This window comes from Nomascus leucogenys, chromosome 8, assembly GCF_006542625.1.
Source record: "Nomascus leucogenys isolate Asia chromosome 8, Asia_NLE_v1, whole genome shotgun sequence".
Lineage (NCBI taxonomy): Eukaryota > Metazoa > Chordata > Mammalia > Primates > Hylobatidae > Nomascus > Nomascus leucogenys.
Genome location: NC_044388.1, coordinates 47,822,256 through 47,953,221, shown reverse-complemented (window position 1 = coordinate 47,953,221; position 130,966 = coordinate 47,822,256). Strand labels below are relative to the sequence as shown.

The following is a 130,966-nucleotide window of genomic DNA, read 5'->3' as shown; positions in this document are numbered from 1 at the left end:
AACACTCTATTTCATAAGAATCTAAAAATATGGGAGGGGCCAAGATGGCCGATTAGAAGCAGCTTCAGTCTGCAGCACTCATGGAGAGGAATGAAAGGGGTGAGTGAATTCAGCACCTTCAACTGAAATATCCAGTTCCCCCATTGGGACTGACTAGGCAAACAACTCGACCTACAGAGAATGAAGAAATAGTAGAGAGGGATGATGGCCCACCTGGGCAGGACATGCAGCCAAGGAACCCTCCACCCCTAGCCAAGGGAAGCTGTGAGTGATTGTGTGAGCCTGCCCCCAGGAAACCATGTTTCTCCCATGGATCTATGCAACCCATTGGATCAAGGAGATCACCTTGTGACCCCACACCACCAGACCTTGGGTCCAATACACAGAGCTGTGTGGAGTCTCGGCAGAGCCAAGCCCACTGAGTCACACACGAAACCCAGGAGTTTTATAATGCATACTCCAGACCCAGATCACTGGCAAGTCCATCCATAAGGTCCCTAGGAAGGGGGGGTGATCCAAGGAGCCAAGCCATTCTGGTGGGCCCCCCACTTCCACAGCACCTCACACATTAAGACTGCACTGGCTTGGAAATTCAAGCCAGGCCAAAGGTGACAGGCTGGAGTCTGCCTGACAGACTGAACTCCTGTGGGAGGGGCGGCCACCATCGATCTGCATCGTAGGACTTCAGCCATTCCAACCCTGTCAACTTTGGAGAATAAGACGGCCTGGATGGGAAGGTTCCCCACAGTGCAGCACAGCTGTCTGCCAAAGCAGTGCCAGACTGCCTTCTTTAAGTGGGACCCTGATCCATTCCTCCTCACTGGGCAGGATCTCCCTAGGGGGTCTTCAGCCACTGCAGCCAGCGGGTTCTACGGATAGAGCTCTGATCTCCCCTGCGGACGGTAGTCCTGGGGGAAGGGTGGCCCCCATCTCTGAGGTTTGGTTGACTCAGCCACCTCCAGCCTGCTGGCTGTTAAGAATACAGGTGGTCTGGACAAGGAAGGGTCCCCCAGAAATACAGCACACACTGCTCTACCAAAAAGCAGCCAGACTGCTTCTTTGGGGGGTCTCTGATCCCATTCTTCCTGACTAAGACCTCACAATGTGGGGTCTCTAGCTCCTTCCTACAGGCACATGTGCGTGGCAACAGCGTACAGTACCCCTGGGACAGAGCTTCCAGAGGAAGGAGCTGGCTGTCATGTTTTGCTGTTTCATGGCCCTTCCATGGTGTAACTCCAGGTACTGGAGAAAACCGAAGGCAACTGGAGTCTGGAGTGGACCACCAGCAAACCACAGCCAGTCCTACAGTACAGTGGCTGACTGTTAAAAGGAAACAAACAGAAAACAGCCAACATAAACAACATCAACAAAAAAACCCACAAAAACCTAATTCAAAGGTCAGTAACCTCAAAGATCAAAGGAAGATAAGCTCACAAAGATGAGAAAGAATCAACGTAAAAATGCTGAAAATTTCAAAAAGTCAGAGTGCCTCTTCTCCAAATGACCGCAACACCTCATCCAGCAAGGGCACAGAACTGGGCTGAGGCTAAGATGGCTGAATAGATGGAAGTGGGCTTCAGAAGGTGGATAATAATAAACCTTGCTGAGCTAAAGGAGCATGTTGTAACCCAATGCAAAGAAGCAAAGAATCATGATAAAACAATACAGGAGCTGATAACCAGAAGAGCCAGTTTAGAGAGGAACACAGCCAACCTGATGGAGCTGAAAAACACAACACGAGAACTTCACAATGCAATCACAAGTAGCAATAGCAGAATATACCAAGAGGAGGAAAAAATCTCAGTGCTTCAAGACTATCTTTCTGAAATAAGACAGACAGACAAGAATAGAGAAAAAATGAAAGGAATGAACAAAACCTCCATGAAATATGGGATTATGTAAAGAAACTGAACCTATGACTGGGGAACCTAAAAGAGACAGTGAGAATGGAACCAAGCTGGAAAACATAGTTCAGGAAATCATCCAGGAGAATGTTCCCAAAATAGCAAGACAGGCCAACATTCAATTCAGGAAATGCAGAGAACCCCAGTAAGATACTCCATGAGAAGATCAACCCCAAGACACATAATCATAGATTCTCTAAGGTTGAAATAAAAGAAAAAAATGTTAAGGGCAATCAGAGAGAAAGGTCAGGTCACTGACAAAGTGAAAACCATCAGACTAATAGCAGACCTCTCAGAAGAAACCCTACAACCAGAAGAGATTGTCGGTGACAATATTCAACGTACTTAAAGAAAAGAAAATTCCACCCAGAAAATTGTATCTAGCCAAACTAAGCTTCATAAGTGAAGGAGAATAAGATCCTTTTCAGACAAGAAAAAGCTGGAATTCATTACCACCAGGGTCTGCTTTGCAAAAGCTCCTGAAGGAAGCACTAAATATGGAAAGGAAAAACTGTTACTGGCCCACTACAAACACCACTGAAGTACACAAACCAGTGACACTATGAAGCAAACCACATAAACAAGTCTACGAAATAACCAGCTATCATCAAGATGACAGGATCAAACTCACATGTAACTAACAACTCACACATGCTAACCTTAATGTAAATGGGCTAAATGCCTCAATTAAAAGACACACAGAATGGCCAAGCTGGATAAAGAGCCAAGACCCACTGGTATTGCTGTCTTCGAGTGACCCATCTCATGTGCCAAAGACACACATAGGCTCAAAATAAAGGATGAAGGAAAATTTACGAGCAAATGGAAACCAGAAAAAAGCAGGGGTTACAATCCTATTTTCTGACAAAACAGACTTTAACCAACAAAGATCAAAAAAAGACAAAAAAGGGCATTACACAATGGTAAAGGGCTCAATTCAACAAGAGGACTAACTATCCTAAAATATACATACACCTAATACAGGAGCACCTAGATTCATAAGGCAAATTCTTAGAGACCTACAAAGAGGACTTAGACTCTCAAACAATAATAGTGGGAAACTTTAACACCCCACTGGCAATATTAGACAGATCATCAAGATAGAAAATTAACATAAGATATTTACTACCTGAACTCAGCTCTAGATTAAGTGGACCTGATATCTACAGAACACTCCACCTCAAACAACATAATACATTCTTCTCATCATCACATGGCAGTTACTCTAAAATTGATCATATAATTGGCAGTAAAACACTCCTCAACAAATGCAAAAGAACTGAAATCATAACAGTCTCGCAGACCACAGCACAATCAAATTAGTACTCAAGATTAAGAAATTCACTCAAAACCACTAAAACTACGTGTCAATTGAACAATATGCTCTCTGAATGACTTTGAGTAAATAGTGAAATTAAGGCAGAATCAAGAAGTTCTTTGAAATAATGAGAATAAAGAGACAACGTACCAGAATCTCTGGGATGCAGCTCAAGCAGTGTTTAGAGGGAAATTTATACCACTAAATGCCCACGTCAGAAATCTAGACAAATCTCAAGTTAGCAACCTAACAGCTAAACTAAAAGAACTAGAGAACTCGTCATTTACATTAGGTTTGAGTTAATGGGTGAGGCACACCAAATGCACATGTATACATATGTAACAAGCATGCACATTGTGCACATGTACCCTAGAACTTAAAGTATATATATATATATTATATATATTATATATATATAAAAGAGCTAGAGAACTAAGAGCAACCAAATTCCAAAGCTAGCAGAAGACAAGAAATAACAAAGATCAGAGCTGAACTGAAGGAGATAGAGACATGAAAAACCTTGAAACACTCAACAAATCCAGGAGCTGGTTTTTTGAAAAAAATAATAAAATGATAGACCGCTAGCTAGACTAATAAAGAATAAAGTGAGAAGAATCAAATAAACACAATCAGAAATAAGAGGGATATCACCACTGACCCCACAGAAATACAAACAACCATCAAAGAATACTATAAACCCCTCTATGAACATAAACTAGAAAATCTAGAAAAAAATCGATAAATTTCTGGTCACATACACCCTCCCAAGACTGAACCAGGAAGAAATAGAACCCTTGAATAGACAAATAATGAGTTCTGAAATTGAGACTGTGACAAAGAGCCTACCAACCAAAAAGCCCAGGACCACACAGGTTCACAGCTGAATTCTACCAGAGGTACAAAGAAGAGCTGGTACTATTTCTACTGAAACTATTCCAAACAATTGAAAAGGAGGGACTCCTCCTGAACTCATTTTCTGAGGTCAGCATCATCCTGATACCAAATCCTGGCAGAGATACAACAAAAAAAGAAAACGTTAGGCCAATATCCTTGGTGAACATCAATGCAAAAATCCTCAATAAAACACAGTAGCACATCAAAAAGTTCATCCACCATGATCAAGTCAGCTTCATCCCCAGGTTACAACATTGGTTCAACGTACACAAATCAATAAATGTGACTCATCACATATACAGAACTAAAGACAAAAACCACATGATTATCTCAATAGATGCAGAAAAGGCCTTCAATAAAATTCAACATCCCTTCACGTTAAAATCTCTCAATAAACCAGATATTGAAGAAACATACCTCAAAATAATAACAGCCATTTATGACAAACCCACAGCCAATAGTATACTCAATGGGCAAAAGCTGGAAGCATTCCCCTTGAAAACTGGCACAAGACAAGGATACCCTATCTTACCACTCCTATTCAGCATAGTATTGGAAGTTCTGTCCAGGGCAATCAGGCAAGAGGAGGAAATAAAGGTATTCGAATAGGAAGAGAGGAAGTCAAATTATCTTTGTTTGCAGATGACATGATCCTATATCTAGAAAACCCCATCATTTCGGCCCAAAAGCTCCTTAAGCTGATAAACAACTTCAGAAAAGTCTCAAGATACAGAATCAATGTGCAAAAATTGCTAGCATTGCTATGAATTAATTCCCATTCACAATTGCTACAAAACGAATAAGACACCTAGGAATACAGCTAACAAGGGGAAGTGAGGGACCTCTTCAAGAAAACTACAGACCACTGCTCAAGGAAATCAGAGAGGACACAAAGAAATGGAGAAACATTCCATGCTCATGGATAGGAATAATCAATATCTTGAAAATGGCCATACTGCACAAAGTAATTTATAGATTCAACACTACTCTCATTAAACTACCATTGACATTCTTCACAAAATAAGAAAAAAAACTATTTTAAAAGTTATATAGAACCAAAAAAGAGCCCAAATAGCCAAGACAATCTTAAGCAAAAAGAACAAAGCTGGAGGCCTCATGCTATCCAACTTCAAACTATACTACAAGGTTACAGTAACAGCATGGTACCAGTACAAGAACAGACACATAGCCCAATGGAACAGAATAGAGAACTCAGAAAAAAGACTGCACACCTACAACCATCTGATTTTCAACAAACCTGACAAAAACAAGCAATGGGGAAAGGATTCCCTATTTAATAAATGGTGCTGGGAGAACTGGCTAGCCATATGCAGAAAATTGAAATTGGACACCTTCCATACACCATATACAAAAAATAACTCAGGATGGATTAAAGACTTAAATGTGAAACCCAAAACTATAAAAACCCTAAAGGAAAATCTGGGCAATACCATTCAGGACATAGAAATGGGCAAAGATTTCGTGACTAAAATGCAAAAGCAACTGCAACAAAAGCAAAAATTGACAAATGGGATCTAATTAAACTAAAGAGCTTTGGCACGGCAAAAGAAAGGATCAACAGAGTGAATAGACAACCTACAGAATGGGATAAAATGTTTGCAAGCTATCCGTCTGACAAAGGTCTAATATCCAGAGTCTACAAGGAAATTAAACAAATTTACAAGAAAAAAATAAACAAACAAACAACTCCCACTGGAGTTGTCAGAGCATCAGGAAGAATAGCTAATGGATGCTGGGCTTAATACCTAGGTGATGGGATGATCTGTGCAGCAAACCACCATGGCACACGTTTACCCATGTAACAGATCTGCACATCCTGCACATGTCCCCCTAAATTTAAAATAAAAGTTGAAGAGAAGAAAAAAAAAGAACTCCAAGTAAAAAGAATCTAAAAATATGACTAGGTCTTTTTTTTACCATATATGTTTTGATGTATTTTATACATAAAAGTAATAATTATTTGTTGAGGGCCTGCTATATGCTAGGCACTGTTCTAGTCACAGGGAATACAGTGGTAAAGAAGAAATAGTCTTTGCTCTCATTGGGCTTACATTACATTCCTTGGCTCCCTCAGGTTATTGACTAGGTTTAGATTTTCCTCAAGAACATTTTTACTAAGGTTGAAAATAGGAGAAGAAACAACATTTATTTAGAGTATCTTCAATAATGTCTAGCTTCCACTCATCTCTTATAGTATTTTTCTCAAAATCTTTTCACCTCCCACTGCCATCTTTCAAGTTCAGTTAAGAGGCTTTGAAATCAGGGCTAGATTCCAGTCCTGGCTATGTAGCTTACTGGCTTACTGGCTTTGTGAACACAGGCAAGTTAACCTCTCTGAACTTCAGTTTTGCTTTGTTTTGTTTTGTTTTCTGTGAGGTCTTTACATTGAAGCTATAGTAATATTTCAAAACTTGAATTAAATCAAGTTCCTGCCTTAGACCTAAAGAGGTGTTGAAAGGAGTAAGTGAGGCAAGATTTTTACAGTGTATATCATAGCACAAAGAAAATACTCAATAAATGATATAATAATAATTCAAAGCTTTCTACTCTGGGTTTATCTTCATATTATACCAATTTTGACAATATAAATGCTTTGTCATTCTTATAAGTCATTTTCAATTCTCTTTGGTTCTTTATAAGAATAAAACATATAAATACAATATGTTATGTGTGTATATTGCTATTTGCCAACTCTTTTTGGTTCTTTTTAAGAGAGTTGGCAAATAGCAATATACACATATAACATATAGTATTTCAGCTTATCAAGTATTTTTATATATGTGACTTCATCATGGTCTTCACAATAATACTGAAATGTAATCATTCATGTATTATTTTATTCACTTTACTCATGAAAGAACAACTAGGTTAAGTTTTAAGTCACATAGCTGATAAATAATAAAAGTAGTAATCAAACCCAGGCCTTTCAGCCTCTAAAGCTAAAATTTCGCACTATAGGCATTGCCTCCCCACTCATTTTCAGTCTGTGACACACCTATAATTCTCCTCCTCCTCCTCCTCCAACTACTACTACTATTATTTCTGGCAGTAAAAATGACAACAGTAATCAACAATAACAAACACAGCAGCTAACACTTATTGAACACTTTCTGTAAGCCAGGAACTTTTCTAAATACTTCGCAAGTATTTTATTCTCATAACCACCCTATGAATTACATAGCTTGTTATTTTTTCCACTTTTCACATCAACTGTGAGCCTCAGTTTCCCTATGTAGTTTGTTCAAGGTCACAAAGCTACTGTGAGAACAATTCAAAGCCATGCAGTTTAGCTCTATAATCCGAGCTCTTGTCTTCTCATAGTCTAAATAGAATGTACCCATGAGAGTCCTAGCATAATTCTTGCTGCGCCATTATACATATACATGCAAACATCCAAGCAACAGCCTGTCCTTCTATAAAGTTGGCACCAATAGTGTAATACCCCTCCATATAAAGTTATGACAAAAGGAGTGACTTGGATGAACCAACTGCATTTTCTGCCTTTATTATGTTGCAAACAACAGTATGAGTTTATAAAAATGACTGGCATGGCTTAGAAGCAGAGTGAAATACACTAGTCTAATACTTAGCACAAGAATTACATTATTTTTGTTAGAAAACTTCAAAGCCATTTTCCTCAATGTGTTTGTCCATTTTACTGACTTGGGTGTTTCCCACTATTTTCATGTGTGTATGTATATACACAAATTATATATGTATGTATACACACACACATACACACCCTCACATCTCTCCCAACCACTCACCCCACCACATATCTTGCTAAATGTAACAAACTACAAATAGCATAATTGCTATTGCGTTTTTATAATTTGCCACTGCAAATTATAAAAATGCATAGGCATATAATTTAGAAAATTTTACATTTCTCAGAAAAACTGTTTGCTAGCGGCTTTGGTACCTCCAATTTGCCAGTTAAAACAACAGAACAGGACATGGTGATAATGTAAATGCTTAGCAGTTATGTATCAGGAAAAAAAAACAACAAACGAAAATATTACATGAGCCCAAATTTTTATTAGCTGTTCTCACGATTACCAGAAGGGCTAGAATTTATAAGGAAACTAAATAAAATCCGTGTTGTTTCAGGTCCCAGGCTTTGGAGTCAAGATGAATTTAGGTTTAAATCCCAGTTCTGCTACTTACAATCTGTTATTTAATCTCTCAGAGGCTGTTTCTCATCTGTAAAATGGGGATAATACCTACTTTGCAGGGAAATTGTGAAGACAAATTAGAATATATGTAAATCTCTAAGTCCAATGGTTGACACTTGGCCCATGGTAGATCCTCAAAAATCCAAACCCCCTAATTCTCCTGCCAGGCCTGGTGTTAGTATATCACAGTGATGCATATTTTGTTCCTTTCAGACCTAAAGAGCTGCCTACCAAATGCCTAAATATCTGCTCTCCTTACCGCACTTCACCCTAAACCCTCATTTTCTTCTTTGGCATCTCAGCAGCAGTGTTCATCCGGCCTTTGTCTCTGGGGTGCCAGAAACAAGGGAGCCAGTCTCAGCAACTTATGAGAGGGGAAGATGGTTGTGATGCGTTCTTGTGTGCCCCTCCAATTGAGGGCCACTCAATTCAAGGTAACTCCACACCCATACCAACCTGTCCTCTGAATTCGAAGAGAGACTCACTTGAAATAGTAGCATTTTAAGATTTACCATTTAATTTATTCTTAGGAGTTCTACAATTAATAGAAAATAAGTAAAATAACTAACATTTCTCACCCACTATGTGCCAGGAAGTGTGCTGAACATTTTACATATATTATTTCATTTAATTCTTACAACAGCCTTCTGAGATTATTGCTCATTCAACAACAAATATTATTATTTGTAATCAAATATTGATTAATTAGGAATATAACAGTAAACAAAAGGTACAAAAATGTCAGCCCTCATGAAGCTTACTTTCTATCATGAGAGTTATCATGAGAGAGGTTAAGTAACCCACAGATTGTCACCCAATAAGTAACAAAGCCAAGAATCAAAAGCAGGTCTGTGAACAAAACAAAAAGACCAGAAATAAATCCTCACATATATGATCAATTGATTTTCAACAAGGGTGCCAAGATCATTCAGTGGGGAAAGGACAGTCTTCTCAACAAATGGCATTAGGAAAACTGGATATCTACATATAAAACAGTGAAATTGGACCTTTATCTTATACCATATATAAAAATTAACTCAAAATGGTTCAAAGGCCTAAACAAAAGACCTAAAACTATAAAATTCTTAGAAGAAAATATAGGAGAAAAGCTTCATGAAATTGGATTTTTCAAGATTTCTTGATATGATACCAAAAGCACACACACAAAAAATAGATAAATTGGACTACATTAATATTTAAAATTTTGTGCATCAAAAGATATTAACAACAAAGTGAAAAGGTAATCCACAAAATGGGAGAAAATATTTGCAAATCACATATATGCATAAGAGGTTAAATCTAGAATATATTGCAAATCACATATATGCATAAGAGGTTAATATCTAGAATATATTAAAAAAAACTCCTACAACTCAACAACAACAAAAATAACCTGATTAAAAAATGGACAAAGGACTTTAATGGACATTTCTCCAAAGATATGCAAATAACCAATAAGCATATGGAAAGATGCTCAATATCATTAGTTTTTAGGGCAATGCAAATCAAAACAATAATTAAATACCACTTTACATACAATAGGATGGGTATAATCAAAAAGATAATAACAAGTGTTGATAAGGATGTGGAGAAATTTGGAACCCTCATACACCTCTGGTAAAAATGCAAAAATTATTCAAAAATTATGGAAAACAGTTTGGCAGTTCCTCAGTAAGTTAAATGTAGAATTACCATACAACTCAGCAATCCTACTCCTCAGTATGTACCCTAAATTAATTGAAAACAGGCGCTCAAATGAAAATGTGTACACCCATGTTCATAGCAGCATTATTCACAATACCCCAAAGTGGAAGCAACCCAAGTGTCCATCTAAAGATAGATGAACAAAATGTGGTATATACATACAATGGAGTATCATTCAGCCATGATAGGAATAAAATTCTGATACATGCTACAACATAAGTGAACCTTGGCTAATTTAAGTAAGCCAGTCATGAAAGGACAAACAGTGTATGACTCCACTTACATGAGGTATTTAGAGTAGCCAAATGCACAGAAAAAAGTTAGATTAACGGTTGATAGGGGCTGGGGGGAGGGGAGAGTAGGGAGTTGTTTAATGGGTAGAAAGAGTTTCCATTTGGAAAGATAAAAACATTCTGGAAATAGTGGCAATCATTGCACAACATTGTGAATGTACTTAATGCCACTGAACTGTACACCTAAAAATGATTAAAATGATAAATTTTACATTACGTATATTTTACCACAATAAGAAGTAAACAACAATAAAGCAGGTCTGTGACTATTTAGCTTATGATCTTACCTACATAATAGGCTTACAGTACAGAGACTAGAAATTACTGCTCAGACTAACCCAGAGAAAGTTTTGTTCAACACATTCATGTTCCTGTAGAATTGGGGTGAAGCCATAAAAAGCATTCAGAGCTCTTGGCATCATCACGATGCTATTTGAGAAAATCATTTGCACAGTTATCAAGCCCTAAATGCATTACTGAAGACCAATTTTAAATGAGCAAAGCTAAATAAAAACCCTTACTACAAATGGGAAAATGGCTAACTGGACTGTAAATGATTATTAGGAAGTTCTTTTTAAAACAACTCCCTCAAACTGGAGTTAAAACCTGTTACATGAGTTTTCCCAATCTAGCCAACATTCAAATTCTAAGTACTGAACTATTCATGAACTTCTCTTGCTTGTATGTCATGGACCCATCATTTGGAAATACTGGCTGCCTCCAGTACAACATGATTGTTTATTTCTTTTCTTGTTTTTTGTATAATTCATTGGCAAAGTGTCAACATTATGGGGGTGGGTAACAACAATATTTCTTAAGAAAGAGAATGTAAAATAGGCTTTTCAGGTAATTTGGGGATTTATATTGATCTTTGCAAGGAGTGGCAGAGTCTAAAGTATTAAGACAATGGAAACATTTTTTAAGTGAAATACTGTATGATAGCTGTAGCCCTCATATAATCAGCAAACATCTAATATTGGAAATGTGACAGAATTCAGGTGCCCATGAGAAGGCTCTCTAGGCATTTACACTATTGGCAACCTTTCTTCATTGCCTCCACCACCACCACCAAATAACCATGAATTTCCTGCTAAGACTAACCAAGCATTTCCCCTTTGCTTGCTCATTGTCTTTTTAGTACAGCACAGTGATGATTAGAACACTACTACTACTAAGCAGTAGTAGTAGTAGTTAACATTTAGTGAGGACTTACTATATGCCAAGCACTATGCTATAAGGTTCATATCCATTGCCTCTTTGATTCTCATAACAACTTTATAGAGTTGATATTGTCTTTATTATAGATGAAGAAATGGAGAAGACTAGTGGGAGACCTGTAGTAAATGGCAGGGCTAGGATTCAAATCCTGACTTCAGGCTATGAAGTCCATGTATCTAACTGCCATGTAGAGTACCACTCCACAATCCTCCACTTAGAATGCAAAATTGCTGCACAAGAGTATGTTCTGTCCTCAGTCTGCAGATTTTATATCCACAGGTTAGTTACAGAACTCAATCTCATTAATTAAACAGCCTGAAGCAGCATAACTCATCTATCTGATACAGGTCTTTCCCAAGGCAGCTGGCTCATTCCATTAGCCCAGATTCCAGGAACAATTTCAGAGTCCTTCTTTGCTCTCTAATTCCATCTTTTTTTTGACTCCACACCAGATAACATGCTCAGTTCTCTGAGGAATGAAACCTCCCATTTGTTAATAAAGGCAATGAGAAAACACAGATCTATATATAGATTTGCACCGGAGTCAATTCCTAATATATCCTTCTCTATATTGAAGTATACCTGTTGACTACTTGGCATACATAACTTTTGCACTTTTGTATTTCTTCCCATCCCCATTGAATATTCTTCTTAGTGAGATTATTAGGGGCTCCTGAGTGACCATTTGTCACGAATGCTTTAAAATTCACTTGCTTGAAGGCAGAGGGCCTGGATAAGACAATCTCTTGAAATTCTTTTCAGCTCTACTATTGCGTGATTTCCCAGGGCAAGGCTAAAAAAATTGCTGGTTGAAAATTTTGCTTGTCCTGCCCTTCCAATCCTTGTCCCACTTGTGACAATGCCACAACCTTGCAACACCGCACTGGAGGATGATGGAGAAAGTGAGGTGGGATGTCTGACAGACAGAGCATAATTAATCTTGTTTTGTTCACTTCACATAAGTCCAGGTCGCAAGAAAAACATAATCCTCTCAATAAATAGAAAGCTATGACAACAAAAAGTTACAGTAGCAAGAAGAAACAGTTTCCTTGAACATATTCTGCCTAGGGATTTATAATAAAGTATCACATTCTAATTATTTCCTTCAAAAGTTTGAGCCCCCCCCCAAAAAAAACCATGAACCGGTTTGAGCACCTATGGTGTGCATGACATTGTTCTAGGCATTGTGGACATAGTCATATAAAAGGGGGTTTAGTAGAGAAGGACTTCAGTTTACTAGAGAAGGTAGACGAGTTAAATAACATGCACAGATGTATTAGGCCATTTTTGCATTACTATTACTATAAAGTAATACCTGAGACTGTGAGACTGGGTGATTTATTAATAAAAAGAGGCTTAATTGGCTCACAGTTCTACTGGCTGTACAAGCATGGTACCTACATTTGCTTGGCTTCTGGGAAGGGCCTCAGGAAGCTTAAAATCATGCTGGAAGAGCTCCCAGCCCCAGCGACACAGAAGACGGGTGATTTCTGCATTTCTGCTTGAGGTACTGGTTTCATCTCACTAGGGAGTGCCTAACAGTGGGTGCAGGACAGTCGGTGAAGCGCACTGTGCGCGAGCCGAAGCAGGGCGAGGCATTGACTCACTCGGGAAGCGCAAGGGGTCAGGGAGTTCCCTTTCCTAGTCAAAGAAAGGGGAAGCAGACGGCACCTGGAATATCGGGTCAGTCCCACCCTAACTGCGCTTTTCCAAGGGCCTGGAAAACGGTACACTAGGAGATTGTGTCCCGCACCTGGCTCTGAGGGTCCTATGCCCACGGAGTCTCGCTAATTGCTAGCACAGCAGTCTGAGATCAAGCTGCGAGGCGGCAGCGAGGCTGGGGGAGGGGCGCCCGCCATTGCCCAGGCTTGCTTAGGTAAACAAAGCAGCCAGGAAGCTCGAACTGGGTGGAGCCCACCACAGCTCAAGGAGGCCTGCCTGCCTCTGTAGGCTCCACCTCTGGGGGCAGGGCACAGACAAACAAAAACTCTGCAAGAACTTCCACAGACTTAAATGTCCCTGTCTGACTGACAGCTTTGAAGAGAGTAGTGGTTCTCCCAGCAGCAGCTGGAGATCTGAGAACGGTCAGACTGCCTCCTAAAGTGGGTCCCTCACCCCTGAGCAGCCTAACTGGGAGGCACCCCCCAGTAGGGACAGACTGACACCTCATTCAACCGGTATTTCTCTGAGACAAAACTTTCAGAGGAACTATCAGACAGCTGAATTTGTGGTCTCACGAAAATCCGCTGTTCTGCAGCCACCGCTGCTGACACCCAGCCAAACAGGGTCTGGAGTGCACCTCTAGTAAACTCCAACAGACCTGCAGCTGAGGGTCCTGTCTGGTAGAAGGAAAACTAACAAACAGAAAGGACATCCACACCAAAAACCCATCTGTACATCACCATCATCAAAGACAAAAAGTAGATAAAACCACAAAGATGGGGAAAAAACAGACCAAAAAAACTGGAAACGCTAAAAAACAGAGCACCTCTCCTCCTCCAAAGGAACGCAGTTCCTCACCAGCAACGGAACAAAGCTGGATGGAGGATGACTTTGATGAGTTGAGAGAAGAAGGCTTCAGACGATCAAACTACTCTGAGCTACGAGAGGAAATTCAAAACAACAGCAAAGAAGTTAAAAACTTTGAAAAAAAATTAGAAGAATGGATAACTAGAATAACCAATGGAGAGAAGGGCTTCAAGGAGCCGATGGAGCTGAAAGCCAAGTTTCGAGAACTACGCGAAGATTGCAGAAGCCTCAGTAGCAGATGTGATCAACTGGAAGAAAGGGTATCGCTGATGGAAGATGAAATGAATGAAATGAAGAGAGAAGGGAAGTTTAGAGAAAAAAGGATAAAAAGAAATGAACAAAGCCTCCAAGAAATTTGGGACTATGTGAAAAGACCAAACCTACGTCTGATTGGTGTACCTGAAAATGATGGGGAGAATGGAACCAAGTTGGAAAACACTCTGCAAGATATTATCCAGGAGAACTTCCCCAATCTAGCAAGGCAGGACAGCATTCAGATTCAGGAAATACAGAGAACGCCACAAAGATACTCCTCGAGAAGGGCAACTCCAAGACACATTATTGTCAGATTCACCAAAGTTGAAATGAAAGAAAAAATGTTAAGGGCAGCCAGAGAGAAAGGTCGGGTTACCCACAAAGGGAAGCCCATCAGACTAACAGCTGATCTCTCAGCAGAAACTCTACAAGCCAGAAGAGAGTGGGGGCCGATATTCAACATTCTTAAAGAAAAGAATTTTCAACCCAGAATCTCCTATCCCGCCAAACTAAGCTTCATAAGTGAAGGAGAAATAAAACACTTTACAGACAAGCAAACGCTGAGTGATTTTGTCACCACCAGGCCTGTCCTAAAAGAGCTCCTGAAGGAAGCACTAAACATGGAAAGGAACAACCGGTACCAGCCACTGCAAAAACATGCCAAATTGTAAAGACCATCGAGACTAGGAAGAAACTATAGCAACTAACGAGCAAAATAACCAACTAACATCATAATGACAGGATCAGATTCACACATAACAATATTAACGTTAAATGTAAATGGGCTAAATGCTCCAATCAAAAGACACAGACTGGCAAACTGGATAAGGAGTCAGGACCCATCAGTGTGCTGTATTCAGGAAACCCATCTCACGTGCAGAGACACACATAGACTCAAAATAAAGGGATGGAGGAAGATCTATCAAGCAACTGGAAAACAAAAAAAGGCAGGGGTTGCAATCCTAGTCTCTGATAAAATAGACTTTAAACCAACAAAGATCAAAAGAGACAAAGAAGGCCATTACATAATGGTAAAGGGATCAATTCATCAGAAGAGCTAACTATCCTAAATATATATGCACCCAACACAGGAGCACCCAGATTCATAAAGCAAGTCCTGAGTGACCTACTAAGGGACTTAAACTCCCACACAATAATAATGGGAGATTTTAACACCCCACTGTCAGCATTAGACAGATCAACGAGACAGAAAGTTAACAAGGATATCCAGAAATTGAACTCAGCTCTACATAAAGTGGACCTAATAGACATCTACAGAACTCTCCACCCCAAGTCAACAGAATATACATTTTTTTCAGCACCACACCACACCTATTCCAAAATTGACCACATAGTTGGAAGTAAAGCTCTCCTCAGCAAATGTAAAAGAACAGAAATTATAACAAACTGTCTCTCAGACCACAGTGCAATCAAACTAGATCTCAGGATTAAGAAACTCACTCAAAACCGCTCTACTACATGGAAACTGAACAACCTGTTCCTGAATGACTATTGGGTACATAATGAAATGAAGGCAGAAATAAAGATGTTCTTTGAAACCAACGAGAACAAAGACACAACATACCAGAATCTCTGGGACACATTCAAAGCAGTGTGTAGAGGGAAATTTATAGCACTAAATGCCCACAAGAGAAAGCAGGAAAGATCCAAAATTGACTCCCTAACATCACAATTAAAAGAACTAGAAAAGGAAGAGCAAACACATTCAAAAGCTAGCAGAAGGCTAGAAATAACTAAAATCAGAGCAGAACTGAAGGAAATAGAGACACAAAAAACCCTTCAAAAAATTAATGAATCCAGGAGCTGGTTTTTTGAAAAGATCAACAAAATTGATGGACCGCTAGCAAGACTAATAAAGAAGAAAAGAGAGAAGAATCAAATAGATGCAATAAAAAATGAAAAAGGGGATATCACCACCAATCCCACAGAAATACAATCTACCATCAGAGAATACTACAAACACCTCTATGCAAATAAACTAGAAAATCTAGAAGAAATGGATAAATTCCTCGACAAATACACCCTCCCAAGACTAAACCAGGAAGAAGTTGAATCTCTGAATAGACCAATAACAGGTTCTGAAATTGTGGCAATAATCAATAGTTTACCAACCAAAAAGAGTCCAGGACCTGATGGATTCACAGCCGAATTCTACCAGAGGTACAAGGAGGAACTGGTACCATTCCTTCTGAAACTATTCCAATCGATAGAAAAAGAGGGAATCCTCCCTAACACATTTTATGAAGCCAGCATCGTCCTGATACCAAAACCTGGCAGAGACATAACCAAAAAAGAGAATTTCAGACCAATATCCTTGATGAACACTGATGCAAAAATCCTCAATAAAATACTGGCAAACCGAATCCAGCAGCACATCAAAAAGCTTATCCACCATGATCAAGTGGGCTTCATCCCTGGGATGCAAGGCTGGTTCAACATACGCAAATCAATAAATGTAATCCAACATATAAACAGAACCAAAGACAAAAACCACATGATTATCTCAATAGATGCAGAAAAGGCCTTTGACAAAATTCAACAACCCTTCATGCTAAAAACTCTCAATAAATTAGGTATTGATGGGACGTATCTCAAAATAATAAGAGCTATTTACGACAAACCCACAGCCAATATCATACTGAATGGGCAAAAACTGGAAGCATTCCCTCTGAAAACTGGCACAAGACAGGGATGCCCTCTCTCACCGCTCCTGTTCAACATAGTGCTGGAAGTTCTGGCCAGAGCAATCAGGCAGGAGAAGGAAATAAAAGGTATTCAATTAGGAAAAGAGGAAGTCAAATTGTCCCTGTTTGCAGATGACATGATTGTATATCTAGAAAACCCCATTGTCTCAGCACAAAATCTCCTTAAGCTGATTAGCAACTTCAGCGAAGTCTCAGGATACAAAATTAATGTACAAAAATCACAAGCATTCTTGTACACCAATAACAGACAAACAGAGAGCCAAATCATGAGTGAACTCCCATTCACAATTGCTTCAAAGAGAATAAAATACCTAGGAATCCAACTTACAAGGGATGTGAAGGACCTCTTCAAGGAGAACTACAAACCACTGCTCAATGAAATAAAAGAGGATACAAACAAATGGAAGAACATTCCATGCTCATGGGTTGGAAGAATCAATATCGTGAAAATGGCCATACTGCCCAAGGTAATTTATAGATTCAATGCCATCCCCATCAAGCTACCAATGACTTTCTTCACAGAATTGGAAAAAACTACTTTAAAGTTCATATGGAACCAAAAAAGAGCCCGCATCGCCAAGTCAATCCTAAGCCAAAAGAACAAAGCTGGAGGCATCACGCTACCTGACTTTAAACTATACTACAAGGCTACAGTAACCAAAACAGCATGGTACTGGTACCACAACAGAGACATAGATCAATGGAACAGAACAGAGCCCTCAGAAATGATGCCGCATAGCTACAACTATCTGATCTTTGACAAACCTGACAAAAACAAGAAATGGGGAAAGGATTCCCTATTTAATAAATGGTGCTGGGAAAACTGGCTAGCCATATGTAGAAAGCTGCAACTGGATCCCTTCCTTACACCTTATACAAAAATTAATTCAAGATGGATTAAAGACTTATATGTTAGACCTAAAACCATTAAAATCCTACAAGAAAACCTAGGCAATACCATTCAGGACGTAGGCGTGGGCAAGGACTTCATGTCTAAAACACCAAAAGCAATGGCAACAAAAGCCAAAATCGACAAATGGGATCTCATTAAACTAAAGAGCTTCTGCACAGCAAAAGAAACTATCATCAGAATGAACAGGCAACCTACAGAATGGGAGAAAATTTTTGCAACCTACTCATCTGACAAAGGGCTAATATCCAGAATCTACAATGAACTCAAACAAATTTACAAGAAAAAAACAAACAACCCCATCAAAAAGTGGGCAGAGGACATGAACAGACACTTCTCAAAAGAAGACATTTATGCAGCCAGAAAACACATGAAGAAATGCTCATCATCACTGGCCATCAGAGAAATGCAAATCAAAACCACAGTGAGATACCATCTCACACCAGTTAGAATGGCCATCATTAAAAAATCAGGAAACAACAGGTGCTGGAGAGGATGTGGAGAAATAGGAACACTTTTACACTGTTGGTGGGACTGTAAACTAGTTCAACCATTGTGGAAGTCAGTGTGGCGATTCCTCAGGGATCTTGAACTAGAAATACCATTTGACCCAGCCATCCCATTACTGGGTATATACCCAAAGGACTATAAATCATGCTGCTATAAAGGCACATGCACACGTATGTTTATTGCGGCACTATTCACAATAGCAAAGAGTTGGAACCAACCCAAATGTCCAACAATGATAGACTGGATTAAGAAAATGTGGCACATATACACCATGGAATACTATGCAGCCATAAAAAATGATGAGTTCGTGTCCTTTGTAGGGACATGGATGAAACTGGAAAACATCATTCTCAGTAAACTATCGCAAGGACAAAAAACCAAACACCGCATGTTCTCACTCATAGGTGGGAATTGAACAATGAGAACTCATGGACACAGGAAGGGGAACATCACACTCCGGGGACTGTTGTGGGGTGGGGGGAGGGGGGAGGGACAGCATTAGGAGATACACCTAATGCTAAATGACGAGTTAATGGGTGCAGGAAATCAACATGGCACATGGATACATATGTAACAAACCTGCACATTGTGCACATGTACCCTAAAACCCTAAAGTATAATAAAAAAATAAAAAAATAAAAAAAAAATCTCAAATCAGTAACCTCACTGTGTACCTAAAGGCAGTAGAAAAACCAGAGAAAACTAAATCCAAAGCTAGCAGAAGGAAAGAAATAGTAAAGATTAGAGTATAAATCAATAAAATAGAAGGTTGAAAAGCAGTAGAAGAAATAAACACAGCTAAAAGTTGATTCTTTGAAAAGATCAAACCTTTCACTATATTGACTGAGCAAAAGATGGAAGACTCTCATCACTAAAATCATAAATGAAAGTGGAGCCGTTACTACCAACTTTACAGAAATAAAAAAGGATTATAGGAGAATACTGTGAACAGCTGCATATTAACAAATTAGGTGCCCTGGATGAAATGGATGAATTGCTAGAAAGACACAAACTACCAAAATAGCTCAAGAAGAAAGAGAAAATCTGAATACACCTATATTCAGTTAATAAGCAAGAAGATTGAACTAGTAATCAAAAACCATTTAACAAAGAAAGATTTATGACCAAATATTTGGTCATAAATCTACCTAACCTTTAAATGTGAGTCTGTCTAACATTTAAAGAAAAATTAATACCATTTCTTCTCAAACTCTTCCAACAAAATGTATGAAGAAAGAATACTCGCCAATTCAGTTGCTTTGTGGGGTGGGGGTGGGGGGTTGTTTGTTTGTTTGTTTGTTTGGAAACAGAGTCTTATCCCCCAGGCTGGAGTGCAGTGGCACAACCTTGGCTAACTGCAACCTCTGCCTCCTGGGTTCAAGCGATTCTCATGTCTCAGCCTCCCGAGTAGCTGGGATTACAGGTCCCTGCCACCACGCCCAGCTAATTTTTGTATTTTTAGTAGAGACGGGGGTTTCACCATGTTGGTCAGGCTGGTCTCAAACTGACCTCACGATCCAACTGCCTCAGCCTGCCAAAGTGCTGGGATTATAGGCATGACCCACCGTGCCCAGCCCTCACTTTCTGATAACAGCATTATCCTGATACCAAAGCCAGACAAAGCACAAAAAAGAGAACTAAAGCATGATATCCCTTATGAAAATATAGGCAAAAATCTCAGCAAAATACTAGCAATACTAGCAAAATACTAGCAGCACTACTGTATAATGAAAGGATTGTAAACTATCACCAAGTGAGATTTATCCCAAAAATGCAAAGGTGGCTCAACATATTAAAAATCGATCAGTGTAATATACTATAACAGTAAAATGAATAAGCACATGATTATTTCAATTGATGCAGAAAAAGCATTGATGATATACAACTCTCTTTTATGATAAAAATACCCAATAAACTAGGCATAGAAGGGAACTTCTGCAACATGACAATGGGATATAAAAAACTGACAGTTAATATCGTGCTCAATGATGAAACACTGAAAGCTGTTTTCCTAACATCTAGAACAGGACAAGGATGGTGCATTTGCCAATTCTATTCAGCATAGCACTGGAAATTCTAGCCAGAGCAATTAAGCAAGACAAAGAAATAAAAGGAATCTAAATTAGAAATGAAAAATAGAAGTAAAATTATATCTGCACATGATCTTATGTGTATAAAGCTCTAAAGAATACCCAAAGCCCATCAGAACTAATAAAAGAGGCGGGAAGCAAGACAAACACATGCTAATTAGTTGTATTTCTATATAGTTGTAATGAACTATGAAAACATTTTTAAAATTCCATTTATAATAGCATCAAAGAATAAGATATTCAGGCATAAATGTAAACATGATGGTATGCACAAAACTTCGCTAAAAGAAACTGAAGAGTTTAAATAACTGGAAAGACATTCTGTGTTCATGGGTTGTAAGACAATATTTGATGACCATACCATCTAAAGTAATCTAGAGATTCAATACAATACCATCAAAATCTCAAAGGCATTTTTTGCAGACACAGAGAAACTCATTATAAAATTCATACAAAAATTCAAAGAATCTGACATAGACAAAACAATCTTGAAAAAGAACATTGGAAAACTCACATTTTCCAGTTTCACAACCTACTACAAATCTACAGTAATCAAGAGGGTGTGGTACTGGCATAAAACCAATAGACATTTAAACCAATAGAATAGAATTGAGATCCTAGAAATTAGTCCTCATATATGTGGTCAAGGAGGCCAAGACCAGTCAATGGAGGAAAGAACACTCTTTCAACAGCTGGATATCCATGCACAAGAGTGAAGTTAGACCCCTACCCTGCACTATATACAAAAATTAACTCTAAATTAACAAAAGACTTAAATGTAAGGACTGAAAATATGTAACTCTTAGGAGAAAACACACAGGTAAATCTTTATGACCTTTGAGTTTTAAATGCTTTTTGAAATATGACACAAAAGCACAGATAAGAAAAAATACATGAATTAGATTTAATCAAAATCGAAAACTTTTATGCATCAAAGGACACTATCAAGGGAGTGAAAAGACAACCCATAGTATGTGAGAGAATATTTATCTGATAAAAGCAAAACATATATCCGATAAAAGCTTAACATCTCACAACTTAACAACAAAATTTCTAACATTCCAATTAAAAAATAGGCAAAGGACTTGAATAGACATTTCTCCAAAGAAGATATACGAATGTCTAATAAGGACAAAAAAAGATGCTAAACACCATTATTCATTAATAAATGCAAATCAAAACCAAAATGAGATACCACTTTGCATCCTGCAGTATGGCTTTCATAACAACAATGAAACAGAAAATAAATGTTACTAAGGATGTGGAGAAAATGGAGCCCTCATGAACTGTCTGCTAGGAATAGAAAACAATGCACTTGCTGTGGAGAGCAGTTCGGTGGTTCCTCACAGAATCACACATAGACCCAGAAATGCCACTCCTAGGTATTATACACAAAAAAGTTGACAGCAGGATCTAGAACAGATATTTTTACACCAAAGTTTATTGTAGCATTATTCGCCATAGCCAAAAGGCAGGGACAGCCCATGTCCATCAACAAATGAATGGATAAACAAAATATGATACATATATAATAGAATATTATTCATCCATTAAAGGGAATGAAGTTCTGATACATGCAACTTGGGTGAAACTTGGAAACGCGACGCTAAGTGAAGTAAGCGAGACATAAAAAGACATATGTTGTGTGATTCCACTGATATGAAATAGCTAGAATAGGCAAATTTGTGAAGAGAACAAAGATAAGTGTTTACCGGAGACTGGGGAAAGGCAGTAATGGTGTGTAACTGTTTAATGGGTACTTTATTTTGGTTTGTGATAAATAGGATGGTTCTACAACACTGTGAATGTACTTAATGCTACTGAATTATATACTTAAAACTGTTAAAATTTTAACACAATAAAAAAATTAAAATATATATCTGAGAATTATTAATTGTTATTTAAAAGTTCTTTGCTCAATTGCCAAATATTAAGATTTTCTGAATATATTTTTGTTGTTGATGTTTAATTTAGTCCTATTTTGCTCAGAATACAAACTCTCTATGATTTAAATCATTTTATATTTATTGAGAATTATTTTATGGTCCAGTATTTGATCTATCTTGATTAATGTTCCACAGACACTTGAAAAAGTAGATCTGATTATTGTCACCTTTGCTGTTGATGTCTGTTTCCCACATTTTGAAGTTTCATTAGGCTCACGCATTTAACATTGTTAATTTTATGAACTGGCCTATTTTGATTATGACTTGACCCCTTTATCTTTGGCAGTACTCCTGTTTAGAAGACCACTTTATCTAATATTAATATGGGCACACCACCTCTTTTAGGATTAGCATTTGTATGACACATTTATATCCATACTTTTGCCTACATGCTGTGTCTATATCTAAAATATGTTTCTTGTGAACAGCATAGGGTTGGGTCTTGTTTATTTATTTTTTTAATCTCATAAGGAAATCTGAACTTTGAAATTGAGATATCCCCTTCTATATTTATTTATGTGTTAGAAACAGGGTCTGGCTCTGTCACACAGGCTGGGCTGCAGTAGCATGATCATAGCTCATCGTAACCTCAAACTCCTGGGCTCAAAGGATCCTCTTGCATCAGACTTCTGAGTAGCTAGGACTGCAGGGACATGGCACCATGCCCTGCTAATTTTTTTTTTTTTTAATTTTTCTTTGGGAGGCCGAGGTGGGCAGATCACGAGGTCAGGAGATCGAGACCATCCTGGCTAACACAGTGAAACCCCGTCTCTACTAAAAAAATACAAAAAATTAGCTGGGCCTGGTGGAGGGTGCCTGTAGTCCCAGTTACTCAGGAGGCTGAGGCAGGAGAATGGCGTGAACCTGGGAGGTGGAGCTTGCAGTGAGCTGAGATCACGCCACTGCACTAGAGTGAGACTCCGTCTCCAAAAAAAAAAAAAATTCACCGGGCTCACAGTGGCTCACGCCTGTAATCTCAACACTTTGGAAGGCCAAGGCTGGTGGATCACCTGAAGTCAGGAGTTCAAGACCAGCCTGACAAACATGGAGAAACCCCATTTCTAAAATATACAAAATACAAAAATACAAAATTAGCCGGTCGTGGTGACGCATGCCTGTAATCTCAGCTACTTGGGAGGCTGAGGCAGGAGAATTGCTTGAACCTTGGAGGCAGAGGTTGCAGTGAGCCGAGATCGTGCCATTGCACTCCAGCCTGGGCAACAAGAGTGAAACTCCCTCAAAAAAAAAAAAAAAAAATCAGTGCAGAGACAGACACAGGATCTTGCTACATTGCCAGGGCTGGTCTCAAACTCCTGGTCTCAAGTCATCCTCCCACCTCAGCTCCCAGAGTGCTGGGATTACAGGCATGAGCCATGAAGCCTGGGCCCTTTTATTTTTAATGTAATTGTTGAAATGACTAGGTTTAAGTGTACCCTGTTGTTATTTGTTTCTATTTCTTTTTTTTTTTTTTAACTATTCTTTCTTTCGTGTGCCTATTTTTCAATCTTCTGTTTTATCACTTCTGCTGGCTTCTTAGCTATATCTGTTTGTTTTAATTTTTTTGTTAATTGGAAGATTACAATATGTAGGCCAGGCACAGTGGCTCATGCTTGCAACCCAGCACTTTGGGAGGCAGAGGCAGGCAGATCATTTGAGGTCAGAAGTTCGAGACCAGCCTAGCCAACATGGTGAAACCCTGTCTCTACTAAAAATTCAAAAATTAGCCGGGCATGGTGGCAGGCACCTGTAATCCCAACTGCTCGGGAGGCTGAGGCAGGAAAGTTGCTTGAACCTGGGAAGTGGAGGTTGCAGGAGCTGAGATCATGCCACTGCACTCCAGCCTGGGTGACAGAACGAGACTCTGTCTAAAAAAAAAAAGAGAAAGATTACAATATGTATCTTTATCACAGTCTATCTTGAATTAATATTTTAACACTTTTGTTTAAGGCAAGAGCCTTAAAATGGTATAATTCCAATTACTCTTCTCTGTCGTTTATGCTAGTTTTTTTCATTTTTTTATGCATGTTTGTTGTGAGTTATCAGAAATTAGTGTTGGATTTTGTCAAAATTCTTTTATGTCTTTTGAGATGATTCTATTGATTTACTACTTTATTTTATTTATATGATGTACTATGTTCATTGGGTTTTAGATAGTAAACCAAATTTGCATTACTAGAATTAATTCCAGAAAGTTATAGTGTATCACCATTTTACATGTTGTTGGATTTAATTTGCTTCCATTTTGTTAAATACGTTTGCGTGTAAACTTATGAGAGATATTGCTTGGTGCTTTTTTTCTGATGTCGCCATCCTGCTTTGGTATCAAGCTAATACTGGCTTTCTAAAATGTTTGGGCATATGCTGTTTTCTCCATTTGCTGAAAATGTTTGTGTATGACCGGTATTCTTTCTTCCTTAAATATTAGATGGAATTCACAGGTTAAGCCATCTGGCACTACACTCTTCTTCAGGGGAATATATGTAGCTACTAATTCCATTTTTTTTTTACTTTATATACATCTATTAAGATTTTCTATTTTGTTTTTAAGTCAGTTTTGCTACTTAATATCTATCTAGGAATTTTATTATTTCATTTATGTTGTTAAACTTGTTGACGTTAGTTGTTCATCATTACCTTAAATGCTTTTTATTATTTTATTTTATTTTATTTTATTTTATTTATTTTTTTGAGATGGAGCCTTGCTCCGTCACCCAGGCTGGAGTGCAGTAGCACAATCTCGGCTCACTGCAACCTCTGCCTCCCAGGTTCAAGCGATTCTCCTACCTCAGTCTTCCCAGTAGCTGGGACTACAGGCCTGTGCCACCACACCGCAGCTAATTTTTTTTTTTTTTTTTTTGTATTTTTAGTAGTGACAGGGTTTCACCATGTTGGCCAGGCTGGTCTCAAACTCCTGACCTCAAATGATCCACCCGCCTCAACCTCCCAAAGTGCTGGGATTACAAGAGTGAGCCACCATGCCAGCCTTAAATTCTTTTTAAATTTCTGTTGAATCTGTTGTGAGGTTCTGCCTTTCATTCCTGATATTGACAGTCTGTGCCTTCTCTTTTCCATCTTGATGAGTCCAGCAAAATCTCCACCAGTTGTGTTATTTCAAAGATACAATTTTAGGTTTCATTGTTTTCTCTATTGTTTTTGTGTTTCCTGTTTCACTAATTGTTGTTCTGATTATTATTATTTCTTTTATTTTTGTTTTTGTTTTAGTTTCTTAAGTTCAAAGATTAGGTAATTGATTTGAGACGCTCTTCCTTTCTAGTAAAACATTTGAATTCATAAGTTTCCCTGTAAGCATTGCTTTAGCTTCTTTCCATGTATTTGGATTTATTGTGTTATTCTTTTCAATCCACTCCAGATATTTTCTAATTTCCCTTGTGATTTCTTGTTGAAACGATGGATGGTTCAGAGCTATTTTGTTTAATATGTGTTCTGTTTAATTTTTTAATATGCATGTGTACATATCTATTATTTTATATTGTGTTTTCTGATACACGTATTAGATGTTTTCTTTTGGAGATGAAAAAAGGGCAGCATAGGTAAGAGAAAGAGAAATAAGGGTGGCTAGAAATGGGAGTCAGTGGTTATTACTTTATGAGAAACCACAAAACTATAGTAAATTAGTGGGAAGCAATTATCTGCTTGAGATAGAACACTTTTCTGGATGAGCCAAAAATAGTTATCCCACTTCAGAGTAGATTATGGGAACAGAAACTTAATTCCTCAGCTTCCTCCTACCTCCTTTTTCCATTGACAAAGTATTCCCCATAGGACATTAACTCCCTCATACCTCCAGAATGCATCATTCTTTCAATAGTGAGTTCAAATGCCAAAGCCCAAGCTATTTTATAGGTTGCTAGTTCCTATGGAGGAAAAAGCTGGAATCTCTGGGCAATCACTGCCGGACCTGGCTGTGTATCAGAGGCTATACTCCTAGGACAGACAGCACACTGGTTGTCACCAGGCAGCAAAGCTACTTGGGCCTGAGCAGGAAACCACAGGGCATGGCTGGTGGCAGAGTAGATGGCCAAGGATACATGAGACAGGTGCGCTAAAGAAACCGGTGACTGAGATCTGTGTCAGATCTACATACATACTTATTGATATACAATTACAAACTTAGAAAATTATTGCAAAAGATCCACACAAGAAAGTTAACCTTTGGGAAAATTACAGCATGAAGAGAAGAGGGAGCTTTTATTGCCTTTTTTTTTTTTTTTTTTTTTCCCGAGATGGAGTCTTGCTTTCCCTGTCGCCCAGGCTAGAGTGCAGTGGCGCGATCTCGGCTCACTGCAACCTCTGCCTCCCAGGATCGAGCGATTCTCCTGCCTCAGCCTCCTGAGTAGCTGGGACTATAGGCACATGCCACCACGCCCAGCTAATTGCTTTTACTGCTTTACATGAATTTCAATAATAATATTATGGGTGATTTAAAATTTTTAAAATATATTTTAGAAAAATTAAAAATGGTTGTTACATTAAATTATTGTACATTCACACAATGAACGTCTTTGCAGCTATTTAGATACATCTCAAAAAAAATAATCATTTAAAAAAGCATCATGTTCATAATATATTACGTAAAAAAATATTGAACAGTATACAATCATCCCTCATTTTATTGTGCTTTGCAGATATTGAGTGTTTTACAAATTGAAGGTTTCTGGCAACACTGCATCAAACACTTCTATTGGCATCATTTTTCCAACAGCATGTATTTACTTCATGCCTGTGTGTCACATTTTGGTAATTCACATATTATTTCAAACTTTTTCCTTTCTATTATATCTGTTATGGTGATCTGTAATTCGTGATTTCTGATGTTAATATGTACTTGTTTGGGGTGCCATGAACTCTGCCCATAGAAGACAGCAAACCTAATCAATATGTGTTGCATGTGTTCTGCCTGCTACATTGACCACCCATTCTGCTGTTTTTGCCGTCTCTCTCCCTTGGCTCTCTATTCCCTGAGACACAACAATCTTAGGCCAATTAATAACTCTAAAATGGTCTCTAACTATTCAAATAAAAGGAAAAGTTGCATTTCTCTCACTTTAAACCAAAAGCTAGAAATGATTAAGCTTAGTGAGGAAGACATGTCAAAAACTGAGATAGCCTTAAAGCTAGGCCTCTTGCACCAAACAGTTAGCTAAGTTATGAATGCAAAAGAAAAGCTCCTGAAAAAAATCCAAAGTGCTGGTCCAGTAAACACATGAATAATAAGAAAGCAAACAGTCTTATTGCTGATATGGAGAAATTTTGAGTGGTCTGAATAGAAAATCAAACCAGCCATAATGCTTCCTTAAGCCAAAGCCTAACCCAGAGAAAGGCCCTAACTCTCTTCAATTCTGTAAAGGCTGAGAGAGGTGAGGAAGCGACAGAAGCTGCAGAAGAAAAGTTCGAAGTTAGCAGAAGTTGGTTCACGAGGTTTAAGGAAAGAAGTCACCTCCGTAACATGAAAGTGCAAGGCAAGGCAGCAAGAGCTGATAGAGAAGCTGTAGCAAGTTACCTTGATCTGGCTAAGGTCACTGAGGAAAGTGACCACACCAAATGACAGACTGTCAGTGCAGCTGAAATAGCCTTGCATTGGAAGAAGATGTCTCCTAGGACTTTCACAGCTAAGAGGTGAAGTCAATGCCTGTTTTCACAGCTTCAAAGGACAGACTGACTCTCTTATTAGTGAGTAATGCAGCTGGACACTTTAGGTTGAAGCCAGTACTCATTTACCATTCAGAAAATCCTAGGGACCTTAGGAATGATGCTAAGCCTTCTCTGCCTTTGCTCTGGAAATGGAACAAAGCCTAGATGACAGCATATCTGTTTGCAATGTGGTTTACTTAATATCTTAAGCCAACTGCTGAGACCTGCTGCTCTGAAAAGAAGATTTTTTTTCAAAACTTTACCATACATTGATAATGTACCTACTTACCCAAGAGCTATGACAGAGATGCACAAGGAGATTAATGTTGTTTTAGGTCTGCTAACAGAATATCCATTCTACAGCCCACAGATCAGCAAGAAGTAAATTTGACTTTCAAGTCATATTATCTGAGAAATAAATTTCAACTATTTGATAGTACAACAAGCTGACTATACTCAATATTAACTTAATTGTACAATTTAAAATAACTAAAAGAGTATAATTGAGTTATTTGTAACAATGCATAAATGCTGAGGGGATGGACACCCCATTCTCCATGATGTGATTATTACTCATTGCATGCATGCATCAAAACATCTCATGTACCCCATAAATATATACACCTACTATATACCCACCAAAATTAAATTTTTAAAATTAAAAAAGAAAGAAATTTCATAAGATTATAGCTGCCGCAAATAGTGATTCCTCAGAGAGATTTGGGCAAACTTAAAACCTTTCAGAAAGAATGTACTGTTCTAGATGCCATTAAGAACATTCGTGATTCATGGAGGCTGAGCAGGGTGGCTCATGCCTGCAATCCCAGCACTTGGGGAGGCTGAGATGGGAAGATTGCTTGAGGCCGGGAGTTCAACACCAGCCTGGTCAACATAGTAAGACCCCATCTCTATGTATCCAAAAATAAAGAACATTTGTGATTCATGAGAGGAGGTCAAAATATCAACATTAATAGGAGTTTAGAAGAAGTTGCTTCCAACCTTCATTGATGACTTCGAGGGATTCAAGACTTTAGTGGAAGAAGGAAGCGCTGCTGTGGTGGAAATAGAAAGAGACCTAGAATCAGCAGTGGGGCCTGAAGATGTGACTGAGCTGCTGCAATCTCATCATAAAATTGTAATGGATCTTCTGGAATGATTTGTATGGATGAGCCAAGAAAATGCTATTAACATTGTTTAGATAACTGCAAAAGAATTCGAATATTAAATAAATTTAGTTGATGAAGCAATGGCAGGGTTATATAAGATGAACCCCAATTTTGAAAGAAATGCTACTGTAGGGTAAAATGCTATCAAACAGTATTGCATGCTACAGAGAAATCTTCCATTAAAAGATGTCAGTAAATATAGCAAACTTCATTGTTTTCTTATTTTAAGAAATTGCCACAGCCCCTCAACCTTTAGCAACCACCACCCTGATTGGTCAGCAGCCATGAAAATTGAGGTAAGAGCTTCCACCAACAAAAAGGTTATGACTTTCTGAAGGTCCAGATGATTGTTAGCATTTTTTAGCAATATAGTATTTTCAGTTAAGTCATGTACATTGATGTTTAGACATAATGCCACTGCACACTTGATATACTACACTACAGAGTAAATATAACTTTTCTATGTGTCAGAAACCAAAAAGTCTGTGTTACTCACTTTATTGCAATATTCACTTTATTGTTGTGGTTTGGAACTGAACGCACAATATTTCTGAGGTATGCCTGTATAGAGAAAATAATTGAAAATGTAATCAATGTTTAAGGTTTTTAAACAGAAATTGCCATAAATATCTTCTGTTAATGTTTGGCCATGTGAATAAACTGCTTAGAATGTATGGAGAGAAAGCAAATAGTATAAAAAGAATAAGATAAAATACATAATATAAATGAAACTGAATGTATAGCTACCATAAACAAAATAGATTACAGAGAAATAATTCTATATAAAAAAGACTTGTGGAAGAACAATGGTTTTGGACACTGACAAATGCAGTTTTGAGTCCTGCCATTGCCATCTTGGAATTCATCCTGTTTGAGCTCTCATTTTCTTGCCTGTTAATAATTTGAAAGAAAAAAAAAAACCTTCCTTCCCTCCCTACCTCCCTCCCTCCCTTCCTTCCTTCCCTTTCTTTCTTTTTTTCTTCCCTCTGTTGCCCAGGCTGCAGTACAGTGGGCTCGCTGCAGACTCCCTGCCTCCGGCTCCCGTGATTCTCCTGCCTCGGCCTGCGGGCTGCCTGGGATTGCGGGCGCGCGCCACCACCCCTGCCTGGTTTTTGTCCTTTGGCTGGAGGCGCGGTTTCGCCATGTTGGCCAGGCTGGTTTCCAGCTCCTGACCTCTACTGGTCTGCCCGCCTCGGCCTCCCGAGGTGCTGGGACTGCAGACGGAGGCTCATTCGGTGCTCGGCGTTGCCCGGGCTGGAGTGCGGTGGCGTGGTCTTGGCTCGCTGCAGCCTCCGCCTCCCAGCCGCCTGCCTTGGCATCCCAGGGTGCTGGGATTGCAGCCTCTGCCCGGCTGCCACCCCGTCTGGGAGGTGGGGAGCATCTCTGCCTGGCCGCCCATCGTCTGGGATGTGAGGAGCGCCTCTGCCCAGCCGACACCCCGTCTAGGAAGTGAGGAGCGCCTCTGCCCGGCCGCCCATCGTCTGGGATGTGAGGAGCGCCTCTGTCCGGCCACCCCGTCTGGGAAGAAGTAAGGAGCGCCTCTGCCCGGCCGCCCCGTCTGGGAAGTGAGGAGCGCCTCTGCCCGGCCGCCCCGTCTGGGAAGTGAGGAGCACCTCTGCCCGCCCACCCATCGTGTGGGATGTGAGGAGTGCCTCTGCCCGGCCGCCCATCTTCTGGGATGTGAGGAGCGCCTCTGCCCGGCCGCCCATCTTCTGGGATGTGAGGAGCACCTCTGCCCGGCCGCCCATCTTCTGGGATGTGAGGAGCGCCTCTGCCCAGCCGCCCCGTCTGGGAAGTGAGGAGCGCCTCTGCCCAGCCACCCATCGTGTGGGAAGTGAGGAGCGTCTCTGCCCGGCCGCCCCGTCTGGGAAGTGAGGAGCACCTCTGCCCAGCCGCCCCGTCTGGGAAGTGAGGAGCGCCTCTGCCCAGCCACCCATCGTGTGGGATGTGAGGAGCGCCTCTGCCCGGCCGCCACCCCGTCTAGGAAGTGAGGAGCGCCTCTGCCCGGCCGCCCCGTCTGGGAAGTGAGGAGCGCCTCTGCCTGGCGACCCCTTCTGGGATGTGGGGAGCGCCTCTGCCCGGCCACCCCATCTGGGAGGTCTACCACGGAGGCCAGATGCAATGTGGGGGCTGGACGTGGTGGCTCGCGCCTCCAGTCCCAGCACTCTGGGAGGCCGAGATGGTTTGATCACTTGAGGCTAGGAGTTTGAGTCCAGCCTGGCCAACATGGCGAAACATATGAAAAATACAACAGACAAACCAACCAACCAACCCCGCAACAAAAAAACAGGTCTACCCTGGAGTCATACTCTAATGTTTTCTATTTTCCTCCCTTTCTGATCCTTTATCTCACTTTCTTTTTCTTCCTCTTCCTTCTCCTTCTTCTTTGTCAAATAGAGGATTGAGTTATTATCATTGATCCATACAAAGTCCCTCTCTCATTTATTTTCTTTAATTCCCACCCCCCATTTCTATTTCCCGTCTTCCCATGTGCAACCTTCCTAATATGTTTGATATGCATCTTTTTGTTTGTATGTATTTTTAGAAAATATTGTTTTGTGTGCAAAAAAATTAATAAAAAAATTTAAAAGGAAAAAAGAAATCAGTTGATTTAAAAAAAATCAGTATCTCACAGGGTACCTATTATGAAGAATAACAAGAACATATTTTAAATGCTTTGGATAAATTTAAGGGATAACAATGTGAAAATAAAAGAGAAAGTTTAAACAACTTTGTTTGATGGTGTAAAATGAAGGAAATTTATTTGTACTATTCTTGTCTTTTCCCATGTAAATTAGTTGAGCTTACTCTGCTGTTAATTATCTAATTTCAATAAGAACAGTAAAACTTTTATTATGTAACTCACTACTTTTTCATGTGGGGGAGTTAATAACAACTTAGAAAGAAAATTTAAGATATTTGGTCAATGTGTGTCCTGTTTAAAAAACTATTATGTTACGACAGAATATTTACTTCTTTTTTTTTTTCTGAGAATGAGTCTCACTCTGTCACTCAGGCAGGAATGCAGTGACATGATCTCAGCTCACTGCAACCTCTGCCTCCCAGGTTCAAGCGATTCTCCTGCCTCAGTCTCCCAAGTAGTGGGGCTACAGGCACCTGCTACCATGATGGCTAATTTTTGCATTTTTAGTGGAGACAGGGTTTTACCATGTTGGCCGGGCTGGTTTTGAACTCTTGACCTCGAGTGATCCACCCACCTCGGCCTCCCAAAGTGCTAGGATTACAGGTGTGAGCCACCATGCCCGGCCAGAATATTCACTTCTATTTGTTTTACTTTAAACACTCAAAACCACATGATGGACTAACTGACACTCAAAATTAGCCTAATATGGCTTCAGAGAAATGAGAACAAACAATATTCCTGGATTCAAATAATTTTTACAATTTTCTTTAAAAAAAAGACATGATCGTTAACTATGATAAGTCGTGTTATCAAATGCTGTCTATTTTAATTTCTTGGATCTTTAAGGGAAACAAGATATTTAATTTAACATCTATACAAGAAGAGAATATTCTTGTTTCCTTATAATGCTTAAATCTCTAAAAAACTGAATTTTAAATGGGTGTCAAAACTTTGGCATAATGATTATAAGTAATTTGTAAGATAGTAATATTTGAGCAGTCATAACTTTTCTAACTAATTTGCATTATGATTATTACTCCTAGCATCAAATTTCAATTATAATCTATTTAAATGTCATTGGTATAATTTGGAAATTGTTTGCAGAAACTCAATTTTGAATTACAAACATGTAAATACATTCTGGCATTTCTAAATTTAAGACTCTCTTTTAAAGTAGACTTAAAGATAATAAAAGCATATATAACTTTTATCCAATTTGTGAGTCAATTTGGAAAATGGCAGGGGTTAATTTTAAGTAAACATTCACTGTCTAATAAACACATGAAATTAAAGCATTAAAAATCTGTGAACACAATTACTTTTGGGGCCCTAAAGATGATAACATTGCAATTCAGCCTTAGCAAAGATGACAGAAAAAGTTCTTAATATGTTAAATGACTTGGAAACTTCCCCCAAATCATAAGCTCAGTACAATTTTTTTTTTTTTTTTTTTGAGATGGAGTCTGTCTCTGTCGCCCAGGCTGGAGTGCAGTGGCGCGATCTCAGCTCACTGCAAGCTCCACCTCCTGGGTTCACGCCATTCTCCTGCCTCAGCCTCCCAAGTAGCTGGGACTATAGGCACTCGTCACCATGCCCGGCTAATTTTTTGTATTTTGTATTTTTTTTTTTTTTTTTTTTTAGTAGAGACAGGGTTTCACTGTGTTAGCCAGGATGGTCTCGATCTCCTGACCTTGTGATCCACTCGCCTCGGCCTCCCAAAGTACTGGGATTACAGGTGTGAGACAATATTTTTTATCTTAAATACATAATTTTAAATTCCATCCCCACAATTATCATTCTCTCCCACTGCGTAGGAATATATTTAACCAAGGAGGCGAAAGATCTCCACAAAGAGAACTACAAAACAAAGATGAGGTAATTGTAGATGACACAAACAAGTGGGAAAATATCCCATTATTATGGATCCAAAGAAGTAATATTAAAATGACCACACTGCCCAAAGCTATGTACAGATTCAGTGTAATCCCTATCAAAATATCAGTGTCATTTTTCACAGAATTAAAAAAAATCCTAAAATTCTTATGGAACCAAAAAAAAAGCCTGAAGAGCCAAAGCAATCCTAAGCAAAAAGAACAAAGCTGCAGGTATCACATTACGTGGCTTCAAATTATACTACAAAGCTATAGCAACCAAACGGCATGGTACAGGTATAAAAATAGACACAGATCAATGGAACAAAAGAAAGAAGCCAAAAATAAAGTCACATGTCTACAGCCAACTGATTTTGACAAAATCAGCAGAAATATACACTGGAAAAAGGACACCATTTTCACTCAGGGGGGCTGGGAAAATCAGGTATTTATATCCAAAAGAATGAAACTGGGCACGTATCTCTCGCCATATACAAAAATCAACCCAAGATGGACCAAAACTTAAATGTAAGGTGTAGAACTATAAACATAGCAGAAGAGACCTGGGAAAAACTCTTCTGAACAGTTTGTCTAGACAAAGAATTTATTAGTAAAACCTCAAAAGTACAAGTAACAAAAATAAAAATACAGAAATGGGTCTTATTAAACTAAAAAACTTCTACAGAACAAAAGAAATAATCAATAGACAACGTGCAGAATAGGAGGAAATATTTGCAAACTATGCATTTGACAGAGGACTGATACCTAGAATTTCCAAGGAACTCAAGAAACTCCATACACACACCAAAAAAAATAATAACCCCACCAAAGAGTGGGCAAAGATTGTTGTGCAGATTATACTAAGAATAAATAAATAAAATAAAAAGTGGGCAAAGAACATGAATAGATATTTTTCAAAAGAAGCCATACAAATGGCCAAGAAGCATACGAAAAAATGTGCAACATTACTAATCATGAGAGAAATGCAAATTAAAACCACAATGAGACACTATCTCACACCAGTCAGAATGGCAATTATTAAAAAGTCAAAAAATAACAGATTATGGTGAGGAGGTGGAGAAAAGGAAATGCTTATACACTGTTAGTAGGAACTAAATTAGTACAACCTCTATGGAAAACAGTATGTAAGTGTTTCAAAGAACTAAAAATAGAACTACCCTTCGATCCAGCAATTCTACTACTGGATATGTACACAAAGGAAAAATATTATATCAAAAAGATACCTGCACTTGTATGCTCAGAGCAGCACTTAGATTGATTCCATATCTTTGCTATTGTCCATCAATGGATGACTGAATAAAAAAATGTGGTATGTATATAATGGATTACTCTTCAGCCATAAAAAGAATAAAATCCACAATAGTCCCATCTAACAAATCTGTACACGTATTCCTATGTCTAAGATGAACTTCAAAATTAAAAAAATAAATAAAATCATGTTCCTTTTTTTGAGACAGAGTTTCATTCTTGTTGCCTAGGCTGGAGTGCAATGGCAAGATCTAGGATCACTGCAACCTCCACCTCCTAGGTTCAAGTGATTCTCCTGCCTCAGCCTTCCAAGTAGCTGGGACTACAGGCATGCGCTAACCACACCCAGCTAATTTTGTATTTTTAGTAGAGATGGACTTTCACCATGTTGGCCAGACTGGTCTCGAACTCCTGACCTCAAGTGATCCACCCCCTCAGCCTCCCAAAGTGCTGGGATTACAGGTGTGAGCCACCGTGCCCAGCCTTGAAATCATGTCTTTTGCAGCAATGTGGATGGAAATGGAGGTTATTATCTTAAGTAAAATGAAACAGAAAGTCAAATATTCCATGTTCTCACTTATAAATGGTAGCTAAATAACATGTAGTCATGGGCATAGAAAGTGGAATAATAGTCATTGGAGGTCAGGCGCACTGGCTCAAGCCTGTAATGCCAGCACTTGGGGAGGCTAAAGTGGGCAGATCATCTGAGGTCAGGAGTTCAAGAGCAGCCTGGCCAACATGCTGAAACCCCGTCTCTACTAAAAATACAAAAATTAGCCCAGTGTGATAGCGCACACCTGTAGTCCCAGCCACCCAGAGGCTGAGGCAAGAGAATTGCTTGAATCTGGGAGGCGGAGGTTGCAGTGAGCCAAGATTACGCCATTGCACTCCAGCCTAGGCAACAGAAGGAGACTCCATCTCAAAAAAAAAATAGTCATTGAAGACTCAGAAGGGTGGGTGAGTGGGAGGGTGTAAGGGATGAGAAATTACTTGGTGGATACAATGGGCACTATTCAAGTGATAAACCAAACTTCATCACTACCCAGTGTATCCATGTAAAAAAACTACACTTGTACCCCTTAAATTTATACAAATAAAAATTAAAACATGATGAGAGAGGACCTTAATTTTTCTTTTTTCCTTTCTTTTTTTTTTTTTTTTTTTTTTTTTTTTTTGAGATGGAGCTTCACTTCGCTTTTTTCACCCAGGCTGGATTACAATGGCACGATCTTGGCTCACTGCAACCTCTGCCTCCCAGGTTCAAGCAAGTCTCTTGCCTCAGGCTCTCAAGTAACTGGGATTACAGGCGTGTACCACCATGCCCAGCTAATTTTTGTATTTTTAGCAGAGATGGGGTTTCACCATATTGGCCAGGCTGGTCTCGAACTTCTGACCTCAGGCGATCTGTCCACCTCAGCCCTCAAAGTGCTGGGATTACAGGCGTGAGCCACAGCACCTAGCCAATTGCTTCTAATATTTAAATTTTTTACAGCTATATTCATATGTCCTACATTTTTGTAATATGTGGCTCAAATCATGGTAAGTTCTCATATCACCTTTATGCACCTTTCCTAAAAACTACTGGGAAGATAGATAGACTACTTTGACTTAAATAGTTTAGGTAGCATCAGTTTATCAATTAGTTCATTAGTAGAATTTCTCTCTGGATCATATGAACTTGGTGCTTTTGTGTATGTGAGGGACTCTGATAAACGGTTGTTTCTTTTATAAATATTGTACAATTTAGAACTTCTATCTCTCTGGGGGTAAATGTTGATAAAATATATATTTATAGAATATATAACGTATACGTTTGCATGTTAATTTACATTGGAATACCCAAATTTGTTTCCATTTATTTTTCCTATCAGTATTGGACTTCAAGTTGCTGTTTGCACTGTAACCTGCTGACACATCCTTCTCAAGTTCTTGGCATGATCCCATTTTTCTATTCATAATCAAATAATAGTTTGGCTCAGGAATCTGAGGATTAGCAGAAAATTGGATTTTCCATAGGGGACCATCTCAGGAAAGTACAGACTCCAGTAAGACAAGTGTGCTCTGCTGCCAGCCCCTCAGTCTGGACTCAGCCCTTCCTGCTCCCTCCTTGGGAGCCTCTTCCTGCTGCCTCCAGGGATCCTGGAAAGCAAGAGCCTCTGCCAAACACTCTCATCTCTCTGGAGATGCCCACTAGAAAATTATACTTGTCTTTGGTCATTGGTAACTGTGACAAAGTTTCTTTAAAATATCTTTAGCTCCCCAAGTGTGCACTGTCATTGTTGCCACAGGTGAAATGCTCACTGAAGTGCTGAGAAATGGTGAGGTCACAGGACACAAACCCGTATCTGAGAGCTGGCTGCCTCCCTCCACACACTCGTTTGCTGGCTGTCCTGAGCATAACCCTGCACCATTGTCCCAGCAGGAAGGGAAAAATCAGGTGAGTATTTTCTATTTCAGTCTAGAAGGCATAGCCTGCACCAAAAGGAAGTGTACTGGGAGATGGACCAAAGGCTTTTGTCTGGGAAACGGGAATCTTCTGGGCGAGAAACTAAGTCAGTGCCAACACAATGTAGGGAAAGGGAAATAATCACTGGGTCACGGGCTGGACTCATGGAGAAGGAATGGAGGTCAAGACCATAAACCAGCCCCTAACTGCTTCTCATTTAATGTAATCCTCGCTGTTCATCATTGTTGGTTTCAATAAAGTCATTAAATCTTTTTTTGTTTGTTTGAGGCAGGGTCTCTTTCTGTTGCTCAGGCCAGAGTACAATTGTGGCTCACTGCAGCCTTGACTCAAATGATCCTCCCACCTCAGCCTTCTGAGTGGCTGGGACCACAAGCATGTGCCACCACACTCAGCAAATTTTTAAAAATTTTTTGTAGAGACAGGCTCTCCCTATGTTGCTTAGGCTGGTCTCCTGGCCTCAAGCAATCCTCTTGCCTCAACCTCCAAAAATGTTGGAGTTATAGGCATGAGTCATCACACACGGCCTATTTTTAAGTTCTCTAATATAATTTGGAAATTAATCTGCCAGCTGCTCTGTCTTAGCTACATGAACATTTCTAAGATTCGTAGACTTGTTTCCATGACACCTCCACGCCTGTGACCATGTATAAGATGTAGCTGGTTGAATTATCTTATTCTGTTCAGAAATAGTAAATATAGTGTTTTCACCAACTCTGTGCATAGAATATACCAAATGGAGACCATAACTGTGTCGTGACAGAAAAAAAATCTGTTGTCTCTTTATTATGGTGAGGCTGTTTTCCTTCATGAAATCAGCAAAGAAAGGTAACTGACCTCAGGTTTTTGTATTCAAAAAAAAAATTACACTCTTCAGCAGTTTTCAGAATTGCATTATTTTGTGATCTTTCCTCTGGTTTAAAAACGTTTTCATGCCATTCGCAGGCTCAGTTCTCATCTTAGTACTATTTTGAGTCAATGTACAATCTTTACCTCTAGTTTTTCTTTTGCATAATGGACTTGTGCTTTAATATAGTGAACCAGTCTGACATTGAAATACTATATTTGATATTTTTGCATTCACAAATACTCATTTTCTTTCTACACTCATGGTAATTTAGTTTCTCCTCTGCAATGTTTTCCCTCCTACACATTTTCCTTCTCCCTTGCTTAGCGCATGCTCATTCTATTGTATGCTCCTTCTTGGTTAAGATGGAAAAGAACCTCCTCTTTTAATTCCATCTGTGCATTCAGTAAATTCCATTTGGTTTATATAATTATTCTTTTAAGGTTATACCAAAATCAGCCCATCTATATTTTACTTAGATCTCTAATCACTATAATGTTTGCCTAGAAAACAAGCAATATTGTTTTCAATCACAATTGAAAAGAAAAACAAGACTCACAACCATTCTTTAAAAAACTCATGAGATACAAAATATTTTTTTAAATATGTGGATTGTTTTAAAAAATAAATATGTCTGGGCTGGGCACAGTGGCTCATGCCTGTAATCCCAGCACTTTGGGAGGCCGTGGAGGGCAGATCACCTGAGGTCAGGAGTTTGTGACCAACCTGGCCAACATGGTGAAACCCCGTCTCGACTAAACACACAAAAATTAGCCAGGTGTGGTGGCGAGCACCTGTAATCCCAGCTACTCAGGAGGCTGAGGCAGGAGAATCACTTGAACCTGGGAGGCAGAGGTTGTGGTGAGCCGAGATCGTGCCACTGCCCTCCACTCCATCTCAAAATAAATAAATAAATATATCTGCTGCTAAGACAGCATAGCGGTCAAGTACACTAGCAGCTTCTGACACTGCCTCTTACAAGGAAGTGACTTTGGGAGTGTCATTCAGCTTGCCTGTGCCCAAGATCGCCTCACCTGTCAAATGGGAACAATAAAGCACTTCAGAGAATTGTTGTAACAGTTATACATAAAACACTGTTATAACACTCTTATGCTAGGAACATGTATCTATATACACGTATATATTTTTATAGCAAAACTCTCAGAAAAAGGAAAATGAAATTTAATAGGAAATTAATGGTTTGAAAACTGTGGTCCACAAGAGTGGATTTCAGTCGTCATGATACAACAGGCCTCCTGTTTTCATGAAGGATCCTCTCACTCTGAACAGGATGATCAGTCATTGAAAAATGGCAAATGGCCTCCAGGGATGTGACAATAGGAATGATCTTCTTATCTCAGGCCACAGTAGGATTCCTGGGCAATTGCTTCCTTCTTTATCATTACAGTTTCCTTTATTTTACCAGATGCACATTAAAGTCCACAGATCTGATTCTCCAGCACCTGACTATAGCCAACTCCTTGGTCATTCTCTCTAAAGGAGTCACACAAACAATGGCCACTTTGGGGCTGAAACATTTCCTCAGTGACATCGGGTGCAAATTTGTTTTCTGTTTTCACAGAGTGGGCAGGGGTGTGTGCATGGGCACCACCTGATTCCTGAGTATCTTCCAGGCCATCACGATCGGCCCCACAAATTCCACGTGGGCAGAGCTGAAACTATAAGCTCCCAGACACATTGGGGCCTTCACCCTCCTGTACTAGGTGCTGAACATGCTGGTAAACACCATTTTTCTTAGGAGTATGACTGACAAGTGGAGTAACAAAAATAACGCATGGAAAAGAGATTTGGGATATTGTTGTGCAGTAGGTAATAACAGAATTACAGGATTACTACATACAACGTTGTCATGATCCTACGATGTTTCGTGTTTGGGCCTCATGACCTGGGCCAGCAGCAGCTCCATGGTCTTTATTCGGCACAGGCACAGGGAGTGGGTCCAACACCTTCACAGAACTAACCTCCCCCGCAGGTCCTCCCCTGAGTTCAGAGTGACCCAAAGCATCTTTGTTCTAGTGAGCACCTTTGCATCATTCTATATCCTCTCCTCTGTCTTCACACCATTTTTGGCTAAGTACCCTAACCCCAGCTGGTGGCTGGTGAACACTTCTGCACTGACCACTGCCTGTTTCCCCACAGTCAGCCCCTTTGTCCTCATGGGCCATGCCCAGGGCATCCAGGCTTAGCTCTGCCTGCTGTGGAAGGACTAGACAATCTCCTAAGCTAGTCGCATAGCTCTAGTTTATGTGGGCTGCCTTGATTGCTTCTACGCTGTGCAGTTATTTAATCTCCCCGTGCCGAGGTTGAAGCACCACTGTGAGCAATCACATGACAGAGAGTGTGATCCGGAAACGGAGCCTCTGCCCTCCTAGGAGGCGTCAACTCAACTCAACAGGGAATAATTAGAAACTAAAAAAAAATTTTTTTTTAATATTTAGAAGCATTCACCAAAAGTGGTCATTGTTTTCAATGACACTTTTTCCCATGTTTTTCAAGTTTAGATATTCATCTTTCAAATCTATTTCATTAATCATGAAAAAGAAGAAAAGCCATGGAAAGATTGTGTGTGCTATTAAATCCACTATACCCAAACTTTTAAAATAGGCCAGGAAGAATTATGAATTTTGACATAAAATTACTAGCTAAGTATACAAAATGATGACAGATGGTTTATTTCAAAAATACAGAGTATGCTAATAAGAAAATCAAATCTATCATCCAGTACATTGCAAATAAATGAGACAACTACATTCACTGAGGAAATCATTTTATACCCTTGTAAATGTCCTTCCTGTGTAAATTAACTTAGGATAAATATTCTGAGGACTTTCAATTATTAGTGATGACAACACATCAGGATAGAGAAATAAATGATAGAAGAGGGCAATGAGCACAGAAGACATTCTCAACATCCACTTCACCCCTGTTAGCATGGGTATAGTTCAGAAGACAGATAAATGTGGGTGAAAACATGGGGAAACTAGAACCCCATGCAGTGCTGGGGGGATGGTGAAATGAGACAGCCATTTTGGAAAACATTTTGGAAGTTTTTCCCAAGGTTAACATAGGGTTATCATATGGCCTAGCAATTCCACTCCTGAAGATATACCCAACAGAAATGAAAACATATGCCCACACAAAGACTTGATATGCTTTTCATACTAGGATTATTGATTATCGCCAAAAAGTGGAAACCACCCAAATGTCCATCAGTGGAAGACTAGATACACAGCCGAGAGACATTCATACAATGGACAATTAGCCGTACAAAGGAATGAAGCACTGATACGTGCCTCTACATGGATGGCTATTTAAAACAACATGATCAATGACAAAAGGCAGACATCAAAGCCAAAGACTTTATTAATCTGTTTGTATAAAATGCCCAGAATAGGCAAATCCATAGAACAGAAAGTGGATTAGTGGTTACCAGGGCCTTGGGGAGTGAGGGGGGCAATAGGAAATGAGCACTTAATGGGTGTGAGGTTTCTTTTCGGGGTGTCATACTGTTCTGGAACTACATAGTGATGACTGTAAAATCTTGTGAACACAACAAAAAGCACTGAGTTGTACATTCTAACATGATTAATATATTAAATGTTATATAAATTTTATCTTAATAAAAAGAATTAAACTCCAAACCATTGTGCCAAAAGTGGAAATAGCTTTTCAGCTATAAATGTGGCAAAAAACTCATCAACATAAAATTAACAGAATGGAAAATTGAAATGAGAAAAGCAGAGTCAACAAATTTCCATTGATGTTTTGCAGTCACTCAAGAGAGCCAAGAAAAGACACGCCGAGGTTTCAGTTATGCATTTGATGCAACTTTCTGTCATAGAAATTTATCTGGTCCTAGTAGTTGAATCAATTGGGCATATTGGTGTGACCTTAAAAATGCTTAAAATATATCTTTTTAAAAAAATTAAGTCTGGCACTCATAAAGATACAAACACATGTTAAAATATTTTATTTAACTTATAAGAGATTAGCAGATACAATAACCAGTAGAAAAAAAGAATCCAACAAACAGCTGGAGGAATATTAACCAGGAGTATTTAAATGAGTATGTAAATGGGAAGAAAGCTCATTTCCTTACTCTGTGAGAGGAGAGAAAATTGACTCTGGACTGGACCACACATTGTGCATGTCTATCAGTGACCTAAAACTTAAAAAGGGTTGCAAAAACACACACAGAGTGCAGGCTAGAGTCAGATAACCTGGCGTGGTATCTTCTAAAGAGGGTGAGGTTTTCCATTGAAGAACACATTTTTCTTTTTTTTTTTTTTTTTGACATAAGGTCTCACTCTGTCACCCAGGCTGGAGTGCAGTGGTGCAATCTCAGCTCACTGCAACCTCTACCTCCTAGGCTCAAGCAATCCTCCCACCTCAGCCTCCCAAGTAGCTGTGACCATTAGTGATGCCACCACACCCGGCTAATTTTTTGTATTTTTGCTAGAGATGGGGTTTTGCCATGTTCCCCAGGCTGGTCTCAAACTCCTGAGCTCAAGTGACCCACCTGCCTCAGCCTCCCAAAGTGCTGGGATTACAGGCATGAGCCACCACCACTAGCCAGAACGCATTTCTTTCTACAATAAAAAGTCAAATGAAAGGTTAGGTTTGGTCACTAGGGTGACCAGGGTCCTATCATGGGCACTTCTAGGCCAAGTGGACACCAATGGCATCCCAGTGAGGGGCTGGCCCACAGGAACACAACGGTGGGACTGAGCACTGGCATCTTGAGTGGCCCAGGCCAGGGGCAGGATCAAGCTGGGCCAATCGGAGCAAAGCTCCTTGTCTTCATCCTTTTTGTGCTGCTATCACACAACCTAAGAATGGATAATCTATAAAGAAAAGAGGTTTATTTAGCTCAGGGTTCTGTAGGCTGCGAACTATAAGAGGCATGGGGCTGGCATCTGCTCGGCTTCTAGAGAGGGCCTCATGCTGCCTCCACTCATGGTGGAGAGTGGAAGGGGAGTGGGTGTGTGCAGAGCTCACACAGCAAGAGGCGAATCAAGAGAGAAACCAAGAAAGCCAGACTCTTTCTAACAACCTGCCCTTGCGGGAAATAATGAGAGTGAGAACTCACCCCCAGAAGAGGGCATTCTTTATAAGGGTCCACATCCATGACCTAAAATCCCCCACTAGGCCCCACCTCCCAACCCTGTCACATTGGCATCAAATTTCACAAGAGATTTTTTTTTTTTGAGGGGGGGCAGAGTCTGGCTCTGTCACCCAGGCTGGAATGCAGTGGCATGATCCTGGCTCACTGCAACCTCCACATCCGGGGTTCAAGCAATTCTCCTGCCTCAGCCTCCCGAGTAGCTGGGACTACAGGTGCACATCACCACGCCGGGCTAATTTTTGTATTTTTAGTAGAGACGGGGTTTTGCCATGTTGTCCAGGCTGGTGTCTCAAACTCCTGACCTCAAGTGATCCCCCCACCTCAGTCTCCTAAAGTGCTGGGATTATAGGTGTGAGCCACCACACCCAGCTCAACATGAGTTTTGTTGGGGACAAATCACATCCAAGCCACACCATTCACCAAACCTTGTGTCTAGAAAAAGGAGACATTTAGAGCTCCTATAGGCTCAGGAAGCTGCCTGGCACCCTCTCAGCAGGAGCAGAGCTGCCATTCCCCCTGAACCCTGTGGACCCCTCTTGTGGGAGATCCACTGTGCTCAGTGGCTTGGCCCATGCACGCCTGATTTCCTCGCTGCCACTGTTGAGGACCTGATGGCTGACACCTTGGTGGGTAATGAAGCCCACAACAGCCACAGAAGGTGCAGCTATATTGTAATATAATATAAAGTGTATATATAAAAATTATACATAATAGGTATTATATAGTGTAGGTACACATATATGTAAATATTCTGGCCAAAGACATGTATTCAAGTGGTTACTAGTTATTAAATATTCATGATCAGACTTATTTATAAATACATTTTATTACAAACACAATTACTCATCTCAGATGAAACACCTAATCTGTCTAAGGATTACATATTTTACAGAGCTTCATAGAGTTATCAGTGGCTGAATAAATGCTTTTTGAGATAAAATATATTCCACGTAAAGTCTTATCCAAGAGGCAGACTCAAAACCCACGTAAGTCTTTTTTTTTTTTTTTTTTTTTTTTTTGAGATGGAGTTTCAATCTTTGGCCCAGGCTGGAGTGAAGTGGTACGATCTCTTCTCACTGCAACCTCCACCCCCCAGGTTCAAATGATTCTCCTGCCTCAGCCTCCTGAGTAGCTGGGATTACAGGCACCCACCACCACATCTGGCTAGATGGGGTTTCACCATGTTGGCCAGGCTGGTCTCGAACTCCTGACCTCAGGTGATCCGCCCGTCTCGGCCTCCCAAAGTGCTGGGATTACAGGCGTGAGCCACCGTGCCCGGCCTGAACCCATATAAGCCTTACAAGCACTTTCATGGACTGCATTAAGATAAAAATGGGTGTCTCCCTCCTTCCCAGTAAAGTAAAAAAAAAAGTTACAAATAGGTGTCCCATCAAATGTTGTAACAATCTTAACCCCATTCTCATGAGTGGCAACATTTGAGGTTTTCTCCTGTTCATCAAAGGCTCAAATTACACCCTCTGCTGCCTGTGGCATTTTCATAGAGAGCTGGCAAGGGGCTGCCTAGCTCACCTGAAGTACGATCAGATGACCTGTCTTTGAGATATCAGCTTACCACTTACCAGCCATGCAATCCTGTCTATTTATTTATTCCATCTAAATGGCAGTTTCCTTATGTAAAATAAGGATAATGAGTTCCTCCATTGTTGAGTTAGCCCAAAGAATAAGTCACCTGGAGCCTATAACCTGCTGTTAGCCCAGGGCTTGGCACAGCATGCCCTGAGTAAACAGTGCATCTGTCTTCTGTATATTGCAGATACTCACGTGTGCCTCCCAAAGATGCACCTGGGCTGGGTCCTCATATAATTCCTGGATTCTTGAGTCCCAGGCTATGAAACCACACCCTACTGAGCTTTGTAGCATGCCAATCAGAGGAGGAGGACAGAGCTGGGTGAGTGAAGTGCAATCCATGCTGGTTTCCTCTCTTCCCCACTGCCTGGTGACGCATGCACTCCACCTCTTCCCACCATCAGTCAAGGCAGCAGGACCTGGCTTGGCTTTGCCTCCTTTGCAAAGATGACCTAAGAATGAGATAAATACTATTGGGATTGTGCTTAGAATCATTGAATATGTGCTTCTATAATACAAAAGCCTTCATTGTCACATAATGTTCATTAATACCCATATTTACAGAACTCTCATTGGTCATATGTCACCCAAACAAATTTTTGATTTACTATGGAGAGCCATGAAACACCCTTAGTATTAGCTCAGTAAGCACAGACCATGGTGATTCACACCTGTCTGAGTCAGGGGCTGACTTAAGATTTCACCATCCCCTGTGCAAGGGTGTGAGGACACAAGAGGCCAGAAGGGGCTGGCGTGGGGAGAGGGTTTGGGTGATGGGATTTTTCTCTAAGGGTTGTGCTGCCTTCTCCCCTGTGGGCATCCCAGCATTTGGAGAGCACCCAGGATCCGGAACTTGCTCCTTTCTGCCCATTTGCCACCACTCTAGACCCTACAGTCCTCTGCACTTCCACCTACCCTGCACCTAGAGCTCCCTTTGTGCCCCAGGGGCTGCACAGTATGTTAACTGAACACCTATCTCCAAAGAGTTACTCTCCTCTCTCAAATACCCACTCATACTTGGCTTAATCTTTCAAGATGCTGAAGCTGGATACTGGTGGATGGGTGATTACCGAGTGCAGAGGGAATGGGTACCTCCATGCTGGTAAGAAAGCCACTAACAAAGCACATTTTCCTTTAGTTTCTAGCAGCCTCTTGGCCACTCACAGCTCAACCACATCAACCTCTAGTGCTTTGGATTCATTCAAGGCTCAGTGTCAGCTCTGGGGACCCCTTACCCCTTTTTCCTAGCAGGAGAAACATGAACAAGCAAAGTACTCAGGCTGCTTGTTTCAATCCTGTCTCACCCACTCGTCGCTACGTTCACAGACAGGACAGCGCAGGACACTCATCCCCACCTTGCTCACCACTTGGCCGAGAGAATTCACAGGTCCTCTTACCAGGCCTACAAAGGGGCCAGAAGGTCACCTCTCAGCATCCCAGCCTCATTACCAAAACTTCCCATAAGTGTGCAGCTTCTTCAATTGCATCCTATTGTAGGTCGTCATATTAACCTGCCATTTTCATGGATGCCGGTAGAAGCCATGGGATATTAGCTCCTTTTCAGGAGTTTGATTTGCAAAGACTCTCTCCTATTCCTTAGGTTATCTCATCACTCTGTTTCCTTTGCTGGGCAGAAGCTTTTTGGTTTGATGTAATCCCATTTGTCTTAATTTTTCTTTTGTTGTCTGTACTTTTGGGGGTCACATCCAAAACACTATCACCCAGACCAATGTCATAGACATTTTCCCCAGTGTGTTCATCTAGTCGTTTTAGTTTCAGGGAGTGTGGTCACCACAGACATTTTCTGAAATAACACTGCTCTCAGCATAGTGTAAGAGTAACATTTAAGAGACATCTGTAATACCTATGTCTTTTTTTTTTTTTTTTTTTTTGAGATGGAGTTTCACTCTTGTCTCCCAGGCTGGAGTGCAATGGCGCAATCTCGGCTCACTGCAACCTCTGCCTCCCAGATTCAAGCCATTCTTCTGCCTCAGCCTCCCCAATAACTGGGATTACAGGCATGCACCACCACACTCAGCTAATTTTTGTATTTTTAGTAAAGACGGGGTTTCACCATATTGGTCAGGCTAGTCTTGAACTCCTGACCTAAGGTGATCCGCCCATCTCAACCTCCCAAAGTGCTGGGATTACAGGCATGAGCCACCACACCTGGCCTGTAATACCTCTGTCTTTAAGCATTCCTTAAGTGCATTACAGTGCGGTCATCACATCACTCACTGCCAAAACACTGTATGTATGTAGAATGTATGTAGCATTAACATAGTATGTATGTAGAAGACCACAAACCAGCTTTAAAACATGTGTCTTCAGTACTTTGCTATAGGCATTATTTTATGGTCATCACATGCATTCTTTGAAACAACTCTGTATGCGACATAGTGTACAAGTAGCCGTCTAAGAAATCTCTTTTAAACAAGTGTCTTTTAGCCCAACTCTGCATGCATGAGAGTGTGGGCTTCACATCCACCTGAAGTAACACTGTTCTCCACATGGTGTATGAGAAACATGATGACACACAGCTGTGAAATGTGTGTCTCTGCATCCACCTCATGCATTACGTGGGGGTTTTCATATCCGTTCTGTGTAATAAGACTACACACAACATAGTGTACGTGTAGCATTCTTAGAAATATCTGTAAACATGTGTCTTTTAACACTACATACAGAGTGCTCACCACATCCATTCTTGGAAATGACACTGATCTCAACATAGTGTGTACATAGCTTTCTAAGAAACATCTTTAAACACGTCTTTACACTATATGCATTATTGTGTTACCACCATATCCAGTCTCTGAAATAAAACTATTTGCAACATAGTGTACAGAAAGCATTCTAAGAAACAGCTTTTAAACATGTTTACGTATACAGTATAGTCACCATGTCTATTCTCTTAAATAGCACTCTTACAACACAGCGTGTGAGTAGCATTCTAATCAACTGGGGTTTTTTTTTAATTTTTTATTTCTCTTCTCCCTTAGAATTAGGCATAACTATGCATTTCACAGGTTGGTGTGATAAACCAAGCAAATAATACTTGTCTAGTACCTAGGGCCGAATGCATACAGCTACTGGTATTTATTTTACCAGATACATATTTTAATTATTTTTCATAAATTTGCAGCTAAGCCCAAGTGCATATTGATTAATCCTGATGCATATTATAGAATACTAGTATGCTAGGAGATTGGCTGTTGAGTATTCCCCAGAGGTAGCCAAACTGCAAAGTCTCATGGCACATTCCTTAAGACTGCCTTTCCAAGCTTGGGGCGTTCACAAAACCACGGTCAGATACAGTAATTCACAGAAGGACTCACAGAGCTCAGTGGAAGCTATTATACTCATGGATATAGTGTATTACAGGGCAAGGGTACAAACTCATATCAGCCAAAGGAGGAGACCCACAGGGCTGAGTCTGGGAGATTTACAAATGCAAAGCTTCCACTGTCCTCCGGACGTGTTAGCCTACCTGCATGGATACACAACAACACATGAGGAGTATTTTCAGCCAGGGAAGCCCACCCACACTCTGCTGTCCAGGGATCTGACTGGGGCTTTCCTATGTAGACGTGACTGACTGATGATTTCTCACATGGGTCAAGTCAGTCATCAGGTAAACAAACTCATATCAGGGGACCAAAGCCGCTCCCCTAAGTTACATGATTGGTCTTTCTGGCATAATCACCCCACACCCTGAGACTGTTAGCTGTGGGCAGCCCTGCTCTACACAAGGACACTCTGTCAGGTGTGACATGGGTTACCTCCCTGAAGCCAAGAGAAGGGGCCAGACCTCTCTCTGGGTAAAGCCAAATTACTTACTGCGCAGGTATCTTGCCAGAAATGCACAAAGATGATGTGTTTTGTTTTTGTTGCATTATTTTATTTCATAAGAACCCAGTAAACTGAATAAAGTAATATAAAGTATGAAGTAAACATACAATGTTGCTATTAGAAAATTTTCAAAGTATAACCTTCAATAGTCAATATCATAATGGCGTTCTGTTATCGAAGTTTTATTAATTGACAAATAAAAATTGTATATATGTATGTGGGCAACATGATCTTTTGATATATGTATACATTGTAGAATGCCTAAGTCCAGCTAATTCACACAATCCTCACTTAACAAACTTTTATTGTTGTGGGGAGAACACTTAAAATCTACTGTCTCAGCAATTCTCAAGTGACTTCTTTCTGCAGGTTCACAGACGTAAATAACACATTGTTATTAACTCTAGTCACCATGTTGCACAATGCAGCTCTTGGATTTATACCTCCTGTCTAACGGAACTTTTGTATCCTTTGACCCACATCTCCTCAATCAACTCGTCTGCCCCTGACAATCTCCATTCTACTCTCTGCTTCTGTGAATTCCCTTTTTGGATTCTACATAAGTGAGATCACGTGGGATTTGTCTTTCTGTACCTAGTTTATTTCAGTTAATGCCCTCCAGGTTTATCCATGTTGTCACAAATGACAGGATTGCCTTTTCTATTTTAAAGGCTGACTAGTGTTCCATTGTCAATATATACCACATTTTCTGGATTCATTCATTCATTCATGAACACTTAGGTTGACTTCATAACTTGGCTCTTATGAACAATGCTGTAATGAACACGGGAATGCAGATATCTCTTCAAAATGCAAAATCCATATCCTTTAGATAAATACTTAGCACAGCTGGATAATATCACAGTTCTATTTTTAATTTTTTGAAGAACCTCCATCCGTTTTCCCTCCTGGCTGTACTAATGGGGTTCTCCAAGGACTTGGATGTGAGTCCGTCTGGGAATAGGGGGCCTCGAGGCTCTCTGTGGCCACCCCTACTGAACACCCACTGCCAGCTGCCTCTCTGTCTCCTCTTACAGATGGCCTGGACACGGCCCCCTCCATCACTTTCTGCCCCTCCACTGTCAAACATCTCACACAGGAGCTTCTGTCATGGCCCCCGCCCAGGACCTGCTTGCCTCTGTTGGCAGTTACATCCCATCCCTACAGTTTGGAGCTTCACCCATATCCACATATGACCAGGGGTGGACAGGACCCGGGGCCAGGAACCCATCGGCAAAGGTTGCCTATGTCCTCTGCCCAGGCCATCCGCATGCACCCCCCTTTTCGCCAAACCAGGGGCTGTGGCCGAATAGACCTTCGTTGGGCTAGGCCTGGCCTGCTCTCTAGGGGAATGACAGAGACAGACCAAGAACGCAAACGATCTCTACACCTACTGGACCCATCCTGCAAAGCGTGCCTGCTCGTCCCAAGGCAGCCGCCAACGTGGGGCCTCGGGCCCTTTGGCCTGCTCTTTACCAATGCTCGAAACAAACAGGGAATGTTTGGTCAAACCTCAGCTCTTACTGCAGGCATGGAGGAAACGCGCACACTAAAGCCACGAGCGCACGAGGCTTCTATGGGCAGGCCCGGGTGCGGAGTCCCGGCTCCCTCCAGCAGGTGACGGCGCTTGCACCGGGCTCCACGCTAAGGGATAATAAGGCCCGGCCTCGAGGGGCACAGGAAGCTGAAAGGACCGTCTCCTGGGGCATTTGCTGCTGCTCTGGCTGCAGGACCTAGGCAGGAAGTTGGAATGACTTCCTTTTGGGCCCGGGGGAGCCCCTTGAAGGTCTCTGTGCATGTGGGCTTGTGTGTGTTTGTGTGTGCGTATGTGTATGCTCGTGTCTGTGTCCTTGCACCTGTGCACTTGTGCGTATGTACTTGCGCATGTTTATGTGTGTGCTTGTGTGCACTTGTGTGTGTGCACTTGTGCATGTGTGCTTGTGTGTGCTTATGCATGTGCATGCTTGTGCGTATGTCCTTGTGTGTGTTTCCACACACTTGTGCATGTGTGCTTGTGCGTGTGTGTGTGTGCTTGGTGTATGTGTGCTTGGGTGTGTGTGTGCGTGTGTGTGCTTATATCTGTATGCTTGTGCATGTTTGCTCGTATTTGCATGTGTGCTTGGGTGTATGTGTGCTTGGTGTGTGTGTGTGCTTGTGTGTGCTTATATCTGTATGCTTGTGCATGTTTGCTCGTATTTGCATGTGTGCATGTTTGCATGTGTGCTTGGGTGTGTATGTATGCGTGTGCTTGTACATGTATGCATATGTGTATGCTTGTGTGTGTGGTGTGTGTGTGTTTGTGTGTGCTTGTCTGTGTTTGCATGTGTATGTTTGTGCATTGTGCTTGTGTGTATTCATGTATGTGTGTGCGTGTGTGTGTGCATGTGTGTGTGTGCTTGTGCATGTATGCTGCTGTGTTTGTGCTTTTCTCCCCTTTTTGCATGAATCTGTGGACTCTATGAAACGCTTTGCTGTTTCTTATGAATACTGAGTAAGAGCAGGCTAAAGGGCCCCAGGCCCAGCAAGTCAGGTTTCCTTGAGCCTAGAGGACACACGCAGTCTGTTCAACGGGATGAGAGGTTGTGTCCTGGGTGAGTCCCTGTCTGGCAGAGGCCATTTCATTCTCCCAGAGAGTAGCCCAGGTCTAGTGGAGAGAAGGGATGTAGTTTGGGCGGGGCCCCTACTGGGGAATATTGGGAGCTCCTGCTAATGGCCAGGGTTCCCCAGCGGTGGATTCTGATGGAGGAATTGGGGAGACTTCACCAACGCGGGTGCCTGGTTGGGGGTCCTTACGCCCCTGGTCTTTTGTGAATATGGGTGAAGCCCCAAATTGTAGGGACGGGATGCCACTGTCAGCTGGTGCCATCCGATGTCCTGGGCACAGAGAAGTGACATAAACTTGGATGTGAAGTTCAACAGCGGAGTGGCAGGAGGTGTTGGAGAGGGCCGTGCCCCGGCCACCAGCTGGAGGAGAGAGACGAGGTTGGCTGGGGTGGGCATTCCAGAGGGGCGGGCACGGAGGTCAAAAGTCTCAAGGGCCGGCACGGTGGCTCACGCCTGAAATCCCAGAACTTTGAGAGGCCAAGGCCAGAGGATCGCTTGAGTCCAGGAGTTTGAGACCAGCCTAGGCAATAGAGTGAGCCCCGTCGCCAGACAAACAAACAAACAAAAAAAAAGTTTAAAAAAATCAGGCGTGTTGGCGCGCCTGTAGCCTGGGAGGCTAAGGCGAGAGAATGGCTTGAGCCAGTGAGGTCAAGGCTGCATTGAGCCATAACTGCGCCATTGCACTCCAGCCTGGGCAACAAAGGAAGACCCTGTCTGGGGGACCGTGGGGTGTGGGGGACGCCTAGAGGGCCAGGCATTCGCAGGTGTTCTTCCATCAGAATCTTTGAGGCTGGATTTCACTTGCTTCCGCGCGCAGCAGAAGAGCCCAGAACGTTCCTGGGGGACAGTGGACGGCCCCGGGAGCCTGCCCGGCGTGGCCCAGACGCTAAGCTGCAGCCGCGGCCAAACCGCGTGCTAGGCCTGGGCGCAGCTCCTCGCGCTGGTCTGGGAGCCCATTTTCAGCCCCACCCAGCCCTGTGGGTCAAGGTCGCAGCCCCGCCTCTGGGGCAACCTCCAGGGGCAAGAGGCCCCAGAGCTGCGTCCCTCACTTGGCTCTTCTGGGCCACCCCTCACGCAGGGCCCTCCTGCCTGTGCAAGCCACAATTCAGTGGGCGTCTTCCTACAACTTTGCATCGCTGCCTCCTATTACAAAGACAGACCGTTTGTTTCTCCCCCGGACAACGTCAATGAACAGAATCTAGGTGGCGTGGTCAAAACGACAGCCATGCCGGGCGCGGTGGCTCACGCTTATAATCCCAGCACTTTGGGAGGCCGAGGCGGGCGGATCACGAGGTCAGGAGATTGAGACCACGGTGAAACCCCGTCTCTACTAAAAATACAAAAAAATTAGCCGGGCGTGGTGGCGGGCGCCTGTAGTCCCAGCTACTCGGAGAGGCTGAGGCAGGAGAATGGCGTGAACCCGGGAGGCGGAGCTTGCAGTGAGCCAAGATCGCGCCACTGCACTCCAGCCTGGGAGACACAGCGAGACTCCGTCTCAAAAAAAAACATAAAATGAAACAAAACAAAAGGACAGCCATCCCCCTCAGTGCCTCCTCGGTGACGCACCCCGCCCTTTAAGACGTCTCCAGCCTTTGCTCTCCATTCACGCTGCACCTCCTTGCCGTGACAGTGTTAGTGGCCAGTGTCCTCTTGGTGTCCTTTGACAGGAAAGCATCACCTGAGGTTGTCACACTGCCGGGCTGTACCTCTGTTCAACCAGCTGTGACCTGGACAGAGCCGCACAGGATGTAGGGAGAGGGAGGCACCAGTTTGTAGCCAAATGACTCTCAGACTGTGACCAAATATCAGAATAGAAACTCTCGTTTATGGAAGTATAGGTGTGACTACATATACGATAAAATACAAGAACAGCTGACCATGAAAGGTGGAAAATCAGAAAAATAACTGATGTCTATGGAAAAATTTCCAGTAGTCAGAGTAGGATTCCACCGAACCGCAAATGGTAACGGACACTGTGGGAAGCCACAAGCACCTCCTGACAGTGGGCAAGACAGCTGTCCTCACATCTAGCACTTTGGATAGAATTCTGGAAAGAACAGCCAGCAGGTGATAGCGTATTTTGTCTATTACAGTCTTTTGACACACACAATTAGATAAGGCGTTTACAAAGTCTAAGGCATTTTATGGCATAATGCAAACATCTAGCATTTCCATTAACTTTGTTTTTGTTAGTTTGTTTTTTTGTTTTTGTTTTTGAGACAGAGTCTTGCTCTGTCGCCCAGGCTGGAGTGCAGTGCCGTGATCTCAGCTCACTGCAACCTCCACCTCCCGGGTTCAAGCAATTCTCTGCCTTAGCCTCCAGAGTAGCTGGGATTACAGGTGCCTGCCACCGTGCCTGACTTTTTGTATTTTTTGGTAAAGAAGCGGTTTCACCATGTTGGCCAGGCTGGTCTCGAACTTCTGACCTCAAGTGATCCACCCACCTTGGGCCAAAGTGCAGGAATTACAGGCATAAGCCACCATGCCTGGCCAAGCATTTCCATTCACTTTGAATTTGGAAATGCATGTAGCTTGAAGAACAATTTTAAAATGAATGCTCAACAGAAACCTATTACTAAAAGAAAAATGCTGGCTTACTACATTCTAGTGAAAACTGATAGATTACACAAATACGTAACTGGTAAGTTTTCCCACTTAATTTCAAAGCTTACCAAGAAGTGTGATAAAGACTTTAAAAGCTGGAATTATGCCAGAAGCTTCATTATTAATAGGGTCATGGCTTATATGGTGTATTGCTTAGCACTTTTAAAACTCTATCCCTAATTTTGTTTTGCTTTCTTTCTTTAGAGACAGTCTTGCTCTGTCACCTAGGCTGGAATGCAGTTGTGCAATCATAGCTCACTGCAGCCTCGAACTCCTAAGCTGATGGGATCCTCCCACCTTAGCCTCTCGAGTGCCTGGGCCTATAGGCACACGCCACTGCACCCAGTTACTCCTAGTCTTCTTACAATCCATACAAAGATCTGTTTGTGAAAGGCAGTTAGATATGCTGAGAAATTTACTCAAAGTCCATTTGTCTCCCCCACTTATTTGGAAAACAGAATTACATTAAAAGGAAAAAGTAACAGCATGTTGAAATTTCACTTAAGTCGATACCCTTTGATACAAACTGGGTTATTATGCATTTATAAAAGATGCCCCTTGTTGGCCACGGAAAAGATACATTTTATGACCTACAGCGGCAGTATACTCTCTTTATTATAAGTAGGAATTAGGAATATAAATGCAAAAAAAAAATTTAAAAAGTCACATTTTCTCTCCCCATTCTACAGAATTTTTTTGCTCCATTACTCAGGAGCTCGCACCTCCCTGCCTCCCTGTGAGATGCCATGCACCTGTTGCAGCTGTCAGAGGTTGTTGCCCCATGACCATTCCCCTGCTCTACCCCTTACCCCAACACACTCCCTCTTCCCTTCCCAAAGGAATCCAGTCTTGTGCTGGGGGTCGCCTTCCTCCACACAGCCACGGGCTCGGACAGTTCCCTGTCCCTGCTGGTCTTGGGACAAGCGAGGCGCTTCTAGCGGATGGGACAGGAGGGGAGGCTGCTGAGAGGCTTCTGGGAAGCAGTTCCTGTTGAAAGGGATTATGGCACACCCTTCATAGGAGGAGAGGGGATGCCTTGTGTCGAGCATCTGGGCCACCAGCAGCTGCCTCCACTAGCTAACTGTAAGCTCAGGCTGGGTCTGGCCTCCCGCAGGACTTAGAGAAGCTCCCCTGTAGCCCAACTGACTCCGGAGTTCCTTCCTTACAGCTCAAGACACCCAAGTTGATGTAACCCACAGTTTGAGAAATGCTTCTAGAAAACTCACCTGGAGAGGCCCAGCTCAGCTTTCCCTGCTGAACTTTGGGATGACACAGCTGGGACCATCCACAGTGATTCGCTGCAAGAAAAGGGTGGCAGGAGGAGGAATGACGACTGTCCCCACACAGCCCCATGAACATTTCATGGGCACCCCGGACACATGCTCATCTTACCAGCACTTAAATATTTATTTTAAAAATCCACATCGCTTTGCTTTAAAAATGTTTATTTAGCGCCTGCAATGTACAAGGCACCTGTGTTTGGCACCATGAGGAATACAGAAACCAACAAGGCATGATTCTTGCCTTAGGAAGCTCACAGTCTAGCGTGGGAAATTAGAAATTGCACATGCACACAGGTAACTGTCACACCAGGCAGGAAGCACTAAATGCTGTGAGATTGATACCAACATTATAAGAACCCAGAGGAAGAAAACACTATTTGGGGATGAGGATAAGAGATTAGAGAAGGTCCCTTAGAAGTAGGGGGTTTAAACATGACAGATCAAATGTAGACAGGAAAAAATTCAAGAGGAAAATGTAATCGGGGAAGGCTCTAATTGAAACCAGAAGCAGGAGATACTTCTGTGATGTGATGGAGGCAGGAGAAGCCCCACTGGGCTGGATTCAGAGGGGAGGGGACGCAAGAGGATGGGGAGGGGGAGGAGGGAGGGGGGAGTGGAGTGGGAGGGGAGGCTGGAAAGATGCGTGGGGATCAAGACGGGAAGGTGAGTATGTGTGCCAGACAATGGTGTTTCCATGTCAATGGAGGTTTCTGAAAGAGAGGTGATCTGGCTGGAGAAAGCTTAATCTGGTGGCAATGGACAGGTGGCTTTAACAAGGGGGGAACGAGGGAAGGAGGCCAGTTTGAAAATGATAACAAGGGTCCAGACTCAGTGATGCAGCAGTGACCATGACAACAGAGCAGCTGCAGGTGGAAGATGGAGACAGAACTGGGGAGATCTGGTGGAGGTGAGGCAGGTGGAAAGATGAAACCTACAGACGCATGATCCATTCACAAAGCCAGGGAAACCTAAAGAGAAAACACTTAGAATTTGAGGAAAGGAGGGTAGGGCTGGGCCTGAGACATGGGCTGGCCTCCAGGTGGAGGGGTCCAGCAGGCAGGTACAAGCCGGATGAGAGTTCAGGGCAGAGGGCAGAGCCGGAAACAGACCAAAAGCTGCCATGGAGTGGCGAGGGTGGAAGCAGCGGCACAGGCCGAGGGCCGTCTCACCGGGGAAAGGTGGGTACAGCACAACCCTGTGGCCACGTTTTCCTCACACAGGAAATTCCCACAGAACACTCAGGAGGGCGACAATGCCTCCCGTGAACAACGCCGTGTGTCTCTGTTTGTCCTTTGTCCCCGATTTCACACCTAAGAAACAATGTCTTCAGCTGTGTGATGACAAGTAGGAAAGCTGCCTCCATTGTGGAGGGTCATCTTGAAAAAACTTACTCCAGTGAGAGTTTTTAAAAGTTTTCATTATTATTTATTTTGAAGAGTTTTCTGTAATGAAACTATTTCTTCTGAATATTTTAGAAAAGCTTTCGATGTCTGTCACCTCACCATGTCTAAGAGGTGGAAGGAACTGAGAGTCATCTTCCTGCTCATTTCACAAGTGAGGAAGCCAAGGCCCAGGTGGGCCAAGGGTCTTGGCCAGCATCACCCAGCAGGGATGGCTCAGCTGGACCCACGGGCAAAGACAGTACCTGCCCTCCCTACAGCCACTCCCCTGGGCGGCGGCTGCCATCCAGATGCACAGAGAGACGGGGAGGAAGGAAGATAATGGACAGACAGACAGAGACATAGGCAAGAGGGGATGGGAATAACACATAGATATTTTAACTTTTCGAGAGAGGAAAAGGAAAAAATGACTTGTGATAGACATTTTCTGGACCCACCAAAGCCTTGCATATCTGAAAAGAAAATTACTTTGGCTTTCTGGAAACATTAAACTGCATTTAATCAAAAAAATAGACTAAAGTATAACACATCACATCCAGTAAGCTTCATAGCAGCCGCAGGAGGAGTGACAGCATTTCGTGTTGGTGTGTGCGTACACGTGGACAAGAAGTTTGCAGGGAAACAAGGTCAGCAAGAACCAGACCTCAGATTGTTTCACCCACCACAGAAGAAAAACACCCACGGCAATTCCCTTGTGGAAAGTTAAAGCTTATCTCCTTGGAATGAAGTTCCAAATACATCCATTTCCACAGAAGATGGAGGAAAAAAGACAATTACATTTCAAATCTGTAAGTCACAAATAGGCAGAGTTCTGGCGAGCCGTGTCACAGTTAACCAGTTTGAGGACATCAGTGTCTTCCCCCAGAGTCTGTAAACACGCAGTCAGTCGATTTCCTAATGAATGCTTCCCTTTAACAAAGGCTGCTTCAGTCCTCCCTGCAGGCCTACTAGAGTATTCCAGCAGCACATCTCAGTGGGAGCCATCAGATTTTCCAAAAAATCTTCTTTCTATAGAGGATGTAGGCAATGAGCACCCAGAGGGCAGTGGCGACGATGTTCTGAGTCAGGTGCTCCTTGTGGGACTGGTTGTCCTTCAGCTTCCACTGAAAGGGGAAGTAGTTCTCAAACACCTCGTGGCCGACGTATACCAGAATGGAATTCATTCCTTAAGGAGACAGACATACAGAAGATCATGTTTCTCACAGATGAGTCACATCTGACCGTCTATTTAATTCTTGAAACCAGTTCAATGAAAAAACAGAAAGTGTGCACTTCCATTGTTGGCTACTGCCAAAAATAAGTAATGCATATCTTAGGTATTTAAATATAAACCATATCAAAAATTATTGAAAGGCCTGGTGTAGTGGCTCACGCCTATAATCCCAGCACTTTGGGAGGCCAAAGCGTGTGGATCGCTTAAGGCCAGGAGTTCGAGAACAGCCTAGCCAACATGATGAAACCCCGTCTCTACTAAAAATACAAAATTAGCCGGGCGTAGTGGGGTGTGCCTGTAATCCCAGCTTCTTGGGAGGCTGAGGCACAAGAATCACTTGAACCTGGGAGGCGGAGGTTGCAGTGAGCCAAAATTACACCACTGCGCTCCAGCCAGGGCAACAGAGCAAGACTGTGTCTCAAAAAAACAAAAAAGGTATTAGATAATATTCATTTTGTAACAGTGCAATTCTTGAATACTAAATCTGAAAGGAAAGCTAAAATTATTATTAATAACTTATATTTTCTAGGCAGAAAATCTGAGGTCCAAAGAATGTAACTATTCCTCGAATCAAAGGGCTGAAATGAGGCATTGAAATGATCTGATGTGTTTCTAAGTCCTCGGGTGAAATTGCATCTAAATCATTCCATTTATCCCTTGATATCGCCTCTTGATATTTCTTCTAATGCACAATCTCTACGGTAGTGGATTTATATTAAGAAAGCAAGCATAGCCCCATTATTAAGAACCAGAGGCCAGGCGCGGTGGCTCACACCTGTAATCCCAGCACTTTGGGAGGCCAAGGCGGGTGGATCACGAGGTCGGGAGATCGAGACCATCCTAGCTAACACTGAGAAACCCCGTCTCTACTAAAAATACAAAAAATTAGCTGGGCGTGGTGGCGGGCACCTGTAGTCCCAGCTACTCTGGAGGCTGAGGCAGGAGAATGGCATGAACCTGGGAAGCGGAGCTTGCAGTGAGCTGAGATCACGCCACTGCACTACAGCCTGGGCGACAGAGCGAGACTCCATCTCAAAAAAAAAACAAAAAAAGAACCAGAAACTGGATAATGTGCCCTGAATCATTTCTGCTCCTCCACAATTTGGTATAGCCTGAAGAAACAGGTGGAGTCACAAACTGTCATACAATGACTCCACAACCTACACGGTGAAAATGGGGTGAACTGCTCTGGAGCAGGCCAGTGACATCTGGTGTCACCTGGGACAATGTGGGCCCTGTTGCTTCCTCCCTCAGCCTGGCTTTTGCACACCTGCCACTAGGGCAGTGGCTCAAGACCCCAGCACCAAGGATGCTCCAGAGGTCCCTGGGCCTGCCCCCCCCCAGTCACCATCCCAGCTCTGTTTGGGGTTGGAGGTGACTTACCTGGATAAAAGAATGGGGTTCCTGTCCACAGCCCCTTCACATCCACAACCGGGTACAGGACCAGCAGGATGAAGAAGGCAAAAGAACTGAGCGTGGTGACATACGAAAGGGACCTGGGAGGGGTGGAGGAGATGTTTCAGTGCTCGTACGGAACGAATACAATTTCAACATGAACAACCATCCATAAAATCATGCTTTTTCCATACATACCAGAGATTTTTGTTTACTGGAATAAAGCCTTCATTTTCAGAAACCTTCGTCAGAGCAACAGAAATGAGCCCCTGTAATGGGGAAGAGAAGGATGTTAACATTTTATATTATTATCTCAGAAAACACTTGGTTTCAACACCAATGTATATTAGTTATTTAATCATGTAGAGAGGGCTGAAACTTGTGCCTTATATTTTTCTCTTTTAAATGGAAACATATTTTTTAAATGTATGAACTGAAAAATATTCTCCCAAAATCTCTTCACCATTCTACTGAGTTGAAGAGGGTAAGCTTACTGATTAAATGACAGTGACTCTGGAGAGGAGGCATGGCTGCGGTCAGGATGAAATGCACAGTCAACCTTGCAACTCTCTTTCCCATATAATCTGGAAGTTGATGTCTGCAACCTGGTCTGATTTGCCCAGTCTCTCTGATACGCCTCCCCACACAGAGCCCATACCTCACATTTCTTCAAGCATTCGTGGCTGTCTGATGGCAAACACTGTCTTATTGATAAAGACATTTTCCTAAGGAAATAAATCTGTGCATTTAGGTGGAAAGATTTGTTCCTCTCTGTTATTCAAGTGAAGAAAATGGTACCTGCTGCCATGTGGTGACAATGGCTAGCTCAGTGTTGCTAAATATTTTATTCCTTTTAAATATCTATACATGTGAAGGAAAGGAATTTCAGCGAGGAACGCTGCTTACTTACAAGAATACAACACCAAGCAGTGAATCGAATCAGGATGTCTTTGGTCCGAGCCTTGTAATACAATAGTATTTTTCCTGCCTGGAGGAGATAACACAGTGTGACCAAAAGAATCGCCAAAGGGATATTTTTATTTCATATTAATCCACTGTCTTAACTACCCAACAAAGAGATTCACTTGCTGGGCATGCTACTAGGTGCTGGGATTACAGGGAGGAGGGAAACATCACCCCTGCCTTTGACTAGTGGAGGCTGACAGACGAGCATGGGACCAGAGATGAACGCCCTCTCTGGGGAGGAGGAGGAGCCACAGAGGTGAGGCCAGAGCACCAGAGGGTCCCAGCAGGAAGAGGCTCCTGAGCAGAATGGGGCAGCAGGCACAGAGCTTGGGAGAAGCGTGAGAGCCACACCACATCTCCAGTGCTGCAGGGAACGCAGAAGCCCCGGGTGTGGGGAAAGGAGGAGAAGGGGCGCCTGGGAAGCCTCCGTGGCTCTTACTTCCAGGCAGGGCCCAAAGAGAATTCCCCCCAAAGGTGACAAGGGTTCCCTCAGACAGGCCTGTTTGGTGACCCAGTCTGGGCAGCACTAGGAAGAGGGACCGGGACAGGGTGGAACCAGAGGCAGGGTGGGGGAGGCAGGGAAACATTTAAAAACAGTGAAATATGGACTTCGCATACAATCCCTCTGAAATTAGAAATTTATTTTTGAAAACATCAAAGGATAAGAAGCTTTAAAAATAATTTATAGTAATAGCTAATATTAATCAACGTTTTTATGTGCCAGTTCTTAGAACTTTACATGAATTAACTTATTCAATCCTTGCAACACCTTTCTGAAGTAGGTGCTGTTGAAGCACAGAGGGGGTCAGCCACACGCCCAAGGTCACCCAGCTGGGAAGTGGCAGAGCTGGACACAAACCCAGGGAGCATGGCTCCAGGTCTGCACTCCTAGCCTCCCCACTGGACTGACCGCTCCAGTGATCTACCCAGAATGTGTATGTAGGGATTACATGAATATATGGAATATATGGAAAAGCACAATATCAACTAGAAAGTGCTACAGAGATAAAGGCCGTATTTATAAATACAAAATTATTTCATCACCAAAATGTACAGCTGATCCTTGAACAACACAGGTTTGAACTGCGCAGGTCCACTTATATGCGGATTCTCCTCTGCCTCTGTTACCCCTGAGACAGCAAGACCGACCCCTCCTCCTCCTCCACCCCCTCCTCCTCCTCTTCCTCCACCCCCTCCTCCTCCTCTTCCTCCTCCTCATCCACACCCTCCTCCTCCTCATCCACACCCTCACCTTCTTCCTCCTCCTACTCCCTCCTCCTCCTCCAGCCCCTCCTCCTCTTCCTCCACCCCCCGTCCTCCTCCACACCCTCCTTCTCTTCTTCCTCCTCCTCCATACCCTCCTCCTCCTCTTCCTCCACCCCCTCCTCCTCCTCATCCACACCCTCATCCTCCTCCTCCTCCTCTACTCCCTCCTCCTCCTCCTCTTCTTCCTCCTCCTCCTCCTCTACTCATTCCTCCTCCTCCTCCTCCTCTTCTTCCTCCTCCTCCTCCTCCTACTCAACATGAAGATGATGAAGATGCAGATCTTCATGATGATCCACTCCCACTTAATGAATAGGACTAGATTTTCTCTTCCTTATGGCTTTCTTAATAACATTTTCTTTTCTTGAGCTTACTTTATTGTAAAAACACAGTTTATAATATTTATATAAAATATGTGTGAATCAACTGTTGATGTTATTGGTAAGGCTTTGGGTCAACAGCAGGCTATTAGTGTTTTAAGTTTTGGAGGAGTCAAAAGTCCTCTGTAGATTTTCCACTGCATAGGGGGACAGTGTCCCCATGCCCCAAGGTATTCCAGGGTCACCTGTGTATGCTTCAGATCTGCACTACCCAACAGCGGAACCACTAGCCACAAGTGACCATCTAAATTTAAAATTATATTAAGTAAAATTTAAAATTCAGTTCCTCAGTCACACTCACCACATCTCAAATGCTCAACAGCGACCCTGGCTAGGGACTGTCCCACTAGATAGCATGGAGAAGAAAATTTATTTTTTTGGCTTCTGAAAAACAGGAATTTATTTCTCACAGTTCTGAAGGTTGGGAAGTCCAAGATCAAGGCACCAGTAGATTCAGTATCTGGTGAAGGCCTGTTTTCAGATAGATGGCGACTTCTTGTTCTGTCCTCACATGGTAGAAGAGGCAAGGCAGGTCTCTGGGGCTTCTCTTTTATAAGGGCAATAATCCCATTCACGGGGCCCCACTATCATGACCTAATCACCTCCCAAATACTGTCACCTTGTGGGGGGCAAGATTTCAGCATATGAATTTGGGGGGGAAACAGGCATTCACACCGTGGCATCCCCTAACAACATTGTCCCTACTGGGCAAAACACAAACACACACATCCACAACACTTTCAACAGAGTTGGTTAGTTCCATAAACAAAGAAGTGATCTCATCATCTTTTCAGAATATTTCATTTGTTCTAATATTCAAAAGTATAAAGGCAAAATATGATCAAGATGACTTTTCTGTTCAACCACCTCTACCTTGTCCCAATTTTATGACACTTTCCCTAACAGGGCCATGTTGTTACACTCGAAAGGGGACTCAGCCCTCCATCGAGGCAAGGTAGGCATCGCTTCTTTTTCACCTTTTGAGGCGTCTTCTCAGTCACAGTGTTCCTTCCTTCTCTGAGAAACACATCCTCTCCTCCCACCAGGGCCCTATATAATTCTGCCTCTGGCCAAAACTGATTGAACTAGGTTGTGAACACCTGACCCAAGCTGAGCAAAGTGGATTCTATTTCCTAGAAATTTAGAAATCATTCATTCTTCCATTCAACAAATATTGATTGAACCCTGACTTTAAATTAGGCATTGTTCTAGGAGCTGCGGCTATAGTGGATACATTTTGTCCTGAGACCCCATTGCATCATTCTGGGTTCAGTTAGACATCTGTGCTTCTTTATGCATTCCTGGAGAAGAAATATTTTTATCACCACAGAAATTCTGCCGGCAATGCTTTCCAAAAGTCTTTTCCCCTCTGGTTAGCTCCCCTCAAACAGTAGTTTCAAACACCAACAAGGAGAACTTTGGGGACTGAAATCTAGACACTGCTCAGAACTTTAACAAAAGGCAGGTGAGATAAATCAAGAATAACCTGTATTGACTTTAGTATAAATTTTCATGCTCTGAAGCCATGACAGTGCACTGTGGTTTGAATGTCTGCCCCTCCAAATTTCCTACGTTGAAACCTAATCACCAAGGTGACAGTATGAGAAGGTATGGCCTTGGGAGGTGACTGCATCGTGAGGGCTCCACCCTCATGAATGGCCTTAGAAAAGGGCTTGAGGCAGTAAGTCCTGTCTCTGCCCTTTCACCAGCTGGTGGGGACACCGTGTGAGGACATGGCATTTGTCCCCCATGAAGGACATGCCCCAATCAAGTTGCCACCTTGGAAGGAGAGACCAGACCCTCACCAGACAAATGAACCTGCAGTGTTACTGTTCTTTATGAATTACCCAGTCTCGGGTATTTTGTTAGGTCAGGACACACAGACTAATATGAGTGTACATGAAAGAAGTGTGACAAATGACACAGTGACTTCCCAATGTTACCAACACCCACACACTCTGCACGCTCCCTCAGGAAAACCTTTTTTTCTTTTTTGAGACAGGGTCTCACTCTGTTGCCCAGGCAGGAGTGCAGTGGTGCAATCAAGGCTCACTGAAGCCTTAACCTCCTTGGTTCAAGCCATACTCCTACCTCAGCTCCCAAGTAGCTGGGACTACAGGTGTGTGCCATCATGCCTGGCTAATGTTTTTAATTTCTTGTAGAGACAGGGTCTCACTATGTTACCCAGGCTGGTCTCAAAGCCCCGGACTCAAGCAATCCTCCTGCCTTGGCTTCCCAAAATGATGGAGTTATAGGCATGGGCCACTGCATGGGTTTCCCTTGGCAAGGGAAACCTTTTATCCAGAAACTACCGTGCTAAGATAAGCCATATAAATAAGAACTTTTTTGAGAATATAAGAATTATATCTAATTACTTGAATGTGCTGAATTTCAGTAACTTTTGGTTCTGCACAATCTGTCAAAGATAACAGAATATATTAGACCCACAGCACAGGAGAGAATATGCTTCCAATTATTTTAATGAAATGGTTTTTAAATGAGTGAATCAAATACCATAAATTGTCAGAAAAAGTAACCTAATGAAATGAACAAATACCTGAACTCCTAAAAAGGCCATCACAATGGAGTTGATGGTGCCCAGGATGCCCTCAGGGTCATAGGCCACCTCGGTGTGGTAAAGCACCTTAACAAACAGAAGCAGAAGGCAGCACTCACTCACTGACCCGAAAACACACACAAACAGCTCCTAGACCAAATACAAACCTGAATACACTCCAGTATGCCATGGTTTTCTGTTTTTGCTGCAGAAATTCATTGCCAACTTATAGGGATAACAGGCAGAATGCTTCTGGCTAAGAAAGTGTGCAGTGTGGACACTCAGCAGGGAACAGAGACGCCCAGGGACAAGCCACAGTCCAGCAGCCACTGTGATTGCAGCGGGGGCAGCAAACAGCACTGGCCCCACGCCTTGTGACATGACACCTCCCTGACCAGCTTCAAATGCAATGCACAGTACCTTCCTAATTTCCAGATTTATTCTTTTGGTCAACCCTACTGTAGTATCAACAGCTTCCTATCTTCTTTTAAGGCAAATAACATTTTTAAATATGTTTCTTTTTTTATTATAAAATAAATGTTACTGCAGAAATTATAGAAATCTGGAAATGAACAGTGTAATAGGTGCTGTCACGCACCCCCAGAGCCCTCCAACCCTTTCAGCACAGAAGCCTTCATTCCTCCAGCTGCTGGAAGTATTCATGACCACAGCTCTCAGACAGGTGCCTCTTCTGGATCTGCCCTTGACTAAAGAGAGCTGCCTCTCCACGGATCAGCCCTTTGCAGGGGGCCTTCCGCACCATCCAGGGGTAGGAAGGGCCCAATCCTTTGCCTCAATTCATAACAACTCTGCAGCACCACCCCGGTGCCCCCGAGATTGGCTGGGGCCTTTGTTGGGGCTACAGTGCAGGTCAACTTCTCCCTCTGCGCAGTCCTGCCTCCTTCATTCCCCGACAAGGACTGCCTGATCAGCTTCCTGCATGTGACCCTGTCTCAGGGTCTGCTGCCAGGAAATCTGACCTGAGACGTACAGAAAAGCACTGTGCTATGATCATTTACACCATGCATTCTCACTTGTTGTTTTTTTTTTCCTTACAGAGACAGGGTCTCACTATTGCACAGGCTGGTCTTGGATTCCTGGGCTCAAGCAATCCTCTCACCTCAGCCTCCCGAGTAGCTGGGAATGCAGGTGTAAGCCACTGTGCCCAGCTCCACATTCTCACTTTAAAATCCAAAATAATGTTTACACACTGCCATACAGTGATCCCTAAAGTCATTAAGTTAGCTGACTTTTCAAATAAGCATCAGTTCTCAGTGTGTTTTCTTAAATGGGCATGGTTTAAAGTTTGCTGGCTCTTTCTACTTTCCTTCACTTCTGAAAGCCTGAGTTCCAGTTCTAAGCGAACTCGAGTCTCACTCACAGCAGAAGATGGGTGCTGGTAAAGGTGATCGTCTCCCAGCAGCAGGCGGTCGATGTAGCCCGCAGCTCCTCCAGTGCAATTTGGATACTTGCCAAAATCTCCAATGCCCCCAGGACCAAGATAACCACTAGGAAGGCGAAAAGCATATGTAAATGACAAGACCTCAGAAGGGCAAACAGAGGGACAAGGGGCACGCTGGCTCACGCCTATAATCCCAGCACTTTGGGAGGCCGAGGCGGGCAGATCACCTGAGGTCAGGAATTTGAGACCAGCCTGGCCAACATGGTGAAACCCTGTCTCTATTAAAATACAAAAATTAGCCAGGCATGGTGGTGTGCACCTGTAATCCCAGCTCCTCGGGAGGCTAATGCAGGAGAATAAACCTGGGAGGCAGAGGTTGCAGTGAGCCAAGTTCATGCCACTGCACTCCAGCCTGGGCGACAGAGCAAGATTCCATCTCCAAAAATAAAAATAAAAAACACATGGTTTATATTGGCTGTGTATGCAGCCCAATTCAGAAATCCCCAAACATGAGCCAGCTAAAATGTCCTTCTGGCTCATGCACGCTCACTGACAAACTGCTCCCACACTATGAAGGTGGGAGGCCCGATTTCTATTCAAGCTGACCCTCACACCACCCACAGGGAAATCACTCTGGACACGTGCCAATCTCCTCTCCCCATGCAAAGCAGGCCTCAAAGGAGAAGGAAGAGGGAAAGAGAATTCCTCTGACTAGAGACTTGTGAAAGCCCAGAACCTCTGACTGGGCAGAACAGGACATGCGCAAGGGATGACCCCCAGGGGTTCGCTTACATAGGGCACCCAGGGACTGGCAGGAGGAATGTCAGGCCCAGCCACAGGCCTTCCAGCACCAGGATGAGCAGCCACTGGGGCCAGCTGGACGTGATGTCTCGAAGAGAAAGGCAGCTCCTCTCCTGAGTGGGGACAGAAAAATAAAACACGCGTGAACTAAATGCAAATAGAAGGGAACTAAGCACATGTCTTTAGGAAATTCCCGGTGACTTTTTTCTTGGCCTTTTTGGCAGTAATACAAAAACTTACTGACTACGTTTTAGGTTCTCCAGATGTTCCCTCTCCATGAAATCTCACAGTAAAACACCCATTCAAAAGAAATCAACAGAAAATTATATTCCTATACCCAAGAGAACTGAAAACATATGTTCACACAAAAACTTGTACACATACACACAGGAGCAATGTTCACAACAGCAAAAAAGGGGATACAAGTCAAATGTTCACCGACTAATAAATGGGTGAGCAAAATGTGGTGTATCCCTACAGCGGAATCTAATTCAGCAATTTTGGAAGGAAGTGCTGACATATGCAACATGGATGAACCTCAAAAAATAAGCTAAGTGGAAGCAGCCAGACACAAAAGGCCACATGTTATATGACTTCATGTATAGGGACTGTCTAGAGCAGGTACATGTGTAGAGACAGCAAGTAGGCTGGGGTTGCCTGGGGCTGGGGGAGTTGTGATGTGGGGAGTGACTGGCGGTGAGTGCAGAGTTCTTCATGGGGTAAGGAAAACCTTCCAGAATTACAGACTGGTGACAGCTGCGCAACTCTGAATAGAGCAAATATCATCAAATTGTACACTTTCAACATGGGAGTTTTATGGTATGTAAATTGTACATCAATATACACCTGTGATTTAAAATTTAAAAATAAAATATTTAAGTAAAATAACGAAATTCAAACTTTTGGATCTGTGTGGTTGAAGGAAGAAAGTGTGCAGCCCACCTATTCTTAGTGTCCCACTGAACCCCTGACCCTATGGTGATGGCCCAGGATGCACCTCCACAGAGCCTCGGGTCCCACAGAAGGGCTGAAAATGGCAGCTTTGATATCCATGGCTAACCAAGCTCCGTGCCCACTCAAGCACGTCTCGCCTCTCCTTCACCTTAAGGAAATCCACAGCCAGAGGACACATTAATGACAAGGGCAGAGGGGGAAAGAGTAACAATGACTAAAACACCCCCCAAACTAGATAACTAACATTGTAGGAAGCACCCAGAGAATGTGGGATTCAGTGATGAACTTGCTAGTTAGGTATCTTGAAAGAAGCTAGAAGACAACACAGCTTTATTAACTGATTGTTGAATAGGACCCCAAATGGAAGATTTTAAACATTTCCGTCAGAATTTTTGTCACTGATGGTAGGTGGTGGAAAGAAGTAACTGTCACCTGAGTGAACTCCACCTAGCAATTTATAGTAAGAGAGGAAGTAATCACAAATGAGATGGGACTCAGACATGCTTCTGATAAAGAAGCAATGCAAATAGCCAAGCACAATACCATCACTCTCCCATGCCCTACCTGGGGATTATCCTCAAAATTGAACTTTACAGCATTTGAATAGATACCAAAATGTTACATGAATTTTACACATATATATGTTACGCTACAAGGAAATTGAAAAAATCGCAATAATGCCCCAAGAGACTGAACCAGCAAACTGGATGCTGGTGGTATTATTTAATACCAAAAAGAATGGGGCCAGGCAGCCAGGCGCAGTGGCTCACGCCTGTACTCCCAGCACTTTGGGAGGCCGAGGCAGGCAGATCACGAGGTCAGGAGATCGAGACCATCCTGACTAACACAGTGAAACTCCATCTCTACTAAAAAATACAAAAAATTAGCTGGGCATGGAGGAGGTTCCAAGATGGCCGAATACGAACAGCTCCAGTATACAGCTCCCAGTGTGAGCGACGCAGAAGACAGATGATTTCTGCATTCCAACTGAGGTACCAGGTTCATCTCACTGGGGCTTGTCGGACAGTGGGTACAGCCCACGGAGCAGGGTGGGGCATCGCCTCACCCCAGGAAGCACAAGGGGTCACAGAATTCCCTTTCCTAGCCAAGGGAAGCTGTGACAGATGGTACCTGGAAAATCGGGACACTCCTACCCTAATACTGTGCTTTTCCAATGGTCTTAGCAAACGGCACACCAGGAGATTATATCACACACCTGGCTTGGAGGGTCCCACGCCCACAGAGCCTTACTCATTGCTAGCACAGCAGTCTGAGATCAAACTGCAAGGTGGCAGCGAGGCTGGGGGAGGGGCATCCGCCATTGCTGAGGCTTGAGTAGGCAAACAAAGCAGGTGGGGAGCTTGAACTGAGTGGAGCCCACCACAGTTCAAGAAGGCCTGCCTGCCTCTGTAGACGCCACCTCTGGGGGCAGGGCATAGCTGAACAAAAGGCAGCAGAAACTTCTGCAGACTTAAACATCCCTGTCTGACAGCTTTGAAGAGAGTAGTGGTTCTCCCAGCACAGAGTTTGAGATCTGAGAATGGACAGACTGCCTCCTCAAGTGGGTCCCTGACCCCTGAGTAGCCTAACGGGGAGAGACCTCCCAGTAGGGGCCGACTGACACCCCATACAGCTGGGTGCTCCTCTAAGACAAAGCTTCCAGGGGAAGGATCTGGCAGCAACATTTGCCATTCTGCAGCCTCCACTGGTGATACCCAGGTAAACAGGCTCTGGAGTGGACCTCCAGCAAACTCCAACAGACCTGCAGCTGAGGGTCCTGACTGTTAGAAGGAAAACTAACAAACAAAAAGGACATCCACACCAAAATGCCATCTGTACGTCACCATCATCAAAGACCAAAGGTAGATAAAACCACAAAGATGGGGAGAAAACAGAGCAGAAAAGCTGAAAATTCTAAAAATCAGAGCACCTCTTCTCCTCCAAAGGAACGCAGCACCTCGCCAGCAATGGAACAAACCTGGTTGGAGAATGACTTTGATGAGTTGACAGAAGAAGGCTTCAGACGAATGGTAATAACAAACTTCTCCAAGCTAAAGGAGGATGTTCGAACCCATCGCAAAGAAGCTAAAAACCTTGAGAAAAGATTAGACAAATGGGTAACTAGAATAAACAGTGTAGAGAAGACCTTAAATGACCTGTTGGAGCTGAAAACTGTGGCACAAGAAATACGTGACGCATGCACAAGCTTCAGTAGCCAATTCGATCAAGTGGAAGAAAGGGTGTCAGTGATTGAAGATCAAATGAATGAAATGAAGCGAGAAAAGAAGTTTGGAGAAAAAAGAGTAAAAAGAAATGAACAAAGCCTCCAAGAAATATGGGACTATATGAAAAGATCAAATCTGTGTCTGATTGGTGTACCTGAAAGTGACAGGGAGAACAGAACCAAGTTGGAAAAAACTCTTCAGGATATTATCTAGGAGAACTTCCGCAACCTAGCAAGGCAGGCCAACATTCAAATTCAGGAAATACAGAGAACGCCACGAAGATACTCCTCAAGAAGAGCAACTCCAGGACACATAATTATCAGATTCACCAAAGTTGAAATGAAGGAAAAAATGTTAAGGGCAGCCAGAGAGAAAGGTCAGGTTACCCATAAAGGGAAGCCCATCAGACTAACAGCTGATCCCTCAGCAGAAACTCTACAAGCCAGAAGAGAGTGGGGGCCAATATTCAACATTCTTAGAGAAAAGAATTTTCCACCCAGAATTTCATATCCAGCCAAACTAAGTTTCATAAGTGAAGGAGAAATAAAATACTTTACAGACAAGCAAATGCTGAGAGATTTTGTCACCACCAGGCCTGCCCTAAAAGAGCTCCTGAAGGAAGCACTAAACATGGAAAGGAACAACCAGTACCAGCCACTGCAAAAACATGCCAAATTGCAAAGACCATCAATGCTAGGAAGAAACTGCATCAACTAAAGTGCAAAATAACCAGCTAACGTCATAATGAGAGGATCAAATTCACACATAATGATATTAACCTTAAATGTAAATGGGCTAAACGCTCCAATTAAAAGACACAGACTGGCAAATTGGATAAAGACTCAAGACCCATCAGTGTGCTGTATTCAGGAGACCCATCTCACGTGCAAAGACACACATAGGCTCAAAATAAAGGGATGGAGGAAGATCTACCAGGCAAATGAAAAACAAAAAAAGGCAGGGATTGCAATCCTAGTCTCTGATAAAACAGACTTTGAACCAACAAAGATCAAAAGAGACAAAGAATGCCATTACATAATGGTAAAGGGATCAATTCAACAAGAAGAACTAACTATCCTAAATATATATGCACCCAATACAGGAGCACCCAGATTCATAAAGCAAGTCCTTAGAGACCTACAAAGAGACTCAGACTCCCACACAATAATAATGGGAGACTTTAACACCCCACTGTCAACATTAGATCAATGAGACAGAAAGTTAACGAGGAATTGAACTCAGCTCTGCACCAAGCAGATCTAATAGATACCTACAGAACTCTCCACCCCAAATCAACAGAATATACATTCTTCTCAGCACCACATCGCACTTATTCCAAACTTGACCACAGAGTTAGGAAGTAAAGCACTCCTCAGCAAATGTAAAAGAACAGAAATTACAACAAACTGTCTCTCAGACCACAGTGCAATCAAATTAGAACTCAGGATTAAGAAACTCTCTCAAAACTGCTCAACTGCATGGAAACTGAACAACCCGCTCCTGAATGACTACTGGGTACACAACAGAATGAAGGCAGAAATAAAGATGTTCTTTGAAATCAATGAGAACAAAGACACAACATACCAGAATCTCTGGGACACATTTAAAGCAGTGTGTAGAGGGAAATTTATAGCACTAAATGTCCACAAGAGAAAGCAGGAAAGATCTAAAATTGACACCCTAACATCACCATTAAAAGAACTAGAGAAGCAAGAGCAAACACATTCAAAAGCTAGCAGAAGGCAAGAAATAACTAAGATCAGAGCAGAACTGAAGGAAATAGAGACACAAAAAACCCTTCAAAAAAATCAATGAATCCAGGAGCTGGTTTTTGAAAAGATCAACAAAATTGATAAACTGCTAGCAAGACTAATAAAGAAGAAAAGGGAGAAGAATCAAATAGACGCAATAAAAAATGATAAAGGTGATATCACCACCGATTCCACAGAAATACAAACTACAATCAGAGAATACTATAAACACTTCTACTCAAATAAACTAGACAATCTAGAAGAAATGGATAAATTCCTGGACACATACACCCTCCCAAGACTAAACCAGAAAGAAGTTGAATCCCTGAATAGAACAATAACAGGTCTGAAATTGAGGCAATAATCAATAGCTTACCAACAAAAAAACTCCAGGACCAGATGGATTCACAACCGAATTCTACCAGAGATACAAAGAGGAGCTGGTACCATTCCTTCTGAAACTATTCCAATCAATAGAAAAAGAGGGAATCCTCCCTAACTCATTTTATGAGGCCAGCATCATCCTGATACCAAAGCCTGGCACAGACACAATAAGAAAAGACAATTTTAGATCAATATCCTTGATGAACATTGATGCAAAGATCCTCAACAAAATACTGGCAAACCGAATCCAGCAGCACATCAAAAAGCTTATCCACCACGATCAAGTCGGCTTCATTCTGGGATGCAAGGCTGGTTCAACATATGCAAATCAATAAAGGTAATCCATCATATAAACAGAACCAAAAACAAAAACCACATGATTATCTCAATAGATGCAGAAAAGGCCTTTGAAAAAATTCAACAGCCCTTCATGCTAAAAACTCTGAATAAACTAGGTATTGATGGGACCTACCTCAAAATAATAAGAGCTACTTATGACAAACCCACAGCCAATATCATACTGAATGGGCAAAAACTGGAAGCATTCCCTTTGAAAACTGGCACAAGACAGGGATGCCCTCTCTCACCACTCCTATTCAACATAGTGTTGGAAGTTCTGGCCAGGGCAATCAGGCAGGAGAAAGAAATAAAGGGTATTCAATTAGGAAAAGCGGAAGTCAAATTGTCCCTGTTTGCAGATGACATGATTGTATATCTAGAAAACCCCATCATCTCAGCCCAAAATTTCCTTAAGCTGATAAGCAACTTCAGCAAAGTCTCAGGATACAAAATCAATGTGCAAAAATCACAAGCATTCCTATACACCAATAACAGACAAACAGCCAAATCATGAGTGAACTCCCATTCACAACTGCTTCAAAGAGAATAAAATACCTAGGAATCCAGCTTACAAGGGATGTGAAGGACCTCCTCAAGGAGAACTACAAACCACTGCTCAATGAAATAAAAGAGGGCACAAACAAATGGAAAAACATTCCATGCTTATGGATAGAAAGAATCAATATCATGAAAATGGCCATACTGCCCAAGGTAATTTATAGATTCAATGCCATCCCCATCAAGCTACCAATGACTTTCTTCACAGAATTGGAAAAAACTACTTTAAAGTTCATATGGAACCAAAAAAGAGCCCGCATTGCCAAGACAATCCTAAGCCACAAGAACAAAGCTGGAGGCATCACGCCACCTAGCTTCAAACTATACTACAAGGCTACAGTAACCAAAACAGCATGGTACTGGTACTAAAACGGAGATATAGACCAATGGAACAGAACGGAGCCCTCAGAAATAATACCACACATCTACAACCATCTGATCTTTGACAAACCTGACAAAAACAAGAAATGGGGAAAGGATTCCTTATTTAATAAATGGTGCTGGGAAAACTGGCTAGCCATATGTAGAAAGCTGAAACTGGATCCCTTCCTTACACCTTATACAAAAATTAATTCAAGATGGATTAAAGACTTAAATGTTAGACCTAAAACCATAAAAACCCTAGAAGAAAACTTAGGCAATACCATTCAGGACATAGGCATGGGCAAGGACTTCATGACTAAAACACCAAAAGCAATAGCAACAAAAGCCAAAATTGACAAATGGGATCTAATTAAACTAAAGAGCTTCTGCACAGCAAAAGAAACTACCATCAGAGTGAACAGGCAACCTACAGATTGGGAGGAAATTTTTACAACCTACCCATCTGACAAAGGGCAAATATCCAGAATCTACAAAGAACTTAAACAAATTTACAAGAAGAAATCAAACAACCCCATCAAAAAGTGGGCGAAGGATATGAACAGACACTTCTCAAAAGAAGACGTTTATGCAGCCAACAGATACATGAAAAATGCTCATCATCACTGGCCATCAGAGAAATGCAAATCAAAACCACAATGAGATACCATCTCACATCAGTTAGAATGGTGATCATTAAAAAGTCAGGAAACAACAGGTGCTGGAGAGGATGTGGAGAAATAGGAACACTTTTACACTGTTGGTGGGACTGTAAACTAATTCAATCATTGTGGAAGTCGGTGTGGCCATTCCTCAGGGATCTAGAACTAGAAATACCGTTTGACCCAGCCATCCCATTACTGGGTATATACCCAAAGGATTATAAATCATGCTGCTATAAAGACACATGCACACGTATGTTTACTGCGGCACTATTCACAATAGCAAAGACTTGGAACCAACCCAAATGCCCTTCAATGATAGACTGGATTAAGAAAATGTGGCACATATACACCATGGAATACTATGCAGCCATAAAAAAGGATGAGTTCATGTCCTTTGTAGGGACATGGATGAAGCTGGAAACCATCATTCTGAGCAAACTATCACAAGGACAGAAAACCAAATACTACATGTTCTCACTCATAGGTGGGAATTGAACGATGAGAACACTTGGACACAGGGTGGGGAACATCACACCCCGGGGCCTGTTGTGGGGCAGGGGGAAGGAGGAGGTATAGCATTAGGAGATATACGTAATGTAAATGACGAGTTAACGGGTGCAGCAAACCAACATGGCACATGTATACCTATGTAACAAACCTGCACGCTGTGCACATATACCCTAGAACTTAAAAGTATAATTAAAAAAATATATTAGCTGGGAGTGGTGGTGGGCGCCTGTAGTCCCAGCTACTCGGGAGGCTGAGACAGGAGAACGGCATGAACCCAGGAGGCAGAGCTTGCAGTGAGCCCAGATCGTGCCACTGCACTCCAGCCTGGGGGACAGAGCGAGACTCCCTCTCAAAAAAAAAAAAAAAAATGAGGCCAGGCATGGTGACTCACACCTGTAGTCCTAGCATTTTGGGAGGCTGAGGCGGGTAAATCACTTGAGCCCAGGAGTTCAAGACCAGCCTGGGCAACATGGTGAAACCTTGTCTCTATGATAAATACAATCATTAACTGGGCATGGTAGTGCATGCCTATAGTCCCAGCTCCTCAGGAGGATGAGGCAGGAGAATCACTTGAGCCTGGAAGGTTAAGGCAACAGTGAGTTGAGATCGTGCCCCTGCACTCCAGCCTGGGTAACGGAGTGAGACCCTGTCTCCAAGAAGTAAATAAAACAGAATGCATTTGAAACTAACAGAGAGGATTGTGCATGTTCCTGACACAAAGAAATGATAATAACTGTTTGAGGTGATGAATATGCTAATTAACCTGATTTGATCATTACACACTGTATGATACACAGGTATCAAAATATTACTCTCAGCCTCATCAATTATTACATATCAACTAAAAATAAGAGGAAAAAAGAATGCATGTGATCACTGTCTGCTGACAAATTTGTTAAGAGGATAGATCTCATGTCGTGTATTTTACAATAAAAAAATTGACATAAAGATTAAAAATAACTAATGAAAGTGAAAATCAGAATGTATTTGATTAGCAGATCTACAGTATTCCATGCAGAAATTTTAGAAGTTCTAAAAACCATATCCCCCTTTGTTCTCCTTTTTTTTAAAAAACACTGTTTTGGCTGGGCATGGTGGCTCACACCTGTAATACCAGCAATTTATGAGGCCGAGGCAGGAAGATCACCTGAATCCAAGAGTTTGAAACCAGCCTGGGCAACATAGTGAGACCTTGTCTCTACAAAAAAATAAAGAAAATTAGCCAGGCATGGTGGTGCACTCCTGTAGTCCCAGCTAATTAGGAGACTGAGGAGGGAGGATCGCTTGAGCCTGGGACGTTGAGGCTTCAGTGAGCCAAGATCACACCACTGCACCCCAGCCTGGGCAACACAGCAAGACCCTGTATCAACAACAACAAGAACACAGTTTCTGGCCAGGCATGGTGGCTCACACCTGTAATCCCCGTGCTTTGGGTGGCCAAGGCAGGAGGATCACTTGAAGCCAGGAGTGAGAGACCAGTCTGGACAACATAGTGAGACTGTATCACTACACAGTACATTTATTTTTAATTTAAAAAAAGTTTTTCTTAATTAAAACATGGTTTCTCACCGAGGCACAATGTTCAGGCACAGGTTTAGCAAAGAGGAGCTCCAACACAGCAACCACAAAGTATGTCACTCCCAAGCGCTGCAGCACACCAGGAATGCGCACCTTGTCCCAAGACACTGCAAAAGACACAAGTTAGGTCAAGTGTTAGCCAGGACTTCTCAACTCATCCCAGGACAACATTATTTGTTTCCTAAAGGGGAAGACATACCTATATTGCATCTAAGTAAGTCTTTTTTTAAGCTCTTGGACATGGAAATATATATGGTCAAGAGACATGGGCTCAGCCCAGCTTCCAAAAACAGGCCAATCCCTCTTAATACAAGGAGGGTCAGTCAGGGACATGGCTCAAACTCAAAACAGGAAGCTGGCCAGGTGAGAGACTGGGATAAGAACCAAAGCATCTTACTCAGGTGTGGGGATAAAGCCAGGCCTGCGCCTGACCCTGGCTCTTTCCTATTAGGAATTTGCAATCAAGCCGAACATCCACCAGGACCTTGCAGGCTCTCCCTGCCCTATCCACTACCCAGCTGTATCACCACAAGAACGCCACTGACTCACCCTCCCTGCCCTATCCACTACCCAGCTGTATCACCACAAGAACGCCACTGACTCACCCTCCCTGCCCTAGCTGCTACCCGACCGTATGACCGGAAGAACAGACCTGACAACAAACCCTAAAATGAATCCTACTGGAAGCAGTGGCTCCCTTTTTGGAGATCCACCAAGTCCACATTCATATGAAACACCATCTGGAAGTGACCTCCACCTCTTGCTAGTGCCTATTAAAGTACATATTGCCTGAGGGCTCCATTTGGCCATGGTCTAGATGTTTGTGTCCTCTTCTGCTAATGACAGTTGCAAGGCCCTTGAGGACAGTGACTAGTGCCCTCCTGACTCTGATACTCGTTCAAAGCAGAAGGCTCACAAGCCTTCCCTCAGCTCTGCTGTCCCTGCACACCACTAAACTAATGACAAAGATATTACTCCTTCCAGAAACCCAGCTGCCATACAAGTGCCGGCGAAGGTGGATTCGTGAACTGCCGCACGCTACTGAAAGCTGATGAAATCACATTAGCAGGGGGCAAAGTTGGAGACCAAGGCGGCCTGGTCTGGTCCTTGCTGTGCCTCTCACTACACTCAGATAATCCAGAGAAAACCTTCAATGGCTCTTGGCCTCAGACTTTTCCTTTGTACAAGAGAAGGGTTTGAGTAGTCTCAGAGGCTCCTCCTAGGTCTAAAATTCAAAAATAATAATAATAATGCTCACAGTTAGACAACCATTGGATATACTTTCCTAATGATTACCCTATCTGCAGGCACCTGAGATGGAGGAATTGCATTTCTCTCAAATTACAACATATAGTTTCCATATTTCAACCTGAATATATATAACAGAGGGAAAAAGTACTTACATGGGCCAAGGCAATAATTGGGATTCACAATGATAATTCCTATGCAGATTAACAGGAAACTCCTCCATGCAATCTTCCCCAGCAATCTGAATTTGGAACATCCCCGTTGCAGTATAGAAGCCATTGATAGAAAAATGGAAGATCCCATAATAAATACGAACCTAAAAAGAATCCAGTTATTAACAGGTGGCCATTTCCAATTTTGTTGTCTATATATCAGTAACATTTTATAATATGCTATAAAAGAGAAGCAACCATAATTTGTTTAAAGTAGCCAATTACTGAAATAATACTGAGCTAACAGTAGAGGAAGAGAGCTCAGAATATAGCCCCATGGGGATGGAAGGTTTTTGATAGTGCACCTTCAAGTCCTGTCTTAGGAGAAAATTTCTTTAATATTAAATGGAATTTCCAAGGACAACCCTCCCATTTCGTTATCAAAAAGAAATGACGATTCGATGCCACAATAATGTCTTCAAATAACTAGACATTCACTAGCACACACTCAAAGCCCTTGAAAAACAGACATTTCAATCATTTCTATACACCCTTCTACGCCTGAAAGAAAAATGAAAGCTTACTTTTTCTCTCTCCATCTAGTCTGAGTCATACACGTTTCCTTTCTTTTCTTTGACCATACTAAATTATCTTTTTTTTTTTTTTTTTCTGAGACATAGTCTCGCTCTGTTGCCCAGACTGGAGTGCAATGGCACGATCTCGGCTCACTGCAAGCTCCACCTCCTGGGTTCATGCCATTCTCCCGCCTCAGCCTCCCGAGTAGCTGGGACTACAGGCGCCCGCCACCACGCCCGGCTAATTTTTTTTTTGTATTTTTAGTAGAGATGGGGTTTCACCGTGTTAGCCAGGATGGTCTCGATCTCCTGACCTCGTGATCCGCCCACCTCGGCCTCCCAAAGTGCTGGGATTACAGGCATGAGCCATCACGCCCGGCCCTAAATTATCTCTTTAAAAAAAAAAAAAAAGTTAGAATACTGATTTTTCTAATTACTTGGCAAGGGATCACAGAGATGAAAGTTTGCTCTTGCTGCATTCCTTGGTGTCTCTGGGAAAAACTGAAAGCCTTTCCTCCAAGATCTGGAACATGACAAGGATGCCTACTTTTCACCACTGTTATTCAACATGGCACTAATAATAAGTACAAAAATAGAGCAGTCAGACAAGAGAAACAAAGTGCATCCAAGTTGGAAAGGAGGAAGTCGAAGTGTCCTTGTTTGCAGATAACATGATCTTATATTTGGAAAAACCTAGACTCCACCAGAAAACTATTAGAACTGATCAACAAATTCAGTAAAGTTGCAGGATACAAAATCAACACGCAAAAATCAGTAGCATTTCTATATGCCAACAGAAAACAATCTGAAAAAGAAGTCAGGAAAGGAATTCCATTTCCAATAGCCACAAATAAAATAAAGTACCTCAAAATTAACGTAACCAAAGAAGAGAAGGATTTCTACAATGAAAACTATAAACCACTGATGAAAGAAATTGAAGAGGGCACCAAAAAATGGAAAGAAATTCCATGTTCCTACATTAGAAAAATTAATATTGTTAAAATGTTCACACTACCTAAGGCAATCTACAGACTCAATGCAATCCCTATCAAAATACCAATAACATTCTTCACTGAAATAGAAAAAAAAAATGCTGAAATTTATATGGAACCACAAAAGACCCAGCATAGCCAAAGTTATCCTGAGCAAGAAGAACAAAACTGGAAGAATCACATTACCTGACTTTAAATTATACCACAGAGCTATAGAAACAAAAACAGCATGGTAGTGGCATAAAAACACACATAGATAGTGGGACAGAATAGAGAATTCAGAGCTAAATCCATATAGCTACAGTGAACTCATTTTCGACAAAAGTGCCAAGAACACACATTGGAGAAAGGACAGTCTCTTCAAAAAAATGATGCTGGAAAACTGGATATTCATATGCAGAAGAATGAACCTATACCCCTATCTCTCACCATATAAAAAAAAATCAAATCAAAATGGATTAAAGACTTAAACTTAAGACCTCAAACTATGAAACTACTATGAGAAAACATTGGGAAAACACTCCAGCACACTGGACTAAGTGAAGATTTCTTGATTAACACACCACACAGCACAAGTAACCAAAGCAAAAATGGACAAATGGGATCATATCAAGTAAAAAGCTTCCACACAGAAAAGATAATTAACAAAGTGAAGAGACAACCCCTGGAATGGGAGAAAATATTTGCAAACTCCCCATCAGACAAGCGATTAATAGCCAGAACATATAAGGAGCTCAAACAACCCTATAGGGAATAAAATCTAATAATCCAATTAAAAATGGATTAAAAGACCGGGCTCAGTGGCTCATGCCTGTAACCCTAGCACTTTGGGAGGCCAAGGCGGGCAGATTACCTGAGGTCAGGAGTTCAAGACCAGCCTGGCCAACGTGGTGAAACCTCATCTCTACTAAAAATACAAAAAAATAGCCAGGTGTGGTGGCACGCACCTGTAATCCCAGCTACTCTGGAGGCTGAGGCAGGAGAATCGCTGGAACCCAGGAGGCAGAGGTTGCGATGAACCAAGATCATGCCACTGCACTCCCACATGGGCTACAGAGCAAGACTCCATCTCGGAAAAAAAAAAAAAAAAAAAAAAAAAAAAAAAAAAAAGAGGACAAAAGATCTGAACAGACATTTCTCAAAATAAGACATCCAAATGGCAAACAGGAATATGAAACGGTGCTCAACATCATTGATCATCAGAGAAATGCAAGTCAAAGCTACAATGAGATATCATCTTACCCCAGTTAAAATGGTTTTTATCCAAAAGACAGCAATAACTAATGCTGGTGAGGAGGTGGGGAAAAGGGAACCCTTGTACACTGTTGGTGGGAATGTAAATTAGTACAATCACCATGGACAATAGGTTAGAGGTTCCTCAAAAACTAAAAATAGAGGTACTGTATGATCCAGCAATCCCACTGCTGGGTAGATATGCAAAAGAAAGGAAATCAGTATATTGAAAAGATACTCCCATCTTTATTGCAGCACTATTCACAATAGCCAAGATCTGGAAGCAGACTAAGGGTCCATCAACAGACACTTAGAAAGAAAATGTGGTGCATATACACAATGAAGTACTATTCAGCCATAAAAAAGAATGAGATCCTGTCATGTGCAACAGCATGGATGGAACTGGAGGACATTATGTTAAGCGAAATAAGCCATGTGAAGACAAACTTCACCTGTTCCAATTATTTGTGGAGCTAAAAATTAAAACAACTGAACTCAGGGCGATAGAAGGATGGACACCAGAAGGGAAGGGTAGTGGGGAGGGAAGGAGGGGGGATGGTTAATGAGTACAAAAATATAGCTGGATGGAATGAATAAGATCAAGTATTTGATAGCACAACGGGGTGACTACAGTCAACAATAATTTACTGTACATTTAAAAATAACTAAAAAATTATAATTGGATTGTTTATCACAAAATGGTAAATGCCTGAGGGGGTGGGTACCCCATTTACCCTGATGTGATTATTATACATTGTATGCCTGCATCAAAATATCTCATGTTTACCATAATATATAAACTATGTACCCACAAAAATTTAAAATTTGGAATAAAAAATAATAATAATAAGGCTGGTACTACCTGCTAATGAGGGAGCCATGTCACTCAATACACCATAGCAAAGACACAAATTCCACATCACATAGGCAATGTCCCTTCACAAGAAGCCACGAATGATCAGAGACAGAATTGAGTTACTCAATTGTTATTTTAAATTTTAGTTTATGACTATCATTGCCCACCTACATATTTATTAGCATTCACTGATACCAATATACTGTAATTCTTTAGGAAATAGGATTTTATAAGTATTTTCAGGATTAATGGAACTGAACTACATGTTCAGAATTTATAATTTCCTACAAGGTTTCAGGATCTGGCATACCATATCTACACTAACAAAATATTCCCTACAAAATCACTTTTTTTCTTTTTTTTTTTTTTTTTTGAGATGAAGTCTCGCTCTGTCGCCCAGGCTGGAGTGCAGTGGCATGATCTCTGCTCACCGCAACCCCCGCCTCCCGGGTTCAAGCGATTCTCCTTCCTCAGCCTCCCGAGTAGCTGGGATTACAGGCACGTGCCACTGCACCCGGCTAATTTTTTGTATTTTTAGTAGAGACAGAGTTTCACCATGTTGGCCAGGCTGGTCTTGAACTCCTGACCTCAGGTAATCTGCCTGCCTCGGCCTCCCAAAGTGCTAGGATGACAGGCGTGGGCCACCGTGCCTGGCCCAAAATCACTCTTTTATACACACATGTGTAGGCACTGTGTCAAGTATGAGAACTATCCAGTAACAGGACTTTTGGAAGGACTTCCTAACCACATAACACACGCCCGTCTCAGAGACACGCTCCAGCATCATCTGAAAAACAGGAGATTGGAGTCAACCCATGGAAGAGAAGAGGGCAGACCGGCAACTCACCACGGGAACACGAGGTCAGCCACTGTCAGCCCTGCAGAACAAGTACAAAGCATAAGCAAAAGGACTCTAGAATACAAATACCTCCTAAATCTAGTGTGGACTTCATTACACACTGGTATAGAAAGTAAACCCAGGGCAGGCGCAGTGACTCATGCCTGTAATCCCAACACTTTGGGAGGCCGAGGCGAGCAGATCACCTGAGGTCAGGAGTTCAAGACTAGCCTGGCCACCGTGATCAAATCCCGTCTCTACTAAAAATACAAAAATTAGCCAGGCGTGGTGGCGGGCACCTGTAATCCCAGCTACTTGGGAGGCTGAGGCAGGAGAATCACTTGAACCTGGGAGGCAGAGGTGGCATTGAGCCAAGATCGTACCATTGCACTCCAGCCTGGGTGACAAGAGTGAAACTCCATCTCAAAAAAAAAAAAGAAAAAGAAAACTATAGGCCAGGTGTGGTGTGGCTCACACCTGTAATTCCAGCACCTTGGGAGGCTAAGGTGGGAGGATCGCTTGAGCCCAGGAGTTTGAGACCGGCCTGGGCAACAGAGTGAGACACCATCTGTACTAAAAATTGTTTTAAAAATCTAGCCAGGTATGGTGGCACACACCTGTAGTCCCAGCTACTCAGGAGGCTGAGGTGGGAGGATTGCTTGAGCCCAGGAGGTCGAGGCTGTGGTCAGCTATTATCACACCACTGCAATATAGCCTGGGCTACAAAGCAAGACTCTGCCTTTAAAAAAAGAAAGTAAACTCACAAACTCTTCCTTGAGACTCTGCAACCAAGCACTGGGCCTGGCTGGGACACTTCCTGGGAACATAACTAGACACGGGAGAACCAAACTAGAAATATGTAGACACATTTGTTAGGTTTAAGAAGCACTAATCCATTCTTAAAGCAACTACCAAGCCAGACTTACAGATATTATTCACCACCACTCAGACCAATCCTAGTTCAACGCCATCTCAAAAAGGACCATAAGTCCTAGAAGACAGAGCCCCCAAGAGCATGGTGGCTGTAATAGAAGGCATATCTAGAATATGACCATGATCATTTACAACCAAATCCATAACATATTCTGCAGAGTCCCTAAGTCCCACAGCAGGAACTTCTAGAGTCTGTTATTACAGTGAAGCTTTACAGATTCACAGCACACAAAAGGAGGAACAAAACTAAAGGGTTCGCAGAATCATCTACAGGTCACCCTAGGAGGGAGCAGGAGCTCAGTGGCTCAGAGGAGGCTGCTGGGGCTCATTTCTGGAGTTTCTGGGGAGAATGCTGAGTGATTCTCCTGCCCTGAAGCTCTGTGAAGGACGTATGTAAGCAACATTACTTTTAGGAAATATCTTACCATTCCAACTCGCGTGTTTGAAGTACCAATATTTTCCTCCTCCATAATTGACAAAGACCATGAGTATAAGAGCAATCCTAGAAGAAGCCAACAAAGAGAAGCCTTTCAGGGTTTGCTATGTGAAAAGGAAGGGCTGAACTGAAGACACATTTATACTCACAAGGTGCAATCCTGCAACAATGCAATTCTACTGAGCATTTTCTTACACAAGATGAGACATCAAGGCCAAGAAGTGATTATTTTCTAATCATTGCAGTTAGGACCATTGCCAACACTGCCGACATGATGTCTTAACCACAGTTGATACTGCAGTCTTAAACTATATAACTCGAAAACATAGCAAAATATTTCCGATGACTCAGTTTTGTGCTAATTATTTAGATGTCTCAGGTTAAAGAACTCTAGTAGAAGACACACAGCCAGCTGAGTCAGCAAGCTCAGAATTCCAATCTTGGATCCTTTTCTGTCATTAGCCATAAGACCCCAGGCAAGGTTCTCATCAGTAAACTCAGTGTGCTCATCTGTAAAAGAAAGTGCCCTAGCCACGTGACTTTTAAGGAGAATGACGTATTTTACAGCAGCTAACTAGTGCCCAGCATATTTTAGACACTTAATAAATGTTAGTTCCTGTCTATCTGTGACCATCTTATCTCCAGAAGTAGCAATGGAAATCTAAAAGACAGAGTAATAGATTCCAGATGTGCTACTGTTTGAGGCTAACTGTGCAGAATGCTGAGGGTGCTGACCTTAGGTGTCAACAGACTAATTTGGGAGACTCTGTAACCCAAGTGCCTGCAATCAAACCCTGGCTTTCCTATTTGGTAGCTGAGTGAGCTTGGGCAAGTTACTTCACTCAGCAGCACAATTTCTTTTACTTTTAATGTGAATCAGGCACATTAAAAGTATATATCTCATAGGATTACTAAGAGATTAAATAAATTAAGACGAGTTAGAACAGTGACTGGCACGTTATGAGAACTCCAGAATTGTTAGCAAGTTTCATTATGATCATATTGTTCTTACTACCTGCTTCCAATCTACCTGCCAGGGCACTCAGGGCTCTGGTGAGACTGGGGCAAAGTTATAGGGTTGTCACTAGAGTTCAGAAGGCTTCAGTATGTAGAAATAAAAGAGCTGATACCTGTGTATTTACTCTTAGCTATACAGTTTTTAAACTTTATTTTCAGATTTCAGTCCTGGCCTTTGTTCTTCTACCAGGGCTATGGGTTTGCTAGCACGAGGGCCTGATACTCGAGTCACTCTGCTAGCAGCGCAGGATCAGCTCTCCCTCTGCCACATGCTGGTGTTTCCTCGCTAGACTAGTGCATCTTCTGAGCCATCAAGCTACTGACTGGACATGGGATACAGTCTGTAGCCCCAAGTAACAGCGACTTGCCCAAATAAAAATGCCCTTCGCTCAGCAGACTGCATATCCAAGTGGACATTGGCTCTGGCCTCATCCACTACTCCTCTGTCAACACAGGCACTGAGGATCATGATGGTCTTCCAGATTGGAGAGGCTGCAGAGTTTACTTTTATATCCAAGAAATCCTTCCTAGCCTAGAAAGTAAAATATATGTAAAAGTCCTTACAAGCTAAAAGTGTGTGTATGTACAATTATGTAGTCCTGTGACTACCTGCACCCGCTGTGCTACAGGGAGGCCCACATACCCCCTGAAGGTGTCCACGCTGCGGAGGCGGGGTGGCAGGGCAGACAGACGCCACAATGCTGGCTGAACATCACCATCGAGAGAGTCTATCCTGCTGGGAGATCCCAGCTCCTTCAGAAAAAAAGGGAGAAAGATGACAACTCATAATGCTAAGGAGTAAATTTCATTTTGTCATTTTTTGATTTCTTTTTTTGCTTTGTTTTGTTTTTTTTTGTTTGTTTTGTTTTGTTTTTGAGACGGAGTCTCGCTCTGTGGCCCAGACTGGAGTGCAATGGCAAGACCTTGGCTCACTGCAACCTCCACCTCCTGGGGTCAAGCGATTCTCCCGCCTCAGCCTCCTGCGTAGCTGTGATTACAGGCATGCGCCACCACGTCCAGCTAATTTTTGTATTTTTAGTAGAGATGGGGTTTCATCATGTTGGTCAGGCTGGTCTCAAACTCCTTACCTCATGATCTGCCTGCCTCAGCCTCCTAAAGTGCTGGGATTACAGACGTGAGTCACCGCAACCGGCATCAATTTTTTATTTCTTTAGGAAAGAATGTGATATAGTAGAAATCTAAAAATAGTTTAGAAAGCTAAAAAATAGTTTTTCTGTAGGTGCAGTGGCTCACACCTGTGATTTCAGCACTTTGGGAGGCCAAGGTGGGCAAATCTCTTGAGCCCAAGAGTTTGAGACCAGCCTGTGCAACATGGTGAAACCCTGTCTCTACAAAAAATACAAAAATCAGCCAGGTGTGGTGGCACACACCTGTAGTCCCAGCTACTTGGGAAGCTGAGGTGGGAAGATCACCTGAGCCCAGGAGGTTGAGGCTGCAGCAAGTCGAGACTGCGCCACTGAACTCCAGCCTGGGCAACAGAGTAAGATCCTGTCTCAAAAAATAAAAAAGGTTTTTCTAAACAATACTTGGATTTGCTTTTGTAAAGATCCCATCTAGAGGTCTGGTTTTCTACTTTATCAGCTTTTCCTGCCTTTTACTGAGTTTGCCAGTGGCCACGTTGATAAACGACACCAAAAAAACTAGTCATAAGTGCATCTAGCACAAGCACAGAAGCCAACATCCCCATAAATGAGCCTGAATTTATTAACAAAAATTTAATGACATATTTAAATCATTAGAGGAGGCCATCAGCATTTATAGATTTAATATTGTTGTCTCTTATTTCTTTGTTTTAACTTTGACACTCTCTACTTAACTGGATTGATTCAACAGTGCTGCCTGCAGAGTGAAAAATGTCTCTACCTCTATCCTGATAGAGCGGAACGTTCCAGCGTCACTGAAGCAAGAGAAGGGATGGAACCCTTCCCAGCAGCTGAAGAGAGGGCTGCTCTCTATTAGGAATACAGGACCTACAACTTGGCCTTCCTCAGTATAAACATAAAACTGGACAATAATGATTAAATAGGAAACTATAAATTCCAAGTTTAGAAAACCACCTGGGCAATACACTATGCATCTCATAACTTACAGAATTGATGAGGCGATCAGTTTCTCGAGAACTTATGGCTTTAGAAATCCAATTGTTAAAGTCATCCAAACTGAAAATAAATAAAGGGCTCAATTACTTTATTTTCATTGGCAGAATTTTTTAAATGATTGGATATTATATGGAAATAAAATTAAAGCTCATATTCTATATTACTAAGTAATTAAACATTCTAAAATTTTTTTAACAATATAAAAATAGAAATCACAGTTTTCAGCAGCTCTACTTATAAATGCTCAACTCTGACAGCATAGTTTCCTCATCAATAAAACAGGAATGATGACAGAGCTTTCACTAAAGACTTCAGAAGGTAAATGAGATAACTATTCCCCGTGGCTGGGATTCTCACTAATAATACTATTAAAATTAAAATAGCAAAAAGTTGGAAACAACCAAATTTACTCAAAACAAGGATGACTAAACACAGAATATGACAGCTGTGTGATAGGATGTGATACAGTCATGAAAGCAAAAGAATGTGGGCTCTACCCACACAAAGAAACATTAAGATGAAGATATAAACTATTAGGCCAGGCATGGTGGCTCATGCCTGTAATCCCAGCACTTTGGGGGGCCGAGGTGGATGGATCACTTGAGGTCAGGAGTTCGAGACCAGCCTGGCCAACATGGTGAAACCATGTCTCTACTAAAAATACAAAAATTAGTTGGACGTGGTGGTACACGCCTGTAATCCCAGCTACTCTGGAGGCTGAGGCAGGAGAATTGCTTGAACCCAGGAGGTGGAGGGAAGTTACAGTGAGCCGAGATCACATCACTGGACTCCAGCCTGGGCAACAGAGCGAGACTCCACCTCAAGAAAAAAAAAAAAAAAAAAGATAAACTATTAAATACAAAAAGCAAAAACCTAACATTTACATTCAATTACAAACAAAAATGCACATGTGCACACTGGGAAAACTTGAAAGCAACTTTGGGGTGATTCAAATAGTTAATGTACTGGGTTCTTTTTTAATATAGTTGCTTTAATTCAAAAAGATCCAGGCTGGGTGCGGTGGCTCACGCCTGTAATCCCAACACTTTGGGAGGCCGAGACAGGCGGATCACGAGGTTAGGAGATCAAGACCACCCTGGCTAAGATGGTGAAACCCTGTCTTTACTAAAAATACAAAAAAATTAGCCAGGCATGGTGGCGGACACCTGCAGTCCCAGCTACTCTGGAGGCTGAGGTAGGAGAATGGTGTGAACCTGGGAGGCAGAGCTTGGAGTGAGCCGAGATGGTGCCACCGCACTTCAGCCTGGGTGACACAGCAAGACTCTGTCTCAAAAAAAAAAAAAAAGAAAGAAAGAAAAGAAAGATATCCAGATAACATTAAAGATAACATTAAATTGATTTACATGACTAACGAAAGATAAATATATTAACTGGTTTTTCTTTAAAATGAGATTTCTACCTGGGAAAAAATCTTTTGAAAAGTATACCCTACCCTGGCATAAACAAATTATCCAGTGCATAGGATTTTTTCCCCTTTTATTTTTTGGTCATGAACAGTTATACAAAAGCAGAGAAACCAGTACAGGTATAGCTCGAGACACTGCAGGCTTGGTCCCAGACCACCACAATAAGGCCAATATCACAATACAGTGACTCACACAAATTTTCTGTGACCCAGTGTATATAAAAGTTATATATTACACTATACTATAGTCTATTAAGTGTGCAATACCATAATGCACAAAAAGACGGTTTACATACCTTAATTTAAAAATGTATTGCTAATAAAAAGTTAATGATCATCTGAGCCTTCAGCAAGTCCTAATCTTTTTGCTGGTGGAAGATCTGGCCTCCATGCTGATGGCTGCTGAGTGGTCAGGGTGGTGGCTGCCGAAGGTTGAGGTGGCTGTGGCAATTTCCGAAATCAGGACAATACAGTTTGCCACAGACTTTTCCTTTCATGGAAGATTTCTCTGTAGCATGTGATGCTGTTTGATAGCATTTTACCCACAGTTAGACCTTCTTTCAAAATTAAGAGTCAATCCTCTCAAACTCTGCCTCTGCTCTACCAACTACGTTTATGTGATATTCTAAATCCTTTGTTGTCATCTCAGCAATGTTCACAACGTGGTTACCAGGAGTAGATTCCATCTTGAGAAACCACTTCCTTTGCTCATCTATAAGAAGCAACTCCTTGTCTGATCAAGTATTGTCATGAGATTGCAGCAATTCAGTCACGTCTTCAGGCTTCACTTCTAATTCTAGTTTTCTTTATTTCCACCACATCTGCAGTTATTTCCTCCACTGAAGTCTTAAACCCCCCGAGTCATCCATGAGGGCTGGAATCAACTTCCTCCAAACTCCTGTTAACATTGATAATTTTACTTCCTCTCATGAATCACAAATTTCTTAATGGCATCTACAATGGTGAATCCTTTCCAGAAGGTTTTCAATGGACTTTGCCCAGATTCATTGGCGAAATCACTATCTATGGCAGCTATACAGCTTTATAAAAACCTATTTTTTAAATAGTAAGACTTGAAAATCACTATTACTCCTTGATCCATGGGCTGCAGAATGGATATTGTGTTGCAGGCATGAAAACAACATTCATCTGCTTATACATCTCCATTGGAGCTCTTGGGTGACTTGCTGCATTGTCAATGACCAACAATATTTTGAAAAAAATATTCTTTTCTGAACAGTAGGTCTCAACAGTGGGATTAAAATAGTCAGTAAGCCAAGCTGTAAACAGACGTGCTGTCATCCAGGCTTTACTGTTCCATTTATTGAGCACAGGCAGAGGAGATTTAGCATAATTCTTAAGGGCCCTAGGATTTCCAGAATGGTAAATGAGCACTGGCTTCAACTTAAAGTCACCAGTTGCGTTGGCTCCTAACAAGAGAGTCAGCCTGTCCTGTGAAGCTTTGAGTTCTCCTTCCTGGCTATTAAAAGGCTTAGATGGCATCTTCTTCCAATAGAAGGCTGTTTCATCTGCATGGAAACTGTGTTGTTAGTGTAGCCACTTTCATCAATTATCTTAGCTGGATCTCCTGGATAACTTGCTGCAGCTTCTCTATCAGCACTTGCTGCTTCACCTTGCATTTTTATGTTACGGAGATGGCTTCCTTCCTTAAACCTCCTGAACCAACCTCTGCTAGTTTCCAACTTTTCTTCTGCAGATTCCTCACTTCTCTTAGTCTCCACAGAACTGAAAAGAGCTAGGGCCTTGCTCTGGATTAGGCTTTGGCTTAAGGGAATAGTTTGATCCTCTATCCAGACCATTCAAACTTTCTCCATATCAGCAGTAAGGCTGTTTCATTTTCTTCTTTTTCTTTTTTTCCTTTTTGAGACAGAGTCTAGCTCCTTTGCCTAGGCTGGAGTACAGCGGAGCAATCTCAGCTCACTGCAACTTCTGACTCCCGGGTTCAAGCAATTCTCCTGCCTCAGGCTCCAGAGTAGCTGGGACTACAGGCGTGCAACACCATGCCCAGCTAATTTTGCATTTTTAGTAGAGATGGGGTTTTGCCATGTTGGCCAGGCTGGTCTCGAACTCCTAGCTTCAAGCAATCATCTGGCCTCAGGCTCCCAAAGTGCTGGGATTACAGGTGTGAGCCACTAAGCCCAGCTTGTTTCACTTTCTTATCATTTGTGTCTTCCCTGGAGTAGCACATTTAATTTTCTTCAAGAACTTTCACAACTTGGCTAACTGTTGGGCACAAGAGGCCTACCTTTCAGCCTATCGTGGCTCTCGACATGCCTTTCTCACTAAGCTTAATCATTTCTAGCTTTTGATTTAAAGTGAGAGACATGCAACTCTTTCTTTTACTCAAACACTTAGAAGCCATTGTAGGGTAATTAATTAGCCTAATTTCAATATTGTTGAATCTGAAAGAATAGAGAAGCCCAAAGAGAGGGAGAGAAATGGGGGAACAGTCAGTGGGTGGAACAGTCAGAATACACTCAATACTGATTAAGTTCACCATCTTATACAGGCGGGGTTGATGGCATTCCAAAACAATTACAGTAGGAACATTAAAGTTCATTGATCACAGATCACCATAACAGATATAATAGTATGAAGAAGTTTGAAAAATTGTAACGATTACCAAAATGCAATGCAAAGACAAGATGTGAGCACATGCTGTTGGAAAAATGGTGCCAACAGAATTACTCAATGCAAGCCTGGGCAACACAGTGAGAACCTCATCTCTACTAAAAAAATAATAATAATAATTATCATGGTGGCACATGCCTCTAGTCCCAGCTACTTGGGAGGCTGAGATGGGAGGACTGCTTGTGCCTGGGAGGTCAATAAGATCAATAAGTGTTGAGTATGTTCTGACTGTTCCTCCATCTCCCTCCCTCTCTTTGGGCCTCTCTATTCATTCAGATACAACAATATTGAAATTAGGCCAATTATAATTACCCTACAATGGCTTCTAAGCGTTTGAGTAAAAGAAAGAGTTGCATGTCTCTCACTTTACTTTTTATTTTTTGAGATGGAGTCTCACTCTGTCACCCAGGCTGGAGTGCAGTGGCGCCATCTCAGCCCACTGCAAACCTCCACTTCCTGGGTTCAAGCAATTCTCCTGCCTCAGCCTCCTGAGTACCTGGGATTACAAGCATGCGCCACCACGCCCAGCTAATTTTTCTATTTTTAGTAGAGATGGGGGTTTCACCATGTTGGCCAGGCTGGTCTCGAACTCCTGAGTTCAAGCGATCCACCTGCCTAGGCCTCCCAAAGTGCTAGGATTACAGGTGTGAGCCACAGTGTCCAGCTGCATGTCTCTCACTTTAAATCAAAAGGCTGCAATGTGGGAGGTCAAGGCTGCAGTGAGCTGTGGTGGCACTACTGCTCTCCAACTTGGGAAACAGAATGAGACCACGTCTCAAAAAAAAAAAGAATTGCTGGATGCAGGGTTGCCATGAACCTTCAATTTGTAAAACATGCAATATCTGTGAAGTGCAATAAAGCAAAGCACAGTAACACAGGGTTTGCCTGAATAATGGACCTCCATCATCCAGCTTCAACAAGTGTCTACACATGGCCAATCTTACTTCATATATCCTCCCACCCACTGTCCCTCATTCCTGCCTCGGATTGTTTTATAGAAAATCCTAGACATCATATCATTTCATGCAAAAACAATTTAGCATGTATCTCTAATGGATACGGACTATTTTTATTTCTAAACATAATCACAATACCCTTATCACATTTTTAAATGTTAGCAGCAATTCCTTAATATTGTCACAGCCAGTTCAGTTTCCCTGTCTCATAACATGTTTTTATAGTTCAGTGGTTCAATTCAGTATCCAAATATGATCCATATGCCCAGCATACATTTGCAATTTCTCTTTTTCCCTCACAACTCAACTCTGATTTCTAGTTTATTCAACATGGATAACATCACCATCACATGCAAAATGTTAAAATAGACACATCTAAAGAAGGGTGGCCAGGCATGGTGGCTCAGGCCTGTAATCCCAGCACTTTGGGAGGCAGAGGCAGGTGGATCACGAGATCAGGAGTTCAAGACCAGCTTGGCCAAGATGCTGAAACCTCATCTCTACTAAAAATTAGCGGGGCATGGTGTCACATGCCTGTAATCCCAGCTATTTGGAAGGCTGAGGCAGAGAATTTCTTAAAACCCAGAGGCGGAGGTTGCAGCGAGCAGAGATCGCGCCACTGCACTCCAGCCTGCGTGACAGAGTGAGACTCCATCTCAAAAAATAAAAAATAAAAAACAAAAGGGTGAAAAGGAGAAGTTAAGATTTTTAAAAATAAAACGAAAATACTTAATTTTCTTGTTCATGCCTGTTGCCTAAGTGAAAAAGAGAAGGGCTCTTTATTCTCTCGACTTTTTCTGGTTGTTTTTTGGCTCACAGTCATCTGAACCTCCCTGGGTATGTTGGAAAGCGAGGGGGCAAGAAATAAGGGACTCCTGCTTTGTCAAGAAGAGCATTCTGCCTGCAGGCTGGAAGGAGAGCATCATGTGCAAAGAGTAGTTTCAGTTCCACATGGGGCAAGGTGGAATTTCTTCCCTTGGAAAACACTTGATCTCAGCTATCAATTACTTTTTTATTCTTGAGACTCCCCGGCTGGAATGCAGTGGCATAATCTCAGATCACTGCAACCTCCACCTCCCAGGTTCAAGCAATTTTTGTGCCTCAGCCTCCTGAGTAGCTGGGACTACAGGCACCCACCACCACACTTAGCTACTTTTTGTATTTTTAGTAGAGATGGGGTTTCATCATGTTGGCCAGGCTGGTCTCAAACTCTTGACCTCAAGTGATCCATCTGCCTTGGCCTCTCAAAGTGCTGGTATTAGAGGCGTGAGCCACCGTACCCGGCCTAGCTATCAATTACTTTAAAAAGTCATGTAATATGACCAGGTGTGGTGACTCATGCCTATAAGCCCTGTACTCTGGGAGTCAGAGACAGATGGAACACTTGAGTCCAGGAGTTCAAGACCAGCCTGGGCAACATATCAAGACCCCATCTCCACTAAAAATACAAAAATAAAAAGAAAAAAAAAACACAAAAAACCATTAGCCAGGCATGGTGATGCATGCCTATAGTCCCAACTACTTAGGAGGCAAAGGTGGGAGAATCACCTGAGCCCAGGAAGTCGAGGCTGCAGTGAACCATAATGGCACCACTGCACTCCAGCCTGGATGACAAGAGTGAGACTCTGTCTCAAAAAAAAAAAAAATCCATAATAGATCCATTCACATGAAAAGCATCCTGACATACTGAAATAGCATTCGCATTTTATCAAAAGGTTGATGAGATAATACCTTAACTCAAAGAAATGAAATTCCACTGCTAGAATCTTCCTCTATCCCTAAAAAACAGGTTACACACTGGCTTCTGGGCAACGTGTGGTTCTTTTACCCTATACACAGATGGGGTCCTCATACATGGAATTATACTATTTCTAAGAGGTACAAAGCTAAAGTATCACAGTGCAGGAATTCCCCAAAGCTTCAGGGTTTCCCACGCTAGCCAACTTAGAGGTTAGGTTTTCATTCTTCCAGTTTGGATATTGCTCACCAATAAAACCTTGTGGTTCTTCTTGAGATCCTAACAAGATAAGCATGAGAAAATTCACTCTTATTCTCTTTAAAACATGAAAAAAACTTTCCTTTGAAAGTTAATTAAAACTGGATCTATTTTACTTTCTTTTTCTAGTCTACTAATTCACTCTTACCAGAATCACTGTTCACCACGCAGAGCAGGACCAGTCCCTTCCCTACATTGGCTAACAAACTAACCAAGGGACAGGGAGTCTGTGAGAGGTCCAGAAGAACAGCCACCAGGCATGTATCTGTGCCACCAGATGCCTGGGCTGGCAGAGGTTGGACAGCTGGACTAGAAGGTGCCTCAGAGCTCAGGGCCAGAGAGGGGGAGGGGAGTTCAGTGCAGCGATCTCCTCCTAAAATTGTCATGGGCCACTTCTGCTCGCTAAAAAGTCGCATGCTTTAGGAAATAATGATTTCTCAAGCATTTTCTTCCTCTTCAGCCATGTGGGAGGACGGAAGGCAAAAATCCACAAACACCTTTAATATCACTTCCCTAAAGTCAGAGACCACGTCTTAGTCTACATGAGTCCCTGAAGCCCAGCACTGGATGGACATGGGGGACACAGAAATGTTCATATCATCAAAGAATATGGCCACCTGAGGGTGACAGCTGCCCCTTCTGAATGTGTTATTTCTATACTCTGCCTTTCCAGTGGCGTCCTCCCCAAATATCTTACCTCAACAAGAGCCTCAGAAAGGATATCGCAATGATGACAGCAAGACCAATAAGGAATGCAATGCTCACAGCTAGAAAAAGAGAAGAAAACACATTAGCCCCAAAAATGTCATCATGAACATCAAAGACATCACATCATTACATTTAATCTATAAATGAAAACCAATGAGGGGAAGCCTATATTCTCATGCTGAATTTCCTATAAGTAATTGAGAATGCTTACCCTGAAGGGAGTGATAATTGTCATTATAAAAAATACCAAACATAAATAAAAGCACAGAGAATGGTACCATCAACCTATATATAACCCATCACCCAGATCCTAGAATTATCAAGATATTGTCCCTGTTGCTTCATCTGTAACTACCCACCCACCCCCATGTCCTGCTTTTTCTGGCTAAACTATTTCTTTGGGAATCCAAGACATCGTGTTATTTCATCCCTACATACTTTAGGATGTGTCGCTAAAGCCCTTGTGAAGACAGCCTGACACTGTGTGCCTCCTGACACAAGGCACTGAGAAGGACCCAGCCTCACTTTTGCTGTATGCCACTAAAAAATGCAAAACCTCTACCTATTCATGAGAAAACACCAAACATCAAGCAAATCCAAATCAAGGACAGCTGACAAAATAACCAGACATTACCCTTCAAACCATCAAGGTCATGAAAGACAAAGAAAGACTGAGGAACTGTCCTAGACTGGAGGAGACAAAGGAGATCTGAAAGCTAAATGCAGTGTGGGATCCTACCTCAAATCCAGCACCAGAGAAGGATATTAAAAGGGACATTTAGAGAAATTTAAATAATCCCAATCAGCACTGTATCAATATTATGTTCAATGTTAAGAACAATGTTAAGTTGCTGGTTTCAGTAATTGTATGTGGGATAATTATACTGTGATTTTACAGTTTAGGGTTTAGGGGAAGCTAGGTGAAGGATATTTGAGAACTCTTTTTGCAACGCTTCTACAAATCTAAAACTATTTCAAAACTAAAAGTATCTTTGAAATGGGCCTTTTGTTATATAACCACAATGTCATATGAAATTAACAATAACTTCCTGGCCAACACTGAAAGTGTACCTGTTGCAGTTGCCCCATGACTGGTGGATGTGTTCAGCTGGTGAAAATTCCCCTTCACCTCGTGGTTTCATCCACTCATATGGTATATGCCTGAATCACAATCACTTACTTCATTAGGGGTTGCGACATATCCTGCCCTTTTGCTGTATTTATTACCTGGAATTCTTCTCCACAGAATTTTCCCTCAACAGGGACTATCTTTGGTTACCCTGAATTACAGTTAAAACGGGCAAAATAAATGCTTAAATCTCTCCTTTCAACTGACAATTTTAAATCACCCAGTTAACATCAGGTGCCCTGATTACCTATAAAGACAAAGCATTGTTTTTGTTTTGTTTGGAAAGGCAGGCCTTGCTCATTTTACTTTCATATGACCTCATGGTTTTTATACATTCATTATTTTTCTTCAACTACATATATTATTCTTCTTAATGCTTAAATTGTCCTACATTGGCCCTTTCATATTGGCTCCTGCGTTCTTTTGATATAACCTCATGGTCTTTAATAGCTTCCCTGTGAACAGTACTTGTTCACACCACAGGGATTTGTTACTGCCTTTTGAAAGGCAGCACATACATTGTTACCTAATGGGGAGTTCTGAATGGCAGATTTTCTTCAGTGGGGTTATTAAACAATGAATGATCGCTCCTTAACCTAAGAGGACCTCTGGACTGTCAGCAGAAGATATACAGGAAATACTATACCCTCACTCCTAAAACAAGGAGAGATATTTGACAGTCAATTACCCTATTTCTAGTTTCTGTCCACTGCATTAACTTTTTTGGCTTATTAATGCTTCATAATTAAACTAAAAACTATGAGAATATATTGATATATCATATTTTTGAGACAAGGTCTGGCTCTATCATCCAGGCTGGAGTGCAGTGGTACAATCTTGGCTCATTGCAACTTCCGCCTCCCAGGTTCAATCCATCCTCCCACCTCAGCCTCCCAAGTAGCTGGGACTACAGGCATGCATCACCAGGCCCAGCTAATTTTTGTATTTTTTGTAGAGACAGAGTTTTACCACGTCACCCAGGCTCCTCTCAAACTTGTGAGCTCGAGTGATCTGCCTGCCTTGGCCTCCCAAAGTGCTGGGATTACAAGCATGAGCCACCATGCCAGGCCAATAAATAATTTTTTAATGTCACATAATTGTATTATTATATACAGATAATACAATAAACATATTTTAAATATACCATAACTAAGTAGGATAAATAACCTATAATTTATGTGGATTTTTTGGGGGGAGTGGTGCTCACCAGTGACCTAGGATTTAGGTTTTCAATTACAGAAAGCGTCACGGACTGCTTTGCTTTACAAACAGTACTCAAAAACTGAAAGCTCTGAAAATGCAAATGTGAAAATCAGCAGAGAACATATACGTACGAAGGTTACTATCAACTGGATCCTCGTTCACAGCCAAGTCACAGGCAATTTCACTAACTCCATTATGGATGTTCTTTACCAAGAGAGAATAGTTTCCAAATTCTCCAAATCTGTATTCCAGCCTACAAAGATTAGGTAAAATGAAGACAAATGGTTAGATTAGAAAATAAGAAGTTGGATTTTGCTAATGTCATGGAGGCAGAATAATACATGTTCCTGGGTACGGACCAGAAAAGATAAATACTGTAAAGAGAAAAAAGCTAAAACCAAAATAGAAAAAGAGAAAATGCAGACTTCACTTAGATCACAACAAAGCAGGCACAAACCTACAAACTTCTTTCTCTTCCAAGGTGTCATTCAGCTGCAGGATAGATCCATGCTGGGTGCTGACAGAGGCGGCTGCAACGCTAGGCTTCCCCGCTTTTGGACTCTGAGGAACGTTTACCAGAACCTGAAACAAGCACTGCAAATAAAAGCACAACAGGTCAACCGCCAGGGGCTTTTCAACATCTGTTGATTGTTAGAGGACATAAATATCCAATTGGAGATCCTGACATGACTTTTCCTTCATACTTATAAAAAAACCTCTAAATTGCAGTAATTTAAATTTACCTATTATTTTGTACTAAAACAATGACTGGGCTGGGCGCAGTGGCTCATACCTGTAATCCCAGCACTTTGGGAGGCCAAGGCAGGCCAGGAGGTGAAACCCCGCCTCTACTAAAAAATACAAAAATTAGCTGGACGTGGTGGCACATGCCTGCAATCCCAGCTACTCGGGAGGCTGAGGCAGGAGAATCGCTTGAACCAGGGAGTCGGAGGTTGCAGTGAGCCGAGATCGTGCCACTGCACTCCAGCCTGGCAACAGAGCAAGACTCTGTCTCAAAACAAAAAACAAAAAAAAAAAACAATCACTGTGTCACTATGGAATTGTACAATCTTCATAGGTAAACTTCACAAATTAATAAGTAGAACATACATTAAGTCTTGCATTCTGTTGTTTTATTTAATATTAACAAGTAAGTTTCCATGATTTTATCTAATGTGCATATTTGTAACTTAATATATGTATTCTAGTCCATCAAATACTTTTGAGTATTTAGGCTGGTTTCAAAGCTTTTTTAATCTATTTATTGTTTTTGCTATATAAATTATGTGTTTTAAAAGACCTACACATGAGGTTCTTATTACTTTTTTGTTTTGTTTTATTTTTGTTTTGAGATGGGGTCTCACTCTGTCACCCAGGTTGGAGTGCAGTGGCATGATCTCAGCTCATTGCAACCTTCACCTCCCAGGCTCAAGCAATTCTCCCACCTCAGCCTCCACAGGTTGATGGTGGGACCACAGGCACGCATCACTACACCCAGCTAGTTTTTTGTACTTTTTGGTAGAGATGGGGTTTTGCCATGTTGCCCAGGCTTGTCTTGAACTCCTGAACTCAGGTGATGCACCTGCCTCAGCCTCTCAAAGTGCTGGGATTACAGGTATAAGCCACCACGCCTGGCCAAGGTTCTTATTCTTTTCAATTCTTTCTCTAAGGCAAACTTCTTTTTTTTTTTTTTTTTTTTGAGACGGAGTCTCGCTCTGTCACCCAGGCTGGAGTGCAGTGGCGCTATCTCGGCTCACTGCAAGCTCCGCCTCCCAGGTTCACGCCATTCTCCTGCCTCAGCCTCTCCGAGTAGCTGGGACTACAGGCGCCCGCCACCACGCCCAGCTAATTTTTTTTTTTGTATTTTTCTCTAAGGCAAACTTCTAAGGGTAAGATTACTGGATTAAAAAAATAGTCACTTTAATAGCTCCCATTACAAATGACCAAATATTAGTTACATAAATCAAATTAAAGCAATAGATTTATTTCTCACCAGCTTTACTAGGATTTTAAAATCATTTTTTGTTCAGTTACTAGATATTTATATCACAGCATTAAGATTATATTTTAAAATGATCACAATAATTCAATAATTTTGTTACTTTGTTTCCTATGGTGTGAAACACTGTTTACATACCAAGTTCCCTTGACATAATCTTAGAAATATGTTCTCATATACTATAATATTAAACTTTTAACCCTCTCAAATATTTCTCCATTCTAGTGCTTTCTGTTTCATCCTGCTATATTATGTTTACAATTATAAGTTTAAAATTTTTAATATAGCCATACTAATCTGGCTTGTTATTTCTTCTATTGCTTCATTAATTCAAAAACGTATTCTGCTGACATAGAATAGTTGAAAGGATTAAAAAAAGCAGACCCAACCATATGCTGCTACAAGAGACTCCCTTCAATTTTAAGAAGACACAGACTCAAAGAAAAGGGGTGGAAAAAGGTATTCTATGAAAATGGAAACAAAAAAGGGCAAGAGTAGCTGTACTAATACAAAAGACATAGACTTTAAGCCAAAAACTGTAAAAAGAGAAAAAGAAGTCCATTATATAAAAGGCCATATAAAATGATCAATACAGCAGGAAGACGTAACAGTTATAAATATACATGCACCCAACATTGGAACAATTAAATATATAAAGCAATTATTAATAGACCTAAAGGGAGCAAACAAGTCTAAACAAAGTTTAAAAATCAAAATCATACCAATTATCTTTTCTGACCACAATGGAATAAAACTAAAAATCAGTAACAGGAGGAACTCTGAAAACTGTACAAATCCATGAAAATTAAACAACATATTCCTGAATAACCAATGGGTCAATGAAAAAATTTTAAAAATTAGCTGGGCATGGTGGTGGGCACCTATAATACCAGTTACGCGGGAGGCTGAGGCAGGAAAATCACTTGAAGCCAAGGGGTGGAGGTTGCAGTGAGCCGAGATGACACCACTTCTCTCCAGCCTGGGCGAAAGAGTGAGACTGTCTCAGAAAAGAAAAAATTTAAAAAGAAATTTAAAATTTTCTTGAGAAAATGTAAAAAGAAATTTAAAACTAAAAATGTTGTTTCCATATGAAAATGGAAACACAACATTCCAAAACCTATGGAATACAGCAAAACCAGTTCTAAGAGGGAAGTTTATGGCAATAAATGCCTACATCAAAAAAGTAGGTGGCCGGGCACAGTGGCTCATGCCTGTAATCCCAGCACTTTGGGAGGCAGAGGCTGGCGGATCACCTGAGGTCAGGAATTCGAGACCAGCCTGGCCAACATGGTGAAACCCCATATCTACTAAAAATACAAAATTACCCGGGCATGGTGGTGGGTGTCTATAATCCCAGCTACTCAGGAGGCTGAGATGGGAGAATCACTTGAACCCGGAAGACAGAGGCTGCAGTAATCAGAGACTGTGCCATTGCACTCCAGCCTGGGCAAAAAGAGCACAACTCCATCTCAAAAAAAGAAAAAAAAAAGGACACATATTGAGGAAAGGACAGTCTCTTCAATAAATGGTGCTGGGAAACTGGATATTTACATGTAGAAGAATGAAACTAGACCCCTATCTCTCACATCTTTCACAAACCAACTCAAAATGGATTAAAAGCTTAAATGTAAGACCTGAAACTATGAAACTACTAGAAGTAAGCATGGGGGAAACATTTCATGACACTGGTGCATAGGTAACAGAAGCAAATCTAGACAAATGGGATTATATTAAAGTAAAAAAGCCTATGCACAGTGAAAGAAGCAATCCACAGAGTGAAGAAACAAGCTATAGAATGGGAGAAAATATTCACACACTACCATCTGACAGAATACATAAGGAACGCAAACACCTCAATAGCAAAAAAAGTCTCATTTTTTAAATGGACAATAAATCAAAATAGGTATTGCTCAAAAGACATATACAACTATTATATATTAGGGGAAAAAAAGAAGATATAAAAATCCCAACAGGTATATGAAAAAATGCACATCACTAATAATCAGGGAAATGTAAATCAAAACCACAATAAGATATCACCTCAACTCAGTTATTTAGATAGGCTACTATCAAAAAGACAAAAAATAATTGCATGCTGGCAAGGATGTGGATAAAGGGGCACTCTTACACATTGTTGTTGGGAATATAAATTAGTACAGCCATTATGGGAAACAATATGAAGGTTCCTAAAAATTAAAATAGAACTACCGCATGATCCAACAATCCCACTACTGGGTATAGATCCAAAAGAAAGAAAATCAGTTTGTCAAATTTACAAGAAAAAAACAACCCCATCAACAAGTGGGCGAAGGATATGAACAGACACTTCTCAAAAGAAGACATCTATGCAGCCAAAAGACAATGAAAAAATGCTCATCATCACTGGCCATCAGAGGAATGCAAATCAAAAGCACAATGAGATACCATCTGACACCAGTTAGAATGGCCATCATTAAAAAGTCAGGAAACAACAGGTGCTGGAGAGGATGTGGAGAAATAGGAACACTTTTACACTGTTGGTGGGACTGTAAACTAGTTCAACCATTGTGGAAGTCAGTGTGGCGATTCCTCAGGGATCTAGAACTAGAAATACCATTTGACCCAGACATCCCATTACTGGATTACCCAAAGGAATATAAATCATGCTGCTATAAAGACACATGCACACATATGTTTATTGTGGCACTATTCACAAGAGCAAAGACTTAGAACCAACCCAAATGTCCAACAATGATGGACTGGATTAAGAAAATGTGGCACATATACACCATGGAATACTATGCAGCCATAAAAAAGGATGAGTTCATGTCCTTTGTAGGGATATGGATGAAGCTGGAAACCATCATTCTCAGCAAACTATCACAAGGACAAAAAACTAAACACCATGTGTTCTCACTCATAGGTGGGTGTGGGCGGCAAGCCACCCAGGTGCCAAGGCAAGAGACCGAGGACACGAGCTGTTCCAGTATAATAAAATATAAAACAAGAATAGTTATACCAGATATAGATCTTAGATATGATTATATGTGAATATCATTAATCACCAGTTGGTAGTAATTACTCTTTATTCCAATATTATAATAATCCTCGCTCTATAATCATAACCTAGGAAAAACCAGGCCATACAGAGATAGGAGCTGAGGGGACATAGGTGTGACCAGAAGACAAGAGTGCGAGCCTTCTGTTATGCCCAGACAGGGCCACCAGAAGGGCTCCTTGGTCTAGCGGTGACGCCAGCTTCTGGGAAGACGCCTGTTGCCAGGCGGACCATGGTCTAGCGGTAGCGAAAAGTGTCAAGGAACAACACCCACTACTTAGCAGACCAGGAAAGGGAGTCTCCTTTTCCCCGGGGGAGTTTAGAGAAGACTCTGCTCCTCCACCTCTTGTGGAGGGCCTGACATCAGTCAGGCTTGCCCGCAGTTATCCGGAGGCCTAACCGTCTCCCTGTAATGCTGTGCTTCAGTGGTCACGCTCCTAGTCTGCCTTCATGTTCCATCCTGTACACCTGGCTCTGCCTTCTAGATAGCAGTAGTAAATTAGTGAAAGTACTAAAAGTCTCTAATATGCAGAAATAATGGTGTAAGCTGTCTTTCTCTTTGTCTCCTCCCTCTCTCTGCCTCAGCTGCCAGGCAGGGAAGGGCCCCTGTCCAGTGGACACGTGACCCACATGACCTTATCTATCATTGGAGATGACTCACACTCTTTACCCTGCCCCTTTTGCTTTGCATCCAATAAATAACAGCACAGCCAGACATTCGGGGCCACTACCGGTCTCCGCGCATTGGTGGTAGTGGTCCCCCGGGCCCAGCTGCCTTTTCTTTTATCTCTTTGTCTTGTGTCTTTATTTCTACGCTTTCTCGTCGCCGCACACAGGGAGAAGCCCACCGACCCTCTGGGGCTGGTCCCTACAGGGGGGAATTGAACAATGAGAACACATGGACACAGGTAGGGGAACATCACACACAGGGGCCTGTTGTGCAGTGGGGGGAGGGGGGAGGGGTAGCATTAGGAGATATACCTAATATTAAATGACGAGTTAATGGGTGCAGCACACCAACATGGCACATGTATGTAACAAACCTGCACGTTGTGCACATGTACTCTAAAATTGAAAGTATAATTTAAAAAAAAAAAAAGAAGTAATACATGTCTATCTTGCTACAAGAAGTTTGTGTGGCTAATAAGGAATTTCTAGCATGAAATTCTTGCCTTCAAAGCAGCCCCCTGGCCTGGATTCTACAATAAAGATCAATCTCATTTTCATCTTTCAGAAAAAAAAAAAGAAAAGAAAATCAGTTTGTCAAAGAGATACTTGTACTCCCATGTTTAATACAGCACTATTCATAATAGCCAAGATATGGAATCAACCTAACTATCCACCAACCGATGAATAGACAAAGAAATGTGCTATATATTCACAGAGGAATACTATTCAGCCATAAAAAAAGAATAAAATCCTCTCATTTGCAGCAACATGGATAAGCCTAATGGACATTATGTTAAGTGAAATAAGCCAGACACAGAAAGACAAATACCATATGATCTCACTCGTATATAAGCGCTAAAAATGTGACCTCATAGAAGTAGAAAGTAAATAGAGGTTAGTAGGGAAGAGGAGATAGGGAGGTTGGTCAACAGGTGTAAAAGTCACAGTTAGAATGGGATCAGTTCTGGTGACATATGGCACAGTAGGGTGACTATAGTTAACAATAATGTAATGTATATTGCAAAATAGATGAAGAGATGATTTTGAACCATCACATCACAAAGAAATGACAAGTGTTTTGGTGATGGAAATGTTAACTACTCTAACTTGATCATTACCCAACGTGTACATTGGCTGGGCCCGGTGGCTCACACCTGTAATAATAGCACTTTGGGAGGCCGAGGTGGGCAGATCCCTTGAGCTCAGCAGTTCGAGATACTGTACCCCATAAATATGTACCATTATTGTGTCAATTAAAAAAAATGAAACTTTAGGCCAGGCGCGGTGGCTCACGCTTGTAATCCCAGCACTTTGGGAGGCTGAGGCGGGCGGATCATGAGGTCAGGAGATTGCGACCACGGTGAAACCCCGTCTCTACTAAAAATACAAAAAAAATCAGCCGGGCGTGGTGGCGGGCGCCTGTAGTCCCAGCTACTCAGAGAGGCTGAGGCAGGAGAATGGCATGAACCCAGGAGGCGGAGCTTGCAGTGAGCCGAGATTGCGCCACTGTACTCCAGCCTGGGTGACAGAGCAAGACTCCGTCTCAAAAAAAAAAGAAAAAAAAATGAAACTTTTTAAAAATGTATTCTGCCTTTTAAAATTTTTTTTAGTTTGTGGGTTTATTTTTTAACTTGATTCCTCTTGGAGTACTTGATACATGGTAATATAGTAATTTTAAATATCTTTCCCCATGGTCTTAGTTATAATACTCTAGGTTCTTACATAAATTAGATTCTACTTCTCACACTTACATTGGTCTGTTAGTCTTCATTTCTCTTTTTTGGCTACATAAATGATTATGGCCTCACAATATATCTTATCTAGTACAGCAAGTCTCCACATTGCCCAATCTCCTTTTGGGCCATTTTTTTTTTCTTTTAAGCTAGTCAAGCATGGTTGTCGGGGGAGACAATATTAAATCAGCTTAACAATAACCCACAATACTCGGACCAATTTGGGCCGTCTTTTGATCCTCTGACTCATTTACTTTTTCATATGAATTTTGAAATTATTTATGTAGACTATATAACGAATTCTATTTACATATTAATAGCAATTGTGTTAAATATATTAATTAACTTGGGAAACACTGATATTTTTCCTGTTTAGTCTTGATATCAATGGTTACTGGCTATCTCTCCATTTAACCTATATTTTTCTCATTAAAATGTATCATTTTCAGCCAGACCTGTGGTTCACACCTGTAATTTTAGCACTTTGGGAGGCCGAGGCAGGAGAATCACTTGAGGCCAGGAGTTCCAAACCAGTCTGAGCAACATAGCAAGGCCTTGTCTCCACAAAAGATTTTTAAATAAAAATTAGCTGGGTTTCATGGTCCATGCCTATAGTCCTAGCTACTTGAGAGGCTGAAGCAGAAGGATTTCTTGAGCCCAGGAGTTTGAGAGTGCAGTGACTCATGATCACACACCACTGCACTCCAACCTGGGCAACAGAGCAAGACCCTGCCTCAAAAATAAAAAATCATTTCTCAGCTTGTTCTTACTTCGATTCTGCTATCATTTTCTACCTTATGTATTTATTAATATTATTGCTTCTTTTTTTGTTTGGATGATTACACTGTTTGCTTTCAAAAACCTTGAGATCCCTTCTGAATAGCTTTGCATTTCCTCTTTTCTTTCTTGAGATGGACTCTCGCTCTGTCACCCAGGCTGGAGTGCAGTGGCGTGCTCTCAGCTCACTATAACCTCCCCCTTCCAGGTTCAAGTGATTCTCCTGCCTCAGCCTCCCGAGTAACTGGGACTACAAGCACCCACCACCATGCCCAGCTAATTTTTGTATTTTTGGTAGAGACGGGGTTTCACCATGTTGGTCAGGCTGGTCTCAAAACTCCTAACCTTCAAGTGATCTGCCCACCTAGGCCTCCCGAAGTGCTGGGATGAACCACTGCATCCAGCCTCCCTTTTTCTTTCTGATTAACATAAATACCAACCTCCAATGCTACAGGGAGGGGTGAACTGTAGCTTTGCCACCTAACAGCTAGGTAACCCAGAAAAATGTCACTTTATTTCTCTTAATTTCAGTATCTCCAGCAAATCCTCTCTCCTGGATAGAATCTCTCTACTCGAGTGTTGTAAGTTAAATGAGACACACCTAAAACACTGAACAAGTCCTCAGGAAACAGTAGCTGCAATTTCTATTACCATCATCTTTATTATTATGAACATTTACATGCATTTTTTTCATAGGAATTGCTTTGGCCTGATCTAAAGACTTTCTACGAAATGCTCGTATTTATATTATAACCCTTATTATATTAGTTTGTTTCTTTGTTGTGCAGAAGTATGAGGTAGAATACATAATCCCTGCTTTTTTAAATTTATTCAGTCTCTTTTGACTTAACATATGATGAGTGTTTTGTGAAACAAATATATACAGGAATTTTTGAATTTATCTACTTTTTCCATTTAATTTCTGCCACACGTTACTAATGTCTATTGCCAGCAACACTGACACGTGGAGAGGTCTCACTCTGCTTCAGCTTACAGACACTCAGTCACAAAACACTCCCAAGGAGCTCAGGGGCAGGTTCCGTTATTTTTCCAGCTTCACAGGGGAAGAGAAGCAGACAGAAGGCGAGAACCATACTCAAAGTAACACAAGTGACAGAGGTGGGATTCAAACCAGACACTCGGACTGCAGAATCCAAGCTCTTAACCACCTCACTCCCTGACATTATTCGGCTCAGTTCACCAGCTCTACGATGAAACCTTCAAAATGTTTGCCCTGATAAGAGTATCTTATCATTTGTCTCTACTATGACTTTGCTTTGTATTATTAGCTGCTACCATTGTTTTCGATGTACTTTGGGGACCCACATAAATTTGGTGCCTTTTCATTTAGGGTGTTCATATTTTAGCATTAGTATTTACTGTTTATGCAAATGCTTAACTAGCCCCTTTTATTCTAATATCTACTTCATCAAAAAGTACAAGTTTTCATTGTATTCTTTATGAGTGCAATAATATATTTTAGTTTTTAATACTTTATTTACTAAGGTATGTATGTATAGCTCTTCTCTTTCCAAAAGCAATTTTAAATACTCACAATATCTTCTCTTTTTCATGTATTTTCCACATTGTATAGTCTTGTTTTTTTTTTTGGTTTTGTTTTGTTTTGAAAGAGATGAGGACTTTGTTGCCCCAGCTGGTCTCAAACTCCTACCTCAAGCGATCCTCTCGCCTTGGCCTCCCAAAGTGCTGGGATTACAGGTGTGAACTACCTCGCATGGCTCAGTCTTCTTTTTTTAGTAATATTTTAAAGATACAGAAACATTAACTGTTTACCATACTGAGAACATCTTACTTACAAAAAACTAAATGTTGGCCATCCGCAGTGGCTCACGTCGGTAATGCCAGCACTCTGGGAGGCTGAGGTGGGCGGATCACAAGGTCAGGAGTTCAGGACCAGCCTGGCCAAAATGGTGAAACCCTGTCTCTACTAAAAATACAAAATTACCGGGCACGGTGGTGGGCGCCTGTAGTCCCAGCTACTCGGGAGGCTGAGGCAGGAGAATTGCTTGAACCCAGGAGGTGGAGCTTGCGATGAGCCGAGATCGTGCCACTGCACTCCAGCCTGGGTGACAGAGCAAGACTCCGTCTTAAAAAAAATAAATAAATAAAATAAAAGGTCTTTCTACTTTAAGGAAGTGAGATAAAGAAGGAAACACAACAGGAAATTCTTCAACTCAGCTAGTAACTGATCTCTTAGGCATACCTTCACCTTAAATATCTTAAAGATACCCTTCCATCAGCCCCAGATTTTTATTATCTGGCTTACTAAATGTAGGAAGTTATTATAATTTGCATGTTTTGCATACTTGTGTCTCCTATAACCTACATCTGCTTAATTTTTTTTTTTTTTTTTTTGAGACCGAGTCTTGCTCTGTCGCCCAGGCTGGAGTACAGTGGCACGATCTCGGCTCACTGCAAACTCCGCCTCCCTGGTTCACGCCATTCTCCTGCCTCAGCCTCCTGAGTAGCTGGGACTACAGGCGCCCGCCACCACGCCCGGCTAACTTTTTGTATTTGTTTAGTAGAGACGGGGTTTCACCATGTTAGCCAGGATGGTCTCGATCTCCTGACTTCATGATCCGCCCGCCTCAGCCTCCCAAAGTGCTGGGATTACAGGCGTGAGCCACCGCGCCCGGCCTAAAATTTTAAAAATTATCATTAAAGTTCAAAATTTAAAACAGTTTATGTCTAGACATAATTTTATCAGTCTCTAGTTAATCTTAAAAGAGTCATAAGTGTCTTTCCAGTTTCCAGGCTAAAATCTTTTTTGCAATAATGGGATATTTTCTACTACTATGATTAAATACAAACACTGTGTCACTTCTTCATACATTTTCCTGATGTAATTATCTCCACGCTCTTTTAAGTAAATTGGCAATTTTTTTCTTAAAACAGTCTCATGTAGTTAATTCCTTTATTTATTTATTTATTTATTTATTGAGACAGAGTCTCGCTCTGATGCCCAGGCTGGAGTGCAGTGGCTCGATCTCAGCTCACTGCTACCTCTGCCTCCCAGGGTTAAACGATTCTCCTGCCTCAGCCTCCCAAGTAGCTGGGATTATAGGCACACACCACTGTGCCCAGCTAATTTTTGTATTTTTAGTAGAGACGGGGTTTCACCATGCTGTCCAGGCTGGTCTCGAACTCCTGACCTCATGATATGCCCACTAGGCCACCCAAAGTGCTGCTTATAAGAGTGAGCCACCGTGCACGGCCTGTCTTCCTGTTTTTTCATTTTTTTTTTTTTTTTTTTTCTTCTTGAGACGGAGTTTCACTCTTGTTGCCCGGGTTGGAGTGCAATGGCATGATCTCGGCTCACTGCAACCTCTGCCCCCACCTGAGTTCAAGCGATTCTCCAGCCTCAGCCTCCCAAGTAGCTGGGATTACAGGTACCTGCTACCATGCCCGGTTAATTTTTCGTATTTTTTCGTAGAGATGGGGTTTCACCATGTTGGCCAGGCTGATCTCTAACTCCAGACCTCAGGTAATCCACCCTCCTTGGCCTCCCAAAGTGCTGGGATTACAGGTGTGAGCTACCGTGCCCGGCCTCTTTTTTAATTCTTTAATTTGTCCATGGCATCATTGTTGTATGCCAATGATCCTACTTGTTTTATTCTAATAACGGTCTTACTTGCCCTACACCTAACACCTTGACGACAGTCTTTCTCCCCCCTCAACTTTTCTGTGGATTTTAGACCCTAATTAAGTCTTTTTAGAAGACATTTTGCCCATTCACTGAATTATCTGGTTCCTGTCACTTTTAATTTCAGCTATTGTTGATTATTTTCAAGATTCTTTATGTTCTTTTTGTAGGCCGATAATTTTTTTCTTTTTCTTAAGCTACTTTTTCTTAATATAATAGATTTTTTCTTGTTTCATATTACTTTACAGACCTTTCAGTAGGTTTATTCAAATAGAGAAGGTATCATCTATTGCTCCATCATCTTTTCAGCTGGTGCCCATACTGGAGATTTTAAGTTTGTTTTTTAAAGCATTTATAGTAAACAGTCACTCAATATAAATTAAAATTCAACCTCTGATGGTAGGTATAATGAAGCTCTCAATTTGGCAATAAAAATTTTTTCTTTTTTTTGAGACAGAGTTTCGCTTTTGTTGCCCAGGCTGGAGTACAATGGCGCGATCTCGGCTCACTGCAACCTCCACCTTCCGGGTTCAAGCGATTCTCCTGCCTCAGCCTCCCAAGTAGCTGGGAATACAGTCATGCGCCACCATGCCTGGTAATTTTGTATTTTTAGTAGAGACGGGGTTTCTCCATGTTGGTCAGACTGGTCTCGAACTCCTGACCTCAGGTGATCCCCCTGCCTCGGTCTCCCAAAGTGCTGGGATTACAGGCGTGAGCCACTGTGCCCGGCAAAAATATTTTATCATCTCAATTTTTATTTTAGATTCAGGGGCACATGTGCACGTTTGTTACATGGGTATAGTGCATGATGCTGAAGTTTGGGGCATGAATGATCCTGTCTCCCAGGTGGTGAGCACAGTACCCAGTAGGTAGTTTTTCAGCCCTATAGGTACTACTCGGCTGTAGTACCCAAGTTTTTCAGTACTGCTTGGGTACTGCAGCCCAAATAGTCCCTAGTGTCTCCTGTTCCCACCTTTATGTTCATGAGTACCCAATGCTTCGCTCCACTTAGAAGTGAGAACATGCAGTATTTGGCTTTCTATTCCTGTGTTAATTCACTTAGGATACTGGCTGCCAACCGCATCCATGTTGCTGCAAAGGACATGATTTCATTCTTTTTTTACGGTTGCATAGTAGAGTATTTTATTTTACATGAAAGAATAGCCTTGTCCTTAAAAAGCAACAAGGTCTAGAATAGGAGTAAACCCTTCAGAGAAAATGCATTTGTTATCATCAGGGAGGCAGGCCCTGGAATAACTGCCACTCCCTCAACTTGCACCTCCCTGCTGGCTGCCCACTCTGCTGGCCCCTGGAGAATACCCTGGTGTCTCACTCCTTCCTTCTCTGGTCCAGCAAGAGGGTTATGCACTAGAGAGGAGGAAAATAAAACATAGTCTATCAAGGTTGTTCATCCCTGAGAACTGGTTTTTTAAAGGATGAGTAGATGAAAAGATAAAAATAGATGCTGTGCATTCCTAGGCATCCTCCCCTGACTGTATTTCTTCTGACTCTTTATATAGCTTCTTTGTTTCCTTAGCTACAAAACTGAAATTAACTTGTGAAGGGCTTTAGATATGACAGCATTAAGGATCATATCAAACAAGCCCCAAAGCAAACAGAACTGAGTGTGAACTGATACATACGTGATAACAGCATTCAGATTTCCAGTAGACAGTCAAGTTGGTCCAGAGAAGTTCATTATGGATGAGTAGCAAAGCCTGATCCATCTTCAGCTCTGCATGTCTTTTTTTGTCTAAGTCTGGCAGAAATTAGGAAAAGTTAAAAAAAAAAAAAGGCACCCGAAAGATGTGTTAGAGACAAAGTACATTCGTGTAAACAGTTGCTTCCAGTAGTGCTTCTCAAAAGCCTACACTCTGGGATTTCTGGGGTCTCTCACACATTACTTTGTGTATGCACAGATATATGTGCATGCATGCATGCATGTGCACACACACACATGCACACACACAGGTCTCCTTTTGCACAGATGTCTCTACTACAAAAGAGGATTCAGTCAACACCACTCACATCTAGTGCATCAAAGGATCGTGTAAGGAACTTATATTCATCAAGTGCTAAGATGTGACATGTACTGAATTTAGTAGTTTTCCTATAATAATGACAATCTTATGAGCTAGGTATTTTTCCCACTTTACAAATGAATAAATTAGGCCTCTCAAGAATTAGATAACTGCCTGTGGCCACGGTTTTTCAATGAAATAACTGATATGAACCCAATTTGTATGACTCTAAACTTCAAGCTTTCTCCCCTACCATGTTACTCAGCTGCGATTGCAGCCAGGCAGCTTGTTAGAAATGCAGAACCTGCTTGAGTCAGACAGGTTAGCGAGGCCCAGGGGTGGGGTGCACGTCCCTTGAAAGTTTGAGAAGTGCTGCTTTCTATCACTTTGTTTTGGAGTCTGGAATATCCTAATTTCCATGGCAGATCGGAGAGGGGTAAGCAGACAGTTTTAAGACAAGCCTCAGTCTGAAGGGCAGAGAAACTCACTGCTCCTGGACTGACTCATCACACAGCTCACCAGTTCACTAGATGATGTGCTGAGGATGACAGAAAGATGACGCACATTCTAAAATCATGTGTGCCAATTTGGTAGGAAAAATAAAGTGAACTGCTCTTGTCTAAAAGTCAAAGCAAAGTGGTTCGTTTCAGCCAACTGGGCCATTTATATGATATTATATAAAAGAGAATTTATCCTCTGAGTAAATTTACCCAAAAGAAAAAAATGGGGAACTACTTAATAACACAATGAGGAAGGTAAGAACTCAGTCTCCATTTTGTAATGGGAAAGCTTCCTCTGAGCTCCCTAGTCACTCATTTGAATGGCAGAATCAGGAATTCTTCACGTAGCCAGCTCAATCCCTCTGTCTTTCTTTTTTTTTTTTTAAACGGAGTCTTGCTCTGTCACCCAGGCAGGAGTGCAGTGGCGCGATCTCGGCTCACTGCAACCTCTACCACCCGGGTTCAAGCCATTCTCCTGCCTCAGCCTCCTGAGTAGCTGGGACTACAGGCACGCACCACCAAACCCAGCTAATTTTTGTATTTTTAGTAGTGACGGGGTTTCACCACGTTGGCCAGGATGGTCTCAATCTCTTGACCTCGTGATCTGCCCGCCTCGGCCTCCCAAAGTGCTGGGATTACAGGCATGAGCCACTGTGCCGGGCCTCAATCCCTCATTTTTAAGTTTATCTTAATTTACTTTTATTTAGCTCTCAGTGAAGACAAGCCCTGCAGTATAAAACTCTTAATAATCCACTACACCTTTTTGTCCTCTAGGCCAAAGAAAGCTTTCACAATCATTTTTTCTGTTCTTTGGTCTCCTGGAAAGCTTTCAGTGGAAGCAATGTTTGGGACCTGGAGTATGACATAGCGGGATAAATTCAAGTTAAACTTGAATCTGAACCCCAACCTGCCTCAGTTTCCTCACCAATAAATTAAGGGTCATAAGAGTATGTGCCTCATGAGACCACTGGGAAAGCTAAACTTGACCATCTACAAAGTGGTTGGCACAGAAACAAGTGCTCAACACATACACATTACAGTGATCCAGGTCACATCCAACCAATGCAGAGGCCAACAGAGCCTCTTCAGGATCGGGAACATCCAGTTTAATTTTTTTTTTTTTTTTTTTTTTGAGACAGAGTCTCACTCTGTCTCCCAGGATGGAGTGCAGTGGCAAGATCTCGGCCCACTGCAGCCTCAACCTCCTGAGTTCAAGCAATCCTCCCACCTCAGCCTCCCAAGTAGCTGGGACTATAGGAGCATGCCAGCACATCCAGCTAATTTTTCCTTTTTTGTATTTTTTTGTAGACACAGGGTTTCACCATGTTACCTAGGCTGGTCTCAATCTCCTGGGCTCAAGTGATCTTCCCACCTCAACCTCCCAAAAGTGCTAGGACTACAGGCGTGAGCCAGCACACCGGGCCCAAAAGTAAAATCTTTAACCAAAAACAGGCTTTTGAATAGCTTCTGATATGCATTATGAAATTTCTCTCCAATTCAGTTGTGCTGATTTCTAATGACAGCTGTGATGGTTGAGATCTCCCAGGTAGTACAAAGAACCACACTTACCAAAGAACCACCAGGCCCCAAGAGCCCTATGAAATAGCTCCTGGTGGGCCAGGTGTAGTGGCTCGCGCCTGTAATCCCAGCAGTTTGGGAGGCCAAGGAGGGTGGATCATGAGATCAGGAGATCGAGACCATCCTGGCTAACACGGTGAAACCCCATCTCTACTAAAAAATACAAAAAAAAAAAAAAATTAGTCAGGCGTGATGGTGGGCACCTATAGTCCCAGCTACTCGGGAGGCTGAGTCAGGAGAATGGTGTGAACCTGGGAGGCGGAGCTTGCAGTGACCTGAGTTCACACCACTGCACTCCAGCCTGGGCGACAGAGCAAGACTCTGTCTCAAAAAAAAAAAAAAAGAAAGAAATAGCTCCTGGTGTCTCCATTTTGGGATGAGGCATCTGAGGCCTAAAGAGGTCAAGCAGCTTGCCCAAGGTCACCTATTAGCAGCCAGGATTTAAGCTGAAGTCAGTCTAACTGTGCACCTAACGGCTAACCAGTCTCCTGAGCCTCAACAGATCCCTCCCTATAAGCCCAGCCTGATTAGCCTTTCCATGTTTCCCTCATTTGTTAGCCTGGTGGATGTCCTAATTATTTTAGTTTTGAATTTGTGATTAACAAGTTTGAACATGTTTTCCAAATGTTTACCATCAGTATGTGCCTTTCATATGAATTCTTGAATTATTTATTTATTTAACTACCTTTATTTAATCCCTGACACCTTCTGAAGTATTTGCATAACTTCTCTACATTAAAGACAAAAATATTAAATCCTTCGTCAATTTGTCATCACTGTTTTCAAATAGTTCTTTTTCATTTCCCTTCTTCAGTTTTAATGGCTTCCATTTTCAAATTTCTAGTCACTCTCTGTAGTCTTTTTCCTACACTTGATCATAGCCAAGAGATCATGAAGCCATGAGCTTTTCCTTCGTAATTTCTCCATACATCATCATCCCTTGGTAGATGGAATAAGTACTGTGTGTACTCATGTTTCTCTAACCCTTTGGTCGTGGGCGGAATAAGGTACTTATTTTATACTTAGATTATCCAACATGAATTTTAGGCTGAACGCTCTTCATTGTCATTGTTACTAACTATGCTATTTGGGAATGTGCACTGAATGTCAAAATTACCTGAGGAAGCTCTAAAAAAACTACAAAAGTTACCAATGCCCTGGCCCCATTCCAGACCAATTAAATCAGAATCTCTGCCCAATCGGCATGATTTTTTTAATTTCCCACAAAAAAACAACGAACCTCCCAAAGGAATTCGAGTGTGCAGCCGAAGGTGAAGACCACAGCTAGGGAACCACAGCTAGAGACTGTCAGAGTAACGCCAGCGGATTTTGACACCTTTTTTTTTTACTTTGCATTATTTGAATGTGGTTTTTAAAAATAATAATAAGTCTGTATCACTTACAGACACGACCAGAGGACCCAATTACTAAGCCATCAAATATGACCTCGAAACTGAGCTTGATGTTCAGCTTCAAGAAAAAGCTGTCACCTTCCCACACAGCAGCTGACCTAAGAAATTCCAGGGCAATACCCCCAGACCGTTACAGAGCGTTCTCTCTCCTCTGGTCTACATCGTCTTGGTGGGCAAATTACCAAATAAAGTCACCTTCCAATGGTGCGGGGATAAATGTGCTGCTTGTGTATTACACCTTTATTTCCTTTCCAAATATTTAATTTCTGGTCTAGCTCTCTGCTCGTGAGTTATCTTTGCTGGGCATATTTTTAAAGACACAGTCTACTTTTTTTTTTTTTTTTTTTCAAGTAAATGCTGAGTTTTCAAAAAGAAGGAAGATGATGACGTTTTCAGTAGGAAAGCTGTGCGGCCCAAACATGGGCTCCAGGCGGCAGGGAAAGCTTTGCTGTCCCAACGCGGCTTCCCCTCACTACGTGTGATTACTATTTACAAACCACCTCTGCCTAAAGTAAGTGCCCTTTGATAAGCTAATACTGGTGCTAAAATGCAAAGAGTGTTCGGCGGGATCAGTCCCTGACAAATTGTGATCAGGCAGATTACATAACTTCCCCGGGTCCTTGCAATTTTAAAGGAGGGGCGCGCAGGAGATCCAGGTTGGGTGGATCAAGGAGCACACAGAATGTAATCCTCTGAGCCGCTTTTCCAAAATTCACAACGCCTTTCTCCTCCAGCTCTGCTTGGGGAGGAGCGGTCGTTTGAACTCCATACACAGACACTAAAACTTCGTATTCTGACCAAGAAAAGGGCGCGAGAGGGGAAAGAAAGACAGGTGACTCCCACCGTCCCTCCTACCCAAAGGCGTTTGCGATGCTTGACCGACCCCTCTGGAAGGGGCGTGTGCGAAGGACCTCCTAGGGCCTGGGGCTCCCCGGTGCAGGGGTCTAGATAGAGGCCTGGAATCTGTGTTTGTCACCGTTTTCCCCAGCGAGTTCGGAGAGCAAGCCAGTTGTGCAATCACGGGCTGAGCTGAGCGCCTCTTAAGCCAGCGCACCGGACAAGCGACCGGGGCCGGGGCAAAAGCGCCCAGCTTGGCCCCTCCCAGGCCGCGACCCCGATTCAGCGGCAGCGGCGGCAGCGGCGGCGGCTTCCCAGTCACGCTGGAGGGAAGGAAAACGCGCCGAGGGGAGACGCGCGGAGGGCTCGCCCGGGACCGGGCTGCAGGCCGCGCCCCCACCGCCTTCTCTGCGGTTCCTCATCCGCCGCACATCTACGCAGGTTCAACCCCAGCGCGGGGCGAACGCCCCGGCCTTCCCGCCCGCCGAAGCCAATGGGTCGCACGGCTCCGGCGCCACGTCCTCGGGGACGAGGCCCTCAGGAAGGGACCCTGCTCTAAGTCCCTCCCAACAGTGGACTGGGCGCAGGGGGAGTCCGAGCACCCCAGTCCTCGGCTGGCCCGCCTCCTGGCTGCCAGTGTGTGGGGTGCCGGCGTCCCGATCCCAGGCCTCTATTTAGACGGAAGACGCCAGGACGCAGGCTGCGCTGGGGTGGGCGCCGCCTGGGCGCCCAGGTTCCACTCCGCCGCGGCCCGAACCGCCCCCTCCCCCGCCTCCGCGGGGCCCGGCCGCAGCACCCCGAGGTCCGGCCTCCGGTCTGGGGCGCGGGACCGCGAAGTCGCAGCAACAGCCTGGGCCGTGGGGGAGGTTCCGGCCCGGCCTAGCGCTCGGCGCCGCGCACGGAGGTAGGGGCGGTGCCGCGGAGAGGGGACGCTGCGCTCCGAGCCGGCTGGGCGGCGGTAGGAGGTGTGCACTCACCTCGTGGCGGCGCGGCTTGGGCATCGCGCTCCGCAGAGCCGCTGGGGGCCAGCAGCGCGGCGCTCAGCACGGACGCGGCCAGCAGCAGCGCGGCCAGCGCCCTGCCCGCCCCGCTCATGCCCGCCGCCCGCTCAGCCGCCCCTGCCTGCCCGCCGCGCCGCGCCCTGCGCTGCTCCGCCGCGGACGCCCGCGCGCCCGTCATCGCCCCCTCTGCTGCCGTCACCGCCGCCTGAGTCACCGCGGGAGGCGGAGGCGCCCGGGAGCTGCGGGCGGGGGAACCCAGGGGCTGGGCCGGGCCATGCTAGGCCCTGCCCTGGGGGAGCTGGCCAAGAAAGAAGCCGAGGCTCTGCGCCCCTGCGTTGGGAGTGTTTGTCTTCGGGAAGAGAAACGGCCGGAAGAGAGGCCCCTGCAGGGCAGGAGCCTTCCTTCCCCGCCCCACCTTCCCCAGCCGCATTCTGCCAAACTCCCGCGCCCGCCGGCCACCCTCCGCACGGGTGTCAGAGCCCTCGGTCCCTGTTTTGGAAAACGCCTCAGTAAGCAGGACTGCAGAGTCCCTGCCCCCAAGGCGTTTATTACCCAGAGGGAGAGGCACGACTTAGAAGCCACCAAGCGGCCCCACCTCTTGGAAGAGCCCCCGGCCAGGCTGACGAAGTGGAAGGGAGCAGGCCGAGGAGTGTGCACACCCATTCCTGGCTGTATGCCGGAGACGCTATCGCAGGTATAAGGGACAGGTACAGTAATACCCATAGCAGAGGTGTTTGTAAAATTGCAAAACCTTGTCAACAAGCTGAATGTCCACCAACGAGAGAAAACAAACTGCCCCACAGCAGGGGAGTGCTCTACAGCTTCCCGCATCCACATGGATGAATCTCAAAACACAAGGCTGGGGAAAATGCAAATTGCAGAATGCCTTTGTAGTAACTTATATAAAGCAAAACAATAATGTATGTTGTTTAGGGACATCCATATATGTAATAAAAATACAAAGGCACACATGAAAATGTTGCGGGAGTTTTCCTTAGTTCAGCTAAAGACGGTGGAGGTCCTTGTCACACGCCAGGAAAGATTAGGCTCGCAGACAGTTTGAAGGGTAAGGCAGGGTTTTATTGGGTGTAAAGGAAGAAAAAGGGGAACAGGGACTCAGCAGAGCCAGAGTTCTAGTTGTAGGCTTCCGACCTCACAGATTAAATCCCAGGTTCTACCGAGGAAGAGGAGGGCCGGGCTCCTCCCAGCTGCAAACTGAGGAGCGAACTTATGTGGCTCCGCGCCAGAGCAGTGCACAGGCCAGTTGGAGTTTTACCAGGGAACCCTTCCCATCTGGCTCATTCCCCCTTCTAAAGAAGTCCATCTAACTGCCATTAGGATAAGGATAGGGACAAAAACAGATCTTAACTGCTTCCTGATGATAGGGGGCACTGTTTTGGGAAAATGGCAATCAGATCTCCCTCAGAGGCCTATCTAAGGGTGCCCGGCAGAAGGGGCCATGGTCCAAGGCTCCAGTTGCATGACCGTTTGATGTCCTGAAGGCAAGAAGAGACAAACTGGGTTATTAAACACATATGGCCGGGCACAGTGGCTCACGCCTGTAATCCCAGCACTTTGGGAGGCCAAGGCAGGTGGATCACGAGGTCAAGAGATCAAGACCATCCTAGCCAACATGGTGAAACCCTGTCACTACTAAAAATACAAAAAATTAGCCGAGCGTGGTGGCAGGTGCCTGTAGTCCCAGCTACTTGGGAGGCTGAGGCAGGAGAATCACTTGAATCCGGGAGGCAGAGGTTGCAATGAGCCAAGATTACACCACTGCACTCCAGCCTGGCAGGTCAGGAGTTCGAGACCAGCCTGGCCAACATGGTGAAACCCTGTCTCTACTAAAAATACAAAAATTAGCCAGCAGTGGTGGTGCCTGCCTGTACTCCCAGCTACTTAGGAAGCTGAGGCAGGAGAATCGTTTGAACGGAGGGTGCAGTGAGCCGAGACCACATCACTGCACTCCAGCCTGGGCGACAGAATGAGACCCTGTCTCAAAAAAAAAAAAAAAAGAAAAAGAAAAAGAAACGAGGAGGGATAAGGACAGCTCAAAAATCCTGAGGCTTTTTACCAATTTGTACAGGGAGGGGGGGCCAAAAGTCCGAATGGTAAACAACTTTACCCTTTTGCTGGCATGTTGGGCTTCTGGGTTCCCTTCCCCTGAAACCAATCCTAAGCCAGCCAGTTTAAGGTTTGGGAAATTAACTCCTTCCAGTTTGGCAAATGCATCTGAGGGGAGTTTGGAAAATGCATCTGAGGGGAGTGTCCCATAGTATGGAGACACAATTAGCATTGTAATTGTGAACTGAGGAGGAGAAAAAAAAAAAAGAAGGCATTTTTTCAAAGGAATCCGAAGGGTTCAAGATGCATTTGAAAATGATGCAGACTGAGGATAAATGGCTACCCATATAGAAAGAGGGGAGCAGGCATTCCTGGTTCCGTTCTCTTCCTAGCAGATACCTGGGGTACGTGAGGGGCGGAAGGAATAGCGTCCTCTTCCATCCTTGCATCCCCAAGTCCTGGCAAGCTTCGCAAGTGCTACCATGGGTGCCAAAACGGCTTGCATCCATGAAGCAGGGGTCTAGGGGGTGGGAATTATCTCCTCTACCCAAGTATGCCCTGTCACCCCTGCTGTCAGTAGTCTTGGAGTTCCCTAGACCTCACTTATGCTCAGGGGTTGAGGGGTTGCACGGACTCCTTCTCATAAGCCAAATGCTAAGGAAAAACTGTGGAACTGAGTCCTCCAACGAGGGAGAGAGAAGGATGTCTTGTGACACACCCAGATAACTGGTGGTTATCGTTACGTTTGCTAGGATTTGGGTACATGGTGCTTGGCTGTGGTTAGCTCCCTTGGTCTTACACTTTCCCAAAAGGAAACCTCTGGATCATGGGCACCCTATTTATTCCCATCGCCTGGCAGAATTTGCAGGATAATTGCTCATAACTAGAATACTAATCCCGATTTTTTAATATTACCCATCCCTCTTGTTCTTTCTGAGCTGCAGCTGGAGATTGCTGGTTGGTTCACAAGCAGGGTTGGTCTAAAAATGTAGGCAAAAACTTAAGAACAACTGAGTTTAGAATTGAATGACGAAAGAATAAGTTTTGGAACATAATTTCTCTCCAGGCCTCATTTTTGTTTAAAAAAAAAAAAGAAATTATGATAGGACTCAGTTGTTTGCGAAATAGACTTCAGTCTTATACTCAGCCTGATTATTTACATAAAGTGCAGCAAGAATAATTATTTCTACAAAGGCCTTTTAGACTGGCTTTGATGGAACTCTGTTCCACAAGAAATCTCAGATAAGAGAAAGCCAATCCCAGCCATGAGCTGGGCTAATCCTCCCCTCTTAAGGACCCACGATACACCTTGGGTTGGGTGATCCTCTCCTCTTAAGGTCCCAGGATAAACTTGGAGCTCTGGAACCTGTTAGCAAGTGACATTCTTTACTGACCACAGGTCAGGAACCCTGTACAGGGACTGTGTAGACACGAGTATGAGGCCAATTTCCCCACTGGGCTTTTATTGGCTCTGCAATTTGAGATTGACTCTTTAAACAGAAGCATAGCCTTCCAGTCAAAGCCTCAGGAAAATAACCAGTTTTTCCAATTGCATCTTGTTAACAAAAGATAAATGGATTCCTATCGCACTGATCCAAACAACTATATTGCCCACAAGTTAAGAATACTCACAGACAGTTTCCAGATTCTAGAGGAACCAGGCCGGGTGCCGTGGCTCACAGCTAATCCCAATACTTTGGAAGGCCAAGGCGGGCAGATCACTTGAGATCAGGAGTTCAAGACCAGACTGGACAACATAATGAAACCCCATCTCTACTAAAAATTCAAAAAGTACCTGGGCATGGTGGCCCGCGCCTGTAGTCCCAGCTACTCAGGAGGCTATGGCAGGAGAATCGCTTGAGCCAGGGAGGCGGAGGTGTCAGTGAGCCAAGATCCCTCCACTGTAGTCCAGCCTGGGCGAAAGAGTAAGACTCTGTCCACAAAAAAAAAGGAACCAGGCAAAGAGAAACAAGCATGCTCCAAATCTTGTTGACAGGAGTATACCTCACTCAATTATTAAAGACCATAAATACTTTAAAATAAGTGTCCCTGACTCTGAAAAACAAAACAAGGATCAGCAATATTCCCAGCAAAAGTCAAAAAGGTTGCTTCAGCTTTGAGTTCAGTCCATTTAGTTCTTGTTTTGCTTGATATTCGTGAACACTTCAGCTCTTTATGAATCCTGTACATTTTCCTTTATTCCAATGTGACAATCTCCAAAGTTATCAGAAACCTGTATTTGAGAGTAACTGCCAGTCTATTGCTTATTATAAACCATCTTTTGAAAATGATTAAAACAAGACAACAATTATCTGTGAATAGCAAAATGTCCAGGTTAGTTGTAGTTAGAAACACAATTGACAAAGAAGTTTGGCTATCCCTGTGGTTTATAATAACTTAACAACCTTAATTATGGTTGATAGCGTATACTTAGACATTAGAATTTTAGAAATCCCACATAATTTTGGAACATATATTAGCATTATTCACAAAAATATAACCTAAAGAAAACTGAACATCATTTTGGCAATCCCATGTACCTAAACATGTCAAATGATCCTGTTTACCTATTTTTTGAATATTTCAGGGGCATTCCAAACTGTCCAAAAAGCCAAACATCAGGAAAGACAATTTTGAAACTGAAGTTTGATTTTGGGAAGGCTGTTAAATATGTTCGAGGTTTAAAGCACTTGATGTTATGAAACAGAATTCCATATTACCATAAGTTATTTATTTTGCCAAAATGATGACTCAGAAATTTTAAAGAAGCAAAAATCTTTTATAACCCTTTACAAATTTTGCCAAAGAGCAGATTAGTGCCTTAATACCTTGTTGTGCTTTTATTTCAATGCTCAATTTACAGAAAAATCATGATACCCTTTGAAATTTAGTCAGTATGTTCACATAGAGAACCCCTTTGCAAGATTAATTTCCACAATGCTTCCACCACTTGTTTGAACGTGCAACTTCATCCTATCTAATTTAAAACAATCCTTTAACCCTAGGCAAAAATTTACATTTCCATGCCTTCTTATAACCTTTTACAAAAAAACACATTTGGCTGGGCGTGGTGGCTTACGCCTGTAATCCCAAGCACTTTGGGAGGCTGAGGCAGGTGGATCATGAGGTCAGGAGTTAGGGACCAGCCTGGCCAACATGGTGAAACCCCATCTCTACTAAAAATACAAAAATTAGCCGGGCATGGTGGCACATGCCTGTAATTCCAGCTACTTGGGAGGCTGAGGCAGGAGAATAGCTTGAACCCAGGAGGTGGAGGATTCAGTGAGCCCTGATCGCGCCACTGCACTCCAACCTGGGCGACAGAGCAAGACTCTGTTTCAAAAAAAAAAATTTACTGTTCTTACACACCTCGCATATAAATCTGTTTCCAGTAGTCTCAATTACATGTTAAAACAGTAACTCCTAGCAATTTTTTAATTTTAATGTAAAACGGTAAGTTGTTTTGTGTGCTAGATGCAGCCAAGGTTTGACTCCTAGCATAATTAAGGATGTGATTAGTTCCATATGTTCCCAGGCCTTAATAATTGTGAAGCCAGCAAGTCAAATAGTTCTCAAAACCCAAAAAGCAGTTTATAACCTTAAAACACTTAGCAAACCTTGCATCTGGCCTGCATAATTTAGTCCGCCTATTTACATTTTGATAGCATCTGCTTTTTACCAATAATCTTTAAAGCTGTTATTTCTCAAAAATTAAAGTCACATAAACTGAAAGGTACCACAGCTTTTATCTTCTCTTTAAAAAAAATTTGATCTAAGCGCTTGTCTTTCTTTAGGCCAGATTAATTAGAGCTCTTTTTACAGACATCATACACAACATATATATATAGTTACACAGGCAGAAGAAACCTCAGTCACTGGGTGGGATCCTTTAAGAGACAGGGCTAGGAAAACATGCAGCTATCAAATTAGAAAGGAACTCATTATCTAAGGCAGGATTGCTAAACAAAGCCTTACCAGGGAGTTACAGGCCATGCCCCCAGATTGTAAAACAAGATGGAGGCCTGCAGTGAAGTTACCTACAAACCAACACAGACATGCAAAGCACACCAGTGTGCAGGCCAGTAGGAGTCTCTCTGGGGACCCCTTCCCACCTGGCTCTCAGAAAGATAAACATTAAATTCCGGTAAGAGTTGAGAGCAGGAAGGGAGGAGAACCTTAAGGGGTTCACTGGCAGTGTTTCATTGCTTAAGTTGGGTGATACGGTGCATTCTGTATTATTTTTTTACTTCTTTGGGTGTCTGAATTATTTGATAATTTTTTAAAGCTACAAGACAGTGTGATTAGTGCTATTAGGAGAAGGACAAAATGCTAAGGTGGCATTTGACAGAAGCACCCAGGCTTGTCTGGGAAGGCTTCCAGGAGGACTGTCATTTAAGTTGAGCCCTGAGAGATGTCAGCCAGGAGAAAGCAGTAAGAGTGGTCTCAGAAGGAACAGCCTTTCCAACAGCGCAGAAAAAGTGTCACTTTGTGAAGGAACTGAAAGAAACCTGGGGCGACTGGAGCAGGGTTCTGTAAGGGGAGAGGGGAGACAGGAGGTGAACTAGATAGCAGAGTTGAGTACAGGCTTCTTCCTAAGTACAGCAGAAGCTGTTGGTGAGTTTGAAGGTGGAGAATAACTCAGGAAAGTAATGGTCATGAGCTATCTCATAAACTCAAATTCAGTCAAATGATTTTTCTCAAAGAAAGCCCCTATGCCAGAATGTCAGGACATTCAGGTACTCCCTCTTTCCTCTTTGCCCCCTGCCCCATCGCTCGAAATCCCAGGAGCTGAAGGACGCTGGCATTGGAGCGGTCTGGCCAGGCCATGGCCAACTAGTCATCTTCTGCCTAACACACAGCAGCGGCCCTCCCTAGCCCAGCCCTGGCTTAAAGCACAGAAGTCACTGGGTGAATGTGCCCTTCTCTTTTCGCTTGGAGGACAGCTTTGTCACACCCTCCATGTCCAGGAGAGTCTGGAGTTCCTGTCTTAGGGCTGTGCATAGCTGTTCCTGTACCTAGAAGACCCTTCCTTACCCAGACACCTCATGGCTCCTCCCTCACTTCATTCAGCTCTCAGGCCAACTGCTGCCTCATTTAAGGAGGCCTTCCATAAAAACCCTATCTAAAGCTAAAAGGTGCTGGAGCCTGGATCCTGCTTTTCTTCATTACACTAATCTCTACCTGACATTACATGTATTTGTCTGCCCCACTTGCACTAGAATGTAACCTCTATGAAGGCAAGGAGTTTGTCCTGTGGGCAAGAACCTTCCCATTAGACTGTAATACATTAACAAACAGCTCCAAAACCTCATGGCTTACCCTAACAACAATCCCTTTCTTGTTCACACTGATGCCCAACGCTTCATCACAGCAGAAGCGGCAGTGGGAGGACAATGTAGCAAATGCTACACTGGCTCTTCAAGCGCCTACCTAGAAGAGATGTCTATGACTTCCTTCATGTTTCTCTGGCCAGAGCAAGTCATATGGCCCCATGTGATCAACAGATTCAACACCTGTTCAACTCTCAGCAACTAGAAAAAGAGGGAACTTCCTTAGTATGATAAAGGCATCTCCAAAAAACCTAAGCTGACACTTGCAAAGACCGAATGCTTCCCCCTGTGGATCAAGAACAAGGCAAGGATACACAATAAGGCAAAGAAATAAAAAGCAAACAAACTGGCTCCATTCAAAGATAGCCTAATTGTACATGTGGAATATCTTAAGGATTATCTACCCATCAAAAAGCTACTAGAACTCATGAGTTTGGCAAGGTCACAGAATTCAAAGTCAGTATACAAAAATCAATTGTATTTTTATTTTCTGGATATAAACAACTGGATGTTGACACTGAAAAAACTGGAATTTACAATTGAATTTTTTTTCTTTTACAATGGAATTTTTTTTTTTTTTTGAGACAGAGTTTTGCTCTTGTCGCCCAGGTTGGAGTGCGATGGGACAATCTCGACTCACTGCAACCTCCGCCTCCTGAGTTCAAACGATTCTCCTGCCTCAGACTCCCGAGTACCTGGGACTACAGATGTGCGCCACTATGCTCGGCTAATTTTTTTGTATTTTTAGTAGAGATGGGGTCTCGCTATTTTGGCCAGCCTAGTTTCGAACTCCTGACCTCGTGTTCTGCCTGCCTCAGCCTCCTAAAGTGGGAATTTGTTAAATTTAACAAAACAGGTACAAGACCAGAACACTGAAAACTACAAAAAATTTAACAAAATTAAAGACCTAAAAAGTTGGAGAGATATACTGTGTTCATAGATTGGAAGAATCATTACTGTTAAGATGCCAGTTCCCCCCAAATTGATCTATAAGTTCAATACAATCCCAGTCAAAATTCCAGGGGTTTTGTTGTTGTTGTTGTTGTTGTTAAAATTGACAAGTTGATTCTAAAAATGTATGTGGAAATGCAAAGGACCTAAAATGGCCAAAACAATTGTGAAAAATAACAAAGTTGCAGGTCTTACAACTACCTGATGTTAAGATTTACTAAAAAAGGATAGGTGCCAGGCGCGGTGGCTCATGCCTGTAATCCCAGCACTTTGGGAGGCCGAGGGAGGCAGATCACAAGGTCAGGAGTTCGAGACCAGCCAGACCAACACGGTAAAACCCCATCTCTACTAAAAATACAAAAATTAGCTGGGCGTGGTGGCGCATGCCTGTAATCCCAGCTACTCAGGAGGCTGAGGCAGGAGAATCGTTTGAACTCAGGAGGCAGAGGTTGCAGTGAGTCGAGATTGTCCCATCACTTGAACCCGGGAGGCGGAGGTTGCAGTGAGCCGAGGTCACACCACTACACTCCAGCCTGGGCAACAGAGAAAGACTCCGTCTCAAAAAAAAAACAAAAACGGACAGGATAGAGAGCCTAGAAATAAACCCACACATTGGTTTTTCACCAAGCTGCCAAAGGAATTTAATGAAGGAAAGGATAATCTTGTCAATAAATAATGCTGGAACAATTGGATATCCACATGGAAAGAAACCTTGATTCTAACCGCTACTTGGGAGGCTGAGGTGGAAGGATCACTTGAGCCTAGGAAATTGAGGCTGCAGTGAGCTATGATTATGCCACTGCACTCAAGCCTGTGCAATAGAGGCCCTCAAAAAAAAACAACAAAAACAAAAAAACCCTGCATTGAGACACTAATCACACCCACTAAAACAGCTAAAATTTAATGGGCTGAAATAAATAACAAGTGTTGGCAAAGATGTGGATCAAATGGAACTCATACATCAGTAGTGGGAAAATAAAATGGTACAACTACTTTGGTAAACAGTTGGAAGTATATGATATTAAACATATACTGACATATGACCATCTAACCAATCAGGCATTTGCTCAAGACAAATGAAAACATATGTCTACACAAAGACTTACATTTTAAGGTTAACAGCAGTTTTATTCATAATAACCCAAAACTGGAAACAATGCAATATCCATCAGCAGGTAAATGAAGAGTGTGGTACATACATACAATGGAATAACTATGCACCAATAGATATAACCTACTGATACATGCAACAACATAGATGAACCTCAAAAACATTACACTGAACAAAAGCAGAGAGACACAAAAAATATATACTACACTATATTACTATATTCTATGGTTTGAATATTTGTGTCCCTCCAAAATTCATGTTGAAACTTAATCTGCAATGCAATAGTATTAAGAGGTGGGGTCTTTGGAGGTGATTAGGTCATGAGAGCTCTTCCCTGGTGAATGAGCTTAAGCCCTTTATGAGAGGGGCTGCACACAGCATTTGCCCCCACTTTTTTTTTTTTTTTTTTGTCTTTTTTGCCCATCTGCCCCTTCTACCATGTGAGGACAGTGTTCAAAGTACCATCTTCAAATTAGAAACTGGGCCCTCAGACACCAAACCTGCTAGTGCCTTGATCATAAACTTTTCAGCATCCAGAACCATGAGAAATAAATTCCTATAATTTACAAATTACCCAGTCTCAGGTATTTTGTTATAGCACCACAAATAGACGCTGTATGATTCCATTACTGGAACTCTAGAAAAGAAATTCTAATCTTTCTAAAAAGATAGGAAAGAGTCATTGCTTGGAGCCAGCAGAAGGGAAAGGATTGATTGGGATGGGACACATAGGAAATTGCCGGTGTGACAGAAATGTTTTGTCTCTTTATCTATGAGGATAGTGATGCAGGTACATAAATGTATTAAAACTCATTGAAATATACACTTAAGGCCGGGCACCGTGGCTCACGCCCGTAATCCCAGCACTTTGGGAGGCCGAGGCAGGCGGATCACGAGGTCAGGAGATCGAGACCATCCTGGCTAACACAGTGAAACCCCGTCTCTACTAAAAATACAAAAAATTAGCCAGGCGTGATGGTGGGCGCCTGTAGTCCCAGCTACTCAGGAGGCTGAGGCAGGAGAATGGCGTGAACCCGGGAGGCAGAGCTTGCAGTGAGCCGAGATCGGGCCAGTGCACTCTAGCCTGGGCGACACGGTGAGACTCCATCTCAAAAAAAATATATATATATACACTTAAAACTGTTGCATTTTATTATATAAAACAATGAGTCAATAAGCTGAGTTTTTAAAAACTCAATAATATTTCTTCCTGGAGTCAAGAATGACTCTGAGGTTTCTGGCTTGGGAAATCAGATGTATGCTGTGCCACCTACAGATAAGGAAACACAGAAGCAGATTTTGAAGAAAGAAAAGTTATCTGGGAAATCTTGAGCTTTAGATGTTCTTTAGAAAAATGTTCATTCAAATCTCTTCTCCATTTATTAATTGGACTGTTTGGTTTTTATATTGAATTACAGGAGTTCTACATGTACACTGGATATCAATTCCTTATTAGATATATGACCTGCAAATAAAATAGATGTAAAGGTCGGGAGAAATAGGAATTTGGGGAAAATCAGCACATATATGGCAAGTGAAGTCATGGCAGAGAATGAGATCACCCAGGTAATGTGTGTAAGGCTGAGAACAGAACCTTCAGGAGCACCAGGGATGGAAAAGAGACTGAGAAGAAGCCACAGTGACAGGAGGAAAACTAGGAGAGTATGATGTCACAGAAGCCAAAGCTTGTATATTACAAGAAGGAAACAACAAAAGATTATCCACTCAACTAAGCTACCCAGTCCTTAGTAACTCAGTGACAGCAATTTCAGGGCAGTGGTAGTGGCAAAGGTCCAACTGCCTTGGTTAGAGGAGTCAAGGGAATATAAAGAAGTAGGCATTTCAACAAATAATGCTGGGATACCTGGACAGCCAAATGCAAAAGAATGATGTTTGACATGACTTTACATCATATACAAAAATTAAGTCAAAGATCTTAATGGCTCAAAGACCTTAATGTAATAGCAAAAACTATAAAATTCTTACAAGAAAACATAGGAGTAAATCTTCACGACCTTGGATTTGGCAGTGGATTCTTAGATGCAACACCAAAAGCATGAGCAACCAAAGAAAAATGTAGATACATTTGACTTCATAAAAATTTAAAACTTTGTGTATTAAAAGACACTACCAAGAAAGTGAAGACAACCCACCCGGGAGAAAATATCTGCAAATCATATATCTGATAAGGGACTAGTATAAGGAAGACAAAAAGAACTCCTACAACTCAACAACAAAAAAACCCCTGATTTTTAAATGGACAAATTAAAAAATTGGCAAAAAATCTGAATAGACATTTCTCCCAGGAAGATATACAAATAGCCAATAAGCATATGAAAAGGTACAACATCATTAGTCATCAGGAAAATACACATCAAAACCACAGTGAGTCCTGTGTTCATGTACTGGAAGACTTAATAGTGGTAAGTTGTCAATACTACCCAAAGCACTCTAAAGATTCAATGCAGTATCTATCAGACTCCTAATGGCAGAATTCCAGAAATAGAAAAATCCATCTAAAATGCATATGGGATCATAAGTGACTCAACAGCCAAAATAATCTTGAAAAAGAAAAAGTTGGAAGTCTCACACTTCTGAATTTCAAAAAATACTAAAAAACTATGGTAATCAAAAAACCGTGAACCTGGCACTCAACTCCTCCACAACAAAGGACCAAAACAAGTAGGTAACCACGTGTCAGGTAGAGCACCAAAGACAGAACACTATTCAACAGGGAAGTGACAGGGAACCTCTGAGGCACAAAAGGAGCAGTAAATAAAGCAGCTAGTGTGTCTTGGACTGGCTCAGAGGCAGGAGGGGAATCCCATTTCTGGGAAAAGAAAAGTCAAAGAACTGCAGTGGTCCACATTCGCAGCACAGATGCTGGCACCCACAGGGGATGCCGTCAGCCTTCACAGGCCCTGAGCCCAGTACACAGAGCTGCCTGGAATCCATGAAAATGCATTCTTCCAGAAAGGGAATTCCACTGGATCCTACTCACATCCCAAGAAACATGCTGCTGTGGCACAGCACCATTTTAAGAACCTAGCCCCCACCAGATTATATCCTGCCTTGGGGTCCAATAAGCCCCTGCAGTCCACATCTCCACATCCCTGGGCCCCCAAGAACATCCTCCCACATCCATCCAGAAGGTTGCAGTATCACAATCACCCAGCAGTGCAGCCAGGTCCCCAGTACTCTGACCCATGAAGTGTCTTATATCCCAGGGAACAGGCAGTGTAGCACACCAGGGAGGCTACCCCAGGAAAAAGGGAGCTTAAGCTCCTGGAACCTGGGAGCCATCTTCCCAACACCAATGCCACCAACAGAACCTTGCCCCTCTCAGCAGGACAACAGCATGCCTGTGTGCACCTTCAGGGGGCCTGAGGACCAGTGTGTCCATATGTGCTATCCAAGAACCTAAAGACAGGCCTGCTCCACCCACTGTCACCAGTGTTCTCCGGTGCCATCTTTCCCTCATGCCACTACTGGTGCCTATATGCTCTGTAGGGGGGCCTGAGGACTGGCCCACCCCATCCAACACCACTGGTGCCTATGCACACAATCCCAAGGCCTGAACAGGCCTGCCCCACCAGTGCCCACCCAAGTGCATCACCTAGGGGGCTAGAAACTGTCCCATTCATCCTGCCACAGCTACTGCCAACAGCTATGATTGCCACCTGACAGTCCAGTGTCTAGCCCACTGCTGCTACTGCCACTGCCAGCACCATAAATGCTGCCTGGGGGCTCGAGGACCAGCCCACCTGGGCCCCCCACTACCAGCACTTACACCAGCTGGGGTCCTGAGGACTAGCATGCCCAGCCCATTGCCACCACAGCTAAAGCCTGCCCATGCCACCAGAAGGCCCAGGGACTGGCCCCTCTGGCATCCCTTTCCCCAGAAAAGCCTCACAACAGCCTCAACTAACAATGGCAACTTAAGCCACTAAGGACTCACAGTGACATGGTTACATGACACCAGTGACATTGGTTACAGCTGAAGAAATCATTGAGCCTATACTCCTGTGCTCACCAGAATCAAAGCCAAAACATCCTAATCACAACCAAAACTACAGATACGCCTACAAAAAAGTCTTTCCTTATGAAAAACAATCCATAAAATTGGAAGAAGCAACTATTCCACTAGCTGAATAGGTATCAATGTAAGGACACAAGAAACATGAAAAAGCAAGGAAACTTGATACCTCCAAAGAGACACAATAATTCTCCAGTAACAGATTCAAAAGAAAAGGAAATCTATAAAAATGCCAGAAAAGGAATTCAAAATAATGATTTTAGGGAAACTCAGCCAGTTGCAAGAGAATACAGATAATACAAAGAAATTAGGAAAACAATTCATGATCTGAATAAGACAGTATAGATAGATATAGAAAAATAACCAAACAAATCCTGGAACTGAAAAATTTCAATGAATAAAATTTAAAAATGCAACTGAGAGCTTCAAAAGTAGACTAGATAAAGCAAAACAAAGATTTTCTGAACTTGAAGACTGGTCTTTTGAAATAACCCAGTCAGACCAAACAAATATTTAAATTCTGAGTGTTTCAGGAAAGAGAAGGGAAGAGGCACAGAAAACCTATTTAGCAAAATAATAGTCAAACATTTCTTAAGTCTTGCAAGAGATACGGACATCCAGATACAGGATGTTCAGTAATCCCAAAAAAGATTCAAACCAAAAAGGTCTTCTGCAAGGCACATTACAATCGAATTGTCAAAAGTCAAAGACAGAATTCTAAAAACAGCAAAAGGAAAGCATCAAGTCACTTATAAGAGAATTTCCTGTTAAAAAAAAAAAAAAAAGCAGGTCAGGAGAGAATGGGATAATATATTTTACAGTGCTGAAATAAAAAAAACTGCCAGCCAAGAATATTAAACTAAGTAAAGCTATCCTTCAAAATTGAAGGACAAATAAAGTCTTTCCCAGACAAGTAAAAACTGAGAGAAGGAGGTCCCCAGGCCCTCAGAGGAGCCTCATAGTGTGGCATTATACAGGTCCTATGAGGAAGCACCATCAAGGGCCCCTCAGGCATCCCAGGACAACTAGCGATTGCACCCAAGGCAGGAGGAGCGATAGGAGGGCTGCTAAGGTCCAGTTGGAGGCTCAGGTCATGGCCACCCAGGAAATGGAACATGGAGAAAAGGATCCAGAAACTGATGAGCACAGGGAAAGAAAACCTTTTGCAGAAACAGATGAGGAAGACAAGGGGGTTGATGTAGAGAAGCTACAAGTAATTGCAGCTGCCATTAAACAGGGGCTTGCTGCAAAAAGAAAAAGGCTTCAAAAGTATACAAAAGCTTGCATCAACACCGAGAACATAACTGAACGTTATTTTTAGAACACAAAAGGCAGAAACGGAATTATAGATATCCTATGCAGTCACTGACTGCTTCAAGAATACAACATAGACATGTAGAAGACTGAGGAGAGGAAGAAAAACTAATTAAAATATTTCAAGAGCAACAAAAGAGGTGGCAATAAGTTAGCATTGTTAGGAGACAGCAAATGAAAGAGATTAAGCTGCTACATGAGCAATTTATGAAGAGTATCATGAAAGAACTCTTTTCAGTGAAGAAAGTCAACTTAAATTGCCAAGTTCCAAGATAA

The 130,966-nt window shown here is 42.4% G+C and overlaps 1 protein-coding gene and 1 pseudogene across 6 annotated transcripts; both read right to left on the bottom strand.

Moving 5' to 3' along the window:
• Nucleotides 1-54,624: 54,624 nt before the first annotated feature.
• On the bottom strand, nucleotides 54,625-56,694 carry LOC105740133 (annotated as a pseudogene). The gene has a single exon (XR_004031327.1). The product of XR_004031327.1 is annotated as a pollen-specific leucine-rich repeat extensin-like protein 3 (transcript).
• Nucleotides 54,625-116,088, bottom strand: HGSNAT (heparan-alpha-glucosaminide N-acetyltransferase). Of its 5 annotated transcripts, XM_030817220.1 has the most exons (19): nucleotides 115,858-116,088; nucleotides 110,176-110,291; nucleotides 97,111-97,247; nucleotides 96,785-96,906; nucleotides 94,311-94,380; nucleotides 86,574-86,643; nucleotides 85,107-85,216; nucleotides 83,436-83,512; nucleotides 82,087-82,117; nucleotides 77,587-77,747; nucleotides 76,175-76,290; nucleotides 66,851-66,972; nucleotides 66,038-66,164; nucleotides 64,657-64,743; nucleotides 60,896-60,982; nucleotides 60,401-60,478; nucleotides 59,689-59,759; nucleotides 59,479-59,591; nucleotides 54,625-58,047 (listed from the first exon to the last, which is right to left on the bottom strand). In XM_030817220.1, exons 1-19 carry the CDS (start codon nucleotides 116,057-116,059, stop codon nucleotides 57,866-57,868), a joined length of 2,079 nt encoding a protein of 692 aa, XP_030673080.1. In that variant the 5' UTR covers nucleotides 116,060-116,088; the 3' UTR covers nucleotides 54,625-57,865. The 5 variants fall into 5 exon arrangements, with proteins under 5 accessions (XP_030673080.1, XP_030673075.1, XP_030673078.1 ...); XM_030817215.1 differs by lacking the exon at nucleotides 60,896-60,982 and having other exon boundaries at nucleotides 115,858-116,084; XM_030817218.1 differs by lacking the exons at nucleotides 60,896-60,982; nucleotides 115,858-116,088 and adding an exon at nucleotides 112,623-112,642.
• Between the last annotated feature and the right edge of the window lie 14,878 nt (nucleotides 116,089-130,966).

Bases quoted from the DNA above. Each gene is read 5' to 3' on its own strand.
- HGSNAT (XM_030817220.1), bottom strand. From the start codon at position 116,059: ATGACGGGCGCGCGGGCGTCCGCGGCGGAGCAGCGCAGGGCGCGGCGC. The intron at 94,381-96,784 runs GTACGTATATGT...CTCTTTTTCTAG, and splicing joins TCCAGTTGATAGTAACCTTC to CTGTGAGCATTGCATTCCTT. The intron at 85,217-86,573 runs GTAAGTTATGAG...TTTTTTCTGAAG, and splicing joins CTGATCGCCTCATCAATTCT to GAGCTGGGATCTCCCAGCAG.